Source organism: Cryptomeria japonica, chromosome 7 (genome assembly GCF_030272615.1).
Source record: "Cryptomeria japonica chromosome 7, Sugi_1.0, whole genome shotgun sequence".
NCBI classification, from domain to species: domain Eukaryota; kingdom Viridiplantae; phylum Streptophyta; class Pinopsida; order Cupressales; family Cupressaceae; genus Cryptomeria; species Cryptomeria japonica.
Genome location: NC_081411.1, coordinates 683,733,851 through 683,878,029, shown reverse-complemented (window position 1 = coordinate 683,878,029; position 144,179 = coordinate 683,733,851). Strand labels below are relative to the sequence as shown.

Below are 144,179 nucleotides of genomic sequence, written 5' to 3'. Positions count from 1 at the left end.
GTCTCCACAGTGACAACCAAGTGTTTTAACCAGTTAAGCTCAACCCCTTGGACCTAAGTTTATTATTTATCATTAGTTCTTTTAAACTATTATTTTTACTACTATTTGATTTTTATACATTTTAATTTTGTTTTGGTTTTATTTAACTATTTTATGGATTTATTTTAATGTTTAATTTAGATATTAAAATATTTATTTTAATTCTTTTTGTCTTTTTTAAAAATTAGAAATTATAATTAAAGGTTATTAGAATTAATATAATTTATAATTATTTGTCTTATTAAAATTTTAATTATTATAAAATAATTATATTTGAATTTTTATTTTTATTTAGGGGAAAGGGCCCAATTAACACCCATGATTCAATTATTTTTAATCTCCATTACAGATTTGAAATGAGGAGAGTGGGAGGTGAGGTGGGAGGGAGGGTTTCAACAGATTTTGATGGTAGAGATGATGAAGCGGACGATGATGATGATGCTTGGATCATTTCCCTCGGGCTACGCTTGGATGTTGGGTTGTACTCTGTAGTTACAGTGTTTGGATGGGGGTACCTTGGGCTAGGACTCTAGAGGATATTGTTGGCAAAGGGGTTTCCAGAGTTTTAGATGGGGTTGAGGGTTGTGGGGCATGTGTTGAGGTCTTCCCCTTTCCCTTTTTCTGCTCTATTTTTTCCATCACTAGCGGGGGCTCTCTTGCCTATCTCCCTTCTGTTTTCAGGACGTTTGTTCTTTCCTCATCTGGGGCTGCTTTTAGAGGCTTTCCTTTTGTGGAGACACCCTTATTCGATATGATTTTCTTCCATACGACTGGTTTGGTTTGTGGGAAGAGTAGGTGGGTTGTGTTTGGGGTTTCTTTTGTTGCTTCTATCATCGTATTGGGAGATGTTGTTGACTCAGTGACTGGCCCTACTTTTTGGAAGGTCTCTATTTTTTGAGGATTTTGGGCCTGATGTGCTTCATGGGGAATGGTAACCTTTTCTCTAATTTGGGTTATCCTCCTTATCTTTCTTCTTTGGAGCCCTTCATTGTGGTCCCCTGGGTGCTATTCGATGCACCCTTTCTTTGGGGAGTTTTGAATATTTTTATCCCTATTGGTCCTTGGGTTGGTTTCTCCTTTTTTCTTTACTTTTTTCCACTGCATCTCTAATTTTCTCTATCTTTTCCTATAGAGGTGGTTCTATCTTCTTTAGAGGTGAAGATGGATGGTGTTGGAGATGACCTATCTTATATTTAGGTTTGTTTCTTCATCATACTACAACAATCATATTATCAATGACAACTCCATATCTACAACAATGAGCATTATTGAAAATGCTTTGTTTCTTCAAGTTTCACATTATATTTGGATTTAGTGTTTTCTTGAGGTCTAGGGTTTAATATGTAGGGTTTATATTTTAATAAGCTATATGATATCAATATCTATAGTTTTAAGGATGCAAGGTAAATGAAAAAACTACAAAGTTTAGCATTTAGGGTTTCGAGTTTGTCATTTGGTGATATGTGTTTAAGCTTAATAATTGGGGCCTATGATGTAGTGTTTAAGGTTTATTGATAGGTTTCATATGTATAATATCTAGTATTTTCCTAAGATGGAGGGTTTACCTAGTTGTTGGGTGAGTATTTTGTAATCAAATAAATAATTAAAAAATCTTAAGTTCAACCATAGTTATAGTGAGATTGTATCTCTCCTCATAAAGGGGAGGATGCCTTCATATGGCTAATTGTTACAAGTAGTGCCTAAAATAAAACTATAGACACTAATATATTCTCATGGCATTAGATTCATCATATTCTCTTCTTTTAGAATAGATTTTACTTTTCTTACAATATCACCTTGATCATAAACTCTTGAGAGTTATAGAATATATGTTTCTACAAGATAATAACTAAAGAAATAATAGCCAATAAGTAATCAAAATACACAAAAGAGTAACTGAGAATGTGTTGGACATTGGTTGATGTGTTGTCATTGATTTCAACATATTCTTCTGTGTATTCTAGTGTTCCAGTTTGGTTGAATGAGTTGGTTTAGCCTGTGTATTGCAGATGAGCTGATGCAGATTAAAGGTTTTCTGGTATATTGCTCATAGATGGTTCATTCCCATTTGCAGAGGTTGGCATAATGTTTTGATTGAGTTATGAGATCTGGTATTGAGGTTGATATTTAGATATTCATGTTATTTGGTATTCTAGTTTGTGCTCTGAATTGCTTTGAAATTGCTATATCTTTAGTTCTGAATGTATGGGATGTGTTTTGGATGTTGATGTGTGTCCTCAATTCAATTGGCTCATGATTTGTAAATCCACAAGCGAATATTTTAGGTTGACAGTGAATTATGTTGGTGTTCTTGACATCTGATGGAGAAATATTGATGATTCTAGTGATCTGAGTTATTGTGGTTGTTGTGGTGAAATTCACATTGCTTTTGAATATCTCTAGATCATGTTTTATGTGTATTGGTAGTGTGCATTGATTATTATCACCATTATTGAAGATTTTTTTTGTTTGGTGATGTTCTTTGTGTTATGCAACATTCTTGGTGGTTGTAGCATGTTGCGGATGATCAAGGTGTAATTGTTAGAGCTGTTGTGTATTTGTGGTAGCTATTTGGGTCTAGAATATGTCTTAGCCAACATCCTTTTTGTCCACATGTATTGTTGTAGCATGTGAGGTTATTATTTTGTAATTTGTATTGAGGGTTTAGCTAACCTTGAAATAGAGGTTCATGTCTTGTATAAATAACTGTAATAGTCATGTAAGATGTATGTCGACAATCCTTGAGGGTTTGTATGATCAATTTGTATGTGCAAAGAAGTGATTTGATCTTTTAGAAGTGTGAAGGAGAGAAGAGAAGTGTTGTAGAGAAGACTGTGTGCTTAACCAAAACCGTACTTAGGCATATAGAGATATTATTTTCATAGTTCATGTAATCTGCATTATTGTCTGAATGTTCTTGTAAGTCAGTAAGACTTATTGTAAGATAGTGATCCTTCCCTAAAGGTTGGAGCCTTTCTAGGTTTCTTGTTTGAGCAATGAGTTCTAGCCAGTGTGCTTGAATGCATGTGCATTCTCCATTGCAATATTCCATTTACTCCTAACAGGGTATTATGTCATTGTGGGTAGGTTCCCATTGTGGTTTTTCCCTTAACTAGTTTTTCCACATCAAAAATATTGGTCATCTCCAACACCATCCATCTTCACTTCTACCTCCTCCAAATCTGCCCCTAGAACCTTTGAATCCACCTCTTTGATCAACAACTTGGTCCTTGTCTTTTCTTCCATCTTCTTGGTCTTCATGGGACTATTTGGATGTAGTTAAGGAACCTCTACCCCTCTAATTTTTTTCTCTTTCCCCTCTTAGTTTGTACAAACTCCCACCAAAGCAATGCATGTTCCTTCAACTTTGACTTTGCTATCTTCACCTTTTGGTCCTCTTGTACATCCTTAGAATCAAAATGATTGTCCATGGCCCCTATCCAATCTAAAATCTCTTCTCCATCTAACTTCCCTCCATACATGATTAAGTCTACCTTGCTCTTTTGACTTGCACTCTTGACTTCCTTCAAAAGCCTAGCCATCCTCTCTTCATCAGGGTCCACTTGCTCCTCTTGCTCCCCCTAGGCTTCTCCTTCTTCCTTTTGGTCACTCACATATCCTACGACCTTATCCCTCCTTTTGTTGGCTTCCAAGGCTTTTATTCTACAAGCCATTCTTTCTTCCAATTCTCTCAACTCCTGAGCATGCTTCTCTTTGAGTTTAGTAACCTCTCTTGCAATCACACTCTTTGGAGGAACCTTGTCTTCACTCTTCTCTCAACCTTCAACTTCCACCTTCAAATAATCTACTCCCTTTCTTTGATACCACTTTGATGTAGAGCATCCAAAAAACACAACAAACTAGGGAGTTCATTCTCCCAACTCACCTAATCAAATAGGTATCAACTCTTCACAAACTCTCAAGAGCCCTTACAAGGCTAATATATACTCATAAGGAGCTTCAATACCCCAAAAGTGCACCCATGCTCCTAAACCCTCATCCAACCATTGGTACACATTAGTTTAGGCTTATTCATCTTTCCCAAGGCCAACTTGAGACTCTCCAACCCCTAGGCTCAAACAAACCCTTAAACCTTACTCACACAATCCCACCTCCTATTAGAACTTCAAATTGTCCACAGAAACAACTCCCAATAACTAGTTGGTATACACCAATCCAAGGTATTACATGAAAACTCTATGGAGACACCTCTTCATAGTCAAATCATTGTTCTTTACCCCCCATCCACCCCAAAGGCCAAAAAAGGAAAGCTACAGTAGCAACACTATCTCACTATGGTAGCCACAAACACTTATGACAGTCATACTTTCATGGACCACTCCTTCCTCATAGTACTATGTCCCTAGACTCAACATCAACTCTCTCTCTAGCCTTGCAAAGTACAAAAACTTACAAAGTTGTTTTGTGTATTGGCTTGATAAATAGTCACCAACTCTTGGATCATGTATTTGGGTATCCTCTCACACCCCTCTAATCCTTCACCAACCTTCCAAGGCTCTACTTTGCACTCACACCCTTTCCACACTACCACATTGTTATCTCATCAGACTGAGACTCAAAAAATTAGAGATTTCCACCCACATATGCACCTTCTTTTCATAACATGGAGCCCTGAATTGAAAAGGAAAACAAAATTCAAGATTAGTAGGGTCATCCCACACCTTGATATGGATTATTCCAAATGTAAATGACCCCAAAAGCATTTTTGACTATCTCGGGTTACCCCAAACTAGGGTATGGATAGTTTTTACCAAAACTCTTGTATTTTTGTCAAAAATGAATGAAAGTGAATGAAAACAAAAGGAAATTATAGGAGGTTCATCCCTCTAAAACATTAAATATATTTTCCTATTCAATGAAATAATTAATGCAAGGAAAATTTCAAAGTAGCAAACTAGACTATGTGTAAGAGACAAAGAAATTATAGAATACTCCAAACTCTTTTTTATTTTCTTTCTCAAAAATTACACTCAAACTCTCTAACCCCTCCATTGAGGCTTTATAGGTATTGTATAGGCCTCCAAAAAACCACTTCAACCACCAAACTAATTTTCTAAGCCTCTTGACTGTTGGCATACAGTTAACAAAATTTGTTTTAGGATAACTTGATTTGTATTATGACAACTTTGTCTAAAATTGATCATAGACCTAAACTAAATCCTTTGTAACTTCAAAGTCTTGTAAATAGGTTCAAAGAGGTCTAAAAGACCTTTACACGACACTGAACACCATATTTTTCCCCTTGATACACATTTTCAATACAATGACAATTTTGGCAATATTTGTCAACATAACTTCTTAAAGACTCAAAACACCACCTGATGGTCACAAGGACCTTGATTACATAAAGGATGGTCATTCATGACCTTATTTCATCTTTACATGGAATTGAAATTTAAAATAACTCATGATGGCCAAATAGGAGCATATGACCACATAGGTGCTCCTGCACTAGAGTGTGATTCTCATCATGGTTTTTCCCTTCTTGGGTTTTCCACATAAATATCATGTTCATGAGTTGGTTGTGTTTTGTGATTTCATTAAACTAATATGTTGATTTTGTTTTGAATTTTAATAGATTAGAAATAAAGTTGTGTTAGTGATCCATACTGATTCACCCTCCCCTCCCTCCCCCCTGCCGCCCCCCTCTCGGTCCTATTGTGTGTTCAAGAGTACACACATATCCAAGAACTCCCACTGCATGGGTAATACCAAATCTAAAATTAAGCTCAAAGCATTTCAAATCTACCAATAAATGCTCATATCAGGCTGTGATAAGTAAATCAAGACATGTAGTACCAATAACAATCCCAATGATCCACACATGCAACTCAAAAGCTACATATTCGCCCATAATATGTCCCCCTTACATTTGATGCATGATAAATTTTGCCCTTTTTAAATCTAGCAGTTAACTTTGTCATCAGTTATTTCTAGCATGAAAAGACAACAATGTAAAAAAACTTAATTCTTTATATGTTTGGAAAAAAATTTAATGAATAATTTTGTTTTTTTATTTTTCAATCCTACAGTAGAGGCTATGACATAGACTATTCTATATCTTTGATCCCAAACTATAGGCACTATGGATTCCACTTTGGAAAAAAATTATTTTAATAACATTCACTACAATGAACAATCTATGGGATCAAAGAGTCATATCCTAGTCATTTTGGCTACACAACCTTGGAAAAATGCTTGCATATTATGGTTGAAAAATTAAAAAATTATCCATGGAGGAAGATATGTCTAGCTCACAATATGGCAACAAACTAGGCAAATCAAATATTTTATATCTTCAACAACTATAATCTTACACAACTACCCTACAATCTTCAAAAATTCCAAATAGTTTATTTCTGTAGTGGATTTAAAATTATGCGGATTGTTTCTAATTTTGGAGATTTTCACACAAGACAAGTTTCTTACTCTTTCCATCCACCTTCAAGCAACTTCGAGGATCTTGATACTTGAATCCATAAGCTTTACAATCATTTATTCATGCACATTTTCTCATTCACTTTCTACACCCACCTCATTGCTTTCAACTAATCTCCATGTTGTGGACATTTTCTCCTTCACTTTAGATTACTCAAAAGATATATATTTTAAGATTTTAAGAATGTCATGTGTGTATATATATTAAATTACTAGAATTGTAAGATATTTATGTTTCTAGAATTTTTGACAGTATTTCACAGTGCATTTATATTTAATTATCTATTAGTTTTTTATCAATGTCTTAAATTACACGCTGATCTATGATAAAAATATGTAAATTATATAAATTAAATATATATTTTTAAATTTATTTTGGTTTTGTATCATAATGATACCATTAGAACTATCTTTTTTTGTTGAGTCAATTCTCTTTCAAATTCACTTTATATTTCTCAAATTATATGTATATGTATATGTGCAGTTTTTGTATCAATGTCTTAAATCACACATTGATCTATGATAAAAATATGTAAATTATATAAATTAAATATATTTTTTAAAATTTATTTTGATTTTGTATCATAATGATACCATTAGAATTATCTTTTTTTGTTGAGTCAATTCTCTTTCAAATTCACTTTATATTTCTCAAATTATATGTATATGTATGTGTGTGTAATGTGTGTATGCATGCACACATACATACATACATGCATACATACATATACAATAGTAATTAATGTCAAGAGATATTCTACAATGGTGTGATTGTGTTAAAAAATTCTCTTTATTCTGATTGCTACTTACATGTCAAAATAGTAATATTTAATAATAAATAAATAAATAATTTCAAAATAGATAGAAATTGATATCTATTTTGACAATTTCAATATATATGTATTTAACATATCTATACTAGTAAAAATAAAAATTAACAATAAAAAAATAATGATCAAAACAAACTATTACAATAAACCAAAAAAAATTAAAATATTAATTAGTGTCATGAGGCATTGTACATTGATCAAAACGAAGGGTGAAGGGCAATGGCATGAGCGTGTTAACATAAACTCTTACCTTTATCTTAAATTTGATAGTCATTGCGATATCAAAACATAAATATTTAATCATAAATGTAATATCTCCTAAACATGTAGCATGTAAACCAATGTTTGTGTGTCTATGTATGAGAAATATGTAGCATCTAAATCAAAGTTTGTGCGGGTAAATTTTTTAAGTTTAAATTTCAGTTTAATCACTTTTTTAAGAAAAATTGAATCACAAAATAATAATTTGATTTGTTGAATTGTTAATCACAAATTGAGTGAAGAATAAACTTTAAATAATCAAACAATTTCTAACAAAATATAAACTACACTAAAGAAAATAAAATATCTTAAATTGAGTGAAGATGAGGACACCCCTGCACTACTCCCGATGAGAAAACTCCATGTAGAAGAGGGTAACCAAACAGAGCTTGACAAAGAGGGAACGGCTTAAACCACACACACTAAGCTTACTCTTCTAGGCTTAAAAGTGTTAAACACTCAAAGTTGACTAAGATTGTCTAGGCTTAATATGCTGCTTAGTATGTGTAGTTTAAGGTTGGTCTTTGTGAGAGGAGGCAATTCAGCTTATTCTATTTTTGAGATTATCACAACACAATTTTCTTACCATCTTCAATGAAAAACAAAAATATCTAGAAACAATTTTGGAGATATATCCAGCTCACAATGCAGTAACAAAAGTTAAGCATTGTTGATGTTATGCAATTCTGTATCCAATTTTGGAGATTATCACTACACAATTTGCTTACTGTCTTCATCCAAGAACTAAATATATTAAAAAAGCAACAAGAAAGATTGATATTTCCTTCTTAGGGAGAAACAAGAGAGAGATTGATATTTCCTATCACTTACTCAACCGGCCTACAAGAGAGAGAGATTGATATTTCCTTCTTGGGAAGAAACAAGAGAGAGAGGAATACAATGTTATCCAGCCTATCCCTTTTTGGAGATTATCACAACATAGTTTGCTTACTGTCTTCATCGAAGAATTAAATATATCTAGAAAAGAATTAACATTGTCCGATCACAATGCCTTCCTTTTTCGGAAAGACAAGAAAGAGATTGATATTTCGTATCACGCCCTACCATCTTCGAAATTTCAAAACAGTCTATTTCCGCAATGAATTTAATATTAAGCGGTATGATTCCAATTTTGGATGCAAGGACTTTCCGGTTTAGATGCCTGAAACGAATATAATGTTAATGCAGCCTTCACACAAGACATTTTGTTGTCTTCAACGAAGAACTAAATATATCTAGAAAAGCGTGAACATTGTCCAATGACGAAGCCTTCCTTTTTATGGGAAAAACAAGAGACAAATTGACACTTCAAAATTTCCAGTCTATTTCCGCAGCGAATTTAATATTATGCGGTCTATTTTCAATTTTGGAAACTATCACACAAAACAATTTTCTTACTCTTTTCAACAGACTTCAAGCAATACTGAAGAGTGCTTAGCCTTGAAGCCAATGGTTATACAATTCTTTACCTCTGCACATTTTATCCTTTCAGAAAATTATTTTGACTTTCCAATTCCACATTGTTACTTTGAGTGAATCTTAATGTTGTGCAAACATATTTATGTTTTAGTTTTGCCTATTGTCCAGGCCGGCTTATTTTCTTTCAACGAAATACACACTCTCTCTCTTAAACATATTAGCTAAGCATTAAAAGTACAACAAATAGTCATTTAATAAAGTCTCAAGAATAAAAAAGTAAGAAGGTTTTTCAATATTCCACTAATTTTTTTTTTGTATCGATATTGGTAAGATTAACTGGAAATAATGGCGAACCATGGCTGGTCTGTTCGTGGTTTCTTCCCTACATACCAGGACCAAAGATCTAATCATCAGAGCAGCCAGAGGATTCGAAACCCTTTGCGGACTCAAACCCAATTTAATCGTCATGCTTTCAAGAGTTTTCTGAGCCACCAGAAGAATCTTAACCTCCGAGGTAGCCCCCCATTCCAGAGCTCCGTTCAGCAAGCAAAATATCAGAAATTTTGGCCGAATACTTTTTCGAAGCACCAAAGTTTAGACTCTTGGGCAAAGAAAGTCGCGACTAGCTCAAACTGTATTCCTATTGCAACCAAGAATAAGAGCTATGTTCCTCTCAAGCAATCTCTTTCTTTCAAGCAGCAGCCCCACTGTCAAAGACTGCAAGACTGCCCTCCCCCTGCAATTGGGTTGCCTTGCAGGGGTTCGCACACCACGGGTTTGCCCTACAGGGGTTTGCGCACCACGAGTTTCAGAAATTCTTTTCCCCCGTGGCCTATGCCTACTTTTGAGAGTAAGGATCAAAAATGGAATAGGAAATCTATGGGAAGCAAAATGTTTGTGCTTCCATTCGATTCTTTGAACCCCACGATTGACCACCTCAAGGAAAATGCCTTCTTCGCGAAATGGTGTGGCACTAGAGGGTCAAGCAAGAACATTCTTTACTGGTGGAAATCTTCCTTTCCAGACCTCATATCAGTAAGACAAATGCAAAATGACTTCTTGTTCATAGAATGTGTGGATGTGCCGCTAAAGAAAGCAATCACAAAAGGCAGCCCTCTGTTCTTCCAAGGCTCCACCTTTCACTTCCTTGACTGGAAACCAGGATTTGATCCAGTGCAGCACAGATTTGACAAAACTCCTATTTGGCTGTCTTTAGTAGGCCTTCCATCTAAGTTCTGGTGCCCGAAGTCACTCTTGAAGATCGGTGATGCTCTTGGTTTTCTGGTGGGGATTGAAGCGGATTTTCTCAAAGGCCTTAAAGGGGATATAGCAAAGATTTATGTAGAGACTGATCTCTCCAAAGGCTTTTACAGTGAACTTGAAATCATTTCAGAATTGGGCAGATGGAAACAAAAAGTAATAAGGTTGGGCAATGGAGTTCCTAGCAAATGCTTGCTAAGGAACCAAATAGTTAATAACAGCTCCTTGGTAACGTCTTTGGGAGCCCTCAACCTCCCTCTTCAGCAGTCAGAACTAATCATTACTAGCCCGAAGGACCTTGGATCGGGCAACTATTCCGGACCCAGCTACTTTAGTCTCAACCCAGGTTGTTTTGATGCCCCCTCAGCAGCCCCAACTCAGAGCTTCAGTTTCTCCTCCTATCTCAAACGCTGACCCAGATTTCCAGGTCCTACACTCTCCTAGTTTAAGCCAGCTCTATACAAATAAATCTGTAGGCATGAATCTTTTGACTTCACTCCATACCCCTTAGGGTTCTCAACCCTCTCCTGTTAATCGACCACCTCTCATTTTATCACCGATCACCAAGCCCCAATCTCAAAAGGCTGTCAGGAGTTTGTTTGGGCAAAAAAAAACTCCTTCCTTGAGCAGAGGGGCTTTCAATATATTTTCACAACCTCCAGCTAAGGTCTCCAAAAGAAAGAGCTGCTTAAAGCGTAAGAATCTCAGGGGTTCCTTCCAGACAACAAAATCCACTAAAAGAAAAAATGTCCACCTCTCAAAAATCTTACAGGAAGAGGAAGTTATTGAAGAGGATCTTAAAGCAGACATGGAGGAGAATATTGAGCCATTCTTATCAGCGGGAGAAATCTCTCCCTCTTCAGATCCTCCCCTTTCCAATCAACATTTTAACCTCTTGGCAAAAATTCCCTTTCCCTTTCTCTTCTCCCCGACATTAGGGTCAAATAGTCTGGACTTGACTAATGAACAGAATGCTCAGAATCTTCTATAGAATCTCATGTTAGGAGAGGAAGACCAAGATGCAATATTAGACACTCCTCGTGCAGTTCTTTACTCACAGATTAAGGAAAAAAGGAAGTTAGGGCTTCATCAGAATCAGGAGGGTCTGGAGAAGCCAGATTTTGGTTCTTCTCCTCCCAAAAAGGTCTGCTAGTCATTCATAGAGGCTAGATCCTAGGATGGAGAGGCAGAGAATCAGTCTAAACTATTGGATCTATGGAAAGTAGGGAAGGGGAATACCCTTCCTGAACAACAATGAAAATCCTTTCATGGAATGTTAGGGGCCTTAATGCCCCTAACAAACAGAGGGTGATCAAAAGACGGCTTCTTTTGGTTAGTGCAGACTTAATCCTATTGCAAGAAACTAAATTGGAGGACAAGCTAGCAGTCGCCTTTGGAAATGGAATTAGCTCTTTGTTCCAAGCTTCTCTTCAAACAATAGTAGCGTCAAAAGGTGCCTTTGAAGGACTAATGATAATCTGGAAGCCCTCTCAAATTAAAGTTGAAGGCATTGCATCTAGCAGGGATTGGATCCTTGCCAAAATCACCCATCTTCAGTCAAATACTTCTTTTTTCATCATCAATATCTATGGCCCAATGTCCCCACACAAAAAGCGACTCACATGGTCTTCTTTAGATGGAGTTTTATCCACTTTATCTGAGGAACAAGTCTTCATTGGGGGTGATTTTAATGCTATCAGGAGTGCTCGTTTAGGGGGTTCTCAACAGGATTTCAATAATTGGATCGAAAGGAATGGTCTCTTGGAAATAGATTCAAGAGACACCTTCACATGGACAAACAGAAGGAAAGGTTTCAGTAATATAGCAGAAAAAATAGATAGATTCTTTTGGCAAGGAGACTTGGCTCTTTTCCCTTTTACTCCCTCCTACAATGTCCTTCCTTGCTCAAGCTCAAATCACTACCCCATCTTGCTCTCTTTGCAACGCACTCAGGGATCATCCAAGACTCCATTCAGGTTTGAAAATATGTGGATGAAAGATCAAAATTTTCTTACACTGATAGAAAATTGGTGGAAGGAAGGATTTTTTGAGGGTTCAAAACTTTTCTGCTTCATTGCAAATCTAAAATTAGTTAAATAGAAATTGCTTCAATGGAACTCTCAACATTTCAAAAACATTTTCTCAACGAAAAGGTCACTAGAAGAGAGATTAGCTACTCTTAATGACAGGATTATCTCGGCGAGAATGGATCAATAATCTTTTCAATAGGAAAGGTCCCTCTTATTGGAGTACGAAGACATTCTCTCTAAAGAAGAAAACTTTTGAAAGCAAAAATCTAGAGAGAACTGGCTCAGAATGGGGGACAAAAACACCAAGTTTTTCCATAATGTAACAAAAATCAGAAGAAGCAAGAATTGGATATCTAAACTGCAAACTAAGGATAACAAAATCTCAGAGGACTCGGAGGAAATTAAGGAAGAGATTATATCCTTTTATTCTAATCTTCTAAACAACAATGAAGGATCTCATCTGCTAGATCAAAAAAAGTTGCCGGCAGGGATCCCCAAGATCATAACAGATGATCAAAATCAGATGCTAAATGAGAAAATAAAATTGGAAGAAGTATTCCAAGCTCTAAATCAGCTCCCCTCTAGTAAGGCTCCTGGTCCGGATGGCTTTCCTGCGGATTTTTACAAGAAATGTTGGCATATCTTAGGTCAAGAACTTTCAAAAGCCCTAGAGTGCTCAAGAAGATCAGGTAATATTCTCAAAGAAGTAAATAACACCTTCATAGCTCTCATTCCAAAGAAGGAGAAGGTAGAAAAATCTTGGAGATTATAGGCCCATTTCCCTATGCAATACAGTCTATAAAATTCTCTCAAAAGTGATGACTAACAGATTGAAGCCTCTCATGGACAACATCTCAGAAGAACAGACTAGCTTTGTTCCTGGTCGCTCATTCCTTGATGGGGTGATTGTAGCCCAAGAAGCAATCCACACCCTTCAAAGCATAAATAGGCCAGGTATGATAAAAAAATTAGACATAACAAAAGCTTATGATAGTGTAGATTAGCGTTTTCTATGCAAAATCATGCAAGCATTTGGCTTAGACAATCAATGGATCAACTGGGTATTTGAATGCATATCAACGCCTAAAATTTCAATTCTAGTTAATGGAAAACCAGCGGGCTTCTTTCCCTCTTCAAGAGGTATAAGACAAGGAGATCCTCTATCTCCTTTCCTCTACATTATAATGGGGGAGGCACTGGGAAGGGCAATTAAAGCTAGTTACGCCAATAATCTGTTAGAAGGAATAAAAATAACAAAGGATTTTGTAGTTACTCATCAGCAGTTTGCAAACGACAACCTTCCCTTGGGGGCACCAAACATAAAGGAAGCCTCTCATCTCAATCAAATTTTAGAAATGTATGGAAGGGCTTCGGGCCAATTTAGAAACAAGGATAAAACTAAAGTTTACTTCTTCACTACTCCAATCTTTTTATATACCAAAATTCTCAGAATTCTAAACTACAGAGATGGATGTCTTCCATGTACTCACTTGGGCATTCCAATAGACCAAGGTCTAAGGAACTCTAAATTTTGGGATCCCTTAAAACTAAAAGTTGAACAAAGTGCAAATTCCTGGAAGGGCAAATGGCTCTCTTGGGTGGGAAGGCTAGTGATGATCCAAGCAGTGATCTCGACCCTTCCAATTTATCTCTTATCCATACTATCCTTAACAGCTAGTGCCAAATCCTTCATAATTAAGAAGATAAGAAATTTATTCTGGCAAAACACTGAAGAGAAGAATAAAATTGCTTTAATAACTTGGGACAAAATCATCAAGCCCAAATCAATGGGTGGCTTAGGCATCAAGGACCTTAAATTGCAAAATATAGCCCTAGGAGCTAAATTAGTCCGGAAGTTCATAAAAAACCCCAATGCAACATGGGTTAGAATGTTGGCAACAAAGTATCTTCCAGACTAGAACCATCTCAACATCTTCAGATGAGGCAATTTTCCCAAGGGGTCCAGAACCTGGGACTTTATCATCTCATGTAGAAATCTGGTTTCAAATTCGATTTCTTGGGATATACATGATTGTTTATCTAGTCTATTCTGGGAGGACTCTTGGGGTGGCTATCCACCTCTGGCTAATTTAATCCACATCCCTGTTGTAGAACACTGGTTCAAACAGCATTGGGGTTCCTGAGTTAGAGACTATTTGGAAATGGGCGACATGTCGAACCCACAATGCTGGAGATGGAAAATAATAGAGGGCCTGCCAATTCCAAGGGAAGACCTAGATCAACTCCTATGACTTCTAGAAGCAAGAAACATCAGTCCCAGAAGAGGTGAAGACTCTCTTATCTGGGTGCCATCCAAAACAGGGCAGTATAATTCAAAAGATGGATATAGAATTCTAGTTAGCCTTGCAGATCAGTGCAACCAAGATATCCCTTTGAAGTTGTTTTGGAGCTCCAAAGTCATTCCAAAAGAGGGCATCTTTGCATGGTTGGCCTTCCCAAAAAATATTTTGACTGCAAAGAAGTTTACAAGAATGGGCTACGAAGGACCATCAAGATGCATTTTGTGTAAACCCAATCAGAGACAGTGGACCACCTTCTCTTGAATTGCCCCTTTGCTTCTAAATGTTGGAGATGGCTTTGTGCCAAGTTGGGTCTAATTATAGCCCTATCGAATGACATCAAATCCCTATTCCAAAGTTGGCCCCTTCCTATTAAGGAGAGTTGTCTAAGTCAAATTCTAAAAGTGTCCCCATCATGCTTAATCTGGGAAATCTAGAAAGAAAGGAATAGTAGGTTATTTGAAGGCAAAGCTAGGAGGCAAGATTCAATTTTGAACTCAATTGAATCAGAAATAGTGGACTCAGTCAACTGCAGAATAGAATTTTCTTTGGATCAGCCCAAAGTCTTTTCTTCATGGGACAAAAATATCAGGCTAAAGTGGCAAGGAATTAACATCCCTTTTTCCTCTAGTCAAAAAATCAATGCTAGAAAAGATGCAACCTGGTGCCCCCAAAGCCGGATTGGGTGAAATTAAACTTTGATGGGGCCTCCAAAGGCAATCCTGGCCCTTCTGGAATTGGTTATGTTATCAGAGATCAATTAGGAGCAGTTATTGGGAAAATGGCAAAGCCAATTCCCCCAGACACCAATAATATAGTAGAATTCACTACCCTGCTACTTGGCTTGAAGGATTGCATCGACCATGGTCTAAGAAATGTCTCAATGGAAGGAGACTCGGAGATAGCAATAAATGCAATAAGGAAAAACAAAACCCCAAACTGGAGACTTCAAGCAATATTAGAAAAAATCTTAGAAAATTTGAATAGACTTGAGCAATTTGAGGCCAAACATATCTACAAGGAAGCGAATCAGGTCTCAGAGTTTTCAGGTTAGTGGTTATGCAGATCAAGTCACCTAGCAAGTCTCGTCTTCTAGAGTTTTGGGGTCGCTCTCTGTCAACCTGATTGAGGAATGCAGATTTCAAATTTGAATATTTCTTACCCGCTCTCCTTTGGCGGTTTCCGCTAATGGCTAATTCATTTATTCGAATTCATGCGTCCACTTAAACCTATGGTTTATGGTGGGTATGGTTTAGCTTTGCTAGCAGTCTGTTAAACCTAACCACATCTTCATCTTTCTGTGCTTTTTGAAGCTCCAGCTGGCTCCCGTCGTCATTTTGTACCTTTTGTATGAGTTGTCTGCAGGTTGCTCTTTCCATCTGCTCTTGGGAAGATTTAGTTTGATTAGGACATTTATCCTCCACCACCTTCATGGGAGCCTTTAATGCTCATCTGCTCCTCATTATTAGGTGTTGAGACGTGCACCCGCCTTTCCTACCAGAGCATTTTTTGCACACAGCCTTCATTTCTTCCTGCATAATCTGCATTTTTCTCTTTGGTTTCCTTTCTCGCTCGTCTTCTCTTCTCTGATCATAATGTCTTCTAAACCACCGTTTGGATTCATCATGAGCGTCTACCCAAGGCCCTCCTCATGCTTTGGTGCAGACACTCCTATTTCCCTCAACGCCTCCACTCGTCAAGTTTCTTTCAGAAGGATCACGGATTTGAGACTGAAGTGTCTCCTCATCCATGCGGACCCTCCAGTTTTGCTTGCAGTCAAAATGATCCTAGGAAGTACCCATTTGAGCAAGGAAGAGTACTCGCGAGACAATACCAGCATATCCTCTAGGTTTGTGGCTTCTCTATTGGACAAGAAGCTACCCAAGCAAGTTGTTTGGATCCTTACCAAGGAGCTTTTTCCTAAGGAAATTCTTCAGGATTTCCAAGAAATCTTGAACAAGGCCCTCCACGATTATGGGGCACCTTGGCCAAGTGACCGGATCTTCTTCAATGCTCACGGAGAGCTCATCAAATACTATCCTTTCCTACTTGATCTAAAAGGAAAAGATTTGGATAGGCACAGAGTCTTTGCTAGAGTTGGTTTGAGCTATCTTAAATGGAGGTTTTTGGGAGACGATCCAGAGGTCGTAGGGAAAGAGGAGGACCTCTTCCAGTTTGCAAAGTTGAGTGGAATCTTGCCCATGAAAGCTGTAGAGGCAGACCCACAAGCTGGATAGAGTTGCAGAGGCGGTTCGAGTAGAGGCCGTAGGGGTTCAGGTCGTGGTCGGGGTCGTCCAACAAGCAGAGGCCGAGGAAGAGCGAGAATTGAGCTACACCAACCCAATCCTCCCACTGCAAGCTAGGCTCTCTTTTGTTGTTGTGTCAATTTCCCTTATCGATACTTAACATATAATTGTATAAAGTTTATTTTGGTTTCTTTTAATTATGCTTAAACACTCTAGTTCTGGGCAGTTGGGAATCTGCCATAATCATTTTGTTATAACATAATGTTATTAGGGATCACATCCTTATAACATTTATATATAATGTTCTAATATAAGGTTATAAAACCTTATATATTATATGCTTTATAAGCATATCCCATTTGAAATAATTATAATCTAAGAACTATTAGATTATTAATTATTTATAAGTGGGGGTTATTGAAAAGGTGTGACTAGTGAAGTCACCCGTCCTCCTATATTTAAGGAGGTTCTCTCTCATTTGAGAGGTGTGTGAATTTGGAGCTTTATTGTGAGTTGTATCACTATGCATATGAGGTATTATTGGCCATGTGGAAGTATTGGAGGAGTGTCCCCAGGTTCATGTCTATTTTATTATAGACTATATTTGTAAGTGTTTTAATTAAATGATGCTTTATGGGGTTTTTTACCCGAAAGGGTTTTCCCCATGTATATCTTGTGTACTGTGTATATTTTGCATGTATGTTTCATATTTTATTTACTTTATAATCTTGTTTATAATGATTAGTATCCTAAGATCCTAATTTCTAACATGTTATCAGAGCAGGTTAGGCTAGTACTAATCATTTTTACAGGTCATACTAGAAGACATATATAATTTGATGGAAAATTCCTTTAAGTCAATCAACACGTGTAAGAACCTTTTTGCAATAGATTTGGTGTGTCTTTCAATATAGATAACTCAAAATTTTAATCATTTTTTTTCATAAGTAATATCTAAGAGAATTTTTCAAACTTTTTTTTCCTAACATATTCATATAGCATAGGATTGCGATTGCTATCTATTTGATTGTTAAGTGATGTATGATATTTTTTAATATTATATGTCATAATCAAATTAAAATTGTTTCACTATCCTTAGAATACAATATTCTTATAATCAAAATCACATTTTTTTTTTTTCCTTTTTTTAAGAGGATCCCCATATATCTTAATTTATTATACATTCTTCACATTTACAATTAATATTGATTTCATTTATATCATACTCTTAATACAAGCTATCACTCTAAAACTTTCTATTTAAAAAAAACAACCTTACAATTAGTTATGATCATATACATCAGTAATAAATAAGATCTTCAATACAAAATATGTTTAATTAAAAAAATATCTCATCACAAAAAAAAAATTCAGTATCACTCTCATAAAAAAAATGATTCTTAAAGAATACAATATAATTAGCATGCTCCATCTTATACATGAGCATAGAATGTATTCCACTTGTAAGACAACTCCGTGAACACATGAAGGACTCTGAAATTATTTAGATATCATGAAGCTTGTGCGTTTGATATCACTTGAGACATATGCTTTTTTTTAATAAATCAAAGTCCTTTGTAAAAGGTTGGAGAAACATGTGTCTTTTCAAAAGAGGATAAAATTGAAAGAATCGTATCATGTTAGCATCGCTCCTTAAAATAAATTAGTCTATATAATTTTTAAGAGGTTGAGTTTAAGAGTTTTATTTTATTGAAGAAGAATTATATCGTTTAAAAGGAAGGGTCACATCCTTTGTACAAGGATAAATAAATCTTTATAACAGTCTTCCCAACTGTTCAGATCTGGAGACAATTTTTTATTTGAAATTCCATCATGCCTTACCAATGCCTTCCAGTAATTTCTATGGCATAGCTTCCCTAGGCTTCAAAAAACAATCAAGTGTTCTTTGTCTCATTTTTCCTTATTTACACATTGTGCTCCATTGTTTTGGCCTGGTACACCACTCGTAGCACGTCAAGTCCTTTAGCTCTTCATTTAAACACAGGCAATTGAAATATCTATGTTCGACCTCAAGGCGTCATCGTAAGCTTAAAAAATATACATTTCCCTGAATAATAGAATTTTTTAATGCCTTGTTCATCAGTACTTGAAATTTGGCAACGACATCGTAAAGTCTGAATGGGATGGCGTAGAAGTGATAGCAACTTAAATGAGTTCTCACATGGCCTTCTTTTGATCTTGGTATCTAAATTGATATCAGTATCTAAATTGGAGGTCTATTTTGTAAGAAAGCTTTTTTATTTATCAAGAATATCAATGATCATATTAACTTATCAAGAATATCAATGATTTTATTGAGTTTTTTTTTAATCAATGGGAAGACAATACGTCCCATCCCCTTCCATCTTCGGCCCTTCCAATGCCTCCCAAACATAGTCTCATGAACTACAATGCTTGTAGGAAACTCACAAAATTGATTTATTGAAAAAGCTTTAGAAACTTTCAAGAAAACAAGATGGCAGGTGTAAAGCCTTCCAGGCTTCATCATATTTAGGTTCAACGTATCTTTTATTCAGTGATATAAAATATATTTATATTCTCTTTCTGTAATATAGAATACCGATTATGACAACCATAATGACAACATGGATTTGTAGCTTCCATCTCATTGTTCAAGAGTGTATGCCTTCCACACCATTACAAAAATTTCCTTAGATTGAAGAAAAGAGCAATCTGTTGAAACCTATCATCCTAATGTTCAATTTCATAAGCATCATCAATTTCAATTCTAAGTTTCTCTTTGGGATGATTATTATAATACAATTAAAAGATAAATATAAGTTGTTGGTATGCAACAAAAGTGCTATTTTTTTCTCTCAAAATATATCTTTTATGTTATAGAATCATTAAATATCCAATTCTTAAGTTTAGATGCCATCTATATAACAAAAAAAGAGTACCATTTTATTGATTCTTATAAATAAGACCAATATTTATTCTATTAATATGACATTTTTCATTTTTTTTAAACATCCATTTCATCACTCTATTAATGATAGATGAATATTGGGAGACAATTTTTTCATCCCACTCATATGGTGTTCTCTTAAGCTAACAATTCAAGCCTTTTGAGAAATAATCTATCCATGGATCCGTTATTTTTTGATGCACAAATAGTTACTATTCTCATAACATTGACTTAGATTGTCTCAAATATTTGCAATATTGCATGAGGTAAATCTCAAACAATAACCTTCTTATGCATTAATTGTATTGAAAATATATATAGTTATAATAGAAACCCCATTATGGTGCTTCACATAATTTGCATGCTTCACATACATATAAATAATCTTATCATTAAAAGTGGTTAGTGCATGAAAAGCACATTGTCTATGATCAATGTAAGATTATTCTTTTGTTGTCAAAAACATTCTTGAGAACATATGTCTACAATATTTCAAGATATATAAAGTATTTTGTAAAGGGGATACACTCTTTCCTCCAAATTCATCATAATATCATGGATTTAAGGTTCTCAAGGAATGCATTATATTTTTTTTCCTAGTTTCATACTTGATGAAGTATCCATACTTTATATTTGAAAGATTTTAGCAATGCTCCTAAATATTTCCCCTCTTGTTGTCAAAAACAATATTATCACATAAATTCATTCTAATTTTATCAAAACAACAAAGATCACAAGTGAATCAAAAGAGAACAAAAAGTTGAAAACTCTTACACATCTATTTGAAAAGTAAATTGCTTAAAATTTTCACAGCATCTTTTGGCTACTTTATTTTCTTCTCTCTCTTTAGTGTTACTTTAGCTAACATGTTTTTATGAGCTTTAGGCATCATCTAAATTCATTGGGTCTTTAGAACCTACTTATAATGGGTGACTATCGCCCTTATAAACTGTCCGGGGAGCAAACTTGGAAAGGATAGATCACCCGTTGCCTAATTTTTTATGGATCATTACTATATGTAGTAGCATGTCTATTTTTGTATTTTAAACAAGACAACAAATTATTTCTCATGAAAATATATGTTGATCTCCTTTCTACCAATCATTGGACTATATTTTTTATAAGGAATATTATATGATCTTTGGAAAATGACAAAAAAATAATATTATGTTCTTTCTTTGCACCAAAAATGAAGTTGATTACTATGTTACTAACTATATTGTTTCTTCTATGGTGAGGTTATGCCTTCAAAACATATGGTGCAAGTGCTATTACATGGATGCTGCAATACTTTAATAAGAAGACTATCTTCTATGTGTCTTTGAATCAAATGGACAAAATATGAATGTAGCTCTTAAAGAATCAATATGGCCTTGAAGATTTATGGAAGAGTTCCATTTGGATACATATGAAAGTACCATATTACTTGAAGATCATGGGCACCTCACTCAAGTGAAAGCATTCTATAATAAAGGCACCTTGAAGATCATGGGCACCTCACTCAAGTGAAAGCATTATATAATAAAGGCACCTTGAAGATCATGGGCACCTCACTCAAGTGAAATCATTCTATAATAAAGACACTTTGAAGATCATGAGAACATACTATATATAATAATTTTAGCCATCACTTTGAAATCCTCTATGCAGTGATTGGCTTTGAGGTGATGCCATTAAGGGGGAGTGTACATGACACCACCTAGTGGCTAAATCCTAGATTTAAGACCTAATAGGCATAAGACCTTTAGGCATTATATGCTCCTAATTCAAATAATGCTTGGCCTTAGGTGATGCCATTGAGGGGGAGTGTGCATGTCAATGACACCACCTAGTGGCTAAATCCTTTATTTTTTAAGTCCTTCAGGCATAGTATCGTAAGACCTACGAGCAGATTTTTTTAAGTCCTACGGGCACAGTATCGTAAGACCTACGGGAAGATTTTTTTTAAGTCCTATGGGCACAGTATTGTAAGACCTACGGGAAGATTTTTTTTAAGTCCTACGGGCACAGTATCGTAAGACCTACGGGCAGATTTTTTTAAGTCCTATGGGCACAGTATCGTAAGACCTACGGGCAAATTTTTTTTAAGTCCTACGGGCATATTGTAAATTCTTCTCCTTGTAAAACTTCCACTTGTAAAAGCATTGTATTAAGACCTATGGGCACTATGTAATGAACCTAGGGAGAGGCTAATTTGAGGGGACCGCGGCTCCAATATAATTGTTAAGACCTCACAGTATCATTTTTAAAACACTGGGATTATAAATTATGACAAGATGACTTTCATGTAGTCCGGAATGCATGATCTTCATGTTGGCATATATTTGTGTCCTTGTTTATCACTGTCAAAGAAGACCTACGTTACTGGGGTGCTTCATTTTTTCTTCTATGGAAATTGGCATGTGATCCCCTATTAACATTAAGGGGGAGTGTTAGAACATAATGTTATTAGGGATCACGCCCTTATAACATTTATATATAATGTTCTAATATAAGGTTATAAAACCTTATATATTATATGCTTTATAAGCATATCCCATTTGAAATAATTATAATCTAATAACTATTAGATTATTAATTATTTATAAGTGGGGGTTATTGAAAAGGTGTGACTAGTGAAGTCACCCTTCCTCCTATATTTAAGGAGGTTCTCTCTCATTTGAGAGGTGTGTGAATTTGGAGCTTTATTGTGAGTTGTATCACTATGCATATGAGGTATTATTGGCCATGTGGAAGTATTGGAGGAGTGTCCCCAAGTTCCTGTCTATTTTATTATAGACTATATTTGTAAGTGTTTTAATTAAATGATGCTTTATGGGGTTTTTTACCCGAAAGGGTTTTCCCCATGTATATCTTGTGTACTGTGTATATTTTACATGTATGTTTCATATTTCATTTACTTTATAATCTTGTTTATAATGATTAGTATCCTAAGATCCTAATTTCTAACACGTTTTTAGCCCCATTTTTATCAGACTGCTAAATTTTGATGGCTCTGTTAAAATGGTTAAACCATAAGTTTAATGGTTTCCTGCCTGTTGAGGAAATCATGTCTTGTTGGGTTTTCTGAGAATAGGTTTTTTAATGATTTTATTCTCAGATAAGAAATTTTGTATTTAATCTAAATCAATATAAATCTTGGCTCTGCCTTTACCGACCCAAAAAAAAATATTCCACCATTTTTAAGATAAAAGCAAGGATTCAACCAAACATAATAAAAAAAACAAAGAAGGATCAGATCAAACATTATGAAAAATAATGAAGATATTTTTTTCTTTAACAACAACAACAAAAAAGTTAAAAGTGGATTAATAAAAGGAAATTACATTTAGATATAGATTTTAGATTTCTAGATACTTATAGCTTTCAAAATAGTAAAAGCCAAGAAAATCTGAGGATTCATAGAGTACCAATAAGCTCCTCGGCCACATTTAAGCAACTCATAACCCCAACAGAAAAAATAAAGAGGAAATTATGAAGATTTATCAATATATTGGGACTTTTATTTCATAACAGTTGTGATTAACATTAGAGAACCATTTAGCCAAGCAATCCACAACAACATTCCATTCCTAGAGAATATTAAAATATATATATATATATATATATATATATATATATATATATATATATATATATATATATATATATATATATATATATATATAAAATCAAATTTTGGACTAAGGTGGAGAATCTACTTTGCTAGTAGTATAAACCTCCTTGAAGACATGAATATTCAATCCATTTGAAAGAGAGACCAAAATCATAAAATCCATCTCATAGATAATATTTTTCCAAACCAAGTCGCAAGCATTCTCAAGCACCACAAGGACCATTTAAAGGTCTCATTGAATTATTAGTATCAAACCTTCAAAAAAGAGAAAAATAAATGGATATAACAACCACCCAATTCTACACGTGTCTATATTGTCATGAGAAGAACCTTTAGTATTAATTTAAAAAAATACACTATAGGTGAGAAGATCATTTACCAACTCTATTCACCTAACTAGAAGTTTCAATCCTAGAGGTAGAATGGATTGAGGGGCTAACTAAACCAACTAAATTTAATCACATCAAGAATGAAACATCCAAGGGAGATATGACTTCATCTACGAGAAACTTAGTCGCTAAAGTCCCAAAATATTTTGTTAAAAATATTCAATAAGACTCTAACCTAGAAATATTTAGTGAATTGGCTACAACAAAAAAATTTAAAATATTAAAGATAAGACCAATATCCTAGCCGACTAAGAAGAAATAAGCAAGAGTATGAGAATGTCTCAAACTAGCAAATTTGCTAGAGAAGTAGCATGGACAAGGGATTGGTTCCAAATTTTCCACCACTAACTCCAGAAATTCACATAAAAAGGTTATAAAAAGAAATAGTGAACAGTCCACATTAGCATCACAAAGAAAATATTTTTCAATAATTTGAAAGCCTCTCTTTTTAATTATTCTAAGTGAAAACATTTATTTTGGAAAAGTAGTCAAAAAAATAAAGAAATTACACTTAGGCCTATCATATTTAGTACTCTAAATTTTCTAGATAGAGAATCAAAATCTTTTTGTAAAATTTTAGGAGTAGATAACACTGGAAATCTATACATTGGTCGAGCCTATATAATATATTTCTAATGGGTAAGATGATCAACAACTAACAACCATGAGAATTTCTAGTGATTAAGTGATATTTATAATCTATTAAGAATCCACCTCCAATTTTCTATCTTCTAAAGACCAATTGGGGAATACCATGTCAATCCAAAACAAGTTGTCTTATTTTGAAGTAGAAATAAAAGGAAGTCTCAATTAGATAGCCAAAGTAATATTGAAGAAAAAATATTAGAATTATCTTCATAAATTTGTTGACCATTGGTTGTCAAAAAAGCATCCATCATGTTCTTGAAACTAATAGCCTCCCAAATTTTTACAATCCACAAGATAGTATCATATAGAAATTGAAGATGGTAGTGAAATTTCATTGATGGGTCTTTTTACATAGTCAACTCAATTAAAATGATGAATACTCTACTTCTCCTCAAAAGTAGATCAATCCCAATAACTACTCAACTCCAAGGTCATACAATATTTTAGCAATCAATGTAATCTTGGATAAGAATATGCATCCAAACAACAAATGCAAATATGACAATAAGTAAATATTTGAACTCTTATATTAAATATACTAAAATATAATAAAATTATTGCTAACCTACTTCTAATCTATTTCTTTAATTAATCTATATCTATCCCTAATCTAAACATGATTATTAGAAATATCAAAAGATACTAAGGTTTTTTATAAAAAGAAATTATGTAAAAATGAGAAAATAATGATATACTAAGTCTTAGCCTTAATCCTAAGAGATCTATTAAAATCCAATAAAAAATATCATGTAATGATAAATATTCACAATAGGCAAGGGACGGATTCGGGGATGCGTGGACGGAGAATGGCGATGGGGCGAGATGTCGTGAGTTATGCATGCTAGGGCTCGATCCTACACGCGTTTTCTTTTCTACTGCTCGGAGGGGTTTTTTCTGTTCGCTGGGGATGTGGGCTTTTCTGTGGGTTGCGGGTGTCATTTTGTGTGTTGCAAACAGGGGCTTGGTGTTTGGGTTTTAGTGCTCGGGGTTATTTGTTCGGGTATTTTTGCCTCGCTTTTGTCATGATCTGCTATGGATGGGAGGCCGGTGTCTTCCATTATCGTTATTTTCGAGGCGGGGAAGCATAGTGTATGGATGTGAGTTCCCCGCATTCATTTTTTGTTGGAGAGGGGCCCAATCTTAAGAAAGTTAATGGGTGTTTCCCGAGGAGCCAAGATCGCCCGGTGTTGGTTATTCCTTCTGAATTTATTATGGAGGATGTGGCGTATTGGGGTAATCATGCTTTGATATGTAAATTCTTTGGGATCAGCATTTCTCTGTCTAATTTGGAAGCTTGGATTAGACGTTCATGGAAAGTTGAAGACGATATGGAGATTATGTTGGCAACCAATAGCTACTTCATGGTTGTTTTCTCCAACATGGCTGATAGGAATCGGGTTTTTGAATGAGGGCCCTATTTCTACAATCGGGTTGGCTTATTTATTAAACCATGGCACATGGTTTTAATTTAGCTGATGATATGCCCTCCCGTGTTCTAGATTGGGTTCGTCCTTTGAGCTTACCTCTGGAGTTTTGGAGAGAGGATATTTTACGTCGGATTGTTGAGTTACTGAGGAAGTCAGTTGTCATTTCTCAATGAACATTGGAGAAAAAGGTAATCTCATTTGCTTGTATTTGAGATAAGTGGATTTGAATAATACTTTGTCGGATTCATTGGGGATTTGTTTAGGATCTTTCCTGGGTTCAACAGATCGATTAAGAGACTCTTTCGTCTAGATGTAGAGTTTGTCATGAATATGGACATCTTCAGTGTCAATGTCCTTGAGTTTGTCGACCTGCTATAGGAGATACTTCCTCTAATCCCTTGCATGTGGCAGAGGATAAGGGAGACAAGGGTAAGGCTCCTCGGTAGATGGGGGGCTCTAGTGAGGATGGCTTTGAGTCAGTTAAACCTCACACCAAAGGACAGGGGCAGAAGAGATCTCTTAAGGACAGGAAAAACGAGGAGGATTTTAATTGATTTGTGGTTCTGGCTTAAGACGAGGGTATTCCTGCTGACCTCTCTTCTGGTGGTGTAGCCAGGTATGTCCCTATGGAGGTTACCGGGGATATTTCTAAACCTCAGTGCCCTCAGACGCCTCAAGCTATTTCTTCCAGTCAGATTGAGCAATCCCCAGTTGCTTCTGATATGCTAAGGGATGATGTTGTTTTGGCGGATTTGGCTAGATAGGTTGCTAAATCTGTTAAGAGTAGGGGTCCCTCTCCTACTTTGGGTTTGTTTCAGCAGTCTCATAAGAGAAGTTCATCAGACATTTCTAAGGACGGTCATAAAAATGATCAAGAGAAGCTCCTTGCAATGGGGGATTTGTTGTTGGAGTTAGTTTCGGTGAAGCCTATTGACTCACACTTCTCACAACCCCTCAAATGATCATTCTTTCATGGGATGTGTGAGGGTTGAATAGCCCCTCTTGGTAAAAAGCTATTCGGGATTTGGTGGGTTTTCATTCTCCAAATATTTTTTGTATCCAAGAGACCAAGCTTTCAATTGATCTTATGTTTGAGCGAGCTCAGATTGTGTGGCCCAATGGCCAATGTTAGTGTATTGGGTCCCTGGGGTGCTCAGGTGGATTGGCTCTTCTTTGGGACCCGAGAAAGATTGCTCCTCTTTGGTGGATCTCTAGTCAGTGTTTTATCTCCTTGGCTACCTCTAGTCTGGAATCAAGTGAATTTATTCTGGTTACTAAAGTTTATGCTCCTATTGATATTTGGGGTAAAGCTCAGCTCTGGTCTCATCTTAGATATATTTGGTCGTGTGCTCCTTATCTTCCTTGGATCCTTGTTGGAGACTTTAACTATGTTCTTAGTTTGGCTGAAAAGCGGGTGGCGGGGAGGCTTGCTAGATTAGGCCCTTCTTTTGTTCTCTTTTAGGAGAATGTTGATTTTCTTGGCTTAGTTGATATCAAGCCTTCTAATGGGTTGTTTACTTGGACTAATTGAAGGTATGGGGAGGAGGCTATTTTGGAGAGATTGCATAGATTTTTGGTCTCTTGTTTCTAGGTTGGTGATAGGGTGCTTTCCTCTTCAGAAATTTTGGATTGGCGGGGTTTTGATCATTGGCCTATCAATTTTTTGGTTGGGTTTGATAGTGGCCCTAAGAATCCTCCTTTTAAGTTTCAGCTCATGTGGCTCAGGGATGAGTCTCTTTATGACCTCATGGCTCAATGGTGGTGAGATGGGGGATCGGCTTATGGTACAACTATGTAATCTTTTATTAAGAAATTACATTTTGTGAAATACCATCTTAAAATATGGAACAGAAGGTGTTTTGGCAACCTTTCTCGTAGGAAAATAGAAGCTCAAGAGCGCCTTGATGTTATTACTCGGCAAATTCAGGACCTTGGTTTCATTGTTGAGCTAGGTAATGCGGAGTCTCGGGCTTTGAAGGACACCGAGGAGTGGGAGCTTCGGGAGGAGATCTTCTGGAAACAGAAGGCTAAGGTTGATTGGCTTCAAGAAGCTGATCATAATACTACCTTTTTTCATAAGTCTGTTCAGGCTCGTCGACAGAGGAGTGTTATTTCTTCCCTAATTAATTTTGAGGGCATTCAACTTACCTCTCTTCAGGGGATGTCTCATGAAGCCTCTCAATATTATTCTGCCTTTTTCTCTAATGATGTGCCCCATGCTCCTGTGGAGGAAAATCAAATTCTTTCTTGTATTCCTTTTGTGGTTACTGATGTGATGAATTAGTCTCTCACCTGCTAGTTGTCTTTACCAGAATTAGAGGAAGTTGTTTTTGGGATGGCTAAAGGAAAAGCTCATGGCCCTGATGGCTTTCTTATTGAATTCTTTCAGGAATTTTGGGAGATCGTCAAGTTGGACCTATTGGCAATTGATCAAGAGTCCCATGGTAGTAAGCAGATGTTTCGAGCTATGAATTCTACTTTCCTGGTTCTTATCCCCAAAAAGGATGGTGCTACTCAACTCAATTTTTTTTGGCCTATTTCTTTATGTAATGTTGTTTATAAAATCATCACCAAATTGATTGCAGAAAGGCTTAAAATCTGGCTTCCATCTTTAATTTCTGATGAACAGGGAGGTTTTGTGGCTGGGTGACAAATTATGGATGAGGTTGTTATTGCCTCTGAAGTCCTTCATTCCATGTTTGTGTCTAAGGAGAGAGCTATGTTTATCAAACTTGATATGGCTAAAGCTTATGCTAGGGTGAAATGGAGCTTCTTACACAAGGTTCTTCTGGCCTTTGGTTTCAACTTAGAGTGGGTCAGTTGGGTTATGAATTGTGTGACCTCTGCATCTTTTTTAGTTCTTATCAATGGTGAGCCATCATAGTTATTTGGAGCTTCTAGAGGATTGCAACAAGGTGACCCTCTTTCACCATACCTATTTATCATTATGGCTAAGGCCCTTGGTCATTTCATAAAGGCTCGGGTTTCTCAAGGTTTGATTAGGGAGTGGGATTGGGGTGCTGGTCTTCCCAAGCTTTCACATCTGCTGTTTGTGGATGGCATTGCTCTTATTGGAGTGTCTTGTATTCAAGAGCCTGAGTCTATTAGGAATTTGTTAGATTTTTTATTTAGCTGCGTCGGGATAGCAAGTGAATGACCATAAGTCTTCTATTTTCTTTTTCAATACCCTAGTTCCTATTCAGAGAAGAATAGCTACTATCCTGAGGTTTTAAATTGGATCTCTTCCTTTTATCTATTTGGGGATTCCTATGGCGGTTGGTCATTAGCCTAGACCCTTTTGGCAAGATCTTTTCAATAAGTTGTGTCGGAAGGTCAATCATTAGACTTATCCTTGGCTTTCTTATGCAGCTTGTGTTACTCTTCTTCAATCTATGATTCGGGCTCTTCTCGTTTGTCGGGGTTTTGTGCAGGTTGCTCCGATGTATTTACTCAAGGAATTTGATGTTTTATCTCGTCAATTCCTCTAGGGAGGTAATTTACAGTCTTGGAAGTGGAGTTTGGTGAAGTGGGATTCTATTTGTCGACCCAAAAATGAGGGTGGCCTTGGCCTTCACTATGTAGTTTTTCATAGCTAGGTGGTAGCTGCTAAGTTATACTGGCGGTGGTGTACCAATCAGCATCAAGTGTGGGCTCGTATCCTTACTTGTAAGTATTTAGGTCCCATTCATAGTTGGGATTCCTCGTTGCCAGATGGAGGGTAGAGGTTCTGTGATTTGGCATACTCCGAAAACCGGGGCTCAACTTATTAGCAAGGGGCTCTTTTGGATTTGTAATAAAGGCTCTGAGGCTCTTTTTTGGTTGGACTCTTGGGATGGAAATCCTCCCATTCTTTCTGTGTATCCTCATCTACAACCTCTTTATGATATCTTTGTGGTTGTTGGTTGGACTACGGTTGGGCATTACAAGACTATTCAACATTTTGGGTCGGCCATTGGTTATAGATGGAAGGGTCATGATGAGTGGCCACCTAGCGGTTCTGAGGATTCTCAGCAAGAGTTGGCTAATGTTTTGTCCTCACGTGATTGTAATTATCCGATCCTGATATTTTAGCTTAGGGCAATGATTCTTCGAGGAAATATTATGTTGTTGCAGGTTATAAGCAATTGGTTCATCAAATCTATGGTGGGAGGGAGATTCTTTGGTGGAAGCATTGTGGAATAATTTTTCTTGGCCCAAATGTAATTTTTAATGTGGTTGGTGGTCCAGAACAGATGTCTTACTTGGGATAATTTGTGCAAGAGAGGTTTTTGTGGGCCTTCTATGTGTGTTATGTGTTGTGATAGTGAGGAGACGGTCTCTCATCTTTTCTTTCATTGCTCGTTTTCTAGGTAGATTTGGCACTCCCGATGGGACTCTTGGAAGCACCCTTGTTGGCATGTTCTTCCCTTGATGAATTTTGGGAGTGTTGGGGTCAGGCTCCTGTTCAAACCCATTTTCTTAAAGTTTGTTGGCCTTTAGGGCCTCCTTTTATTATTTGGCACATTTGGCTTGAGAGGAATCGTCGGATTTTTTAGGATGCTAGGTTAGCTAGTCAGCATGTATGGTGGAAAATTATCCATTCTCTTCGAGAGACTGTTATGGCTAAATGTGATTTGTCTGGAGGCCCTTCTTCTGGAGAGATTGATATTTGTAACCATTTTAATCTTCCTCTTCAGGGGGATATTCAGGATTAGGGTGTGCAGAAGACTAGATAGCTCTTCAGAAATAGATGTCGTCACCCTCTACAGAAGATTTCTAAAGTAGGAAACTGGAGCCCTCCTCCTCTTGGTATCCTTAAGGTCAATATGGATGGTTCTTCAAGAGGCAACCCTAGACATGCGGGTATTGGTGGTGTAGCTTGAGACAGTTTGGGGCAAGTTCAATTTTTGTTTTTTATCTATAAGGGTTTTCATACGAACAATTATATGGAGACTTTGGCCATTTTGAGTGCTTTAGAGCGTTGTTGTTCTATTGGTTGGCAAAACATTGTGTTTGAGTCTGATTCCAAGGTTGTGGTGACTTTATTGAACCAACAGAGCTGGGATGGTGTTAGTTGGCAGCTTCAGATGATTATCTGTCAGATTCTCTTGCTATGTAAGTTTTGTGTGTCAGTTACTTTCAAGCATATTCCTAGGGAATGGAATGGGGTGGCTGATTGTTTGGCCAAGTGGGTTGCCGATTTTAGGGATGGATGGTCTATTGAGTATAGGGGACAACTCTCTCCTGATTTATCTTAGGTGCTTGATCAGCTTGTTAATCGTGATAATTCTATGATGGAGTTGTTCCTTGTTGGGTTGTTTTCCCTCTTTTGTTGTATCTCTTTCTCTGTTTTCAATAAATTTTTACCCCTTTAAAAAAAAATGATCAATATTCACACAATCACAAACACCATAAATGCATGTTTCAAAGAAAACTTAAATTAAAAAAATTAAGTTAAAAGTATACAACCACCATATTGCATGTACATGCTTTACACTTGCTCTATGGAAAAGTACATTCAATATCTTTCTATGTTATTCAACTTAAAGAACATAAGCCAAAGGTACACCACCATAAATATTGGGGAAAAAAAGAAGAAAGTATGTATGGTCTTTTGATTGATTTTAAATTTGTAGATTACAAACTCTATAAGGATTACGCACACTAAAATTTCAATAGTTCACTCATATATTCAATATTTCCAAGAGAATCCTTAACAACTTTTTAAATTTTGTTATAAATACCCAAATTAGACTCCTAACATTAATTCCAAACTGACAAGCCCATCTTGGACCTTATCTGGATCATTGAGATGAACATTTATAAGTTACAAGTTACAAATTATGGCTTCAATATTACATAACATCTTATTAGATTAAGCCCAAAAGAATGGGACATGAAATCAAGGGTGGTCAATCAAAGACATCAAATCATACAAGATATAACATGGTCCTATGGATTTAGAAAACTTTCATAAAAATTATACAACATTTCTAAGACATTATTAAGGTTAGGAGCACTTTGTATATGCACTCACCTTCTTATTGAAGAGGACCACTTCTTTTATTTATAGGATCCTATCTTCGAAGGTATTGAAATTCTCATTTATTTTCATTAAAATGTCTTATTTCCTTTTCTTGAACATTAGACACTTTATAACTCCATACAATATATGTAACTAAAATAGGTTTTTGTAACTTCAAAAGAAAACAAATATATATCTCCTTTTATCCCTCAAAATAATCAACAACACGCCAAAAAAATATAAAGAAATCTTGTATAAATAATGTATGGTGGCTAGTAATTAAAACTATCACAAATGGATTTTCATGATTACAACATAAATGTTCAAAAATAGAAGTTGCAAGAAAGATGAGAATGAATATTTAATTTTACTTATAATATCAACCATTGTCCCTAAATAGATTATAATTGTTTATTTTTAAGATGGTTAAACCAACCTACATATTGATAAATATTCCCATAATTTTAACAAGTATAATTATAGATAACTACTTTGTATCTACCATATGCATGCACTAATAGTGGTTTTGAGAAATTTTAAACACCCTTTGATATCATTAAATTTAAAATGTCAATGATAGATAGAGACAATCAACAAAATAAGTGATACATTATAGAGAAGAACATACCTACTAGATTATGAATTCCATATAATATTATTTTATAATTGCCTCAAGGTTCTCATCCCTTATAAGTGTTACCATTAAAGTCTCCACAAACCTTAACATGCTAGCTTTTCACTACATTGATTTCTTCTCTAGATTAAACTTATATTCTTTGGTGATCAACAATACACCCCTCATTTCAAGCCCAACATAAGTTTAAAGTCACAATATCGCTTTACACTATATTGATTTATTCTCTAGATTAAGCTTCTATTCTTTGGTGATCAACAATACACCCCTCATTTCAAGCCCAACATAAGTTTAAAGTCATAATATCTTGATCCAAATATTTTGGATCAAAGTGTTTGAGAGGGTATATATTCTACTAATTAGATGCTTCATATAAAAACCTCACACCAATCCATAATATTACATTCATCAAACACAAGCACAAAAAAACTATATAAAGCTATGGTAACATATTTAGATAGAAAAGAATTGATATTGTTTGTGATATCCCCATATTGTCAAATAATAATTATTTATATCTAATATACTAATGCATCAATTATTTTAGTATTATATAATCAGATTCATAAACATAATAAATAGATTATTATTCACATTCACATTAACATTAAATATTCATTAAATATTACATAAAATTAATATTCTTATTTACATAGTAATTATAAGGCAACAATAATGTTGATAAGACAGATGATGTATGATAAAACATTAATAAACAATGATTTAGATTTGGGAATAAACACATAGTGGCAGACCAGGCAGCGTCAGATCTATCTGCCTTTGCATCGATTGCATAAACCATACATGAATTTTAAGACAGCGATCTGCTAACAAGTTTGACGAAGGATAATAAAACAAGAAACTAAGAATTTGTTTTGAGTCAAATAAAGAACACTCGGGTTGAAGCCACGCAATACCCAGTAATCGGTTAATATGTTTTAGTAAACGATATTCATGATGACCAGTGAACAACGATTACAAAGTTCGATAATTAACAACAGCGATGTGAATGTTAAAAATATTGTTAGTCAACACTTTAATCAAGAGGCACAATTTGTCTAAAGGGAAAGGTCCGATCAAGGAAAGGTTGTATCCATCACCAAACAAAAGGGTGCGACCATTCAACAATTTAAATATATATTTAATAAGAATCGCATACTCATTAGGAAGGAGGGGGATATCCATCACAACAGATAAAAGTTTAAAACTAAAGAAGATCAATATATATTATCAATCAGATCGAAACAAAACTGTTATTTAGTTACACGCAGTAACATCCCGATCAAGGAAAGGTTGTATCCATCACCGAACAAAAGGGTGCGACCATTCAACAATTTAAATATATATTTAATAAGAATCGCATACTCATTAGGAAGGAGGGGGATATCCATCACAACAGATAAAAGTTTAAAACTAAAGAAGATCAATATATATTATCAATCAGATCGAAACAAAACTGTTATTTAGTTACACGCAGTAACATCCCGATCAAGGAAAGGTTGTATCCATCACCAAACAAAAGGGTGCGACCATTCAACCATTTAAATATATATTTAATAAGAATCGCATACTCATTAGGAAGGAGGGGGATATCCATCACAACAGATAAAAGTTTAAAACTACAGAAGATCAATATATATTATCAATCAGATCAAAACAAAACTGTGATCGAAACAAAACTGTTATTTAGTTACAGGCAGTAACATCCTTGTTCTTGGTGGTATGCATGGGGATGTGCTTAACATGTATGTTTAATATATGAAGCCTGATAATGTTCTTATGCAGAATTTAATAATAATATTAATATAGACTGCAATATGTATGACAGTCATGATTAAATGTGCATTCATAGTACATAAAAGATTTATATGGTACAGAGTAAGGATAATAGATTTATATATGATAATGATGATTATTTATGTGTATGTCTTATCTCATAATCAATCAAGGGAATGAATGGAGGAAGTAAGTTAGGGAATTACAGGTTACCAGTTCTCTCAAGCTAAGTAGGCCACCCCAAGGGATGGAATTGACAGTGGGATGTTCCTGCCTCTTGAGGGCCAAGAGGTGAGTTGTCATAGTGGGATGTTGTGTCCTCTTGGGCTTAGTTGGGTTGAGTAGTTTATAGACACCCTCTCAAGGATTTCCTACCAAACTAAACTATGATTGGTTATAGGTAGAAAGACATGTTTATTATTCTTTGTAAAACATGTGCTATTAATCCATGTGTTTATACGTCACTTCATAAATTTATTGAATGAATAGATTACGTCACTCTCATAATTTGAAAAAATGATAAACTATATTATGGAATTACTAATTTAAAACAAAATTCAAGTAAACCCTAGTTGGGGACATTACATTGATATTCATTTTGACCGTTAATATTATACAAGTACAAATAGAGTTAATAAAATAATATTTATAATCATATAAATGACTATACATTTATTGAATAGTAGACGAACTTTATAACCAAAAAAAATAGACAATGCAATAATCTACACCAACAAATGAGAAATGGTATGTGATGGCAAGTTTAGGAGTTCGAAGAATATTAGATTGGAGCAGATACTAATGATAAATTAGAAATTGATTAACTTATTTAATTCATTGTAGATTATAATTAAATATGGTTAGAAGAATTAGATGATGGAGACAATGATTGAATTAATTAAATAAAATTTAATTCATTGTAGGGGTAATGGATAATTTAAATTAAAAGAATGTGGAAACGAATTGTATTGGAAAAAATAGTTAATCACACACAAATAAATCTGTATAAATATATGTATGTATATATATATATGAATGTACACAACACACACACACACACACATTTGTATCTGTGTGTGTGTGTGCACATATGCACGTGTGTGTACATACATACATACATACATACATATATATATATATATATATATATATATATATATATATATATATATATATATAAAAGATAATCCTTTAGCAAGAATAGGAATGCTAAACTATACATATTATATTCAACAGATGAACAAATCATAAGAGGTGTTTTTTTTTAAGAAAAAATATCTTAACTTTTCTATTTAGCTTATAACTATAATTAATATATATTCATAAAGTAAAATCAATGTTACTGACTCTAACATTGTATAACATTAAAACATAATGCAAGAAGAGTTTAGGATCTACTATAATAGGATTCCAAATTGAAATCTTTAAGAACCATTGCAAGTTGGTCAGTGGGAGAGTATCTTCGAGGTGCTATACCCCAAACCACATACCTAGCAGTTCCCAGCACATCCTCCTACTATAAGTGTCCCTACCCTTCACAACGGTGTAAACAAATGTTAGGTCTAATGCCATTTGAGCCTGGTGTTTTGAACCTACGCGACTCTTGTTGTTCACACACTATAGGTACCTCCTAACTAGCATGACCTCTCACTAGGAAGTGTATCCAAATCATGTGAACTGACAGACAAATGTGAAGCATTGTGCCACCTTGGCCAAATTTTTTCATAGTTGCAAGCATGATTAAACATGCAGTCAATGTTGACCACCCTACTCAACTTGTTTCGACATTACTCTGAATCTGCCAAATTGGCAAGGTCTAGTTTACATGACATGTGTTACTCTATTATGTCAACGGTTATAAGCTTATACTAGATTTAGTGATAGTTAGTACACCCCTAGACCATCTTTTGGTTAAACATCTTTTGTTTCGAGAAGCATGAACAGCGTCCATTTTAATCATTTTTCTAACATTGTCATGTGGTAAGCTTCTATTGAAAAACAAACAAGTAAACAAGACATGTACTTAGGATAGACAATAGAGGCCAGTTCATCTTCAACTAGTTCAAAGAATTTTGGAAGAAAAAATTATCAACCAACAATATAGTACTCCATAAACTCCACAACAAAATGGAGTCATACAAAGGAAGAATAGGATAGTTATGAAGATGACAAGGTGTGTGGTCAGATAGAAAATCATTTGTAAGTAATTTTTTATTATTTGGCTGTATTGTTTTTGTACATATTCCTACGGAAATGAGTGATTTATAAGCAAAAAGCAGACCATATATTTTTGTTGGCTATAGTTAACAATCCAAAGGATGCAAACTATAAATGTCTACAAACAAAATTGTGGTTAATAGAGATGTTAATGAAGATGAGAAGATGCTGACTTTTAGGTAATGGTGATTCCATAGATAGCAGTTACTGGTAACTACTCATGTTTCTAAAACAAGTTTTGGTGTTGAAATCAAACATAATGTCCAATCCTGTTATTTGTATTCACGGCTTTCTAACGTAAGGGCACTGTTTACCTCGTCTATGTTTTAACTTCTTGTGCTATATGAGCCATATGACCTTAATAACAGGGTTAGACTTTTTTGTTACAGGTGGATGGCTCTTGCAATTTTCATAAGTTGCTCTTCTATAAGATTTCATTGACATTTGATATTACTAATTACAGAATCTCAGTTGTAGAACAGTATCCATCCACTATAATTGATACAAATAAACCCATCAATAACCTGAAACTTGATGGTATATCTTTCCATGTGCGCAAAATCCAATTTATATTAAGAACTCGGGATTCTCTGATCATTAGAAAATTATGCGAACCCTATTATTAAGGTCATATGGCTCATATAGCACAAGAAGTTAAAGCATAGAAGAGGTAAACAGTGCCCTTACGTTAGAAAGCCGTGAATACAAATAACAGGGTTGGACACTGTTTGATTTCAACACCAAAACTTGTTTTAGAAACATGAGTAGTTACCAGTAACTGCTATCTATCGAATCACCATTAACTAAAAATCAGCATCTTCTCATCTTCTTTAACATCTCTATTAACCACAATTTTGTTTGCCGACATTTATAGTTTGCAAGGACTTGATTTTAAGAGCAAACACAACTTCATTGCAACATTTTCCACTCCATATGATTGATGTTATCGATTAATTGCAATTTGGCTGAACTTCGGAAATTAAAATGCACCATCACAAGGTATAATCAAATATTAAAAAACCCTAGAAAAGGAGCCAAAAAAGCAATGCCCTGGGTACTTTGCTCTTAAATTTTGCTTTTAAAAATTGAATTTCGTGTCACTTCTGCAGACATTTGTGAGTGTAAACAACTAGCTTCAGATCAAATAGTACCTACTTAAATTTTATCACTTCTTTGTTGCTTTGGAAGAACATGCGACTTGATAGCATACATCGGAGACTATCATATTTTTAACTTTGCAATCAAGTGTCCACAGTATTATAATAAATTTTGAAGTAATCTTTGCTTTTGCTTTTACACAAAAATAGAAAATTTCATTCTTGCAATTTTAATATATAGAATACGTAGAATATTAAGTGATTGTGGCTTTCATTTTCATATGTTTTTCTTCCTATTGAGTCTTTCTTGGGTTTTGGTTGTAAGTTTGATTCTCTACTTTCACAATTTTTTTAGTTTTGAAATTTCTGTTGCATACAGATTACAGGGTTTCCAATTCTGTGTCATAATAGGACTTGCCATTGAGTTTGTGGATCAAACTTGATTTAGAGCTAGGTCAATTTGATAAATTAGTCTCAACTTTATTTATTCTTAATTTTACAAATCTTGGAGGTGCTCAGTGATCAATAAGACTTAAAAAAAATGCAACAAGACTTGATTATGCTTGGCAAGTTGGCATATTCAAAATATAAAAGTATTCAGGAAGTTTGAATATGTAAATGTACTGTATAATGCCATGAATTATGCAGTGTTTCGGACATATTTTTGCACTCTTAACTCTTTGGCTTGCAAAGTCATTCCAGTATTCATGTTGTGTGATGATTTGTTTAACTGTAAGCACTTTATGAGGGAACACTTTGGCCTTTATTTCTCTCTTGTTTTTACAACATAAACTATAGCACTTAGATTAGCTTTACAAAAACTCCGCAAGAACAGGAGGAACCGACAATATGTGAGATATCATGTGAGAGGTTTTAACCATTAGAGAACTGGAAGTTCTTCAACAATTCAATCTCTACATGTTTTCACTCAAGAATCCAGATATGAAGGAAAGAACAATGCAACAACTAAGTAAATACAATGACATTAACAAATTAATTCCTAAAGATTTTAATGAATTTAGCTCATACTTGATTTCAAAAAATGGAGAGGGATAAAGCTATTCTGGAATATCAAATTATCTGCTGCAAAGTAGAACTTCCCAAAATATTAAGAATTTTCTGTAGATCCGCATTGATAAGGATGTATGTCAGGAGAGATCAAATGATTGCTAAACAAATTGCATAGAAGTTCCACCTTGATTTTTGATAAAAATAATGGTATAAAACAAAATTCTAGCACACAAAATGGGAATGAGAGATTTCTTATTGAGGATGATTCTGTATAACAGACTCCTATAGAATTGAGATATTAACCAAAGAAATGGTAGAACAACTATTTTCCTTCCAGCTATAAGAAGACTACTCTGCCAGATCACTTCCTCTGGCTAATTAGTTCTATACAAGTTAAAAACAGAAAGGTTAGGAAGTAACCATGTGCATTCAAATCAGGATAATCTGCATACGTGCCAGCTTAGAGATTTGTATCTCCTTTCTTCTCTTGTAAAATAGTAAAGAATTTTTTAGTTGGTCCAAGATCTGTGCAGAAATAGATATTTTGTTAGAATGTGAAAATCAGTAAAAAATCTGGAGTCAAAAAAGGACCAAGCGATAAAGATGTTTGCATGTTTCTTGTTATAAGATTAGAAAATCAATAAGTCCAATTTTTGGAAAAAAAACAAAAAAAGGCAATCTCAGAAAGATATGTCTAAATGGCAAGTCTCGATCTCAGAAAAAGACAAGTTTCAAGTTCCCCTACATCCTCTCACATCTTTACCAAAAATTGAATAAATCTTACAATTCAAGAACAACATTTTGACTGAGGTGGTGGCCCAGGTTGCTCATCAATAATAACCATGCCTTTTCTTTGAGGAATAGAAGGAAGTTCTTCTATGATACTTTTCCTTTTCTCCAGTGCTCCTGACAGACGATCATTTCATTTGAGTCAGAAAAGGTAGTCACACTATTTATAAAATTAAATAAACGAAACCAAGAAATCAAGAAACCTGTTATAAGCTCTTTAAATATATCAAGATTTAAGCTGGTAATAGTCCAACCAATAAAAATATTCTTAATAGAGTTTAATGGTCAAAGACTCGCAACATCCATGGTCACAAAAGAATACAATTTCTAGCTTAACATTACTCAAAAGTGCGTTGTGTGGCCAGATCAAAAAATTTCATGATGAAGAAGAGCACAAACTGCATAATCCTATTCGATACAGTCCTCATTGGATATCATCAGAAACTAATGTTGTCCTACCCAATATTTGCTGACAAACATCAGATGGCAATAGAAGTTTGTTTTAAGAATGTTTAAAAGCTTTACATAAGGATATAATGACATTGTGTAAGGCTGATAAATAGGTAGCTACAGTTACAGTCAGTCTGTCAGATACACCTCATAATGAAATTTCGAGTTTGTCCAAGGAGCCATTGCTTAGCTTCACATGGGCCACCAAGGATCTGACTAGAGACTTAAAAATGCACAAAGGGCAATCCATAAAGTATTTGAGGGAGAAGTCCATCTAATTAATCTGCAGATTATATTAAACATGCTATGGAAATGTAGAAAGTGAAACAAACATGGTAATCATTACAAATTAAATAAGAGAGGAATTAGCAGAACATGCTCTTCTATTCGTCTTGAATGGGATATATCACTAAGTACAAAATCCATATTATTTAACATTCATGTGCAGAACGTTTGGATGACTTGGATACTCACTTTTGTAAAAAAAAAAACGATAGTCCTATTGCCATGGACAAGTTGAGAGAAGCACATCACTATCTAGCAGACCTATAGAGACGGGTCAGACAACCTGAAGGAAGACCACTTATGAATGCAATGCTGCATCATAGTATTACTGGAAAACTGTTAACTAAGACAATTGTCAGTAAGATTGAATTCAATGATACTAATAATATCCGTGAAAAGCCACTAACCCAGAAAATATTAAATGAGGTTGAAACAGAGGAACTGACATTACAGATGCCAAGTGATGAATGCTGATTAAATGATTTGTCTTGGTGCTTGACTCTTATGTATCAATTCAATAGTTAATTTTAAGATAAACAGTTCTAAACTTATACATAGAATGGAACAAGTGTATCATGTCTGTAAATTATTGGGTTTGAATCAATTGCAATTCTTAAAGATGGGAGATTTTTCCCATATCCTTCCCACATTCAAGTCTCAAGTGATAATCTTTCCTGCTTCTCTAATATTTTGAATGCAAATAATGGTGGCGAGAACCAAAATTTTGGTTTTAGTTGTCCTCAACTCCTAGGAATCTAATTATGAAATTGATATTGTGAGTTTTCTTGTCTGTAGGTACAAGAGGCATCCTGTTTTATTGCTACAAATTTGCATGCACTGGAAAGGAGAGTCTTCAGTAAATGAAAATTTTGTGGGAGTGAACAAAAGTATTAGGATGAATTATGTTTTCTGGCATTTAATTGTAAACTGAATTGAAACATTCACATTGATTTGTCTGATTAAGTGCTTTGTACCCTGATGTGGAGGAATCCTTACAAACCATACTGCCAAGATAGTTAATGATATTTCAACTTGAATTTTGTTTATTTGTTACGACTTATAACTTTATCATTGATCAAATATGTGCAGTGTGTTCTCAATTCTGTATCTATTATTTAATTTTGTATACTGTGTAAATTAGGGCTTCTATATATACTGAGGATGGCAAAATTTTACCTCAATTTTGGGGACAGCAGGGGGTATATATGTGTATGTGTATGTGTGTGTGTGTGTGTGTGTGTCTACATGCACACACACACACACACACACAAAAATACACACACACACACACACACACACACACACACACACACACATATACATATACATTACAAATACATATATATATATTAGAGTTCCCAGACTCGCCACGAGTCAGGCGAGTTTGCCGAGTTGGCAAGTCGAGCCAAGCTCAGCGAGTTTTGACAACTCGTGACTCGGACTCGGCGAGATTTTCTCATAACTTGCCAAGTTATGGAAAAACTCGCCAAGTCCGAGCTCCAGGACTCGCGCTGCGGCAGGTCAATGTTTTGACTTGCAAAAAACCAAAAAAAACATGAAGTTGTTTGACAAGTTAGTCTCTCCGTCAGGATTCATATATGGAATATAACATTTATACTTTAAGTTATATTCCATATATATTGTCAGGATGTTTGAGAGTGGTTTCGGACCTCCATGAGTTATAATGCAAAATCTAGTTTTTGGAGGATCCTTCAAATTTCCAAACTTAGTCAAATTTCAGGCCACTTCAGGATCAAGATGGCATTCAAGACTTCTAAGGCGAGTTCGCTTTGACCTTGATGTAAGGGACAGGACCTAGGAGGACACTATGCATTCAACCAAGGTTTGATTTAGCAACTTGAAGCGTGACCGGATAGTACACAAAAACCCTAGGAATGATCTAAATAACCCGTAATCACTCAACTGACCTGACCTCCTTCACTCCACCTTGAGGAGATCCACCTAACTTGATGACCTTTGAGAAACTCAATCCCTTCAATGCAAAGGCTAAGACACTAAAACGACCAACAACAAAACTAAAAGAGCTAACCCTAGAAAGCAAAAAGTGGGGGTCCCCATTTTCAATGGGGCAATGTGTGAGTACCTCACAATAGGGATGTTTCTTAAAATTTTGAAAAAATGGGGTGAATTGGGGACATTTCCTACCTGTCCCCACATCCCAAAAAATCCTCCTATGGGGCACAAGGTTATTTTTGGCAAGGGACATGTCTCTGAGGAGCATATTTTCAAACCCTTTTGGCCTCACAATTCCCCCTTCCATCTAACATATATATCCCAAAAACTAAGAGGTCCAAGAAAGACCAAGGTCAACTATAGTCCCAAGGTAAAACCTAAGTTCAACAAGCACACTATTTAATGCTACCATACACAAGCACTCCTTAAAGTTTCCAAGTGAAGATGTTCATGATGTCTCATGTTGGTGCTCCTAGAATTTCAATTTGGCCAAAGAAAATACTAAACAGAAGCCCCAAACAAGTAGATACTCTACCAACATGCCTTTCATGGCATAACAAGCTAGCACACATTATAATTGGGATGTATTCAATAATAGGTGCATGAAACAAGTTTTAAATCGTTAAAAATCTCTTAATTTCAAGGGTTTTTGTATTTTGCTGAGTCGTTGCTGAGTCATAGCCGCATCACGAGTCGAGTCAGCCTTGCCGAGTCTGAGCTGAGTCCGAGTCTAGGAACTTTGATATATATACACATACATATATGTGTGTGTCTGTGTGTGTGTGTGTGTACACACATAAACATAATACATACACGTGTATGTGTGTGTGCCACAAGCCCTACTATGAGACTATCACACGATAGGTACCAAACTCTCATTGAGAACATTAGCATAGTCAAAGCATCATGTAATGCCAATGAAGCCATCTATGAGGACAAAGCCTCCAAATGTGATGCTAAAACCCTGGCAAAACTCTTTGAAAACCACGACTTACAACCTGTATGTTCTTTTAGCAAACTTGGTGCTTCCCACAAAAACATAGTCAAGGAGGCTCAAAAATACTCAGGCAAGAACAAGTTCATACCATACAATTCTCTAACAATGGTGACTGCATTATCTCTAATACACAATCTCAACACTAATTTGTTCTCCGTTACTAAAAACAACTAACTCAAATGCATGCCACAATAGAGAAGCACACATGGTTCAGATCCCTGGAATTTGAATATGGTAACAGCAGTAACAACCATGAAGAGCTTCCTTTCAACTCCCTCGCTAACATTGATTTAGAAGATTCAATATGGATCTTTAAGCAATTTTTTTCTATTCTCAATTCATACCTCAAATATCACCAACAGTGAATCCTCCAAACCTGAGTCTCAGCTAATTATTTAGCAACAAACTACTCAAAGATGCCACCAACCCTAGCCAGTGGCAATGCGACTACACTAGTCCTGGATTGTGAAGACCAAACTGCACTAACCAAACAGTCTTAATCTCTGATTTCCAACCTGGTCCCTTGAATTTCATATGTTGGTTAATTTTTTGCTCCTAGCTATTGCTAAGCATGTCCTTGCTAGATTTGACAATGATTAAGAATGTCATTGTGGATCCTAAAATCAGCAATATCCTTATACTACAGCATTCCAGTATTTCTTCATGACTTACATTCACAATAGCCCTACCGTGGACTTTCAGACATATCTATCATTGAATCATACTTATTTATACATTTTAACCAGGGCATCTGAGTCATCAACATACTGCACCCCCATTTTTTGGCACACCAACATCGAATGAAGATATCCCTCTTTGATAAGGTACATATCTAGGAACATGTACATGTCTAGATCTTAGGTACCCCTCTCCAACCAGGTGTAATCTCTCTTGCATTGTTAGGTTTCAACTTTTGAAAACTATGGTTGACCATTCGAATTTGTATGGAAAAGAACCATAGTTCAGCGTTTAGCTTTTCATATCCATATGGAGGAGGGCAATACAAATTAAAAATCAAATTCAAGATTTCTCAAAAGCTATAATTATTAAGTCAAGGAATTATCTCTTACTTGGCCTGCCCCCTACTCATGTTAAAAGCTGAAACTCCATAGTTGGCATCTCCAGAGTTTTCGGATCCCTTTGTTACTCCACTCAAACAAAAAATACTGGGTTCCTTTATTGTCACTATTGGAATCAAGTTTTACAATGAGGGAAACTTGAGCAAGGCTCACTGATATATTTTCTTTCAACATTTTAATGGCTGACCTCTTTATCGGGAGTTACCATAAAAAATAATTAGCTGTGCAAGAAATTAGTTTAAGTGTATCATTTTTTCTCACAAAACCTAATCGAAGTATGAAGCAATGATTCATCATAAGTTCATATCAAATATATTCAATTGTATAAATCTTTGAAATGGAATGATCGCACAGATACTCATATAATATAGCTAACAAAAGCAATAGAACTTACGAGTAGCAATGTCAAGGAACACTTGCTCAATTCCTGTATTTAATTTTGCTGATGTGACAAAATGCTTTGCTCCAATTGATTCTGCATACCTGCATTGGTATATGTGGGCCAAGCATTAAAATAGTGTAGTTTAGTTTGGAAATAATAAAAATAAATTTTTAAAAATTATATCTGAAAAATCAAATTCAAAATGCAAGAAGAGTAACATAACTGATGAGAGCAAATTACTAAAATGGCAATTGCTTACAGATGTTAAAGCCAAATTTTAGATAAATGATGAAACATTTGGAATGACCCCAATAAATTTTATCCTTACCAGTTATGGCCACCTTAAGATTTTAGATCACTTGCAACCTTTGCCCAATCCTTGAGCAAAGAAAGATATTTATTATCTAAATTTTTTGTTAATTTAGGGCCGTTATCGGAGGTGTTGAACACTTCACTTTCTGATCACTGACAAAGGACCGAACTAGTTCTTATTAAGGACGTTTTCTTGCATTTTGACTTCTTTCTAAAAAGCCTACACAATACTATGTTTCCAGAAGTATGAGTGCAGATGCAGAATGGTGTAGAAGACTTCAAAAATTAAGAAATAAACATTTCAAAAACAGAAATCTAGCATATTAAATTTATATTAATAGACATAATTTTTCATATATTTAAAAATGTTTGTAGTTTAATGTTTAGGGGGTATTATAGAGCTGGATGGGAGAATGAACAAAGAGCTTCAGTGGCAAGAATGTGAATGTTCAATACTTGCATGCCTTAATTATCATAGCTGAATGCCTGGATTAATTATGTACTCTGATCCATATGTCTATATTAGTTATCCATGGTGCCCCCACCTGCCTTGAGCTCTAAAAGCTCAAGCAGCTACACTTTGGGGAACTAAAATGTTTTCCATTTATTGCTTGTCTCCTGCAGTTCTTGCTATTCCTGAAATTGATCTGGTTGACTTTGTGGTGTCACCAAAGAAGAAATCCCAAAAGTTTGTACTGAAGATCTATAAGGATGTTAGAGTTGTGATCCTGTTGCAATTTGTATAGTATTTCTCTGACAAAAATAGTATGAGGAAGTAATCTTGGCAGTGGCTGTTCGCGTTGCTCTCCTAGACCATGGGTCAGAAATCGCATCGAATTAGAACTTTCTTATGTCCTTAAGGAAGTAGAAATGAATTTCTCGCACACAAGGTAGAATGCCTTATTACCATAAATGTTTGTTTTAGTCTCATTAGAGCAATAAAAAGGGTGAAAAAGGACTACAAACAGAACAAATAAAAATGACAGGAGTGCAGGGCCCAACAGAAGCAAGAGAGCTTTTTCCTCTACTGCTTCTCACAAGCCCCAAGCTATTCAACTAACTTAGAGCACCTCCTTTTAAGGCCCCCATTGCCCAACCAGCACAACATGGAAAGAAGTTGTTGCTTTAGTATTGTCTGAATAATAATTTCTCCCAATTACATACTAAATGTTCCTAGAAAAGATCCACCACCTCTGAATCCCTGTCATCATGAGTCTTTTCCTACAGAATATAACAACACTCCTACAGAGCTTATAATGATAAGTTTTAAGTGTTGAGTGATTATATAACCAAAGATGAGAAGTTTGTTGATCTTGACGATCATTCCTGAGTTTCCTATGATTAAGTTTACCTTACAGAAGATTCTTTGCAAGGAAAATGAAGGACACAATTAAGCATTTGAATTCTTTTTAAAATGTATTCAATTCAAATTGCAGTCTGCCTCAAATTGCATTCTACTTCAAAACATAACAAAGCCATTTATCCAAGCATTAAGAATTACATTTTTAAATGAAGTGCTGGTCCAGAAGTAGATTACTTGGATTAACATTCGCGTATATAACCAAACTCTAATTTCCCCCATGAAAATTTTCAATTCTAGAATTGGCATTGTCATACCCCTTGACTTTCCTTCGTATTTTTATGGTGATGTTGACATAAGAAATAATCATATTTAATGGGAGACGAGATGTCCTTGGTATGGGAGATGAAGATTGGGAGAAAGAAGACATTTTGATAAAAATGGTACAGGAGTACTCAGAGATGGAATATACTATAAAGCCCTTCATAAATTTAGTGTTTAGGGTTAAATAATTAGTTGTTGGTGAACATTCAGGTTAGCAGATATGGTAATTTGCCAACCTTTTAAACCTGAGTTCAGAATGACTAGGTACAGCCATTCAAAATATATATAATATTAAAACTAAAAAAAATAGCAACAGCGTAATATTTGAACAGAAATCAAACTTGCAGCCCTAAGCAATGAGTAACAATGGAGTTTTGGGAGAGGAATAAAAGCTAAGAACTGTTGTTTTCTTGTGTTGTAAGTGTAGTTAATGTAGTTAGGTAGTTAATTTAATGGTTAGTTTAGGTTATTTATATATTTAGTTTTCTAATCTTTGTAGTTTCCGGGCCCAGGTGCACCCTCAGACTGTAGGCCAAACTCACAATCTGAGAGGCACCCTGTGCATTACCAAGCCATTCCTAGACTAGAGGCAAGACCCGGTACATATTCACCATGGCTAAACAAGGCACCCTGTGACAAGTTAAATATTTAGCCTATAGTTTATCAGCAAAAGCTACTATTATAGATTCTAAAGTAACCCTCTTTCCCAATTCAATAAATTGATATTTTTTTACATGGAATCATCTCAAACTTTCTACTGTCAACTCTTCTTTCTTAAACAATTTTAGTATTTGATAAGAAATCATTTTGCTACAAAATACTAGTAATTTATCCATGTAACGATAATAAACAACATTTTGTTGATGTGTCTTTTATACACTTCAAACACAGAATAAAATACCAAATGTATTCTATCCTCTCTTGATCAAAATCTTCTTGGATGCTAAATGATGTGATCAACCAAGACGAGTCCAAGGTTTCTATAGTCAGGTCATGACATATGGATAGCTCAATTGCTTATTGTGATTGTTGGTGATCCAAGGGGACTTACGTTGAATACTTGAATCTTGAATGTTTGGATGTTGCTGGAACTTAGATTCTAACTACTTGCTTGAAAAATAAAATGGCAAAAGGCCTAGGGTTCAAGGAGTCTCTGCTACTCCCAAGAATGTAGGAACGATGGACAATCTTTGGTGAAACTCGACTAAGCCTTGTTTTGACATGCAAAGAAACAACTCTACAAAGCTTAGTGTGATTTTCTAAGGAGAGCAAAATGATGTTCAAATCACTATTAACAACAAGGATACCATCAAGGTGATGCATATCAAGGTATGAATAGCAAATGAAGTTAAGCTCATTTAAATATTCCAATTGACCACACAAAGCAGACTTACAATCAGTAAATTGCTAGTGGTATGGACATATGAATTTCATCATTGATCATGCACAAATTTCTTTCATTCATCTAAACAACATGAAAATGAATTGAGAAGTAGAGACCATGCAACTTGCTGAAATAATACATCAAATTCACCATAGTTTCAATGAAATCATATGCTCTTTACAACAAAGTTTTGGCAACAATCTTTGCCTTATCCTAATCTAACTTCTATCCTAATGATCTAACTATTGATTGTTATCTATGAACTATTATCTATTACTCTACTCTTGTTGTCTTCTATTAACCCCCTTACAAATGAGAGATTTGAGCCTTTTATACTACTCTCAATACAATTCAATGGCTCAGATTGATTCACAATCAATGGCCAAGATTACAAGAATAAAACCCTAATTAGGGTTTGTTACAACAACTCCTTTTAGGCCAATGAGAAAATTACATTTAGGTTCAATATTGAATGTGAACCAATAGAAAATGAGGGTAGGTAGCTCAAAGTTTGTGCCTCCATAAGGTGAGCTGGGTGCATTGAATCTAGGCATGCTAATGTGGAGCCTCTTGATTGATGGAATGACGACTAGGATGCCTCCTCAATTTGTTTGCACTTGGTAGATCAACTCATAGTGTTTGAGCAATATCTTTTGATACTCAACGTTATTCAACTTGCTCAATGTTATGATTGATGATCGATCTTCCCTTATTCATGATCTACTTGATGAATGATACACCTAATTTGAAATAACTTCTCAATGTACTGACTATGATTCTTGGATTCTTTAAGGGAATTTGAGATTGTAAAACATTCTTTCATCATGTAGTTTATCTCTCCTTCATGCTCCAGTGCCTTGAATTTCTCATGTTGCGATGATTGGGATGCTTGAAGTCCTTCATCTTTGCAATGTCTTGAATCTTCTTTCATGCTTTTGAAGCCCTGGCTCCTTTACATTGTATCAGACCTGCAAGAACAAGGAAAACATCTTAAAGAATAATTACAAATGAGGAGCAATACTTGAAAACTTCTAAAGAATGTACATATGACAGCTCTCGCTACTCTTGGAAATGACTATTTTAAGTCTGATTAGTGAATTAAGCTTGCATCTCTGATTTTCAAGTTATTTCTGGTCTAATGCTATGTGACTTTTCACAGAATTCCGCCTTCAAAGTGGATAAAAAAAGTCTTCTTTCCAACTTGTCTTCCAAAACCGCCTTCCTTGATCAAGAAATCATTGTTCCTTGGGATGAAGAAGCACCGATCTGAGTAAATTCGCCTTCTTCACATGTATTTTGATCAATAGCAATGATCAAAATCTTTAATGCAAAATCGCTATGCTGAAAGTTCGCTGCCTGAAAGTGCAGATTAGAATTCGAAATTGTTTAAAATGATGATTTGTGTTTTGAAATGAAATTTGAACTCCATCTTATATATGCGTTTGAATGTCTAAGAGTCACCACCTTTCATCATAACCTCACTAGGCCGACTTGCATTTCTAAAATAAAACATTTTTATTGTTCTTATTCTTGCTGGGCGCTTCACCTTATGACAGCCGACTTGTACCTCATAAAGAAAATTGTTTGTTTGATGCTAAAGGGGGACGGCATTTGTGCTTTCATTTGCATAGCCTAGTCGACATTCATCCTTTGTTTCGCATTATCAAATCAGTATTTGCATCCTTATTAGCACAATTTAATTTTGATTTGATCAAGTACCAATCACTTAAGCAAATCTGCATTTTCCTTTTCATTTGTACCTCTTTCATTTCATGGAATCTCTACTTGAAGGGCAGAATTTTCACCTTCATTCATACCAAGTTCGTTCCTCATTTCATTCGTACCACTTCCAAGTCTTGAACTCTCTAACTTGAAGGGCGGAATTTTCACCTTCATTCATACCAAGTTCATTCCTCATTTCATTCGTACCACTTCCAAGTCTTGAACTCTCCAACTTGAAGGGCGAAATTTTCACTTTCATTCGTACCTAGTTTGTTCCTCAATTCATTTGTACCACTTCCAAGTCTTGAACTCTCCAACTTGAAGGGCGGAATTTTTACCTTCATTTGTACCAAGTTCGTTCCTCCTTTCATTCGTACCACTTCCAAGTATTGAACTCTCCAACTTGAAGGGCGGAATTTTCACCTTCATTTGTACCTTGTTCTAATTGCGCCATTTTAAGGTTTTTTTGCATTAGATGATCAATTGATCAACTTTCGATTTCTTCATCAAATGAATCAGTATTTTGAGTTTTGTTTGCACAAGACAGGAATCAACATGTTTTCATTTCTCCTTAGCATCAATTCTCCATTGCTGATTGGTGATATTGTCTTGATGATTTAAAACCCTCTCATTCATATGAATTTGCTCAATTTTGGCTTAAGGTGGCGGCACTTTGGAGAATCAATTGCATTTAATCAACTAGGGTGGCCTTCTAAGGTTTGTTTGAATAAGAACCGTCTTGTTTTAGCAAATACTTCATCTAGATCACTCTTTTGGAGCAAATGGATGGCCCTATCCAATTTTCATTTCAAAACCCTAGTTCATGCCATGTCAAACCCTAAGACTTTGTCTTGCAAATTGACAACTTTCAGCAACACTAACCACCTTAGCAAGGTTGGCAACACAACCTCAATCCTGACTTGACAAGACATATTCACTTCTCACAAGCAAGGGCTAACAGCTACTAAACTTACCAAGCTAAGACGAGATAGCCAAACACCTAAGCCTAAGCAAAAAGTGGGGGTCCCCGTTTGCAATGGGGTGATGTGTGAAAACGTCACAACACATTCTAGCATTTTTCCTGAGGTCTTTTAATTATCATCAACCACTTATTAGCACTCGAGAAAACAATCAATATGATTTACACCACATATTTAACTAACTTTTTTATAGAATTTTTGGAGATTTCCAAGGGAAACTTCCATGAAAAATATTTACACACTAGGAAACATCATCTGTAGTGACATAGCATCTAGAGACAATCCCATATATACGTCTATGACAAAGACACATTTCTAATGGAGAGACAATTACCATAGGTCAAGCAACAAGTTTCAGATAGCTATGTCAATAGATTATATAGCCCTTCATTAGGCACCAACCTGAACGAAGAATTGAATTAAAACTTCCTCCATTTCATCACAACTTATAGGAAGTATGAGTCAGCTGAACTCTTATTTTCTTAGTCCAGCTTTAGGCACATGAATGCTCCTATGTCTGTTTGAGCTTCTCACCTCAAGAGTGAAAGCCTTGTAGTCAGGTTAAGATCTGTTGTATATTTGGTGCCTAGAAAGGTCATGTACATTCTCAGAATTGCCTATAAGGAGAGTTGTATATGCTAAAAATATAATAACACATTTAAACATTATAGGTGGACTGATTGTTCTTTTATAGTTAAGTAATGCTTACTTATTTGTTTGGGTAAAACAATTTTATATTGTTGATTACTTTAAAGTTTAATATAATGGTTTAATTTATTGTATAATGAGGTAATATTTATTATGACTGAATTTTCAAAGCTTCTGGAAAAACTGTGTAATGAAATTTTAGCATCAACATTTATGATCACACTCTATGATCGATCATCAAGATGACAACATAACAAGTAAAAATGGCAGGAGTGCCAGGGCTATATATATCATAGTTGAAAAAGTTAGACTCAAGGTTAAAACCCTTCCAGTCAATGAGAAACTCCACTTTTGCAAGGGTCAAAATTACTGTTATCTTTGAGAACAAACAAAGTAAGGTCTAAAGTTCCAGCACCTGCAATTCCTTTATGCAGCAGGCAAAAACTCACAGTTCCTTTATTGCAGGCATGCCATGCCATCAAACAAAACCTTTGTGTACACAATAACCCATCAAACGGCCCATATAAAAAATATGCCATAAAATGTTAAAACTTTGAGATGAAAATTGCATTTTTTTACAGCAGCTGAATTTTGCCCTACAGTTTGGAAAGTAAGGGTGGTTTTCCTGCAACGCTAGTTTTCCACAAAAAATTGTGGCGAGTTTCTTCAATAATTCAGGGCCAACTAATACCTGTGACTACTTATTTGGATTTCAGATGTGTGAGTACTCATAGAGTTTTGCAACTATGTCACAAATGACCTGCAACTTTTCCCAACCTCAAAATTTTGAATTCTTGGCCATTTCTCTGCCTTGCACCTTTTGACCTCATCTCTTCCTAACCATATTTAAATACCTTATAATTAGTCTTGTACTGGATTGATCACACTTCCTCAATGTAATCCAGCTCTAATACCAATGTTGGTAAAAACTGAAGAAATGAGGTTGAGAGAAATTGGCATGCATCTCAAGAAGACAGTGCTACATTATATAGATTTAAGAAATATCCTGTTACAACCAACTTAATAATTGAATTTCAACAACCTTATCAATGAACTACACTAACCACTTAAGTTATTACATCCAAGGGTAAACAAACACTATTATTCATTATTCTAATACTTGCTTAAAACTCGTGCAGAGTTTCTAATTGACTAAGCCAAAAGTGGAATTTTATATGACATACCAAGTATTTTATCCCAAGAAAAGATTGCCAATGGTTAAACCACACATAAAATGTGCCTTGTCACGTACTTTCTGCTGTTTTGGGCAGAAAATTTTGATGGTTAGATCCTTGCAGATGTGTGCCGTGATTGGTTGAGTCAAGGAGCCTGACTCTAAGTAGATAATGTTAGCAATGTCACAAATTTTTGCAAGCTTAACCAAGGCAGAACTTTATCAAGCACATGCCTCTTCCATATTAGCCACTTTTCCTTACATGCTGGGGGAAATCTTTGAAACTTAAACCATATTTTCCATCCTTGGTAGAATTTAGGATTAATTTAGCCACGTTTTCCAAGCTCAGGCTGAAGTCCTCAAAGGTTGAATATTATTGGCCAAAAGTAGAGAGATTGTAATTAGTAATGCATAACAATGGATTTTGTCTCCCTCTCCAAGAAAAATGGTTCAAAATTACAAGCCATTTATTTGTTACATTTTGTAACAAAATCTTGGCATTCGGTATAAGCAGTGTCTTTGATTCGCATTTAAGATAATGAAATCGTGTTGAATTACAACATTTGACACCTTAAAAAGCTACAACAACAACATTTGTAGCATCAACCTTGTAAATCATCAAAGAGTAATAAGGGAAAAAATTTCTTTTTGGAGAGATATGGACCTCCCACATAAAAATAATGTTTCCTAACTCTCAATTGTCAAGAGGTGACAATTATGTGCCCTAGAAAACTAAAAGCCAAACTCAACTCAAGTTTCAAGATCTTTGGGATGTTATTGGTCAACATTAGCAAACCAACACAAGTTGGAGATGAGCAAAGATGTTATGATAAGGCTGAACAAAAGGCCAAACTAATAATCTTGTTTAGTTTTACCAATGAGGCTCAACCTCACATCTGAACAGCCACAACTACCAAAGAAACTTGGGATCATCTCAAGACTATATATGGACCGAAGAATTAGAATCAAATCCTCCGTTTGCAATGTCTATTACATTATTTGCAAATGCAAGATGTTGAAAAATTGGAGATTTTTACAAACAAGTTGCAATAAACAAGACATCCCTAAAAGCATTGAGGAAACAGTAATAGATGACTCTCTTCTAGCCATTCTTTAGAAAATGTTTTCTTATCTTTCATGTGTTTGTCACTTGTCTCAATGTGGCTAACAAAAAGCCATCATTTGAGGAGTTGCTGAATTTACTTCAACAAGAAGCTGCAATTCATAATGAGATCTCAGATTCTTCAACAATCAAGCCTTCAAATCTTAATATAAGGGAAAGAAATTTGAACTAGTCTATCAAGTTCATCAAAATCCTAACACAAGTCATCTGCCTAAGAAAAGATGTGTCCAATGTATAATAATAAGGGACACAATCTCCAAGAATGCTGTTACAATTCCTTTATTAATGGTGAATTGAGCCAATGTAAACCACAGTCAAATTCTTAGGGGGACAAGAATAAAAATACCCATTCATAGACAAAACACATTAATCAACAAGGAGATGTTGCTTTGATAGGTGATCCTAATGAAGAGACATTTTTCTATGTTGTGGAGATTTGGACCTCCATTTTTGAAAGTCTTGTTAGGCATGTTGATCTTGGTACATCCAAACATATGATAGGAGAACAAGAGTGGTTCTACAACCTCACTCCATCAACTTCATACAAGCAAGTTTCCCTTGGTGATGTACATCCTATGAAGTGGAGGGTATTAGAGATATTTATTTACCACTCAAGACTCACACAGATCAACTTACAAAGGTTCTGTATGTTCTAGAGCTCATAAGAACCTCTTGTTTGTAATTCAATTCCTAGAGCACGACTTGAAGGTTGAATTCGACATATATCATGGTAAGAAACTTTGTCTCATTCAAGACAAGACAATGGTGAAGTTGTTTGTGCATCAAGGATCGGTAAAATGTTTTAATTGGTTGATGTGACCCATGAAAACAAGGCCCTTGCAATAAAAGCATATTCATCCACTACTGGTATAGAAGATTTGTTGATCTCAGTTTGGAGAATCTTCTTGTATTGAGTAAACAAGACATGGTGTGAGTACTTCCCCCCATGAAAATATAAGTTCTTTGCTCCAATTGTCTTTTCAAGAAACAACATCGGACTCCTTTTCCTACTGCAGTAACAAGGGCCTTTGGTTCACTAAAATTAATGCACATTGATCTATGCAGACCCATGACACCTTGTCATAATCATGCCTGGTATTTTCTACTTTTTGTGGATAATTATTCTAGAATAATGTAGGTTTATTGCTTGATTTGAAAAGATCAAGACTTTGAAAATTTTGAAGAATTTTGAGCCCTTGTGCAAAGCTCCTTTGGTCACTCCCTCCAAAGCATCCACTCAAATTAAGCAGGGGATTTCAAACTATCTTCAGCATGGGATCAAATGATAGTTGACCACAACATGCATGACTCAGCAAAATGGTGTTGTAGACAGGCACAATCATAACATTATGGAAATGGTCTGATGCATGTTAAGAGATGCAAATCTAGTTCCTACATTTTGGGCTAAAATAGTTCATATAGCTATGTATTTGTTGAATCAAGAATCCACCAAAGCGTTAAAAATGTCACTCAAGAATTATGGACCAGGTAGAAGCCCTTCATTTCACATCTAAGAGTGTACAACTTTCATGCACATTTCCAAGGTTCCAAGGAAAAAGTTGGATGAAAAGTTCTTGAAATGCATTTTTCTTGGATACAATTGACAATTGAAAGGATATTGACTTTGTATCACACAACAAAGAAGTTGTACATCAACAAGGATGTAGTTTTTATAAGGAAAAAGGATGCAATACATCTTCCTCACTATCACCTGTTAATCACCAAACAGAAAAAATTACTGAGTTTAATGATGAGGAACTTGAGGGCACTCACCATGCAGTAGAATTAGGTAAAGAAGCACAAGAAGAGGCTTTGTTTCCAATAGATGTAATATGCCCATCTGGATAGTATTCAATCACAATAGGATTTGGAGGAGGAAGCATGATAGGTCCGCCTAAAGCCATCCCCGCACTAAGCCCAAGAGCGGACACTCACCCTCTTGGCCCCAAGTGGCAGGCACATTGGACATCCAACATGGGGTGGTCTGCCCAGTGGGGTGCTTGTATCTGCTTTCCCTATTCATGCTCCATCCCTTTAAGACAATAGTCAATTATTGTAGAGATGGGAGAGGAGATCACAATAGGGGGGCCGTAATCCACCTATCTAAGGCCAAGAGCAGACACTCACCCTCTTGGCCTCAAGTGGCAGGCACAAATGGACATCCATCATGGAGTGGCCTACTTAGATGGCGATCTTATATCTGCTCCCCTTCCTTACACCTCCTTCCCTTCCCTATATGATTGCTTTTGAGGTTACAAACAGATTTATGTTCAAGCATATGTATTTCACATCCAATATAGCATCCATCATGGGGTGGCCTACTTAGATGGCGATCTTATATCTGCTCCCCTTCCTTACACCTCCTTCCTTTCCCTATATGATTGCTTGTGAGGTGACAAACAGATTTAAGTTCAAGCATATGTATTTCATATCCAATATATATAAGAGATTATATAATAAATGTTATATTATGGTGCTTAGGTTACATACAACTTAGGCATACTACAAAGATAATTAACAATGCTATTATCAGTTCTGTATAATAACCCTCTATGACTGATTATATGTGCCTGATTTCTGCTCGTTCTTAGTGCTCCATATTGCTTTTCTGATCTGAAACAATGACGTATTAAGAATAGATCTGCCTTTATGATTGTCGATGCTTATTCAGTTGTTTCCCTTAATGCAGATGTAATTCTCCTTGATGTTCGATCCAATCACTTTCTTATTGCAGGATTGGATCTTGAATTCCTGCTATTTCTGCCCTGCTCTAGGTCTGTTGTAGATCTGCTTTTAATTAAATTAATTCACTGCTTAAATCCAGATGATATTCCTTCTCTTTTTCTTTCCCTAATTTCTCTCTTCCATGATGTGGAGGATTCGTCTTATATATCCCTCAAGAAGGAATGAAGAGCCATTTCCATTGCTATGGTCACCACCTTCAAAGTGGCACCTCTTTTAGTATACCCACTGCCTCTTCAAAGGTCGTTTCTTATTCTTGAAAATACCATTTTACTAATCTCAGTCACCCCCCTTGCTTTAAACATAATCCTTTAAGTCTTGGTCAGCCTTTTGTATATATGTGTGTGTGTGTGTGTGTGTGTGTGTGTTTTATTAATTAAATTGCCTAGGGTTATGTGCGAGGTTGGCCCCCCATGAGTTTTTATTAATTTATTGCCTGAATTTTATTTATTAATTCTGTGATTTGACTTACAGGGCAGGGGCATGACAATAGACCAATTTCCACCTTTGTCTCCACCTCAATCCTAATCTTCTATGCACAAAATACCAAAGTGGTATTACACAACCATGAAGGATGCAAAGATAATTTCAATTGCAAATATGTCTAATTTTGAGCCAACGCCAAAGACTTGCAACAAGTCTCATGAGTAAGGGAAGTTGGCTCTTATGTGCATAGTCATTCAGAACTCAAAACCAAAAATAAAGAAGAAAGCTCTTGAGTTCCAACCTTGTAAGGATGCCATGGATATAGAATATAAGGAATTGATGTGGAATAATACTTGAGAACTTGTTGATATTCCACTAGGAAAGATAGCAATTAGATGCAAATGGGTCTTCAAAAACAAATAAAAAGTAGACCGTAGCATTAACAAGTACAAAGCTCAACTTGTGACTAAGGGTTATGCTCAAGAAGAACATTGACTATGAAGAAACCTTTGCCCCCATTGTAAAGATCAAGACTCCTATAAAGGTTTTGGCAATGGCAATGCTATTCGATTGACAAGTCCATTAGATGGATGTCAAGAGTACCTTTCTCAATGGCAATCTCAAAGAAGTCTGTATGATTCAACCCAAGGGATATATTGCACCTAGGCAGAAGCAAAATGTGTGGAAATTTGTGAAATCCCTCTCCAATATGAAACAAGCTTCTAGAGCCTAGTACATCAAGATCAATGAGCATCCCCTCCAACATGGATTCATTAGTAATCCCTATGATCCCAATCTCTACCTCAAAGAACAAGGGGGGAATACTGTGATTTTGATACAGATAGTCTATGTCAATGATCTAGTCATTAGTGGGAGATCTTTGTAGATGATGTAGCAACTAAGAATGATATCAAACAATCATTCAACATGACAAATCTTGGGCTCTAGCATTATTGTCTTAGAATTAAGGTGTGGCAAAAGAAGAATCAAATTTCTGTATCTCAAATAAAATATGCCAAGACATTGCTCAAGAAATTCAAAATGGAAAATTGTGAGCTCATGTTGCCATCCATGGAGATAGGATTGAAACTTACTAGACATGATCTATCACCTCAAGTGAAGGATTGAAACTTACGTGCTTGTGTGTGTTTGTGTGTGTGTGCATGTGTGCGCTTGTGTGTGTGTGTGTGCGTGTGTCTTGTTTTAAACAAAGATTGAATTTAAAGCTCAATAGGCTGTTTTAAAGTCCACTTAGTGTAGAATTGAATGCATTTAAGGCATTAAAGAAAGCACAATACTGCACAGTCATGTGTGTTTTAAAAGGTTTCTTAGTGGAGAATTGAATGCATTTAAGGCATTAAAGAAAGAACAGTACTGCAGAGTAGTGTGTTCGTGTGTGTGTGTCTATGTGTGAGTCTGTATTTAAGGCATTAGTGCACAGTTGTGTGCATGTGTGTGTGTGTGTGTGCATGTGTGCATGCGTGTGTGTGTGTACATGCGTGTGCATCTTGTTTTAAACAAAGATTGAATTTAAAGATCAATGGGCTGTTTTTAAGTTCACTTAGTGGAGAATTGAATGGATTTAAGGCACTAAAGAAAGCGTAGTACTGCACAGTCATATTGGAGTTAAACACCAACAATCAACACTTGTCTTTAGTTGGAGAGTTGAGGGTGAAGTGGGAGAAAAATGCATGAGAAAATGTGTCTTGTTTTAAACAAGATTGAATTTAATCTCGATGGGTTGTTTTGAAGTCCCTTAGTGGAGAATTGAATGCATTTTAGGGCATTACAGAAAGAGTAGTACTACACAGTCATGTTGGAGTTAAACTCCAACAATCAGCACTTATCTTGACTTTAGTTGGAGAGTTGAGGGCGAAGTGGGAGAAAATTATGTGAATGTGTACATGTGTCTGTGTGTGTGTTTGTGGGCACGTGTTGGCAAGTGTGTGTGCATGTGTGGGGGCATGTGTGTGGGGGCATGTGTGTGGGGGCATGCGTGCATGTGCATGAAGTGCAAGTGTGCACAGGTGTGTGTGTGTGTGCACGCATGTGCATGTGTGTGCGCGCGCGTGTGTGTGTGCGCATGTGCATGTTTGTGTATGTGTGCATGCGTGTGTGTGTGTGTGTGTGCGCTCGCGCGCATGTGTGTGTGCATGCATGTGCATGTTTGTGTATGCGTGCATGCGTGTGTGTGTGTGCGTGTGTGTGTGTGTCTTGTTTTAAACAAAGATTTCATTTAAAGTTCGATGGGCTGTTTTGAAGTCCACTTAGTGGATAATTGAATGCATTTAAGGCATTAAAGAAAGCGCAGTACTGCAGAGTCATGAAGGAGTTAAACTCCAACAATCAGCACTTATCTCGACATTAGTTGGAGAGTTGAGGGTGAAAGTGGGAGAAAATGCATAAGGAATTTCAGGTTTTCATCACTATATTAGAGAAGAATCAAGAAAAGAGGAGGTGGTGGTGGTGGTGAGGGCCAGAAAATGAAAGAAGCTCTGCATTCTGCTGGAGTATTTTTGCACAAATTCAGTATGTTAATATTCCTAACTGTTTTCATTTCCTACTGGAATAGCCTGCAAAAGATTGGTATCAAATATGTGCACCTTTTACATAATATATTTGGAAGAGAAAATAGTTTTTAGTTTCTCTCTATTCTTTCATGGGAATTTTGTTTCATGACTATAAAAACTTCAGTAATTTCCTATCGGCCATTATAGGCTTGTTATCACTATAAATTGGTATTACTCTAAAAATCAGAGAATGGTTTGTTTGGTCAGTGTTCATTTTGAATACTGTTAATGTTTAATTTGTCCTCAATAAGACTGTACTTATAGTGAGTACTGTTAATCTTTATTTAATCCTTCGACAGGTCCGTGTTTATTGTGAAACAACTTGGCGATGCAAATGACCCCTAATAGGGAAGATTAGTGTGCATATTGACGATATACTCAACCTTGACAAGTCTGTGTTTATTGTGAACGCTAACAATGTGCTTGAGCTTCAATAGGTATGTGGTATTGTAAACTTTTGTTAAATGTGCTTGACCTTTGATAGGTCTACGGTATTGTAAAATTCTGTTAAAAGTGCTGGACCTTTGATAGGTTTATGATATTCTGAAATTCAGTTAAATGTGCTTGACCTTTGATAGGTCTGTGGTATTGTGAAATTCTGTTAAATGTGCCCGACCTTTGATAGGTTTGTGTTATTGTGAATTCTGTTAGTTATGTTCAACCTTTAAAAAGGTCTGTGTTCATTATGAACTCTGTCAATTCTGTTAAAATTTCTGACGTTTGTTAAGGTATGTGTTCATTGTGAATGCTGTCAATATAACCAACCTTTGATAGGATAGTTATTTTGGAATACTGTAATGTATTCGATAGTGTTTTTTGACCATTATAGGTTTGTGGCTATAATGAATTCCTGTTGGCATTTTGCTCATAAACAAGTTTATAAGTTTTGTAATTACTTGCAGAAGCACTCAACCTTTTAAGCCAAAAGCTAGTGAACTAATACACTTTTAACTTATGGTAAGAATGAATGTCTTGTATGTAATGTATCTTCTCTTTCTGTAATGATTTTATTAGTGATAAAGCTATGAATGAGTATATATTTATATGGGTACATATGTATACAGACCGTATTTATATATATAAAGATATAGCTCTTATTGTCATACTACCATGAATGAAATTATAAATATATATATTGTTGAAGGAAAAGTTTAAAGTTATTGCCAGACTTGTACCTTGGAATTTTAGAAGAGAACTTGGGTTGAAACTTTAGTCTTTGACTATCTAGATTAAACTATATTTTGATGGGTATTGTTGCTAGAAAATCATATTGTTATATGAATATTTGTAACCAAGATTTGTGCATAAAAATGTGAAAACTATTATACACCAAAGATTAAAAATTGGATATTGTGATTATTTATTGTTACTTTGTATGCAAGAAATGCATTATAGCACAAAGCAGTAACAACCCTATCACACATCAAGTCTGCAATTGGAGGATGATTTCTAATTGAAGATATGCATATACTTGTTTATTAAACTATCATGAGTGCTCAATCGTAAAATTGTAATTTTGATATCCAGTTTAAGAAAGAGGTGTGTGAATGTATGACATATATCTCCATTATGGAATGTGTAATTATTTTATTAAAACTTTTGCCAAAGTAATGCAAAATCAATGCTTGCATTGTTGATTCACAGTGTCTATTTGTTTACAATTCAATCAGATGTGTCATACTTACCTAGAGGGTATCTAGAGTAGTATGACAGCTTGTTTGTATCTACACAAAACACTCGTTCTTGAATGGCATGATGATCTTGGTGATTCCCTTAATCTGCTACCCTTGTGAAAAGTATGGCCACTCCCAAATGGAAGGTGTATAGAGGATTGTTGGTTTGTGGTTGGAAGAAAAGCACTCGGGTGATGCTCTCCCTCTTGCAATTGAAAAAAGCCGAAGATTTGGTTAATTAGAGATATTATCTGAATTCTATATGACATTTGTATTATTGATGATTTGTAAAATCTCTAAATTATGTCATCATTATGATGTTTGTAATATGTACCTTGTGACAAAATATTAATCAATACTCAATGATGAAATGGTAATTGATTTAATAACTAATGAGACGAAAGCTCATTATAGAGAGTTTACAAGCACGATGTTTCTAAACAAAACAATCAGAAACAAAAGACTAAAAATAGAAACTATTTAATCTAAAATATAGATTACAATATTGACCATTAATATAAAATGTACTAAATATTATTCTAATACCCTCCATAATGGTCAATCTGTCAACTACACCTAGTTGCCCCATAAATTATACAAACTTATCCGAGCTTAGAGATTTGGTGAGGATGTCTGTAGTCTGATCCTCAGTTGGAACATAGTGCAACTGCACAAATCCGTCTTCTACCAGCTTGCGGATGAAATGGCAATGAAGCTCGGCATGCTTGGTACGTTCATGGAAGCTTGGATTTTTGGCTAGTTTGAGCACCCCTTGATTATCACTGAACAAGGGTGAAGGTTTGACTTGCAACATTTGCATGTCAGAAAGCATCCTTCAAAGCCAAACTGCCTCAAACGATGCTTTTACAATTCCCCGATATTCAACTTCAGTCGAGGAAAGAGCCGCTGCCTGTTGCTTCTTCCAGGTCCATGTGAATATACCAGTACCCAAACTGAAAACATACCCAAAAGTAGACTTGTTGTCATCAACAGACCCTGCCCAATCTGAGTTTGTAAAACCAATAAGCCTAGGATCTTTGCTTCTGCTATACAAAATGACAAAGTCAAGAGTGCCCTTCACATATCTCAGCACACACTTCGCTGCAACCCAAAGTTCAGCTTGTGGGGCTGTCATGAAGCGAGAGATGTAGCTCACAGAATAATTGAGGTCAGGTCTAGTGGCAGTGAGATAGATGAGGCTACCCACTAGTTGCTTGGACGTTGATTCATTCACCACAGGTGAATCCAATTTGGTTGATAGTTTCAGCCCTTTCTCCATAGGTGTAGATGCAAGTTTGTAGTCATTCATCCAGAACATATCTAGCAGACTTCTGACATACTTCGACTGAGATAAAAAAAAATACTACCATCCGTCTACCAAACCTCTACACCGAGACAATAATGCAAAAGTCCCAAATTTGTCATGTCAAAGGATTGACACAAATTCTATTTGATTTCAACAATCAAATGTGTCAAGCTCCCAGTAATGATCATGTCATCAACATAGACAACAAGAAAGAGAATATCATCACCAAACTATTTGATATACAGAATAGAATCAAAAGGACTCCTCTAAAAACCATGATCATCTAGGTACTTATCAATTTTCATGTGCCATGCTCGAGGAGCCTATTTGAGACCATAGAATGCTTTCACCGGTCTGGATACCTGGTGTTCTTTACCAGCAACCTTGAAACCAAGAGGTTGCATCATGTATACCTCTTCCTTCAAAACGGAAGGCACTTTTGACATCCATCTAATGGACTTTCCATCAAAATTGGGCCGAAATAGCGAGAACAAGCCGAATGGTACTCATTTTGGCTGTGGGAGCAAATGTCTCCTCATAGACAATGCCCTCTTTCTGTGAAAACTCTTTTACTACTAACTGAGCCTTGTACTTATCAAGGGTTCCATCAGCCTTACACTTAACTTTATACACCCATTTGCAGCCAATGGGCTTCTTCCCTGGTGGAAGATCAAACTAGACCCAAGTGTTGTTCTTTAGAAGACTATGATGTTTAGCTGTCATAGCCTGTTCCCACTCAAGTACACCTTTAGCCTCTGAATATGTCTGAGGCTCATAAATATTGCCAATGTTAGCCATGAGCACAAAGTTAATTGTGTTTTGCAGCTTGCGCTTGCTTCTAGTTGATCTACCCTCAAAAAGCTCAACATCATGAAGATCACCAATGGTCTTGGCCCACCACTTAGGCCGGAGAGTAGAAGTACCAACATCCAATTCAGCAATATCTACATGACCTAGGGTACCTGGAATAAATTCTTTGGGATGTCGATCCAGATTTTCTTGAGGAAAGTCGGGTGGTGCAATATCATGCCAAGGAGACACCACAACTTTAGAGTCAAAGTCATCTGAATCCCTCCCATCAAGTGGACCTAAGGGAAGACGAACACCCAAATCCTTAACCTTCAGAGGTTGATCCTCAAGGCTCAAAACAGGAGACGAGAGCTGAAAGGGCCCTTGTTCTTCATCAAATACAACATCACGACTGAATATGAGACGATCAGTGTCTATATCAATCAGCCGATAAGCTTTATGGTTATCACTGTAACCTATGAACATGAGTTTTTGGCTCTTGGAATCCAGTTTTGTGCGGTTAGCATCTAGAATCCAAACATAAGCAATGGAGCCAAAGACTTTCAGGTGGCTGATTTTAGGCTTTCGTCCAAACCATGCTTCTTCCGAAGTCATCTTCTTAACAGCCTATGTAGGGGACCGATTCTAAAGATAGACTATAGTGTAAATTGCTTCAGCCCAAAATTTCTTTGGAACATTTCTATGCTCCAACATAGATCGAGCCATCTCAGTGACTATGCGGTTTCTCTGCTCAACAACACCGTTTTGCTGAGGGGTATAAGGTGTGGTAAGCTGACGCTTAATGCCATGTGTTGCACAGAAGTTGGAGAAATCAAAAGAACAAAATTCCCCCCCATTGTCTAACCTAAGAGTGACTATTTGACGGTCGAACTCTTTTTCTACTAAGGCCTTAAACTTCTGAAACATGCTAAACAACTCTAATTTGTTTTTAAGAAAATACACCCACATCCTTCTATTGAAATCATCAATGAATAACAAAAAAAACCTAGATCCAGTGACAAAAGGAGTGTTCATTGATCCACAGACATCTGCATGAAACAACTGCAATACCTTGGAGGCTCTCCAAGAATCACCATCTGATAAAGGAGCCCAATGTTGCTTTCCAACCTGACAAGCTCCACAAACTCCATGATTCTGAGTTTGAATCTCAAGTAATCCAACAACCAGACCCTCCCAAACAAGCTGAGAGAGATAGTGCACATTCAGGTACCCATACCACTAATGCCAAAGATTGCTGATGGAAGTACTTTTGGCTGCCATGGCATGCTCCTGAGAATCACCAATGTCAGCAAGTCTATAGAGACCATGATCCTCAAGACCCACAGCAACTGCAGTGCGAGTCTCCCTGTCAATAATACTACATTTGTGCAAACTGAATACAATATCCAACATAGGAGAATGTCGCATAATTTGACTAACTGATAATAGATTCAACTCCATACCAAGTACAAAGTATACATTAAGAAATATTAAATTTCTCCCTCCAAATAGAACCTGCATGTTGCCCTTTCCAACCGGTATACTCTTCGCCTCCTCCAAAGATTACTAAATCAGTGAATGGCATGTACTCTATAAACCAATCCAGTGATGTGTGAAATGCCAAGAGGCACCAGAGTCGATGCACCAAGCAGATGATTTCACATGATTAGATGGGCATTTGGCCATGAATGCATAGAAGGCATATTCCTTCTAGTCAGAATACGTAGCAACGTGGGCCTTCCACTTAGACCTGTTGTAAGGTATTCACACATCGCCCCATTGCAAAATGGAAACCCCAACTTCTTTGCTTTCTAGGATAGTTGTCTTAGCTTAGTTGTTGGTAGTGTTTGAGTCTTTAGCTATTAGCCTTTGCATTAGAGAGGTATAGGCGCTCAAATGGTTAGGAGTCAAGTGGATACCATTTTATGAGTGTGAAGTGAATAAGTATATAGGGTCTAGATGTCTTGCGAGTCAATCGGGAGCTCAGTTGAAGAGTCTAAAGAAGTCGCTAGTTAGTGAAACTCCAAGAGTTCAAGGTAAAACTTTGATTGCTTCTCGTAAAAAGCAAAATTCACTTTAAATATCCTTGGCTTAAGTTGTTTCCAAGAGGCCTCATCTCGCAAGTTTGAAGGGAGAAAATGAATCAAGGTGATGTACAAGAAGGCAATATTCGATTTCAATTCACCTCATTATCCAAGCCCCCAAAACCTTAACTTCATGTTTAGGCATAGAGGAGCGAACTTCCACCTTCAGGGGTAGAGGAGCGAACTTCATGAGTTGAGAATTTGGAGTGAATTTCATGACTTGGAAGATTGGAGCGAACTTCATGAGTTGATAATTTGGAGCAAACTTCATGACGTGAAGATTTGGAGCGAACTTCATGACTTGGAGATTCGGAGCGAACTTCATGAGTTGGAGATTTGGAGCGAACTTCATGAGTTGAAGATTTGGAGCGAACTTCATGAGTTGGAGATTTGGAGTGATCTTCATGAGTTAAAGATTTGGAGCGAACTTCATGACTTGGAGATATGGAGCGAACTTCATGAGTTGAGCATATGGAGCGAACTTCATGAGTTGAGCATATGGAGCGAACTTCATGAGTTGGAGATTTGGAGCGAACTTCATGAGTTGAAGATTTGGAGCGAACTTCATGAGTTGAGCATATGGAGCGAACTTCATGACTTGGAGTTTTGGAGCGAACTTCATGAGTTGAGGCATAAAAGCGAACTTCATGTTTCAACCTACATGAGCGAACTTCACCTTCAAACCTACATGAGCAAAACTGGAAGTAGAAGAATGAAGGAAATTTGAGAGCACGCACTTCATGTTCAAAAACTCAAGAGCGAACTTCATGAGTTAGAGATCAAGAGCAAACTTCATGAGTTAGAGAACAAGAGCGAACTTCATGAATTGGACAAGAGGAGCAAATTTCATGTTAAACTTCATGTGCACACCGCTTAGAACGATCTTCATCTTCACTTCATGGTTAAAAGGAGATGAGCTAATTCAATGTCCAAGCACTTATGATTGAATGTTATGAATGAACTTCACAACTTGACCTACATGAGCGAACTTCAAGGATTGAGAAGGATGAGCGAACTTCAAAATGATGATACATGAGGGAATTTTACAAATTAAACCTCAAGAGCCCCATTCTACGAGCAAAAAAAAAACAACTTCAAGTGCCCCTTCATGAAGGCGAATTCTCTTTAATCCTCTTATCAAACCTACAAATCACATAAAATCAAGGGATATATCAAGTTAAGAAGAACTACCAAAGTTATATATTATGTATTTGATATCATGTTTGTTTTGTTTTGAAGATGAGAGAGGATGGTGATTGTAAAGCAAAAGGAGAAAGATTGTAAAATCTACATCATCGTGCAAAGAAGAAAACTTCTCTCACAACACCAGGGAGTCACAGAGAAGGAATTCCAAAGAAAAGAAGCAGCGGTGACATCAAGAGTTCGATCTAAGGCACACCAATACTTCAAAACCAAGATCTATGCCTTACACTTCCGTGGTTGAAGCCTTCGAGAGGATAGTTTCAAAAGAGTTAATCAAAGTTAGAAAATCATCATCATCATCACAGCCGAAGCTGGATAATGTTCAAGAAATGTTCCTTCATGATGATCTATCAAGCCTACAAGTGCAAGTTAAAGGTGGAATCTTAGTCATCATCCCACCAATCAAAAGAGTTCTACATCAACACGTCTTGGTTCAATGTACCTGACTCGCCCATGATGGCACAAACTTCGAGGCACCTACCCCTATCATCTATTGGTCAAATGTTCTAGAGAAGACGTGTGTCAAAATGTTGCAATTATTTCATTGGTCAAATTGAGTTTGTTGTAACAAACCCTAATTAGGGTTTTCATTGTAAAATCTCGACCATTGATCTCAAATTGATCTAAGCCATTCATTGTAATGAGCTCTCAATATAAAGCTCAAGCTCCTCATTTTGAAAGGGGTTAATAGAGAATAGTTAGTAGTAGGGGGGACTAGTGAATAGAATAGAAGATAGAATAGAAATTAGAGTAGATTAGGAGAAGGAAGAATTGTTGTTATGACTGGTAAATGAGATACTCTTTTCATTGAAGTTGTGGTGAAATTTGTTATTTCAACAAGCCTCAAGGTTCTACTTCTCAGTTTATTTTCATGTTGATTAGATTGAATGGAGGAATTTGTTGAATGCATTTGTGTGGAATCCATTTAGTCCATACCACTAGCCTCTTGCTAATTGTAAGTGTGCCTTGTGTGGTCAACTGGAATACTATGCGCTTAACTTCAAATCGCTATACATCCATTGTTTATGCATTAACTTGAATGGTGAGCAGTGTTCGATGGTAATGATTTGAACATCTTTGAAATGTCCTTAGAAGATTGCACTGAGCTTGTGTCAAATTGTTCAAGTTGATGGTGAGACCTCGCCCAGTAGGATTCCAGCTAATCATTCAACTATCTTCTTGCATTCTAGGTCTTAGAATAGACTCTCTCAACCCTTCACCTTTTGCCATTTTTTCAAACTCAAGCTAGTTTAGGATAAAACAAAGCATCACAAGATCACAACATCAGATGATATAAGTTTCGATGATTCAAGCATTCGCCAATTCAACGTAAGTCCCCTTGTGATACCAGCAATCACATCAACCAACTGTGCTTATCCACACGTAGTGACCCTACATTCATGAACCTTGGAGTCTTCTCAAGTGATCCTTAAACTAATCTTCAGCATTTGAGAGATTTTATTCAAGAGAGGATAAGATACTTTTGGGTATTTTATTTTGTGTTGCATGTGCATAAAAAACACATCAACAAGACCCTCCCTATCTAGATTGCTCAAATGCAAGTCGTTTCTTGCAATCCTTCTTCATGTAGCCATACTTATGACAATAGTTACACTGAATGTTCTTAGGATTCTCCGAAGGCTTGCCCTAACCTTTCTATTGAAAGGACTTGCCTTTTCCCTTGTCATTATCAGAGGCTTTTGCTATGAAAGCCTGCTCAGAGGAGGAAGTACTGGTGCTGGTCTCAAACTATTGCTTCCATCTATCCTACCGCAAAAGCTTGTTGTAGAGGTAAGGAAACTTGAGATCAACACTAGTGGATGTGATATTGAGCGTTTCAATGAAATGTTCATAGGCCCGAGGTAGACTTTTCAGAGTGATGACCACCATATCTTCTTCCTCCATTTTTCGACCGATAGACTCCAGCTAGTTGTGAATATCTTTGAATTTTGTCAAATGCTCCTGGAGAGACATCTTCTCATCCATCATGATCGAAAAGATCATGTTCTTGAGAAAGAACGCTTTGCTCTTGTCTAACATTTCATGGAGATGCTTCAAGTGGGTCCAAATCTCTACAGTTGTCCTCTTGGAAGGGACTTGTGGCAACTGAATGTCAGTAACAAATAGTTTGAGAAGCATGATAGTTCACAATTACACTCATCATACTTAGCACGATCTTCACCAACAACAATAGGATGAGGTGTAGTATTGTTGATGTGTATTTTGTACACGACCAAACACAGAATAAAATACCCAGAGGTATCTTATCCTTTCTTGATTAAAGTCTCTGAATGCTGAAGATGTCGCGAAAAAGATCAATCGGGATGACTTCAAGGTTCTTTTTTGTAGGATCTCTACGTGTGGATAAGCACCAGTGGTCGTTGTGTATGCTGTTTCTTCAAGGGGCCTTACACACTTTCAGAGAAAGCTTGTCCATATTACTTTCTTTCAAATGAGGGAACGGGATTTTCCTAACACTAATAGATTTTCAAAAAATGTCAAAAGGTAAGGGTTTCAAGGAAGAGATACTTAAACTATTCCTAAGAATGACTCAATGAAGGCTAGACTTGATAAGATTCTACCAATTTCAGTATCACCAAGAAATTACAACTCTACTGGAATTGATGCGATCTTCTAAGGAGATTCAATAGTTTTTCAAATCATCAAGGATATAGATACTATCATAGAGATACATATCAATACTTCCAATAATGATTGAATTCTTAATCAATCTTAATGTTTCCAGATGACCACACAAGGCGTCCTCACAATCACTAAGAAGCTAGTGGTTTGGAATGTGAAACTTATCAAAGATCAAGCACAACAATTCGTCCTTCAAACTTAAAATTTAAATGCTATTTCAGCTAAGAGTGATTCAAGAAGATAAACAATCATGAAGATAGCCACAAGTATTGCAATAAAACACCATAACTTCAATATTTTATTAATCTCATAGCCAAATGGACAACAATTGTTCAAAATTCTTTCTTCACTACTCAATCTTGCTTCAAGCAATGACTAATTTCTCTCCAACTTTCTAACTTTCTTTTACTCTAAACTCTCTATCTTTTCTCTAACCCCTTAAAATGAAATGAGTGAGGGCATATATAGCATCCTCAAATACAATGAATGGCTTGGATCAATTCGAGATCAATGGCCAAGATTTTACAATGAAACCCTAATTAGGGTTTGTTACAACAAACTTAATTCTGACCAATGAAATAATTGCATTATTTGGACACATGTCTTCTCTGGAATATTCGACCAATGGATAGCCAGGGTAGGTACATCGAAGTTTGTGCCATCTTTAATGAGTCAGGTACATTGAATCCGAACATGTTGAGGTGGACCAATCCGACTGGAGGAGTGATGACTGGGATGCCACCTTGTCTAACGCTTGGTTGATGTTCAATTTGGTGATGCTTTCCTTCAAATGCTGGACTGGAAGATAGATGGAGAAGGTCGCCCTTAATGAAACTGGACTGGAGGAGGTCGTCCTTGATGACGCTGGACTGGAGGAGATCGTCCTTGTCCTGGCTTGATCTTGTTTGATGAGAGTCTACCAAATAGTTGGTCCTCCGACTTTGGGGGTCGTCATTTGATGCCTACACAAAAACTTAAAATTAGTCCTTGAGCATAATATCTTAAAGCATAGGATCTAAGACCTTTCAAGGGGATAATTTGGACATTAATTTGAAAATGACATGATAAATCCAAGAATTATAAACTTTTCAAATTAATTATGAATGGAAATTAGATTTTTCAAGACTTAGACTTTAAAAGATTGCTATGAAATCAAAATAAGTCTTGAATAAGAACTTCAAACAATTTGATTCTTCATACCTCTTCTTGAATGCTTAACTATCAACCTTGGAAAATGGAAGGAAGAAGATCAAAATTCACTGGATAAAGATTGAATTGTGGTCTTCCTTTGGATGAATTACGCCTCAATTAGCCTTCAAAAGAACTTCGCCTTCCACTAGCCTCCAAAGACTTAGCAAATTCTGGAATTTAGCCTCCAACTTAGTAAGAAATTCGCCTCCAATCTGCTAGATTTCACTCCTCCAATCTGCTCCTCAAAATCGCATTTAGAACAATGAATGAATAATTTGCATTTTGAAACAATACTCCTCTCTTATATAGGGCGCTCACCCTAATTAACCATGAGGCCGACCTAGGTTTTTAGCAATAAAACAAATAAAATTCCCTTTAGAAAGAGGCCGACTTGCTTGTAAAAGCAAATAAATATGTTTTGAGCGCTCACTTTTATTTTTTTAATTTTAAAATTAATTTTAAGGCTTGAAAGGTGTTCTTTCTCATTTGTTTTAAGGCTTAAAATTAATTGATCCAATTGCAAATGCCTTAATTCATGCGAATTTCATTTAACTTCTTGAATTTGGCAAATTTAGAGAAAATTTGTGAATATTAAGTTTTGATTGAGGCTTAATGAAGTTTCCTTTCTCCCTTAGGCACTGAAATGTCCAAAGTGATGAAGGTCTAGATTATTTCAAGACTTGTTTGAACCTCTCATCTAGACTTACTCACTTCATGAGTTAAAAACTTCACAACTTATTTTTGCAACTTTCCATGACTCTGTCTTCACAATCTTGCAATTTGCCTTAAGACTTAATCAAACGAGGTTGAATGATAGGTTTTTTGATGATTTCGCCCTGGACCCTTTGGAAGGGTCAGGAGCAATTTTTCCAATTAGGTCTTGAATAACTCATTCCCTTCACTCCAAAATCTCCCGAAAGGCGAGTTCATGTTTGTTTTGACCTAATCAAAGTCTTGCATTTCAATTTTTAGTATTTCACATGAGGAAATTAGGTGAAAATGTGAATTTCGCCCTGGACCCTCTAGAAGGGTCAGGAGCGATTTTTACATTTTAGGCCAAAATTCACCTTAGTTTGATCATTAAACTCCTCCAAGGCAATCTCCAGGGTTCATTTATCTCCATCACTGGGTTAGCTCATCAAAACTTTGAAGGAAATATTTCATTTTTGGGAATTTCACTCTCGACCCTTTGGAAGGGTCAGGAGCGAAATTCTCTCCTGAGCTCAAAATTCTTATTTTTGAAGGTCCAAAACCTCTCCAAGGCATTCCAAATGGGTTCTTTCACTGAAGTCCAGGCTTAGTTTTACTTGAATTTTGGAGGAAAAGGTGACTTTAGTGTTTTTCGCCCTGGACCCTTTGGAAGAGTCAGGAGCGATTTTCCTTGCTTAGGCTTATTCCTTCATCATTTTGTCTTGAATCCTCCACTCAAGGTTAGGCAATGGTCTTCTTCATTCACTCCACCCAAGCTTGGTTTGTTCTTGCAAGGCAAAATGGGGAATTTTGAGATTTTCGCCCTGGACCCTTTGGAAGGGTCAAGAGCGAAAATCTTCTTCTGACCTAGAATCATCATTTTTTGGAACAAACATCCACTCAAAGGTGGTCTCAAGGACTTTTTCTCCCTTGGTCTAGCCTTGTCTTAGCACAAACTTGAAAGGAACTCATTGGTTTGGGATTTTCACTCTGGACCCTTTGGAAGGGTCAGGAGCGAAAATTAAGTTTTTAGGGCAATTCCTTCATCCTTTCATCTTCAAATCATTTCCAAGGCATAGAACATCATGCCTCACTCCTCTTTAGGTCCTGAAAACCAAAATCTTATCTAATTTGCAAGGAAAAAGGAGGATTTGTCAATTTCACTCTGGACCCTTTGGAAGGATCAGGAGCGAATTTCCCTCTTGGCTTCAAAATTTGCATTCTTAGCAATCCAATTCCACTTCAAGGCAATTCAAATGCCTTCTCACACCCATGTCTAAGCTTAGTTTTGCCCAAAATTTGGAAGAAAGGATAGTTTTGAGGATTTTCGCTCTGGACCCTTTGGAAGGGTCAGGAGTGAAAATCATGTTCTAGGCTTAATTGCTTCCTCTTGACAATCTCAATCATCTTCAAAAGGCAAAGCACACTTCCTCGCACCCATTCAAGCCATAAAAACCAAAAAGTTGTTTTGACTTTGCAAAGAAAATAGGTATTTTTAGGAATTTCGCTCTAGACCCTTTGGAAGGGTCAGGAGCGAAATTCACCATTTGGCTCAATTCCTTCACTTTTTAATGATTTCTTGCAACCTCAAGTCACTCCCAGGAGCAATTCCTTCTATGTTTCGCCTTATCCCATACTTAGCAAAATTTGATAGCAAAAAGTGATTTTGAGAAAATTCGCTTTGGACCCTTTGGAAGGATTAGGAGCGAAATTCTCAATCTTGACCAAAAATCTTCATTTTTTTACCTTGAAACTCCTTTGCTAGGTGGGATTTCATCTTTTATTGTGCTAGGAATAGGATTTCATGTCCAAGAAAGGCTAAAAAATAGGTTTATAAGGAATTTCACTCTGGACCCTTTGGAAGGGTCAGGAGCGAAATTGCCTTTCCTGGCCAGAATCCTTCATTTTCATCACTTCTAAACATGCCCAAGGGTTTCAACATGTTCATTCTTCCTTTCATCATGCCTTTGACACTTCAATTCGACCAAACCAAGCAAGAAATGTCTCCTATAGAGATTTTCGCTCTGGACCCTTTGGAAGGGTCGAGAGGAAATTCTTAATTTAGGCTCAATTCATCATCATTTCAAGTTGATTTCACCTCTCAAGGAAAAAGACACTACTCTTCTCTCATCCAAGCCATAAAAACCAAAACTTGACTTGATTTTGCAAGAAAAATAGGTGGTTAGAGAAATTTTCACCTTGGACCCTTTGGAAGGGTCAGGAGCGAAAATTAGTTTTTAGGCAAAATCCTTCATTTTTCCAAGTCAAAACAACCTCAATAGGTAAAAGCAAGTTATTCTCATTTCATTCATGCCAAAATCTTGACCTTTTACATTGCAAAATAAGAGCATTTGGGAATTTCGCTCTGGACCCTTTGGAAGGGTCAGGAGCGAAATTCTCCTTTCTATCCAAAATTCTTCATTTACTCATGCTTTCCAAATCTTCAAATGTGACAGGAACGTTCAATCCTCCCTCCAAGATACCCTGCACATCAAAACTTAGCCAAAGTTAGTGAAAAATAAGCTCTAATAAGATTTTTGCTCTGGACCCTCTGGAAGGGTCAAGAGCGAAATCTCCATTCCAGGCTAAATTGCTCAGTTTTCATGTTTCAAACCACCTCATAAGGCAAAGTTAGGTCATTTTCTAAGCTAGGAATAAGATTGCAAGTCTATCCAAGGCAAGAAATAGTGTTTAGGATGAAATTCGCTCTAGACCCTTTGGAAGGGTCAGGAGTGAAAATCCTCTTTCAGGCATCATCTTGCTCTTCAAAAATCAATCAAATCCCCCTCCAGGCAAGAACATATCAATTCACCTCCAAACATGCCCTAGAAAGTATCACTTAGTCGAAAATGAGGAGAAAAAGAGGTTTACAATGATTTTCGCCCTGGACCCTCTGGAAGGGTCAGGGGTGAAATTTCCCTTTCAGCTTGATTCTGGACGTTTTGAACTCCAATTTTCCTTGAAAGGCAAACATAGATTTTCCTTCACACATTTCCATCGAGATCCTGCCTTTAACTAGGCAAAATGAGAGCTTTCAAAAATTTCGCTCTGGACCCTTTGGAAGGGTTAGGAGCAAAATTTTTGAAATCTCTCATTTTGCCTAGTTAAAGGCAGGATCTCGATGGAAATGTGTGAAGGAAAATCTATGTTTGCCTTTCAAGGAAAATTGGAGTTCAAAACGTCCAGAATCAAGCTGAAAGGGAAATTTCACATCTCAGGCTAGATCTTACCTTGGTTCACTTCATTCTCCATCAAACTTGATCAAATCAATTCCCTTTCTCCACCGACTCTGCTCAACTGACTTAGTCCTAGAAACAAACAGGATCCTGACAAGAAAATCTTCTCTCAATCTAGACCTAACCTAAGACCTATTCACCCTGCTCCTTGATCATAGCAACTTGACTCTCCTGAAAGGCATGCTTCATTGCGGCAAACTTGAGGCTTCAGGCAGATGGCTAACAACTCCCCAAAATTAGGCTAGACTCAGCTTGAAAGAAACCCTAAAACGAGCTTCCAAGATTAGCCCTAATCTAGCCAGCCCAGGCAAACCACTCACTCACTCAAAACCCTAAAAAGCAGAGAGAAAAACAAGCAAAGAGAAAGCAAAACCCAAAGCAAAAAGAGGGGGTCCCCATTCTAATGGGGCGATGTGTGAAATGGTCACAACAAGTACCCAAGAACTTTTGATTGCTTTCCAACATAATGTTGGTTAAAGACGTCATCATGAATACCGAGGTCAAACTAGGCTCAAAATTTTCGTCACCAAAGGAAAGAAGCAGATCACATGGAAAAAAGCAAAGAAAAAACATCACAAAAACCGTTGCAGAAGAACATAAGTCGTCACGCACACAGACAGGCACAGGCCAAAAATATAGCCACACGAATTTGAAGAGCCGACGCTGCAGCTCAAAAATGGCTACAGTGAGAAAAAAGAACACACTGCAAAAAGGCGAATGGCCACAAAAACCCTCAAAAAACACAAATTGTGAACACACAAGCACGCGAATGCTTCAAACATGTGTATTAAACCTGCGCAATGGAGAAAAGAACTGTCCCAAACAAAACCCATGAACTTGCTGAAAAAAAAACCCTAGAAAATCTGCAAAACAAAAAGAGACTTAAAAAAACCTCCTTCACCAAGCCCTAAAAGAACTTTGAAAAAAAAAATTAACTTAAAAATCCGTTTTGAAAACTTTACAATTATAAAAAAAAATTAAAAAACTATTCTTGGCTCTGATACCATAAAATGGTAATTGATTTAATAACTAATGAGACGAAAGCTAATTATAAAGAGATTACAAGCACGATGTTTCTTAACGAAACAATCGGAAACTGAAGACTAAAAATAGAAACTATCTAATCTAACTATAGATTACAATATTGGCCATTAATATAAAATATACTAAATATTATTCTAATAAATGAAATGTAATATTTATTAATTAAATGTGTGATCAATTGAAGAAAATGAAAAGCGTCATATGTTGAAATTCTACCTGTATTTCTTATGAGTAATGGTGTTGTATTCAATTATGTTTCAAAACAAAAAATTGTGGTATTTATTAAAGAACTTATGATATCTATAGAGAAGACAAACCTGTGTTCCTCACAATGTTGGAACTTAAAATAAGCCCTTTCTAAGTCTAGTTTGTAGTATTTCAAACGCCAACTACTTAACTTCTATACTAACAATTCAAGGTTAGAATTGTAGTCCAAAGTATCAATTGCAGACCTTCCCCAAATTACACTTTCATAACAATTTTCAACATTATTGACTGTCACAAGATCTAGTTGCCAAAGTTTAGCTAACTATAGAAAGTCTATTGTAATCATAGTTTTAAAACTCGTGGACTCGCCACGGACTCGCGAGTCCATGGGAGCCACGAGTCGACTCGCCAAGGACTCGTGAGGCGAGTCCTGGCCAGTCCATCTGAAAGACTCACGAGTCTTTTGCAAGGACTCGCGCAAGTCTTTTGCATGGACTTGCGAGTCTTTCAGATGGACTCGCGCGACCCAAAAAAAAAGTCATGCAAGCTTTAAAATTGAGTTTTTTAAAAAAAATTTGCCTTCATTTGGCATAACTGAGGGAGTGAAAAATAACACCCGACGCCTTTATAAATAATAAAAGTATTTTTGGCCTTGCGGGGCGCTGCCCCTCAACCCCACCCTATATCGCGACAGGGAGTGCGCAAGGGGCTTTGCCCCTTGACCCCAACTTGGGGGCGCTGCCCCCAAACCCCTGTCGAAAAATATAGGGGGGAATTGCGCCGATGGAAGTAGGGAAAATTTAACCTCTGAGTCTGATTAGTCTCCATATAACAACATAATCAGCATTGAAGAAATCTTGGTATTATACATTTTAGAGTTGAAAGTTTGAAACCATGAGTATGTGACATGTGTAATGTTTCAATTATGGCTCTTATGTTCTCTAAATGCATTAATTTCTTTATGTTTTTTCGTAAAACTACGGTTTTTTTTTTGTCGAGTCTTTCACAAGTCTTTCACGAGTCCGAGTCCGAGTCCAAATTTTTGGTTTGCCGAGTCCATGGCGAGTCCGAGTTTTTCAACTATGATTGTAATGTCCCCTTTTATTAAATGCCCTATTTTTGCCCTCAATCACAAATCCAAGTAAACAAGAAACAGAATAGGGCTGTTGATGTCATTTACCTAGTTGAGACCCTGCAAACACGATAGGAACAATTGAAGCATAATCATAAAATAGACCTCTCCTATTAGAAACATTAGCTTAATTCAAAAAGCATAGAACTTCCCAACTAGGGTTAGGAACATTAATTAAATCATAAAATACATTTAATCTATTAATGGGATTCAACCATAGGGGAGTTAGCATAAGGAGGCATGTTAGGGTGCCTAAATGATCCTCTACCCTAGGCCCAAGAGCAGATATACCATCCCTCTTGGCCTCGTGTGACCCTTGCATTCCATATGAGGGGGTGTACCTAGTGAGGAGTCCTACAGCCATTCCCCTTACCTTGCTACCTTTATCCCTCTCCCTGTGATTGGGATTCATAAATCCAAGGGCCAGCCATAGTAGGGGCTTGGGGAAACTACAATAGGGTGTCCCAAAAGTGCTTCCCTCCCAAGCCCAAGGGCAACACTCCTTGCACCCCCTCGGCCTCATGGGACTATCAGTCATCACCATGAGGTCTCGTACTTAGGAGAGGACCTCATAACTGCTTCCCCTCCTTGTATTCCCTTATTATCCTTCCCATGGTTGATTGCAGCACTTACACAAACATATAAGGATTCACACATTATTGCCTATATATATAAGAGATCATACTTAGATTGCATACATATCATTCATAGGAGAGTAATTATAAATAAGATTTAGTATATTGTCTAACACAAGGACCTGTTACCTCATACCAAATCACAGTTGTAACATTAACCTTCTGTATATCTGAGATCTAGTTATCTATATCAGATCTGATCCTTCTTCGATGGCTTCCTTGAATGCGAGTGGGTTGTTCTCTTATACCCCTTCATCGGGCTTGGAAGGTTATGTCCTCTCACAAAGTGGTGACCGTTGGGATGAGAGGTGTCTCTTTGCCAATCACATGTCCTCTCATAACTAAAGTGCTCCTTCAAATCATGATTATTTATTCTTAACTAATCCTTGAACCTGTCCTAGAGGAGATCGCTGTTGCTAAGTGGGGGGAGGTTCGATTTCTTCTAACAATTACTTGTTCTTATTATACCCGGCCTTCTGTGTTTAACACGTGCTGCTGTTGATGTTTAAATTATTGTTGGAAATTGTGAAGTCTTACTTATCATAAGACAATTTCCAGCAAGTAAGGTGCTGTTAGATAATGCAATCTGGTCTCATGGCAGGGGCATGACATCTATTAAATAATAAATACCATCATGTCAGCAATTACAAGGTGGAAGGAAGGTGAAATTCAAATTTAAATGGAAAATCCTGCCCATATTGCAAAAATCCCTAAAGGGTTAGTCAGTGCAGTTGTGGCTGCAAGTCTAGTGGGTCAGGCATGTACAGGACTCCTAGAAGCATTAAAGCTGGAAAGAGGTTTTTTACTGATGCCACACCTACTCTTGGCCCCTCCCACGTTGTATCGAATGGTCAAGTGGCCCCTATGACACCTTGTTAACAAGGCCTGAAACAAAATAGATGTGGCACAAAAGGGCAGAATGCAGTGGGCATTGAGTAGAAATCTAATGCTTTACTTCATTTGGATGAAGCGGCTGATGATCAGGATGCAAATAGGTTTGATTCCAAAGGCTTATATGTGGTGTCAGCAAACTATCCCACACCTGGATGTGCCTTTGGTGCTCTTGCCAAGGAAAGAAGTGTTGTATGAAGAAAAGAAGCTCTCCAGCAAAGGTCTCGTATGCAAGTTCAATGCCCTCTAGCTGAATCTAGCTAATCTTTGTGGTTGGGCCATTAGGTCTTGGATTGCAAACCTCAAATAAATGGTAGAAATCTATCCCTGCACTCGAGGCTTTTTTGTGCTTCTTTGTGAATCTACAAAAGATAGAGCATTTATTTTAGCTAAAGGTCCTTCATGCTAGGAAAACATATGTTATTGATCAAACTGTGGTTTCGAGAATTTAATCTGATCACAGGATCCTTCTTAGTGATGCCTATATGTGTTTGTCTTCCTAATCTGCTACTGCAATATTGGGCAGATGCATGTTTTCAAGAGTCGGCAACTTGGAAGTACCCTTCGCACATTTCTAGCTTTAGACCCAAAAACGGATGGTCTTGCTCATTTGACCTTCGCGAGGATCTAGATTGAGCAAGATTTAGCCAAAGGACTTTTGGATGAAATAAGGGTGAAAGTGGAGGATAGGATTTGGAAGCAAGTGCTGGATTATGAGAAAATCCTATTTCACTATAGCAAATGTTTTCAAGTAGGGCATATAACTTTGTTTTGTAAAGAAGGAAAGTCTCGTACGACAAAACCAGCCAAATGGTGGAAAGGTGCCAGCTATTTACACTCATTCTTAAAAAAGGTGCCCCCTCATTGTCTGAAGAATCTCATGAGGAACTGGTCTCACCATCTTGTCCGACAATTAATTTTCACCTAAGGAACCAATGCTAGCAGCAGTTCAGGCAACCATGTCTCCCTCCCACACAGCCCCACTTCTGCCATGTAGTTTGTTCATCCCCAGCAATAGGAAATTTACTACAGGAAAAGAAAGAAAAGGTTTCTTCTGGATCCAGAAAAGTGGAACCAAAAGAAGCTTAAATTTTTTTGTCCAATGATCTCAAATCTGAAAGAGAAAAGTATAGTAAAGGAGAGCTCACAAATTAAGCTTCCAACGACCTTATAGAATTCAAAATTTTACATGATCTAACAGTTTATCTTAGGCAGAAGAATAGGATATGGGAATGTATTTTCCAGATTCAATATTAGACAATATTAATCAATTGAATTCTGCTTCACCATTGTCTTCAGATTGTGAGGCAGAAATGGAAGCCAAAGTGTTATGTGACTTTTTCTCCAAGAGAAGATAAAGTTATGAAATAAACCTTTTATATTTAAAAGGGGGGAATAAAAAAATAAAGGATATTATTATCCTTTGTCTCAAAGACAGATTAGTAAAGAATGTTAATGAAAACTCTCTTAAAAAAGAGGTATAATTGTATTAATGAAATTTTAAATAAAGGTGACCTTTTCGAAAGGTTGTGATGATTTTATATATGTCATTTATGTGAGACTTGGAAGGGCATGGAGATATCACTCATGGAAGAAGAAGAAGAAGGTGGTGACTTGGTATGCTATGAGGCATTTGGAGAAGGGGCACACAGTGTGTGTGCAACTCGGGGTACAACGTACACCCAGGAGTGTCCTGGCCACGGCTGCGTCTTTCGTGTCGTGAACACATGTGAGGTTCTGTGTAAGAACCTATTTCCTCCATGGAATGCTATAACCATAAAGGTCCCAAGGCCACTGGAATCTTCTTGGAGCGAGAATGACTGTTCCAAGTGCTCCCGATTAAGATAAGTATTGGAAAACATTGATGCTATAAGATATTGAGAATGCTTTATATATGATTTGTTGATAATATGGTTGAATTAAGTGGCTATGTTATTCTATTTATTATGTTATTAATTTACTTTGTAATTATTAACAAATTATTACATGTTATATGTACATTAGTTATTTACATCTGATTTAATGATAATTAACTTTAATAGATGCACTTAACATTAACATTTAATCTATTAATTCTGCTGCAAATAATTAATTAAGTCTTGGAGAAAAGTGCCATTACACAAAGGATGGACAAAAGTAAATAAAAGAAAGAGTTCTTCAAAAAAAGTTAAACATGGGCATGTAGTCCTATTGATGTGTGTTTTATGCACTTACGAACACAGAATAAATACCAAAGTATTTTACCTTCTCTTGAACAAAATCACCTCAGATGCTAAATATCTAATCAACTAAGATGGTTCCAAGGTTTCCACAGTCAGTTCTTGACATGTGGGTAACTCAATGGCTTGATGTGAGATGTTGTTTTCACTTGGGGACTTAACATAATTGTTCAAACTTGGAGTTCTTTTCATAGATTTGGAATTGGAATAGGTTATGCCGATGACTTAAGATTTTGCAATTGAGCTCATAATCTAATTTGACAAGGATTTTAGAAAAGGATAAAAGGAATAAGATTTAGAAGTTCTAATCTAAAACCTAAAATGTGAGAGACAATGAACGGTTTTATGGAATCCTACTAGGCAAGGTCTCACCATCAAAGAAAAATTTGACACAAGCTTAGTGCAATCATCTGAGGTAAATTTCATAGATGTTCAAATTATCAACATCAAACATTGATATCATCAAGGCAATGCATACCAATGGGCATGCAACAATTGAAGTTAAGTTCAACAAAATTCTAGTTGACCACGCAAGGCAAACTTACAATCAGCAAGAAGCTAGTGATATGAATTAAATGGATTCCACACAAATGCATTCAATAACTCTTTCATTAAATCTAAGAAACTTGAAACAAATTTTAATCTAAAATTCTAATCTAACTTGGAGACAATGAGAACCACAAATGCATACAAACTTAAACAAAATCACCACACTTCAAAGATTGTATTCAAATCTACAGCATATAAGCAACAATTCTCAAAACTCTCTCGCTTACAAATGAGAGGCAATGGAGTATATATAGAGTCTCAAAAGAAATGAATGGCCAAGATTCATTGAGAATCAAGGGCCAAGATCATGCCAAGGTAGCCCTAAAGTTGCCCTAATTAGCGTTTACATCAAAAAAAGGAATCACCAACATGTCATCCAATGGAATGACACCTAGTCATCAAATAGGGAATCTTCTAGAAGATTTTGGCCTGCATCTCTCTCTAGCAGCATATTCCAAGAATCTGGCAAGGACTGAGTCTAGCTCCTCCATGGTGATGTTGGGCAAAGCCTCCTGTTGTGCATCCAAACAAGCATCCAAAACATTGTCCCAATCCGGCATAAGCTTCTATGAACTATGGATGTGGATCAACAGGGAAACCAAATCAGCAATTTGATTCCTCTTCAAAGAATTCAACTGGTTGAAGCATATGAACTTCATCTTTTCTCTCAACTCTTCTAAGTGTAGACCGCTAGAAGCACTGACATCTACCCCTAACAATTCTTCAATGGATGAAAGGATTTTAGATTGAATCTCATGGATCAATCCTTTCATCTCTACACAATGTTTCCTAGCATGTTCACAAATAGACTTATGCATCGCCAATGAACAATACCATCCCTGGAAATCACAAATATCTCCCTCATGCACAACTCGCTCATGGATCAATGTGGGCATTGGAATTCGCTTCACCACCTTGAGGCGGGGAAGTGTCTTCTCCTGTATCGGCTGGAACTCATCCCAAACTCCTTCCAAATCTTGTATCCTAAATGCGAGCATTGACGATTTGTCAAATGCCTAGACAAACTAAGTTAGGAAATCATTTGCCTGCTTTGTCATATCTTCAATCCACTTCCCAAATTTTGCATATGTATTCCTTGTTGCCTCATGATCAAAGTGAAATCCAAGATCAACTGCAATAGGCAAGACAAAAGTAGGATCCTCATGCCTCATGCCTGCAATGTATTCCTTGAGTTTCCTATTCTCAACCTCTAACATATCTTTCTTCTCAATTGTTCTATCCAATCATGCCCTAATTGCTTAGACTGTGTCATCCAACTCTTGGAACTCCTGCTTCTGCATGGTTGGTCCAAGGTCAATCGAAGTAATCCGATAATCCATCGGAGTAGCCACATCTCTGGTCATATTACTCATATGGATAGCCACTTGTGCAATGCACACACCTTCTTCATTCCTAGCACTCTTGGAAAATATCTTAGCCTTCTTTGGTTCTTTCTCCTTTCCTGTCTTGGCTAAATAATCATCAATATCCTCAATGGGCTATGTCCCCATCATCTTCTTCCTTTTCTCCATGCTCTGTAGCAACCAATCGAGAATGGTGGAAATCGCCATCCCATCATCAAGACACATTTCTCGATCTAGTCCTATCAATGCTGAGATGCCATCATCATCTTCCTCCTTATCCCTAGTCAAATCAAACACATTATTGCCCAAATTAACCTCTAACTGGACAGTGGGAGATCCTGGGTGCTCTTCATCTTCATGCCATGGTGTCGATGTTGTTGTAGCATATAATTCTTGAATATTCTCTAGTAAAACTATTGTATTGGAGCATTGTTCAAACTCTTTGCTCCTCTCTAGCATATCTATCTCCTTCAGTGATGAGGAACTAGGGGTGGATAAAGGAGTGCTAGGCTTGTGTTTCTTCTTCTTTGCTTGTTGCCTAACTATCTCCTTCCCCTTCATTTTGAATTCTCCAGGCATACATTCCCTTCGTTTAGGAGCATGGCTCTCCTCATCATCATGTATCTTTGCATTGTTGATTTTTCTTTCATCGTCCTCAAGAGAAGGCTCCTCTTGTCTCATTTTCTCATAGGTGAAGGTGATTCCCATCTCTCTCAACTGCTTCATATATTTGTCCACCCATTCTCTAGAAAAACTGTTTACTTCTCTCATAAGCACATTCAAGTCCACCACCTCAAGTTGTGACCAGTTAGGCAATAAGATGGGCTTGTTCACTTCATCTTTATACTGTGGATGGGTATGATCACTATCATCAACTATCTAATCTGGAATGGAGAAAAGTTCACATTTCCTCATGAAATCAACTGACATTCTGAACCACATTCTCTTCCTTACTACATTCTCGTCCATGAGATTAGCCTAATAATCCTCAATGTCAATCTTATGTGTGAATCTTTGTCCCTTGATCTTTACAACATTCTTATGCGGATCAAATCTATCTCTACTCTTGTAAGTTCCAAGGCGATAAAACGCAAGCTCATCAATCACTGAACTAGCTACAATGGTAGTGTGGCACACCTCTAAAGTCTTTCCTATTGCAATTGGGAAAGTTGTCCCTATTCTATGCTTCTCCTTCTAAATGAAATCAAATTCCAAAAGTTGTCTCACCACCTCAAGTAGGATCATTTTATCAGTTGGATACCTAGGAAGTTTGTAAGGTACGGATTTGAATCCTTGAATCCATAGGTATGTGAAGGTGGGAAACTATATGTACCATGATCCATATTTCTCTATCAACCAAGTTGCCTCCATGGACAACCGTTTGTGGATCCCACTCTACAACATTCTTGTAATGTACATGATGAAAGCATCGTTCACCCTTCTGTAGTCTTCAATTTTATGCATATGAAGTTGTGGATAGCATTCATAACTTTTGTATTATCCTAGTCCATTCCCAACTTCGCCTTTGCATATCAATCCCTTGTATGTAACAAATTTTGCAAGTATGTATTCAAGGTAAGAGGTCATGTCAAATAACCTAGTCTTTTCCACATTCCTCAACTGAAAAATCCAGATTGTCACTTATAATCTTGGCCCAATTGACCATTGTTCCTCTTATACAATCCTGGATAAAATAAAACATCCAGCCTTCAAACAAGGCACCCTGAGGCATCCCCATCACTCGATTGAGTAGGAATATTAAGTCATTGTATTCATCTTTAAAATACGTACACAAGCCTTTTAGGTGCCTTAGAATGGTGAGGCCTTGGCTCAATCATCCATTCTCTATTCACAATTGTCATGCACACATCCACCTTCTTATATTTGGCTTTATACTCATCCTTGGTTCTTTCTTTCATATCCACACTCCTGGGAATTCCAAATACTTCCACAATTGCATCCTCAACGAGGTAGGCAAGAGTTACCCTTTTGGGTGATCGGATCATCCTAGAAATTGGATCATAATGTCTTGCACACTCCAAAATAAGTTCATTGCACTGTATGGATTGAGGAAAGCCAGTGGCTTGGTATATGCCACTCCTCATGATATTGGTGGAAAGGGGTGAAGGAAGCATTATTCCTTATTTCGAACATTCTCTGCCACATCCGCTCCATGTCCAGGAATTCCATATTTGTATCTGTAATTTTCTTCCATCGTGAGGACAGCTGTGAATCTGGATAGAATTCCTCTTGTACTATCTTCAATTGTTCCTTCCTCACCGATTCCTGATTTAGACATGGCACCTGTGTGAAACTTGAAGTCAATATCATGGAAAAACACTTAAATAGTCCATTTTCAAAATTGAATAAGTTCTGATTTTTTATGATTTAGATGTATTTAGGGATGAAAATCAGAAATTCTAGTGTTGTTTATCATGAATTATGAAAATAGAATGAAAATTTGATTAAAATAGGGTATAAGACCCTCATAAAACCTTCATTTTCAAACTTGTATAATGTCTAATTTTAAAAACTAAGTTTGAAATCAAGCTGGTATACTCAGAAAATTGTCAAAATGGTGTCCCGAAGCATACCACAAGTCTGATTTCTCTTGGAAAAGGTGAGCAAAAGGTCTGATTTTCAGTTTTATGTGTCTGAAGACACCCTTCCAAGGTCAACAATGGCTCTCAAAAGGTCTAAAGACAACCTGCAACTAACATGAATCTGATTTGAAGAGGTTGCAGCCATATAAGATGTTCACATTGGATGTATTTTACCTTTCCAAGGTCACAATGACCAAATATGGGTGCAAGAAGAGGGTTGGTAATAAAAATTTAAGTCTGAAGACAACCTGCAACTATGGAGTTTCAGACTGTAACAACAATGTAGTCCTCAAAAAACGCCTCCAAACCTCTCTTAAATGGCCCCCAAACAAAATTGCCTAAGTGTGGGAGTGGCTGGAAATGAAAAATTAAGTCTGGAAATGAAAGTTCCAGCCAACAATGATGCTAAAACCACCTCCAGCAATGGCGTCAAACTCTGCTCTGAGTATAATAGCATCCCCTAAACATCAAGGATGCTCAGCAAAAACAACAAAATCGCCCCATAAAGTGAAGCAAACAGCCACACAAGCAAAATCGTGGCCTCCCAAGGATGGTGCCACCATCCAAATTCGCCTAATGTGGCCCAATCTGCCACCAAAACTCGCTGCAACCCTCTCCAATGATGGCACCCAGGTCTGATTGGGCAAACAAATCCCTTAAATCTACACTTCAACTTTCAACAATGGTGTTCAATGGACACATAGGCAAAAATTGCCTAGCTGGGAACACCAATCAGCCTCAAAAAAAAATGTCCTAGCTGGGAAGACCAATCAGTCACATCAGCAAAATATAATATTATTATATTGCTGGCTGGGCATATTTAAACTAGTTTTCACCTCAACATTTTACCACACAAGCAATGTGGGATAAAACTTGCCTTTTATACTTGCCTGGGAAAATTGATTTGCCTTGGAAAAATGTTTTAATCATTAAATAATGGTTTACCAGCAAAAAAAAATTGTTTTTGATCATTAAATAATTGTTGCTAAGGCGAAAAACAATTAAATTTAACCACATTTGCATTTAAAATCGTTCAATTTCATTAAATTTTGGCCAATTGGGGAAAATCGCCCCATGTCTGGATAAAAATCGCCATAACTCATCACAATTAACCTTTGGGGAAAATCGCCCCCCATCAGGATGCATAAAAATCTCTTCATTTCACTCACTAAGTCAAAAATCCACTTTTGGGGAAAATCGACCCCCATCTAGATAGTTATTTTCATTAATTTTGGTCACAAAACACATTTTGGGGAAATTCGCCTTCCATCAGGACAATCATCTACATCAATTTCCATTGAATCTGCTCACAAGCTGACTTGGGGAAAATCGACCCCCATTAGGATAGTCAATTTCATCCACATCAAAATTCATACATCATTCCAGGGGAAAATCGACCCTCATCAGGGTAATTTTCAATACTTAGACAAATTTTAGGCCTCCTAGTGAAAAAACATAGTCCATCAGGACAAATCTCAAGACAGTTGAGGAAAAAAGCCCCTCATCAAGAATTTGAGTAGGAAAAATCATGGGTCATCGAAAATTTGTCCAAAGAGCTTAGGGAAAAACGTCCTCCATCAAGAAAACTGACTTCTAGACCTCAATTTAATGTTTTCCATTGGGAATTTGATGATTCTCACACAAAAAAACGTCTGGATATGTCAAATTTCATCATTATGCATCGGGACTTAGTCAGATTTATCTGAATTTGAGTAGGAAAAATCATGGGTCATCGAAAATTTGTCCAAAGAGCTTAGGGAAAAACGTCCTCCATCAAGAAAACTGACTTCTAGACCTCAATTTAATGTTTTCCATTGGGAATTTGATGATTCTCACACAAAAAAACGTCTGGATATGTCAAATTTCATCATTATGCATCGGGACTTAGTCAGATTTATCTGAATTTGGGTGGGAAAATTAGGATTCTATCAGGATAAAGTGCAAATTTGACTTAGTTAACCTACTAGGAGAGGAAAAACAACTCATAAAGGACCCCTTGATGCTTAGGCACAAAAATATCACCGACTTAGACTCAATTAAACTCACTGATGCTCAAAATCCAGACTTAGACATAATTAGGATCACATTAACAATTTAACATTTTACACGCTTGATCCTACTCAAAACTCAAAACCCTAATAGCACCTTAGGCATGATCACAATTCAAAACTTGAGACTTGGGCATTGAAAGCTCAAAATTGTCACCTGACTGCCAAAACCCTAAACTAACACGATGCAGAAAGCAAGAAAGAGGGGGTCCCCATTTGCAATGGGGCGATGTGTGAAAAGGTCACAACAAGTCCTACAATCTCACAATAAAAAATACTAGTTTTAACTGCTCTTGTTTGCATGCTACATATGATTTTGGTAGTTCATGCACTTTTTATTCATCTTTGAATTGAAAGGGCCACTATCATTGAACGCTTATAAGTTTATCTAAAAACACAAATGCAATCACATTGAATATTGATGCTTCCAATGTTACATAAGATAGAATCCTGAATAGTGTTATAAAAAAAATTGAGTGCAAGAAACATTACTCTAAAATAGTACTACTCTATTAAAGAGAAACAATTAAAAGTTAACTAGCCTAAAGTTGTTAATTTTTTTATAATTTCGATCTCGACTGCTTAGTGATGTATTTTAAGTGTCATCAATTTCTTCTATGAAATAAGAAAAGCAATGAAATGTGACAACTATACCTTTCTGCCTCTTGTAAATCAATCTTTTGTGACCTTACTAAGTCACTCTTATTTGCAGCAATTGCTAATATTATGTTCTTGGATGCCATCTGGCGAAGTTCCTTCACCCAATTCCTAACACGAGTGAAGGTATCCTTATCCATGACATCATACACCAACAGTGCTGCTGCAATTCCATGACACATAAGATATATACACAAAATGTGAGCCAAATGAATTGTAAAAAATATGGAAATAAGCAAAAACACAGAAATGATAAACAAAAGTACAAACCATCTGCATCTCGATAATAAATAGGGCCTAAAGCATGAAATCGCTCTTGGCCTGCTGTATCCTGTTTACAATTGCATGCACGAGTTTAAATAGCTTTCAATCATTTTGGGCTGGTAAATGTAAGCATGGATATTAAATTCTCATTAGGAAAAACTTCAAAATAAAGGGAAAAAATGTTAATCTGCAATGATTAGCACTTTGGTTGTTAGAGACAAAACATAAGCTCACATGTTATAGACTGATTAAACTAATGATGATTATCACATTCTTAAATTTTAGATGTCTAGAAAATACCAACCAAGAAAACATTAGAAAAGTTTATCTTGAGGTAGAGGAAACATTAACCAATCTCCTTTACATGTCATTGGGAAATAGGAACCAATTAAAACAATCATGAAATGTTTTCAGGATTAGAAGTTAAAACACTCACCCAAATGGAAAGCGTCACAACCGTTCCATTAATATTGAGACGCTTTGTAAGGTAAGAAGCTTGTATTGTTGCTGTTTGTGAGTCAGAGAAGACATTATTTACATATCGCAAGACCAGGGATGTTTTTCCAACTCTCCCTGCAGAAAATGGCCACTAATTTATCTTCTATACAAATACTAGAAGCATTTGCCATAAAACCAAATATCCAAATCATCACTTACACAAGAATCAAATACATGAGTGAAACTATTAACAGAATACACATATCCTAGTCAAGGCGCCTAAGAAAAATGGGAAAAATAGATCAATAAAATATTAAAAACAAACCAAACAGAAAGATCACAATAATTGGCATACTCATAAAGCTGACATACAAGCAATATACGAGAAAACATATGTGAAAATTACGCATGCAAAACATAATGTTTAGGTACAAACAAAGGTATAGAAGGAGAAATGAGATTGTTAAAAAAAACTAGGTAGACAAACAAACCAGACAGGATGAAACTTAAAAAGACAAAATCCACAAAAAGTTAAAAGAAATATTGCATTGATAGGTAATCCTAAGAAAGGAAAAGTATTGCAGGGTACTAATACACAAATAGGAAGATTAGACCATGAAACTAGATGTAATGCAAGTGAGGCCATGATTATTTCATACAAAATAAGCAACAATTACATCATAAGGATATACTATGACACATAATTAGACTGGGCTGCCTAAAGAGGAGAGTGTGGAGAAAACCTATTAGCAAATTAATTCACTGTATGTTCACTTATAATTTGTCATGCTGATGGGAAGTTGCACTGCATGGGATGAAACAAATATGTCAGATTATTAAGAACGTGACACACATATAAAATACATATTTATTATTTAAGACCCCACTGCATTGGTACATGTAGATCCACATATATATTAATGAAACAGTTAACTCCTACAATAATCCATTAAAAACTCCTCATCAAAAAATTAAGAAAATATTATTTATTACCCTCTTTCATTTGTCTTGCTACCAGTATTGACTTCCACTTCAAAATTTACATTCACAACAAATGTTTTATTTTTTGGTCTCAATTCCATGTTTGATCAAGGGCCAATTTCACTACAAGATTCATTATATCAAATTTCCTTAGATAAAGTAATGAATTAGGATTTACAATTATACACAATAGAAATTAACTTTTAGTTTTCAAATTCACTGGGAAAATGAACAAGTTCATAAGCCAAATTCACTAAGAGTTAAAAAGAAATTTAAAAATTAAGGGAGATTTTACCAGAAATGATTTTTCTGAAAAGAAAGATGTTCTGGAAGAAGAATCTGAACAAACACATACATTATTAGCATTCACAGGAAACATAACAAAGTGATCTTAGTCGATCTTTAACAAATTTGAAGCAATATTCCTTTAGTTTTGTAATAATACTTAGCTTGGCTAGACATTTTGACCAGTGTATTTTATAATGGTTTTTTTTCTTGAATTTCTTCTATCTGGCATCTATGAAATCGACCTTTAACATTTTGCTTTAGCTAATTAGATAGTCATCTGCAACTGCCTCTCTAACCAAAGCAAACAAGATCCAATAAAACATGGGCACATGTCAACAGAGGTGGAGTGGACATCCCCTATATTTTAGAGACATGGGACACAGCCACTGGAACATATAGGATCTGTCCCCTAATGCTCCCAAAACCTAGGGGAGATCAGGCAAAATCCTAGCTACATTTCTTGTGGATAGTGAACACCTAGGGGACATTCAGGTCGCATCCCCTGCAAATGGAGCCTAAAAGTACACTGCTAGTACATCCCCAATGGTGCTGTTGAGGTGAACTTCAATATTTTACTTTTCTAACCAAAAATTCAAAGGATTTTCCCTCAATGAACACAACATATTATTCTCATATGTCTAGGAAATTAAAATTTGATATGTTACCAGGTCCTTCACTTTTGTGCCTAACAAATTGCACGAATATGGTTCAGGTCTCGATTCTGGGGTGAGATGGCCTTGGGTTTGCCCAGTGTTCAGCTTGACCACCCCAGGTAGGGTACCTGGGGTGCCCAGTCCAAACCTTGGGTGAACCCCATGCCTCCCAACAGAAAAACAAGCAAAAAACTGCTGACTGTTGACTTATCAATGTCTGTCAAATTCACAATAGGGTACCTAGGGTGTCCAGGCCAAACCCTGGGCAAACCCCAAGCCTCCTGACAGAATTAAGAAAAATCTGAATGTTGATTTGTTAGTGTCCATCAAATTCACACCAACCACAAACTTTTTCACCAAGCAGGTCTTTAGCAATTATAAAGGATTGTTTGCTATTGCGCTTGGCAGCTTCTCTTAAGCACTCATCTACTTGTTTTCTATTTTTAGGCTGTTCCATTTTCTTCTCTCTTTTTAACCCCAAAATTTTTAGCTCTTAACATATTTCAAAACTATCATTCTAAAATCTCTGATAGGTACGATCCACCTGAGCCAAATGCATAACATCCAGCACTCGCCAATTAAAACATTGTTTTTGCCCCCTTGCATATGTTGCTGTATTTTCCTAATTTTCAAAATAAACTGTAACATATAAGCTTTATTGCACTAATGAGTTGTAGCACAAATGAAAATGTGAAAACAGAAATTTGAATTGAATACATAACATTAGGAGTGAAAGATGTTTACTATTTTGTGAGAGCTACGATATACAAAAACTATTATCGTCAACACACAAAAGAATTTATTACCTCAATTCAATAAATGTGGAAAGGATATCAAAATTTTGTGTTTATGTGTAGCTAGGTCGGATCCCTTCTAGGGCCGACCTAGCACATACAAATGCTAATTGGCCTGTCGGCATTAGCATTTTATCATCATTCCGTGTTGCATTGATCAGATTTGAGGCTGGCCCTATTTGGGCGGATTATGTAACTTGTGGTTAAGTCCTGACCCAAAATGTATCTTGTGTAAGCTGGCAGTTATTTGTAATTATTGGACTTGGCGCCAAAATTGTATAAGACCGACCAAGATTATTTGTATGATTTCCTATAATGTAAGGTGACTTGTAATCTCAAGTCAATCAAGTCATAAGAAAAATACATCTATCTCTGCTATGTACGAACTATCTACTAGCAATCTACATCAAACATCAGTGAACTTGTTTCTCGGTGAAGCGAATCTGATCTAGATTGAGCAAATCTATTCCAGGCTAAACGAATATCATTCTAGGTCTGCCGAAGATTGTCTAAGGCTCCCAAACCTGCTTCACACTGCCGAATCCCTGTGGTTGTGGTGCGATCACTCTCAAAGGGCAAGTGAACTTCAATCTAGGATCAGCAAACTATATTCTGAGCGTCACTGTCAAGTTTGGATTTCTGATCAGCATCATATATCAGATAAGTTGCATTGTATGCCCTAGAAGGGTAATGTTGTAATTTGCTGTTGTGCCTAATCTAATCGGATCTGAGATTTTCTTGCTGGGTTTTTCACCTTCAAGAGGGAGGTTTTCCCAAGGTATCACTGTGTTATGTGTTGCATTTATAAAATTCTGTTATCTACTTTCAGTCTGATTGTTAAACTCAACATGGTATCAAAGCTTGGTTCGAATTAGGAGTAATCAGATTGATTGTAGTTGTTCCCCCTCTTCCTCTTTACTCTTATCACTTCATTCGAAATGTTGAACAGTCTCAAGGTTGAAGATAGATTGGATGGTGCACCCAACTTCACGTCATGGAGATTCAGAATCATGCTTGCATTGAATGGAAGTGATCTTGCAGACTTTGTGGAGAGATCATCCATTGAACCTGAGGCAAAAGAGGAAAAGACTTCATGGAGGAAGAAAGATTTTCAAGCTCAAAGAATGCTGGTTGACTCCGTGAAGGATCATATTGTACCGATCATCTCCAAGCTGAAGACTGACAGCGAAATGTTCAAGACATTAGAAGAGATGTACGAAATCAACAACACTAGTCGTGCCCTAGCTTTGAAGCAGCAGCTTCATCACATCAAGATGATGAAAGGTGAATCCGTCATAGCATACTTCATGAGGATTTCTGATTTGAGAGATCAGCTCTAATCCATTGGGAAAGTTGTTGATGACAGTGACTTGACCATGCTTGCTCTCAATGGTCTTCCAGCATTTTGGGAGTCTTACATTCAAGGAATCAGTGCAAGATCAGAACTTCCCAAGTTTGATCGTTTGAGAGCAGATTGCATACAAGAAGAGTCACGGTTGATAGCAAGAGGAATTGAGCGTGATCATTATGATGTAGAAAATCAAGTCCTTGCTTTGCATATGGATAAAGGCAAAGGAAGAAAGTGGGATAGAGACAGAGATTCAGATCCTGCCCCTAAATCAAAAAGGAAGAAGGACTTATCTCACATCCATACTTTTAAGTGTGACAAGTATGGTCATTTTGCTCGAGATTGCAAATTCAGGTCTACTCCTCTTGCTTCTTCTGCAGAAGTTGGCATAGGGACATCTTAGGAGGAGCAAAGGTCAAATGAAGACTTCCTTTTCTAAAACGAGGAAATGTCAGAGGCAGCTTGACATATTTAGCTTCAGAGAAAGCTTGTCAGGCTCGAAGGGAGCCAATTTCTTTCAACTTCAGAGGAAGCCACATCTTTTGGTTAATGCATTCTCTCTGGGAGAAGTTTGAGGTGAAAGCCCTTGTTCCACCCTCTACGAGTAGGTATGGTGGATCCACCCTCTACGAGTAGGCATGGTGGAGAAGCATTCTTCTCTGGGAGAAGTTTGAGGTGAAAGCCCTCGTTCCACCCTCTGCGAGTAGGCATGGTGGCCATGCACTCTTCTCTGGGAGAAGTTTGAGGTGAAAGCCCTCTTTCACCCTCTGCAAGTAGGCATGGTGGATCCACCCTCTGCGAGTAGGTATGGTGGATGTCATGGAAGAAATTCCATGACGTGCTTGTTCACCCTCTGGGAGTAGCTATGGTGAACGTCATGTTGAGATGACAATAAGCACTTATGTTTTCCATCCATGGGAGTAGCCATGATGGACCCACCCTCTGGGAGTAGCCATGGTGGTTTTCACTATGTGACTTGATTATTCAGAAGGTATCCATCCTAGCTAAGAGGGAGTGTTGATGTGTAGCTAGGTCGGATCCCTTCTAGGGCCGACCTAGCACATACAAATGCTAATTGGCCTGTCGGCCTTAGCATTTTATCATCATTCCATGTTGCATTGATCAGATTTGAGGCTGGCCCTATATGGGCGGATTAAGTAACTTGTGGTTAAGTCCTGACCCAAAATGTATCTTGTGTAAGCTGGCGGTTATTTGTAATTATAGGTCAAGACCTATTCAAGAAAATTGTAAAGAACTTGAATTTATTGTTACTTGGCGCCAAAATTGTTTAAGGCCGACCAAGATTATTGATTGTATGATTTCCTATATATGTAAGGTAACTTGTAATCTCAAGTCAATCAAGTCGGCCCTAGAAGGGATCCGACCTAGCAATCTATCTCTGCTATGTACGAACTATCTAATAGCAATCTGCATCAAACATCAGCGAATCTGATCTGCAACCTTCAGCAAACTTGTTTCTTGGTGAAGCAAATCTGATCTAGATTGAGCAAATCTGTTCCAGCCTAAGTGAATATCATTCTAAGTCTGCTGAAGATTGTCTAAGGCTGCCGAACCTGCTTCACACTGCCGAATCCCTGTGGTTGTAGTGCAATCACTCTCAAAGAGCAAGTGAACTTCAATCTAGGATCAGCAAACTACATTCTGAGCGTCACTGTCAAGTTTGGATTTCTGATCAGCATCATATATCAGATAAGTTGCATTGTATGCCCTAGAAGGGTAATGTTGTAATTTGCTGTTGTGCCTAATCTAATCGGATCTGAGATTTTCTTGCTGGGTTTTTCACCTCCAAGAGGGAGGTTTTCCCAGAATATCACTGTGTTATGTGTTGCATTTATGTTTTCTGTTATCTACTTTCAGTCTGATTGCTAAACTCAACATTTTGAACAGTTAAATTTTAATCCATATAAATGCATAGTCTTATGTGTTAATTGTATCATATAAAAAAACATATAAGACAATATTAGTGAAGAAAGTATATATATATATATATATATGAGCAAATTCAGTGAAAAAGGTGCTTCCTATGCAAACGGGGAAAAAGAGGAGCGCCGAAAGAAGGTATATATCATGCCTTCTATTAAAATGGCTGCTGTTCTAGGAGAATGGACCCAAGAATTGGACTATGAATGTCTCCCCATTAGATGTTGCAGATGCTAGAAAGTTGGTCATCTAGCAAGGGAGTACAAAGATTGAAAAGATGACAAATTCATTCACAAGGAAACAAAGGAGAAGTGGAGAAGGCAAGTGATATTTCCCCTTTAGAAGTGAGAATAAATTAGGATAAAGACTACCTTCATGGGTCCCCACTTTTTATAGAACAAATTGCTCTCAAGGAAGTCATAATCCAGGAAACTAAAGAGTCTAGTGTTGAAATGGGGCTAATAAGGGAAACAAGCCCCATTAGGAACATCATGGAAGAATGAGAGGAACCAATAGTTTATCGGAGCAATACTGAGGTGATGGTGGATACTTTAGAGAATAAGAACACAGAAGATTGGAGCATTGCAATGCAATCTCCCCACTTTTAGGTCCTCTTGTAGAGTGGTTTCTACCATCTTTCAAGGTCTCTATTAGCCAGTTTAGAGGGGTTTTTGATGTCACCAATGAGTTCAAACGATATATTGGTGAAATAACTAGGCCATGGGAAGATTTAAAAAATATAAGGCAATTGTATCAAGTGGACAATTGGATCCTAGAAGGGATTTTAACAATATTTTGTGCCTAGAAGAGAAGCAAGGAGGTAGAGCATCCTTGTCTCCTGGCTCTATGGATTTCAGAAATCTGTGTGGGGAGGCAATGTTGATTGACCTTGCTCCAAAATCTAGGTGGTTCACTTAGAATAACAGAAGAGGGGAAGATAATATTTTGTGTAGGTTGGATAGATTTTTGGTCTCTTCAAACTAGATGCTTTCTACTATTTTCTTTTGTTCAAAAGTTATTCACTACAAAGGATCAGTGTAATGTCCCCACTTTGAAATAGAATTTAATGGTAAATAATAATAATAAAATTCAAATTCAAATGAATAAAAAATAAAAAATAAAATTAAAATAAAAGAATATAATTAATTTAATTCAGTTAATGAATGGTCAAAGGAAATGGAATGAAAAGTTGTGACCCCCTCAAACATGAGATATAAAAGGGAGAAGAGAACCTCATTTGAGGGGGGATAATTTGGGGGAATCACAAATGCAGATCTGATTTAGATAAGAAGTGCAGATCTGATTGTGAAAGGTTGTGTCCCTTTCAAAGGGCAGAAACAACGAAGAGTTGCACTCTTTCAAAGGGTGCTAATGGTGAAAGGGTGTGTCTCTTGCCAAAGGGCATACATTATGAAGAGGCATGTCCTCTCCCTCACATTGAAATATAAAGGAAAGGAATCAAAAGCCTCCAATGACAGCACCATCGATCAGATCAGATCAGAACTGTTATTAAATTACAGGCAGTAACATCCTTGTTCTTGATGGTATGCATGGGGATGTGCTTAATATGTATGTTTAATATATGATGCTTGATAATGTTCTTATGCAGTATTTAATAGTAATATAATATAGACTGCAATATGTGAGACTGTGTAAATATGCCTTTCTATCACTAACTGTTAATATGACGATTAAGTAAATTATATGATGGATTCTGTAATACCTTTCAATCTCACCATCCACAAATGGATGGAGAATACAAGGAAGCAAGAGCACTAGGCTCCAGCAGGTATGCCAACCCTGAGTGTGGGCCAGGAGGGCAAGTTGACGAGGTCCTTGGTGCTCTTGGGCTTGTTGGAGAGATATAGACTCATGGCACCTTGTGTGATTCTCCTTGAGCTCCATATGAGAACAGGTGTAGAGAGAGAAAGGATTGTTGAATCCTTCATATACACCTTGCAATATATTAAGAATGACAAATATATGTTCTATCATGACATAATAGAAATGTTGTCTAATTTGTTGTGCAGGTCCCAGACCAAGCTTTAGTTGACATTAGTGTCCTATTGTTCTCTCTATGTAATAAAATTGTGATTCTAGGACAGAATATAAAAGGGTCCCATTAGGGGATATTACAATCAGATAATTGGCCAATGGAATTGACAATAAACAATGAAAAAAGCCTCAAGAGTGTCCTTTCAAAATGGAGTCCTGGTATGAACATTCTGACTTCAGCGAAGCCCTTACAAAATGGTGGGAGGTAGATCTAAAGGGGTGTAAGAGGTACATCCTTCAAAGAAATAGCTGAAGTGAAAAGACAAGCTAAGGCCTAGAATAGAGATATTGTGGGGAAATTATTTGAAAAGAAAATATGACGGAAGTAGAGATTCAAAAGAGAATGAAATTGCAATCAATGGTATGACAGAGGAATTAAGAAAAAAGCAAATTATCACAATAAAGGAGCACAACAAAATATGAGGCTGAAGGAGATCTTTTGGCAACAAAAATCTAGAGTTAACTGGCTGGAGAAGGATGCTAACACTAAATTTTTTCATCTGGCCAAAAGTATTAGAAGACAAAGAAATAAAATTGTTTGAGTTCAACTGCCTTCAAGTAATATGGTCGAAGACATTGAGACCATTGGAAAAGGAGTTAATTTTTTCAAAGAACTTTTGGCCTCAATTCCACAGAATGATGTAGAAACACAAGAATCTATGTTGAGGAATATCCCCAATTTGAGCAATGAGAGGTAGAATCAATTTCTTTTGAGCCCTTTTTCTATGAAGGAAATACACAACACCACTTTCTATTTGGGGGCTAGGAAGGTGTTGCGTTTGGATGCTTTCCAAGCTGAATTTTGTCAAAAGTTTTGGGAGTTATTGGCTAAAGATGTTTGGAAAGCTGCAAAGGAGTGTGGAAGTAGAAAATCTACATATGTAGAATTAATCCCTAAGGTCAAAACCCCTAAATTTTTCAATGAATTCAGAATGACGGAAGCAGAACATCTCCTGCAAGCAGAAACGTCTCCAATCATGTCTCCGATACCAGAGACACATCCCAGTCCCTGAGACGCATCCCAAGGGATCAGGGATGTGTCTCCATGCAACCTAGTGAATAAGGCATTAGGCTCCAAATTATGTTGGAGGATTTATGAGGAGAAAGATAGGTTTTGGAACAAGGTTTTTCAGTCCAAATAACTTTCACGTGGGATCTTTTCAAGTTTGTTGACTCTTCCCCAAGGACCTAGCATTTAAAACTTCATCAGATTATATTGCAAGCTTATTCCCACTGACATCAAGTGGACTTTGGGGAGAGGGGACATGAAAAATTCTTGAGGGGTAGCTGAATAGATGACAATGCACTACAAGAGAATCAGAGAATTAGCCCAATTGTTTCAGACTTTGAGGATTGCATAGGTGTCAAGCTTAAAGACTATTGGGAGGTACGAGATACATCCCAAAAATGGAGACTCCTTATGCCTCCTATGATTGAGATGAAGGATATTTGTGACAATATTTAGGTGAAGTTGGATAACCGGCCCATTCCAATAGAGGACAGGGAGGATAAGATGGTGTGGGAAGGACATGGAAGTGGTTGGATATTGATCAAATCATCTTCTCTCAAATTCTTCAAGAATGTGATCAACCCCTCTTAATATCGATCAGAAGATTTGGTTTGCAAATGGGCCCCCCAAGGCCAATGCCATTTTATGGATCACCTCTAGAAGGCGTGCCCTAACGTGGGACAGACTTCAACAGTTTGATAAGTAGGGCCCCTCCTTCTGCATGATGTGTAGAAACAATAATGAAACCAATTATCATTTATTCTTGCACTACGATTTCTCAAATCAGCCTTGGAGATGATTCATGGAGAAATGAGAGGTGTTGTTGATTACACCTCCACATATTCCAAGTCTTTTGGCAAGTTGGGAAATGAAAATCAAGAGTCTTGGATGGAGGTTTATCTGGGACTATTTCTCTATAGTTTTAGTTTGGAATATTTGGTTGGAGTGGAACAAAAGAATCTTTCATGACAAAGTAAGAATAGTGAAAAGAATTTGGAATAGAATGGAAATGGCAATCAACGAATTGGGATAAGTCTCCAAAGATGATTTTGGTCCCTTTGTCAAGGGGAAGTTGAGATGGCTGTCAAATAGCCTAGATTAAGTTTAATTTTGATGGGACTGCCAAGGGTAATCCAAGTAAGGCTGGGGAAGGAGTTTTCCAAGAGAAAAATGGCCAGTCTTTAGGTATCTCCATGTGTGATTTTGGGAAAGACTCAAACAATATGATTGAAGCTAAAGCCTAGTTATAAGCATTATGATAGCTAAGAAAAATCTTGGAAAAAAATAATGGATTGAGGTGGATTAAAAATTGGTGATAGGGGCAATAAAGGAGGAAGTAGTAAGAAAGGGAAAATGGATACTATCTTCACTGAAGCTAGATCTAGAACTCAGCTATTGCATGAGATTAGGTTCACACACACACACACACACACATAATATAGCCAGCATTTATGGATGATCGTCTGAGCAGTAAGAAAAGCAGCTTATTCAATTATCTTGTGTTAGCAACCAGAAGAACTGGCCATTTAACCAATCTACATGCATATGTTCTGTATGGAATAGCATTGAAAATGTCTGTCTTGAAAGGTATAAATACTTTTGAACATAAGAAGATTCCTAATATTCATGGAACGGCTATCTATATCTCTCTGTAAGTGCAACACCTTCTAATAAAAAAATTAGCAACAGAGTGTTCCATTCTGGACTGCAAACAAGTAATTTTTCAGTATTATAGGCTGTTATCGTCACAAATCCACGTGCTGAAATGTAATTGTGTACTAAAATGACCTTAGTCTTGACCCAAATCTGCTTCTTAAGGTTGAGAGAACTACAAGAATATAATGTACCAGATTAAGAGAGAGAGTATATATGATTTTCTTTTATACTTTCTCATATTTCTATAATAAACTGGAAAAAGTCAACTTCTTACCAATTTTTTACTCTAATTTTCTTCATCTTCAAGCTTGCATTAAGTTTATTACTTGTAGCAACTCCAAGAATAAAAAGCCTAAAAGAAAATGCAAGTTTATAAACTCTTAGCTGCTGAACAAGTATGACTAAGGATATAGAGAGTGTTTTTCATTTGTTAGTGACAACAATGATTGTTAGACTGACTTATCTCTAATTCCTCTAAACTATCGCTCAAATAAAAAACAGAAAATGAAGTGAAGGAAAAATGGACCAAGCTTCATTTCTAGATGATGCTACTGAAAAGACCCCATATCTTCAAATATGCTCTCCTAACGACTTTCAGATAGACATTATTAAAAGCCAAAGTACAAATCAACAAAATTCTTGGAGAATACCGCCTAGTACTTAGATGAAAGAATTGTTAAGTTGACTTACCTTGACAGCATCATGAATGTGATGTCAAGTATCTCTCTAATGACTAGTGGAAAAGTCATCCTTGTTTTGGTATAAAACAGCTGTAGCCTATTGTTAAACAGGGATCCCATATAGGAGACTCCTGCAAGTTACAACTGTTCTTTCATTTCAGGTGAACCACATGTTTAAAAACAAAACAAAATACAACATTCTCATGTGGAGAAATGATTATTTAAGAAGCGGATTCTGAACAACTCGGTCACTTGAGATGTTTGCAAAAGAAATAGCCAAATCGCAGCTACATTTAGTTCAAAAGTTTTTGATGATTTTCTATAACAATATTGACTGGCAGTATTTACTATTTAGCCTATTATGGATATGCTCTAGCAGAGAAGAAAACACTCTCTAGAGTGTCACCAGTTTACTCGTCTCTACTTCTAAATTATCTCTTCAATATAAAGAGAAGTTGTAAGTAAAGGAAAAATGAACCGAGCTTTATTCGTAGATGATGCTAACAGAAATAACCCATACCATCAAATATCTTTTGCCAAGGACTTTTACACAGATTATAGAAAAATTAGTCATTAACTGATACTTGGCTAAAATGAAATGATACTATGACTTGATAACATCATGAATGAGATGCGCAGTATCTCTCTAATTACCAGTGCGAAGTCATTTTTATTTTAATTGAACAGATGTAGCCTATATCTAAGAAGTAGTCCCTGGAGAAGGCTACTCCAGCTACTTTTCTTCAGGTAGAACCATGTAACTCATCAAAAAACACACAGCAAAGAATCTTCCTCACAAATGCCGAGCAGTAATTATTTATGAAAAGCATTATGCGCAACTGATACTAGGTAGTGATGGGCTGGCCAGACTTTGCAGCAAACACTTGAGATACTTCCAAAAAAAAAGTTGCTAATGACAGCTATATGTAGATTTGAAGTTCTACTACTTGGTAATTTAAAATAAAAATATTGACTCGCAGCATTGAGCTTGATTATGACAATGCTCTAGCAGAGCAGAAAATATACTGTGCATGGCACCTATTTGCTCATCCTTACTTCTATATTGAGAAGTTGAATTGAAAAGAAAATTGGACCAAACTTCATTTCTAAATGATGCTACTGGAAAGATTCCACATCCATATATTCTGCGCCTGGATTCAGCTGTGTAGAGCTTTTCTTCATCAAATATTCTGGCAAGAACTTACAGATAGACAATATTGAAGACTAATGTAACCATCAGTGAGATTCTTACAGAAGGCCACCTGGTGCTTAGCCTAGAAAGAATTATTAGTTTGACCTACCTTAACATCATGAATAAGATGTGCCGTATCTCTCTAATTACCAGTGGAAAGTCATCTTTGTTTTCATACAAACTGCTGTAAGCTATCATTAAGCAGGGGTACCTTGAAGGATACTACTGAAACAATTCTTTTACTTCAGATGTTCCTGTGTAACTTGTCAAAACTCACAAAAAAAGAAATCTTCCTCAGAAATTCAGAGCAGCAATTATTTAAGATGAGGATTCAGAGCAACCAGTGGCAGTGAGGTGGTGACAATTTGCAGTGATCACTAGGGATATTTCAGAAAACAAATTCATCAAATAAGAGCAAAACATAATTTGAAAGTTCTCAATAATTTTCTATACAAAGACTGACTAGCACTATTTAGCCTTATTATGTAAATGCTCTAGCATAGCAGACTATACTCTGGCAAGGCATCAGATTACTCATCTCTACTTGATCTAAATGGTCCTCATAAAAAACCGCCTATCCCAAATATATTCTGCTAAGGACTTTCAGACAGATTATATTTAACTAGCTATCATTGGGAGATCCTAAGGAAGATCACCTGGTATTTAGCTAAAAAGAAACTATTCATTTCACTTATCACGAGAACATCATGAATGATATTGACAGTATCTTTCTAATGTCAAATAGACAGTCATCTTTGATTTAATATAAGCAGTCGTAGCCTAGTATTGAACAAGGGTTTCCATGAAAAGGGCTACCACAGCTATTTTTTTAACTCAGGTGGCCCATGTAACTTGTTCAAAATCCAGAGAAGATACGAATTACCTCTCAAATGCAGAGGAGCAATTACTTAAGAAGAGGATTCTCACCAATAGGTTGCAATTGGCTGTTGAGACTTTGCAGTGAACACTTCCGCTATTTGTGGGTAATTGATCCTCCTTGTTCTTTCCTAACTGTTTTTATTTCACTTCGGAAACTCTAGCATGGTGGACCACCAGGTTATCAATGTGTCTACTGCATAATTGATCCTTGTGTTTCTTTTTTCACTCTGTCAGTTCTAACATGGTTCTATGAAAGGTCTCTTCCTGAGAATGCCAACACAGCCATCATGTGTCTTTTCCTAAGAGGCATAAACTCGACGTCTTTATTGACAATCATAGGTTGACAATTGGCAAGCAATGCCGGTGCTACACCAAACATCTTCAACTCCCTTATGTTCATAATAAAGGATTTTTCTAAAATATCCCACTGGAGCTTGAACCTGGTGTCCTCATCATTGCAATAACTCAGCCTTGCCACTAGGCCATGCAAAGATGGGGTTTACCTGGCTCGTTCACCTAAATTACAATTCTCACACTTCTGTGCAAATGTTATTACTCGTATTGTGATGAGTTTGATTTGTAAGACCAAATTGGGGCATACCACCATGCCAGTAAATTTTGTACCAAACACATGAAATCTTCTAGAAGAAATATATTTTCAAGACTAAAAGGAGAATAAAATAAAAAACATAGCTATAGACGGGAATTCACCACCGGGCATCATAATTCTTACGACTCATCCATTCTAGCTTGACTTTCTTCACAAATTCCATCAAATCCAGAGTCTTACAGCTATTTAACGATTTCCCCGAAATTGAAAATGTTAAGAGATTCTTACACACTGGTTTAAAATTGTTCTGCATAAGAAGGGCAAATTTCGACAACAGCTAAATCACGTGAATTGGAAAAGGGGTAATAAAAAGGAATGAAAACAAACCATCACCCAGAAGGACGAGCTTGAAAGTAGGAGGCCCCGTCTTTGTATTTGTGTTCATTTTCAGATCAATTAGCAAATCATTGCTATAAATTCTCCAAAGTTCATCACTCCAGACTAAAATTGATTGAAAAAATGGATAATTTAGATTGGCTTTGCAATCAAACCCTCAATTAGCAAAGAATTGTAAACCAATTGGTGAAATCATTACTGTTTCGTAGAAGTTTTGGCGTCAAAGGAAGGTCTTCAGGTTCCTTTGCGCTGCTTCGATGGCAAGTGTCCGTCTAAAGTGTATTTTGTGAAATTTGAATATATTTAACATTTGTTTTAATATTTTCGGAAACCCTTAATTACCTCCCTTTGGTTTATCTCATATTAACGAATATTTTATTATTTAGTAATAATAAATGTAACCTGCTGTGCTTTTTGCTTTTAATTTAAATGAAATAAAAGGTTTTGATGACGTCACATAATCAAACCAAACAGTCCATGAGACAATTGACCAAGAACAAGGACCACGTGCCTCAACATTTAATGCAAGGTTTGGGAAATAAAGTCTTGTCTTTTTCTTGTCTTTTTAAATATAATCGATTTAGATTAATATACTCATCAAACTTACATAAATTTTAGTTAAAAGTAAATAATACATAATTAATTTATATATTAGAGTTTTGATAAATAATTAAAATAAAAGTATAAAAATGGAAATGAGTCTATTTAGTTTTAGAATTGATGATGGATAAATTGTATTGATGTTTTAAAATGATTTGTCATTTTAGAAAGTTAATTGTATTATAACAAGAAGTGTGCCTTAAAACCTATTTGTCTTTAACTTACATGTATCTAAATCTATCAAAATGGTTTCTAGAGATATCATTGATGAGCTTGCCAGCTCAAAGGGTGTATAGGTTCTCCAAGGTCAATCCCCTCAATCCCCTTATTGATCAGAATTAATGATGATGAGGAATATCAAAGATAACATTTGTAGTCATGTAAGCAGCCTATATGATGATGTCAATTAGATTCCTTTCATTTTCTTAAATTTGAAAGTATGTGCTCTAATAATTTCCCTTTATCAAATTAAGTGCACAATGAATGTCTTTAAATAACATGTGTTAGGTTGACTCGTAATTGTATACACTAAAATTTGGTCTGGAGATAATTAAATAAATATGAAGTTATTTAATTAATCAAAGTCTGTATTCCTCTACTATATGAATGAATTTAATGATTTGTTTATATAGTTCATTTTCCTAATTCATCCCACCGTAATCCATTTCTTCTATTTTCATGATTAAATAGTTGAATTTTATTTATTTATTTATTTAATTATTCTCCACCATTAAATTTGAATTTTTAATTCAAATTGGACACTTGTGTCCTAACTCTTAACCACCTCCTAACCTAGCCTTCTTCTAACCAACCCCCTAACCTATCCATGGGTTAACCAACCCTATACTCTCTAACCTTCTCATCCTAACCTCTTGTGGGTTGTTCACTTTCCCTTGTGGAAACATGGCAGCTTTGCCAGCCACTTGTTCCTCCTCCCCTTGCCACTTGCCTCTTTATTGGCACTTGGTGGAGATTCTTTGACACTTGTCTTTCTAGCAATAACATGTGTCCTTTTCTTCAACCTCTCCTCCAACTTCTTCACTCTCAACCGTTGATATCTCTAGATCGAATCCTAATCGTTGATTTGTGTCACCTCAGCCTTGCCCTTGAAAAATCTATAAATAGTCATCTTTTTAGCCATGAGAGCCTCCTTAGTATCTTGAGCATTCTTAGCATTATCAATAATCTTAGTGTTGGGACTTCAAAAAATTTGTCTAATTTTGAAGACCCAGGCTCGAAATTTTGTCGATTGCATTCAGAATAGCCTTTTAGAACAGGCCTAAGTAGCTCAGTTGGTGAGCTCATATATTTGCACCGGAACATTATCATGCAAAATCCCTTTGGGGGACTGTTATACACCTTATAGAGATGACATGTGTCCATTTACAACTTCCTCAGATCAGTTTTGATGCGTTTGTGAAGTCTCCTTTGGAGGTCCTGAGGTTAGGTTTGCAGTTTGCATAGGTTTTCACTTTTTTGAGTGGCCATGTTTGAGCAATTGTACCTTTGTGCCAGTTGATGGTCAAGCCAAATAGAGAGTTGTCTATGATTCTTTGTTATTTTTTGAAGCCCCATGTAAAGTGGCATAGCCTCATGAATCCATTTGCTTAGTTTTTAAAGATGAATTTGTTTGCAAAAAGTTCAGTTTTGCAAACTGAACAGTGTCAAACAACAATCAAAAGCCCTCTTTGAGAATTTTTATTTCACGCCCAGTTGACCTGCAAATCAAGATGATTGTACTTCATGATTTCCTATAAAAATGTTTGCCACATTCCTAGTTTGTAGCCCCCCAGCTCATCATTTGATCAATTTTTGAAGCCCATTCCAAACGCACTTTTTCAAGGTTTCGGCATCAACACTTTTCAGATTTTTAGAGAAACCAACTTTGAGGGTAAATAATTTGCACATGTGACCTAATCAGGTCAAACCTTCTTGCACACGTGTTCAAGGTATGTTCATCTACCAGTGTGCCAAGTGGCAACTTCTAAAGTGATGATTTTGTATTTTTTTCAAATCAAGATTTGAATGCTACTCAGGTTGATTCAGCAGGTTCAGATTCAGAAAAGCCTAAGTATGCAACTTTTGAGATTAATATATTTTGCCTTAGATGTCATATTAATGATTTGTCGGATGCCTTGGATTCTATGTATTACAATCTTTCAGTGTGCCAATTTGTAGGTCTTGGTCAGGTGTTTGGGTCAATTGTTTAGGCCAGTTTCAGAGGGTACTCAGGTGTTTTGGGTCAAAGATCAAAGTTGTAAAGTATTAAAGTTGAATATTCCAAACTCGATTTCTCGCATCTCGAGCATCTCCAGTTAGCGTATCAAAACATTCTTAGAGGGCCAGTTATTTGAGAACGAAAAAAAATTTAATTGGGCCCACTTTGGGGCCCAACTAATGATGGCGCCCAATGAGGTTAGTTGAGGCCTCTAGACTATCTATATTTTTTATATCTTTTGATTTAAATAATTTTTTTTTAAAAAGGGTTAACTCAAGGTCATATGGAGGAAGGGATTGGCCGGGAACATTTTGCAATGGCTCGCGGGAGTAAACAATTTGAAAATCATTAGGTCGTCTTATTGATTTGTGCGTATAATTTTGCACTCAAAAGGGTAAATCATTTTAAATGATTTGATCGAGCAGGGTAATGTGATTTTAATCACTTTGTAAAAATCTAGATTTTTTCTATTGAGCCCTTCCAGTTTAGCATGTGGGCCCCAATAAATGTATATTTTAAATCAAAGTTGAAGGGACTTTTAGAAAATTTTAATTTTTATCCTCGTGAAAGGTCGAGCAAGGAAGGAAAAACAATGCAACAGCAAGGCTAAATAAATCACAATGTTGGCTTGGCTTTTAGTCTTTGATGAATGTTTAAAGAGCAGATGGGCCCGCAGGGTTGAAGGTCACGTATCAAGGAGGAGTGATTCATTAAAATATTTTGAAGGCTTTTGTCTTACCTCTGCCCCGCATGACCTTTCAAGGTCATAGGGATGAAGCGCGGGCCAACGGGGAGAGGAGAACATCAGATCTCCTTTCACCCTGCGTGACTCACGGAAACATGCAATAAATAGTGCGAGGTGGCGGGGATGTTCTTTCCCCTGCCATCCCGCGGGATGAAATGTGACCTGACATGCAAGATGTGGGACGAGCAAGGCGTGGAGATCAGGTCATCTCCCGCCATCCCGCAAGCAGGCCCGAGGTGGATGAAAACTTGTGCGGGATAAAAGACAAAGCACAGGTAAAGTCAAATGCCATGCGAAAAAAATTGCACACACAAAGAAGCAATTGAGAAAGACATAAAATTTAGGGCACAAAACAAATGAACGCAACCCACACAAAATGAAGATTTAGGGAAAATGTTGTGGTTTTGCCCCCATCTCCTGCTCGTAGTTCTCCCACCGTAGGCAATGTTGTTTGATCCTTGGAGGGTTACGCAAAGATATATCCATTTGCATATGATGGATATTGCATTAATTTCCAATTGGACTTATTTGATGTGAACAAAATGTTGCTTAAAACTACTATGTTTTGGAAGTGATCTGGTATGGATGTGCTCTCATCTCAAATCTAGTGGCGAGTGGTCGTGCTCAAAGAATGAAGGTGATTAATGTTCTATTGCAAGATTTTTTGCAGGTCATTTTTGAGGTGCAAATTCCATAAGATGCACCCACCGATAGAGGAGTTATTATTCACTGTTGGAATAAAATAAACAATGAAAAATATTCACTGGTTAAGGGGAAGATTGAATATCTTTGGCATATGTTGTGGAAAGGGCAAGGCACTATTAGAATGAACCAATGCAATGCAGAACATGGGTATTGTGACAACAATGGGGCGGCTCATATGTGTTCCAGTCAAGAGGGTGTGCCCAGGAAAAGGCTGATATTCCTTATAGTTACAACCTGCGTAGAGGGAGGCATCAATTAAAACAAAACTGGCATAGCCATAGATGGAGGGCATCGACAGTCTGCAAATCAATAAGACAAGAAAGAAGGGCAAAGGGCAAGAGGGAATGATCACCATGAAGTGCAATGTGAAGCCAAATCCATCGGTTCTTACTAGTAGTCACTGGTGTGCTATGCATCGACGTGGAGCAATTGTTGCAACTTCCATCATGTGCTATGTCGGGTGATCGCTGAGAGAGGCCACCACGCAAAGCGGATTTTATTAGCTAGTGATTCTATCAATGAAAGGCAGTATTTTGCAAATGTAAATACATTTTGTTAACTCCCAAGGGTCTCAAAAGAAAACCACAATATGAGAGCATAAGGCATCAGTGAAAATGGGTGTCAAATAATGTTAATGTGAGAGGGATGGGTTGTAAGATGCAGATATGGATGTCCATGGAGGAGATAATAAAATCAAAAGGGGTACTTTGTAAGCAGAGATATTAACTTAGGGAAATATTTTACTTAGGGAGATGTTGCCCCAATAGGGATGAAGATGTGAGATTGTTAAGGAGGGTAATTTCTTCGGTTAAAGAGGAAAATATTTATTAAAGGGAAAAAATTTCACTCAGAGGTCATAATACTTTCACCAGTGCTAAGGAAAATATTGACACCAGTATCAAAGCCTCTACATGACAAATTAGAAACTTATTCTCATAGGACAAGTGAAGAATAGAAGTTTTATCTTCACAAACATTACATTTCGTTCAAAGAGAGTCAAAGATTTGCTAGCAGAACAGATCAAAAGAGAGGGCAGTTTAGCAGCGTTCCCCTACTATTATAGAGGGGTTCAAAACAGCGGATAATTGATGCAAAACTAGGCAAAACAGCGTCCCCCTACTATGGAACAAGGGCCCTACTATTCTAAGGGGGCCCCTTAATAATTTTGTTCAGATACTTTGGCAAAACAGCGGACCCTACTCTAAGGGGGCCCCTTAATAATTGATGTTGTATTTAAGTGAGCAAGATGACATTTTCACCACAATGAATCTTTGAAATATAAAAAATTATTTATGTAGAGTGAAATGCTTTGGTTAAAAGGAGTTAAGGTGCTAACCAAAAAATTACTCAAGTAAAGGAGGCATGTTTTCTTTGACCTGAAAGTTACTTTCACCAAGGGGGAATATTTTACTCATGATGTAAACTTCAACAAAAGTGACATTTTTCATTGAAAAGGGGGACCATTTTTATTGTGATTTTATTACAAGTGGGGATTATCCTCCAAATTTAAAAATCACTTTTTCCTAAAGAAGATACATCGACAGAAAGGAAGATTGTGCGACGAAAGTCAGATTTTTGCAATCCAAAGAGCGAAAAAGTGTTTTATTGACCCAAGCAGGACAATGGCTTAAAGTGGCAAACATTGAACAAGGTGCAGATTCAGACTTGACAAGTGCAACAAAAGTGGTATTTTCAGATTTTTCAACTTTTCCAGCAGAGTGACAGTTGCATATATTTTAGCAAATTTTGAAAGAAGAAGAGAGCTAATTCAAGATGCAGATTTCAAAGTAGAGACATGTCATTTCAGAGATGCCTTTAGGGTATCATTAGGTTTTCTTCTTTTGATATATATTATTCTTCTCTTCTTCTCTAGTTAGGAATTCTGAATGCAACCTTTTGTAAGTGTTGGAAGCAAGACTTCCATGCATAGTCCTGAGTTAGTGTAGTTTAAATTTTCTCTTTCAGTATGTAATATTTGGTTAGTTCAAATAGTTATAACCAGTGTGTTGGCAAGTTTGAAAAGCTTTCCAAAGGTTGTCTCCTACATGTATTGTTCTCATGTCATGAAATATATGATCTAGAATCATTTTATTTATCCCAACAAGCTTGGTGTCATTTTATCTTTCAACTTCTATTCAAAGAAGAGATTAAAATGCCTAAGGTAGAACGAGAAATGGTGTTTGTATATGCAGGGTTTTCAAGTATGATTGCAGGAAATCTTTGATGAAGAGTGTTAATGTGATGAATTGATACTTAGACCTAGCTGGTTATGTTTCACACTGTTTGAGTTTCAAGGTTTGCTTGTTATGGTTTGACTCTAATGTCCTGATAAGGCATTGTTCATGGGGCTTGCACCCAATTTTCAGAATCATCATTTTATTCAAAGTCTCTTTTCTTTTTTGCATTAGGAGTAGGATTAGTTTAGAAACCCCCCTCAATGAAGTTCAAAGATGCTTAGAAACTAAGGTTAAAGCCAAAACTAGGAGTTCATCCATCTTCCTTAGTACATTTTTATTGAGATGATCTTTCGTAGATGTAATGTCCTGAGTATTTTGAAGCTATTAGTTATTTTGACATTGTATAGGTTCACCTGCCTTGGTCTCGTAGAGCCAAAAGTGTAGGAGATCTTAGTCATTGTGACTAGATCTCGTTCATTGGCCAAATCCTTCTCTGAGTTTGTTAATGAGTTAGTGGAAATTCCTCTAGAACTCGGAGACTGTTGGTTTGGGAACCAACACTTAGTATCATCTCTAGCAACACAATTAGCATTGCATCACAATTAGCTTATCATAGTAACATTTTGCATCTAGTATAATGGCTTTCCTTTTATTTCTCATTATAGTTTAGAATTACATTGCATATCATTGTAGATATTAACATTCAATCATATCATTCCCATTTCTTGAGTTATCATCTTGCAATATCATGCATCTGAGAGTCATCATATGAACACGCAAGGTCCTCGAGAATAGAGAGAAATGAGACGATTTGATGGAGTGGTTTGATTGTTTAATTTGTTTTCACTCTTTCATGTAATGCTTCATTGGATGTTGTGTATTTGATTATTATTGCATTGACACTAATTTTACACTACATCATTTTTTGGCACCCATTGTGGGGCCTAGCCCCATTTTAAATAATTTCTCGCCCCATTTTAAATAATTTCTCGTCCCATTTTAAATAATTTCTCGTAGATTTTTCTTCGATAGGTGAACTTGGAGAACCTGCCTAGTATTTCAAGAAGTTACATCAGCATTTTCAGCTCATAGATCAACATATCAGGATCATTTTATAGCACATACATCACTCAAAATAACATTTTGGGTTTTTGGATTAGTGTTTTCATTACATGAATTAGCATTCTGGTTTTTCAGATTAGCATTTTACTTCTACAGAATAGCATTATAGGTTCATAGAATAGTTTTTTCATTTCATTGAATAGCGTTTTCATTTCATATAATAGCATTTTCATTTTACAAAATAGCGTTTTACTTTTGCAGAATAGCATTTACATAGCACATATTAGCATTTTAATGAGTTACTTTAGTGTTTTCAGTTTTGCTTACCGAATTTTAATTTTCAGAAACTAATTATTATCATCTTGTTTTGCAGGTACTTAAATGTTGTCAAAGACCAAGATTAAAAAACCCTACGCTATCAAAGACATTCAGCTGAAACTACTAACTTTGTTTGTAGTCACTGGAGCATTGCACTTGTTTTGGTTAATTTAGGAACATAGTTTAACTAGGGGACTATTGAACATTATTCCTTATGTGCCTGAGATGGTAGGTGAGTATGCTCTCCCCTTCATTGGGTGATCAGTAAACCAGACCCATTGAATTTTCTTTTCAAGTAGTGCAATCTCTTTAGTGGGTCTACCCTCCCGAGTAGCCCATAAGGCCAAGTGAGAGGGGAGAGACCCAAGTGGGAAGGGCTAACACCAAGTTCATCTAACCCACTATAAAATAAAAGTGATTTTGATGAAAATAAAAATTAGCAGCAGTGCTTGGGAATAGCTCTCTTTCGTACCTTTGGGTATATCAAACCTTGGTTTCAAGGTTGGTAGACCTCTTAATTAAGTGTATACCCTGATGCACTAAATAGATGCCCTTGCTAGTTCCTTTTATTTAGAAGCCACCTTTTATTAGCCTTGGTGCGATAATTTCAGTGCAAGGGGATAACAGGTTTCCCCCCAAGACACTCAAGATTTGGCTCCTTGGAGGAGAGGCAGAAATCCTCGACTTTGTATAGGCTACCTTTTGAGGAGAGGGTGATCAGGTTATCCTTCCAGTCCTAGAGGCCCCTATCATCTACCACCTCTCAACAATAGCAAAAGTGGACATCCCCTCTTAGGGTGTTCACTCTTGCGCTACAGAGATTCTAGGTTGTGGGTTGAGTTATTGCATTATATATGAATCCTTAGGATAGATCTGTCTAAAGTGTTTTCCTTGTGCAAAACCCATAGAAATTTGGGCTTTGATTTGGAGCCCAAAACATGCACTTGGTGTTTAGATCCTAAGACAAGAGAAAAATAACTATTTGAAATTTTGTCTTCTATATTTTAAGATCAAAAGTTAGAAATATCATCCATTGAAACACATTCAAATTCGATCAAAAACTAAACATCACATTGTCTAATTGTCAAAATCAAACTTCATAGAGTATAATAACATTTTACTATTTTAGAATAGTGTTCTAGTTTCACATCTTAGCGGATTGGAGATTAACTTTAGCACATTAGAGATTAACTTTAGCGCATTGGAGACTAACTTTAGCACCTTGGAGATAAACAATAGTGTATTGGACATAAACCTTAGCGCACAGAGATCATACTTTAGCTTTCTAGGAAAACAATCGAGTGCTTTGATAGTCCAAATTAGTGCATCTTGAAACTCGAATAGTGAATCACTATGACATAAAACAAAACACTTAAACATAACCTTAAAACTTAGTCTACCATTTCATTTATTTAGTTTAGCATATCAAAGAGGCAGCTTAGAATTTTCATGATCCAGAATAACATTTTGTGTAAACGGTTTAGCATTCTGAGTCTATGATTTAATGTTTTGGTAATTTGAAACTTTAGATAGAGAGAAAATCTAGGATTTTTCCAAATTAGATAAGCACAATTTTGGATACCCATTTTAGAGTATATTCCTCCTGCATCACTGTCAAGTCAATTCGAAACTAGTAAAAACATGTTTCCCAAGTGAGTTCTTTTTGAAAGAACAGATCAAAACATCTTAATTGCATGGTTTTAAATCTTTGATATCTGATTTCTGAGCATAGTTTCATCATTCCTCAATCAAGAAACAAAGGATTTTAAATCATACCAACTTAGTCTTATCAATAGGATCTTCCCTATTTGACTTAGTTGAATCATATCAAACTTGCACTTCAAACAAAGATCGAAGCTTAAACATTTCCAATCACTTGTATGCCAGTTTTGACTAGAAATCAGAAGAAGAAATTAAAACAACAAAAACAAAAACAAAAATTAATGATGGTGGAGGAGAATCCTTTCTTTCATCAATATGGATCTGGTAGCCAAAATGATGATGATGAAGAAATAATGGAAGAAACCATCTAAGAAGCCCAACAAGATCCAAAGTTTAGTAAATTCATGGAAAAGGTCCTTGAAATGGATAAAGAGAAATATTTCTTCATGTTAGCACATCAAGATGTCAAGTTACCTCATGAATTTGATATCGCAAGATTGAGACAAAGTGAAAGAACTAGTGAAACTTGAAACAATATATACTAGTCAGACTCATAACGAAAGAAATCAAAACAACCGAGACAACGAAGTAAGGAATAATGTGGATAATCCCATTTTGGCCCTTACTCAACAAATACAAGAACTTCAGACACAACATCAAGACATGTAAAGGGGAACTACCAAGATGTACTCGCTGCAAGACATCTGCCCTTATCCGTTTGATAGAAATCTAAATATGATACCATTCCCTCCAAATTGCAAAATCCCTAAATATGACAAATATAATGGTAGAAATGACCCACAAGATCATGTGAGTGAATTTGTACAATGAGTATGGAGTTCACACATGAAGACACTTATCTATTGAGAATATTTCTGAAGAGTTTAAGTAGGCAAGCCATGGAATGGTTCTCTAAGTTCTCCCACCTAGCATCAGAACTTTTGAAGAATTGGTGAGTAAATTTGTATCTCAATACTCATATAACGTTCAACATGAGATCACCATGCTAGACTTGTGTAACACAAAACAAAATAACGGAGAACCCTTCAAGACATTTTTGCAAAGATGGAGATAGTTGTTTGTAAGATATCCCCGTCCTGTGCCTAATAATGAAAAGATGGACATTTTCATTGACAACATAAATGATGAAATAAGGTATGAGCTTAAATTGCAATGTCCCCCAAGTTTTGATAAGATGGTTGAAAATGGGATCAAGATTGAAGAAGCGTTGGTCAATAAAGGAGTATTGAAACTTCATAAAGAAGGGACTAACTCCTCCAACAGAGACAAACTCAAATTTTGGAACAAGAATAAAAATATTGTTAAAGATAGAATAGTGGATTCTAATAATGTGAAAACAAAACAACCCATATTCAATCTATCAAGTCATACCTCGGCAACCAATCAGGATAATAACAAACCAAGATTACCCTCTGCCAACTTTCACAGAAAATTCACACCTATCGATGAACCACTCGAATCAACACTGAAGACACTCGTTGCAAACAAATTAATTACCTTACCATAAGTAAGAGATTTTGAGCCAAAGGTTAAACTTGCTTGGTGGAATGATAATCATTGCTCTAATTATCATTGAAGTAAAGGACATCAAACAAATGATTGCCAACAATTAAACACATGTCATTCAAGACTTGATAGATAATGAGCTTCTAAATGTAGATGGGCACACAACAAATGAATCACACATGACATTCAAAAATCCATTACCAAATTACAAAAAAGGAGAAACCTCGACACCATCAAATAACAAAGCCAAACAGAAAGTGAACTATTTCACACATATGATAATGTGGTCAATGTAATTATAGTAAAACAAAAAACAAAAAAACTGGAGCCTGCACACGCTATCACTAGAAGTAAAGCTAAGGTCACTTTACCGGGTCCTACAACTAACACACAATCCACTTCTAAATAATACCACATAGTGGACCAATTGCAGAAGACCCCGACGCAAATATCAATACTAGAGCTTTTGAAACTATCACCCATGCATAAATTTTTTTTAGGAAGAGCTCTAGTAGATCCTACAATCCCTAAAGATCTAAGTGTCGACCAATTTCAAACCATGGTGGGACACCTCACAGTGTCTCATTGCTTATCCTTCACTGAAGATAATGACATGTCTTTACAATACCCACATAACTCTCCCTTGCATATCGAAGTTCTCATCCATAAAAAGTGTGTTAAATGTGTCCTAATAGATGGGGGAGTTGGCCTAATTATTTTCTCATTAAGTCTTGTCCACACCTTAGGCTATTCTGAAGATGCAGTTGATCCTTGCAAAAAGATCACAATCAAAGCTTATGATGAAGAAGAGCATTCCTCCAAAGCAATTCTAGTGTTGCCAATCAGAGTAGGACCTGTACAAAAAGATACATTATGTCAAGTATTGGACTTGAATTTATCTTACAATATACTCCTAGGCACACCATGGATCCATGACATGCAAGATATTCCTTCAAATTACCACCAATATCTCAAGTTTCCCTATAATGGACAAGAGATCACCATTTTAGGAGACTCAAATCCGTTCCAATATTGCAGTAACCTAAAACTAGTCCAAGAGGTCATTGTTCCACATGACAGAGAAGCATCTTCTTCTAATACACTACCCAAAGAGAAGGTGGTTGCCTTGATCTTGTCAATTTTTAAGAAAAAAGTGCAGCTGAAGGACAAAGGTATAGGGGAATATTCTTTGCCAAACTTACCACTCTCTCCAAAATTGTATCGAAAGATGACAAATTTAAAACAACTTGTCTCAAAACCACTCAAAATCCTTGATGGATCATTCATCAAAGGAGACACTCTAGCTAAGGAAATAGAAGACAATGATGTTTTACAATGGTTATACAAAGATGAAACAAAAGCTAAACCAAAAGTTAACAATGTCAGCATCCCAATAGAGCAATATGGAAAAGGATGATATCATGAGTAAAATGGGATATGATGATAGTGGTCTCATAGGCAAAAGAAAAGAAGGTGTCTTATAACCCATACAATCTCATTCTCAACAAGATAAGGATAAATCAAGACTAGGGTTTGGGAAAAGCAGTGTAGATCTACAACAGGAAAGAGCAACACGCAAGGTCAACAAGAAGAGGAATATGAACAGAAACAAGAACTTGCCATTAAGAGAGAAGAAGAAGCCACATGCAAGCAACAAGAGGAAGGTATCTGCAAAAAAAAAGTAGAACCCATTCACAATCAACATGAAGAAGAAGCGGCTCATAGGCCATAGGAAGAAGTAGAGGAAAGAAGACAAGAAGAACTTGCTAGAAAGAGAGAAGAAGCTACTCACAATCTTTAAGAGACAATCCCCAGATTACAAGCTTCTAGTGAAATAGATTCTAATGAGTGGGAATGGGATTCTTATCACTCTAAACAATCCTTTGACAAAAAATATTGATGTCGATGTATTTCATTCGTATGAAGGACAAACATCGGAGTAAAAACCACTTGAATTAGAATCACAATATCTTGATTTTGACTTTGTTGAGGATAATCAGGAACTACTCACAAGAGGCCACTCTGAGGAGAGTAACATCTTAGACTTAAAAATAATGATTGAAGGGTTTGATATCTCCATTATGACCTTTAATGCCCTTGACACACAATAATTTGACAATCCTTTACCTTTGGTGCATCCCAAACTTATTGATTGGGAAAATGAGGGACCCATTGAGATAGATACCTTTCCCAATGATCATGCCATTTCCCTATATCTCAATGCAGTAGAATCTCAAACAAATTCCACCAGTGAATCCAATAACATAACTTCTACTCAAGGGGGTGCTAAATCTCTCGGTTGTAAAAGTGAAAAAAAAAAATCAGGTATAATGCTAAAAACCATTTAATGGCAATATTAGATCAAGGAAAAGTAAAAAGAAAGGATGTATTTGATGGTGAAAACCTCCCTGAGGTGCCAAAGGATGGGAGATTTGACACTCTACCTAAGTACTATCAGGAAAGATCATCTATTTTGATTGAGCCAACACAAGCAATTAACATTGGTATATCAAACAGTCCAAAAAATCTACATCCAGCAATGTCATTATCAGAGAAAGAGAAATAGAACTACATTGAGTTTTTCAAGGAGAGACAAATAAATTTTGTCTCATCATACGCAAACATGCCAGGGTTGGATCTTGATCTCATAATGCATCATTTGAATGTGTCATCAACTACAAATTATGTGAAATAGAAGCTGAGAAAGATGCATCCTTACATAGCCTTATTAGTCAAAGTAGAATTGAAGAAATTACTAGATGTGGGGTTTATCAAGCTTGTAGTGTATCTAGAATGGGTGTCAAATATACTTCCTATTTCAAAACTAGACAAAAGTAGCAGGGTATGCACAGACTTCAGATATCTTAATAAAGTGTGTCCAAAAGATGACTTTCCTTTACCAAACATAGATATCATTGTGGACTTGACAGTTGGACATGCCATGTTTTCTATCATGAACACTTTCTCGGGTTATAATCAAATCAAAATAACACCTAAAGTTTAGGAGAAGACAACCTTCACATGTTCGTGGAGTACTTTCTACTAGAATGTAATGCCTTTTGGACTCAAGAATGCAGGTGCTACATATCAAAGGGCGGTGACGACAATTTTTCATGATATGATGCACACTTTCATGGAGGATTATGTCGATGATCTATTGGCTAAATCACACACTAGAGAAGCCCACCTTGAAATCCTGGGTAAGATCTTTGACCGCTTGGAGAAATATAACTATCAGAAGGTTCATTTCTCAACTAGTTGATCGATGTCATCCCTTTACTCATCTATTGCATAAAAATGTTCCATTCAGGTGGGATGATAAATGTGAAGAGGCATTCAATGAAATAAAAAAATACCGGATGAATCCACTTGTGTTAATATCACCGATTAAAGGCAAGCCATTGTTACTTTACATAACAACTACATATGTATCACTTGGAGCTCTTCTCACACAACATGATGATGAAGGAAAAGAATGAGTTATTTACTATATTAGTAGAACATTAGTTGGATATGACCTCAACTACTCACCTATTTGAGAAAGCATGCTTAGTGGTAGTGTTTGCATCCCAAAAGTTGCGACACTATATGCTAACCCATTCAGTTAAGATGATAGCCAAAATTGACCCATTGAAATATCTTCTTAGCAAGGCAACCTTAATAGGTAGATTAGCAAAATGGGTGATGATTTTGAGTGAGTTTGATATTGAGTATATTGATCAAAAAACTATCAAAGGGCAAGTGATTACTGACCAACTAGTAGAAGCACCACTCCCTGATGATCATCCATTCCACATTTAATTTTCAAATGTTGATGTCCTCACAATCAACAAGAAAACCTGGCAGTTGTACTTTGATGGTTCCTATACATAACATGAATCAAGGGCAGGCTTGCTATTTATTACACCTCAAGGTCATACCATCCTGAAATCATATAGATTGAATTTTCCTTACACCAACAATATGGAAAAATATGAGGCATTAGTCACAAAGATCAATATGGCTATAGAATGGAACATTACACACTTATAGATTTATAGAGTTTCTCAGTTGGTCATCAATCAAGTCAATGATGACTACCAAACAAAAGATGATAAAATAATGCCTTACAAAAGGATGGTCGATAGCTTTAAAAAGTATTTTGTGGAAATTTATTTTGAACAAATTCCAAGGAATAATAATAAAGCAGTAGACGCCATATCTACAATTTCTTCTTTGCTCCATACACAAGAAAACTAAGATCATTATGAGTTCTTGTTGGAAGAACTATTTTCTCCTGCTTATGATTGTCCTGATACCCAAGTTACCTGCCACTTAGTTAGACGATTCCGCTCGCTATGGTCAAATCTATACTTACCTGAAAGATGAAACCCTTCTTCCCAGCCTATCAAGAAACCAAAAACAAAATTTCATTCGAAAATCTGCTTGTCACACCATTATTGTAGATACATTCTATAGGCAAGATTGGGACAGTACTCTCCTTAGATGCCTTGAGTAGGAAGAATCTGAGAAGGCTTTAAATGAAGTTCATAATGATATCTATGCTACTCATTGAAATGGTCTTATTCTCTCGAAGAAACTCATACGATTTGGATATTATTGGCCAACTATGGAGAGAGATTCTTTTCAGTCCACCAAAAAATGCAAGCAATGTCAAATCCGTGATAATCTCATACATGTGTTGTAGCGTTGTAAATTGTACACCCTTGCCAGGCTGGTACAATTCCATGCTTGGTTTAGCACCTGCCTTAGTGTGTTTTCCATCTTCCATTTCTAATTCCCTTTAAACATTTAATTAATTAATTTAATTAAATCTAAATTCATATTTCATGACTTCATACATTATAAAGTTGGGCCCTTTACCCTAAGTGTTCCCCTTTTATTTTATTCCTCCTGTTGGTCCTCACATTTGGAATGACAACTAGGTAATAAAACATAATTAAGAGATTGGGTATCTTTGAATAACTAGTTTTCCTATAGAAAAGGCTCATTTACTTATCGACCAGGGATGTAAACTTAAAATGGGCCAACACTATATGTGCACCAAGTTCCTATCGCAACCATTCTATATTGCTGCAGGAAAGGAAATTCTTTAAAGTAAACATGCAAAATCTTAATGAACTAATACTTAATCCTAGAGAGTTTTTTAGTGGTGAATCTTCGCCAATTGGTGAATTCCGCACGAATAGTCTTGGGCACCATCATGGTCAAATCGCCTGGAATTTCAAGGTTAATGACACACTATTGAAATTGGCTTCACCAATGACCACACCCCATCAACGTGTATGCCCGTAATATTCACCTGGAATCACTCGGACGTGGGTATTAGATCACCTCTGCTATTCGCTAGCAATAGTTAAATGACCACGTACCCAGGACCTAATTCGCCAATGGTAAATTACATGTTCATTGCATGCGTCGGCCAAATTCGCCAATATCAAATAAAACATTATAAGCATTCGAGGACCCATTTCTCCCCGCTTAAATTAAAAGTTCATTGCACGCCCACGCAATTCACCAAAAATGCAATTAAATTAAATGTTTATTGGCAATTGCGATGCTCGGGCCCCATGCAATTCGCCAAAAATGCAATCATGGATTGCTATAAATACACTATTTCTTACAATTTGTTTGTGTCTGATTAGTAAATTGGGAGCTCTCAGAGTCTCAAGTCTTGATTCACATTCCGCAAATTGAGTTGGAAAGTCGAAGTTCATTGTAGGGCGGAGGGCCAGAGTTACAATCCTGCAACACAGGCCCGGGCATTCATTCCTGATTCCTGATTTAGAGAATTGAGAAGGCATAAAGGTGACTTCATACTTGATAGTTGATAGTATTAGTTTTAACTTTTAATTCGTAGTGAGAGGTCAAGACTCAAGATGTCATAGTCAGACATGGGTGAGACTCCTTAGGGTGGTGAAGGGATTGGGATGTCAGACAAGGGTAAGACTACTCGGGGCAATGAAACTGAAGGGATTGGGAGGCCATCAAAACTTCCAAAACTTAAACTTAAAGATAGTACCATAAAGTCTTTTTTTGGAATTGGCAAAGTTTCTGGTCCATCAACCTTTGCAGTTGCAAAACCCATTCATAGTAGCTCACCACCACCAGTACCACAAGGTGGGATTGTCATTGAGTTAAATGCATCAAATGAGGATGACAATACCGACACGACAGAAGATGTTCTAAGGGATACACACAATGAGATACCATTGGTGAATGCAAATGCTAGTACTAAAGATGATGTTGGTAGGAAGAAAAGAAAAAGGAAAGTAAAACTGGGGTGAGAGTGGGAGATGACAAGGAGTTTTAAGATTGATTGGGTAGCAAAGTACCCATTCATTGAACCGGTCCCAAACAATGATGAACAACCAACATAATGCAGGTGTAAGATTTGTAGCTGGAAAACTAAAAGAGAGAAGAAGATGCAGCTAAAGCTTGACACCATAGAAAAGCATATTGGTAAGGTTAATGAAAAACAGATCACAGACGGAAAGGAAACACGAGTAGTAAGATGGAAATCAAAGGAAGAGTGTCTTCATGTTAAGTATGTCGCAGAATATGAAGAGCCTAACCACAAAATGACACTAATTCATAATAGTGGATTTGGAAATGCAATCAAGGCTAGGCTTGAACATGTAGCGAAAGATCCAAACCTAGCAAAGACTGTTCAGATGAGTGTTGTTTTTCATATTATGTCAAGAGGGCATCCTATGAAAGATTTCCTAGAATTTAGTAATTTATTATCTTTTTTGAATGTTCCTCACTATCCTATGTCACATTGGTCAATAAACGCTGGATGGGAAATGGCAAACTGTCTCGCTAAGGTGGAAAAGGAAAATTTACAAGAGACTATAAAAGAGTCAAATTTCATTTCATTATCCATAGATGAAGTTACTGTGGTAGATAAGACTGCTTGGGTTTGTATGCATGTGTATATCGTAAAAGAACATGTCCACCAAGCTCATCTACTCTGTGTTCATAAAATGAGGGGCAATTTAACAGCAAAAAATTTATATTTGGAAGTTAAGAAAGCTTTGAATGAAATTGCTGGTATGGATGACTTGACAATTGCCAAGAAGTTGGTGTGTGTTGGAGCTAATGGAGCTGCATTAATGCAAGGTCAAAGGACTGGTCCTTGCACAAGATTACAAACTAGTGTTGCACCATACATGGTTGGCATTCACTGCATGGCCCATCAAATGAATTTAGCATATAGAATTGTAAGCAATTTCCCTACAGTGTCAAAAGTTGAAGATCTAGTCCATGAGCTCCACTCATACTTATGCCGAAGTCCTAAATGTTTTGCAGAATTTTAGATTTTTGCTGAGGGAGTAACAGGAGGAAACAAGCTTCTCAGGGATGTTGAGACCAGATGGATCTCCTTGCATGGACTAGCGGAACAAGTTCTAACAAAATATCAATCCTTGATCAGACTAATGTATGAGCAACGCCTCACAGTAGACAAAGCTCCTGATCTCTTACATAAGTTAAGTGATATAGAGACTTTGTTAACTTTAGCTAGTATTCTCTCCATGTTGGATTCAATGAACAAACTTGTTAAGAAAGCCCAAGACAAAACTATGTATATCAATGAGTATAGCACTCTACGTAAAATGACATGCTTGAGCCTGGATGGTCTATATTCAGATCTAACAGGGCGAAGCCCAAATTTTTTTAGGTGGCAGATAATTACAGATTTGAATCATGCTAAATTTTTTTTACATTTCAATACAAAAAATGAGTTATGTGTCTTTGTAAAAGGATTTCAGATACCAATGCACCAATCTAAGATGGGCAAGCGAGGCAGAGCACTACTAGTCAAAAAGGAAGATTTTGACAGGATTGTTAAATCTGTTAGTGATAATTTGAAGTCTATTGCATATGAACTTTCAACTGAGATTCGAGAAAGATTCCCTCGAGAAGAAATACTTGAAGCCATGGGTTGTGTGTATCCTCAATTTTGGCATTCAATTGGAGATAATCCAAATGACGCAAAGATGTATCATAAAAAACTAGAGGAATTGATATTGACATTTTCAAAAGATGCATATTGCAATGGATAGCCAATAGAAGGAATTTTAAATTCAGATCATCTTAGAAAACAATGTAAACAATTTGCATTGGTTATGAAATAGCAGTTGGTTAACTTGGAGAATCCATTTGAACCTGGATCAATCACAAGGCTTTGGAAAATGATAGATCAAAGTGAAGCATTGCGTATTGCAATACCATAATATTTGAAACTTGTTGATTTATGTCAAACAATGATATTGGGGTCGGTGGAAGATGAGAGAGTTTTCAGTGCATTAGGCCTTTTGAAATCAAAGATTAGAAACAAATTAGACAAGAATTTGGAAACTTGCTTGAGGTTGTTTGTAACCTAGTATAATGTTAGAGCTTTTCCATATGATAGGGCACTGGTAATCTAGAATTCCATGCGTGATAGACGAGGGGTGTGCAACACTTTAAAAGCTATTGGTGCTAGTGCTGAGACAAATGAATATGATGAATCTCAAACTCAGAATCAACATGAAGACGAAGACATTTTTGAATACCCAACTCAGAATGAAGATGAACCTGTTAGTACTAGTCAGTTTCCAGATCTTGAGTCCATTTGGGATATAGAAGCCTTAGACAGTCGGATTGAATCACTGAAGTGAATTAGCAGTCAGTTTATAGGTATTTATAATTATACTACAATTCTTGAGTCATATTACAATTTCAATTTGCAAAATTGCAATACTATAGTTGTCATTGATGATTTCTGATATTGTATTCCTTGAATTTTTCAATCAGAAGTAGAACGGATACTTATTTCATATTTTTAATTGTGAATTTGAATTATTACTAAACAATTGAATTATTAGTAAATTGGTATTTGGTTCCACATTATGTAACATGTTGAACATGAAATGTAACAAATTTGTGTCACAAGATCCATAAAATTATTCATATTGCATAACTGTTACTGCTAGAACCTTTGTTACCTTTCTACTATTCTACATTAAATGCTTAAAATGATGTTCATGACGATTACGATTTTGTGTTTGTTTTTTGTCTTAGTTGGCTAGTAAACCGAAGTTGTCGTGCGTTGAAAATCTAAGTTGTCCTCTATTTATTTGTCCATGTCAACGTCAAGTGTGGTCAAATGGTTGGTTAGACATGTTTAATGGTTATCGCTAGCTCGCAAGTCCTTTATTATCAAGTCAGTTTAAGTCGTGAGCTTGCGACTACTGGGAGATTTTAGTTGTCTCTATCTCGCAAGATGTTTTGCACTTGACCATTTTATGTTGCGAGGTTGCGGCTGGGTGTGATTTTATGTTGTCGCACGGTTGCGAGGTGTTCATGGTTAAGTCAATTTAATTTGTGATCATGTGAAGTAGTTGGTATGAGGTATCGCAACTTTGTTGGTTTCGTCGCTTGCTCGTAGGTTTTGAAGTTGTTTAGCATTTTAAGTTGCGATCTGGCGACAGGTAAGTTTTGGTCTAATTTTGTGGTCATCGCATGCTCATGGGTTTGTAAGTCTTAAGTCAAAAAGTGTTGCGAGCATGCAATGGCGGTTAAGTGCCTTGTTATCGCGGGATTGCAAGGGTTTAAGTCAAGTTAAGTTTCGAGTTGCGAGCTTGCGATGAAATAAGTTATTTTGTTAGATCAACGGCTGTTGCTCACTCATGAGATTCTATGAGGATTCATAAAAGGGGTTTCAAGCTTGCGATTAAGCGGATTTGGTAGCATTGTCGCTAACTTGTCGGTTCCTTTCCTGATTGTTATAATTGGTTGAGAGTGTGTGATTAAAGATGGGGATTGACACGTGGACTTGTTTGTCGGGTTCTATAAAAGTTTTGACACGATCGAGCTGAGATTTTGACATTTGTACAATTGCATTAATGCATTCTATCATTTTAATTGAATTAATGCCACACTAGCTAGTTCATGCAAGTGTAGCAATTAATGAGACTTGGTCACTTGAGAGAAGTGATGGCGCCCAAATACCATTTTATGTTGCAAGGTTGCGACTGGGTGTGATTTTATGTTATCGCAAGGTCGCGAGGTGTTCGCGGTTAAGTCATTTTAATTTGCGATCATGCGATGCGGTTAAGTCACTTGCTCGCAAGTTTTGAAGTTGTTTAGCATTTTAAGTTGCGATATGGTGACAGGTAAGTTTTGGTCTAATTTTGTGGTCATCACATGCTCGCGGGTTTGTAAGTCAGAGTCTTAAGTCAAAAAGTGTTGCGAGCATGCGAAGGCGGTTAAGTGTCTTGTTGTCGTGGGATCGCAAGGGTTTAAGTCAAGTTAAGTTTCTAGTTGCGAGCTTGCAATGAAATAAGTTGTTTTGTTAGATCAACGACTATCGCTCACTCACGAGATTATTTGAGGATTCGTAAAAGGGGTTGCGAGCTTGCGATTAAGAGGATTTGGTAGCATTGTCGCTAACTCACTAACACATGGACTTGTTTGTTGGGTTCTATAAAAGTTTTGAATGCAATCGCCAATCAAATAGAAGGGCATGAATTAAAATTTCACTCGAGGACTTCAGTTTGAAGTTTGAATTAATGTCATTATGCCACAGTAGCTACTAGCTAGTTCATGCAAGTGTGGCAATTAATGAGACTTGAGACTTGAGAGAAGTGACGACACCCAAAATTCAAATATTAAATACCATAAATTGCATGATTGAGCCGAGGTTTTGTATAATTGCATTAATGCATTCTATCTTCGAGGTAATCCAGTGAATTGAGCTCTGCAACAACGTTGGAGAATTTAGAGTGTTGGGTGTGAGAAAATTTCAGAAAATTGGTTAAGTTTTTCTCCTGCAGCTAAAATGAGCCAGGCGATGAGTGGTGCTGGAGGTTCCAAGCCCAAGCCCAAGGCCACGACAAGTGGAGCAGGTGGACCTGGAGGTTCCAAGGCCAGTGCCACTAAGGAAATGATGGTTAAGAAATACAAAGATGAATTTGTAGATTTGATGCCAAGGACTTCCATTGCTTTGAATACAAATCATTTGGCATGGAGAGATTTATGAAGCCAATGCACCCTACCACGCTTAATATGATTGGTTCTGCTCTGTTTCATTATTTCTAGAAAAATAGGGTTAAGGTTGTCCCGATGTCAAACCCTTGGGATTTAAATATGGCAAAGTTCATTGTGCCAGATGTGTATGTTGATGTGGATTTGATCAAAGAGTTGGGCAAACACTATTGCCCAGTATCTAGGGTAATTAGAAGAAAGAACCAGTCTGCCCTAGTTTCAATTAACAAAGCTAGCTTTGTTGAAGCTTTCCAAATTACTAGTGTTGCATGTACAGATATAGATTTGGAGCGGATTGCAGAGGATTATGACAAATACAAAGGTGTTATCAAGAAGCATGCAATGCCCAGATACATGTCTAGGGTGAATAAGAAGCCGATTATAATTCTAGAGAGTATCGAAACACCATTTGACATCACACCTTTCCACCATTATATGCATTGTACAATCTATGGATTATGCATAGTGTCGGGTTTTGATGGAGATTCAACAGTGTCAGCTGAATTACTGATGATGGGTATGGACATTCAACACCTAGATGTTAACAAAGATTATGATTATGTGGGCTATGTGGTTGAACACATTCATAATGCTCTAGTTGAAATTCAGAGTGGTGCACCCGACCCTACATTCAAGCATTATTCATTGCTGATGCATTTAATCTTGTTCTATAATGTTGAGTTCGTGGATAAAGAATTGAAGCTTTTCAAAGAAGAATTTGGTGTCTTAGTGCCAATACAAAGATGGACCCAAGTTTGGGATAGTAGTTCTCCCCATTCTTCTTTCCTTTTCTTTGAAAATTGGATTGTTTCGCCAATTATGGAAATGGTAGGAATAAATAGGGAACAATTGTCAATTAATGTTAGGAGAGTTTTGAGACCTTACCAGTATGTTCCAAACTGGCCTATTTCACATAACTGGGGGGACTTTTATTTTTTTGATAACTTTACTGTGATGAGAGTCTATGGGTGTCCTCAACCTCCCCATATTTTACCAAAATTTGTTCCAATTAGGATTGCTTTTATGGAGTTTATCTGGCAATTGACCTTAGTTGAAAAAGAATACCTTGATAAACACAGGAAGGGTACTTTTCTTCCTAGGCTTTGGGTTGTGTTTGATTTTACCATTGGTAGGAGTTCCTCTGATGAAGTAAACAATTTCCTTAAACAATATAGGCTGGTTAATGCTGTGTCTAGATTATGTGATCCAGAATAATTTATTAAAGTTGCAATGCCAAAAATGACACCTTGGGCCACAATAAAGGACCATGAACCATTGGATGATGAAGACGTGGTTAGAAATTTGCTGAGAAAAGATAAGTACAAGAAAGGAGAAGAAAATGGAAAAATTTGATGAGAGTTGAAGCAGAATTGTTGGGTGCTGACCCTAGTTTCTCAGTTTTTTGCCCTGATAGCCCGTACCTGGAGAGGATTAACAAAATGTTGAGTTTATATGAAACTCTGATGGAACAAATGCCTCAAATTACAAAAGTGACTACTCAAAAGCAAGACCCCCAAGATGGACATTCTTCACATGGCAAGAGGCCACTTAGTGTGTTTGCTGATGATGTAGAAAGTGGGGATGAAATTCAATCTACCCGATTGCCAGCTGCAAAGAAACAAAAAACCACTAAGGTTGGTACAATTGTGAGGAGAGACCCTGCTAGAGCAATTGTTACAGAACAAGGACACTACTTTCATCAAATAAGGGCACATCTTAGAGAAGCAGGGCAGAATGAAGAACAAGGAGAAACAAATGAAGCCCTTGCTCAAGGCTTTGATGAGTGTGTGATGTTGTCAAGTGAGTTCATGAAAGATGATGAATTTATTAAGTCAAATGAATTTAAAAGTTTTTTGACAAGGTTGAAAAAAAATCAATTAAAACAAAATCCGATCATAGAGGAAGCAAATGAAGAAAAGAAAGAGGAGATCATCAAGGCACTGCAGGAATATGATCCTAACAGGGAGGAAATATCTGTGGAACATGTAAGACAATTGATAAAGAGTACTGGTATGGTTATGATGCCTGACTGGGATATCCAGTCTATTTTTATTATTGATCATATTAGGAAGCAAGAGGACCCAATGTTTAGAACTGAATTTGAAATTGGAGATGTAATAAGAGGATCAGGATTTAATCCTAAGTCAAAGACACTTGCTGCTTGGTCTTTGGCCCCTTCCACTCAAAAGCCCCAACTTCTAAATATCCAAGTAGAAAAGAAAGCTGATATAATGATTTGGAACTTGCAGAACACAACTGACACAGAGATTGCCTCATTTTTAACTCAAGTTTCTTTCATGAATTTATCAAAAACAGAGGATTTGTCAAGAAGATACACAGAAACATATACCCAATTGATTGCATTGTCTAAAAAATATGAAGAGACACTGATGAAGAAGGGCACTCTGGAGGAAGAGTTAGTGGAGTTGAAAGAAAAAATTGCAAATGAGCCCCCTCCAATACAGATTACAAAACAAGTACAAGAAATACTAGCTGATGTGATAGAAAAAATGGAGGAATACACAGGGAAAATTGAAAAGCTTGAAAAGGAACAAAATGTCAAGGTTATCTCTATTGTGTCAGGAATTATGAAACACAGGATTAGTGTATTGAAAGATAAATTGATGGTTGTGCATGATATGCACATTTCTTTGAAAGAGGCAAGCAAAACATCCTCTGAGGCTATCACTTTTCTTGGACCTTTGTTCAATGTTTGGTTAGGAAGAAGTAGATTAATGGATAAGCTAGATACTGTAGTGATGTATAGTTACAAGTTCCCTCCCAAGATCAGTGACACTAAAGATATGATGGAGGTAATGAATGCAGCTTATGCATTTTTCACAGGGAAGGATGTGCTTATAAATGAAAAATTGTAGACATTTGGGGAAGGTTATAATAAATTGGTGCCTTCAATTTATGGTAGTAATGGAGATTTGAAATCAGTTTCTAATTGGACTAGTGAATTTGATTTGATTCTGGAGCAAGAAGAAATAATCAAGCATGTAAATGAATAGGTTGATGCTGATTTCCTTAACGGTATGCTTGATTCACTATTCAAGGTTGAGGTTGACCATGCAAAGTTTATTGTTGAGTCTAGGGTAGTTACAGATGCCAGATGGGCAGATTCAGTTGCAAAGTTGGAAGAGGTAAAGGCATTCAGTTGGCCAACAGACAAAGAGGTGGACAGGTGGCAAGCCATGCTAAAGCCAAAGAAGAAATCTCAGGTTGAGGTTGCTACCCAAGATTCCTCACAGTAATCCTAAGCTTGTTGAATCCTCAGGTTGAGGTTGCCACTTTTATTGATCAATGATGTTGAACTTGAAAACTCTTATATTAATATAGTTATAATAGCTCAACTATTCAAGAATTTGATAAGTGCATAGTTGAATCGCGTTGTGAATTTACTTTCTGATATCATTATGAATATAATATCAATATCATTTGCAGTTTGAGCAATGCGATCTTCACATAATTATCTTTGTGTTGAATTTATGTTTTCACTGTGAATTGAATGGTCAAGGGTTTTCCAATTTACATATGAATCTGGGTTGTGTAACTGTATGTAATTGCATTATTCATAATTTCATTCCTATTTATCTGCAAATGAATCTTATTGAAGTTTATTATTAGGTTATCTTGAATTGTAAGTGACTCTATGCCCTAGGATAAGGCACTGGTCTATTTTCTTGATGTTTTACTAATTATGTTGTATAATTGTATTCCTATCTAATAATCTATTGTGGTGTTCAATACTTTCATTCTTAATACTCTTATGATTTTATATGCTATTGATGTTTATGTAATATATATGGAGGTGTTCTATGACTATCCATGACTCTATAATCTGCCCACCAATTACAATGAGGTGAATCCTTAATTATTTAATATGATTCCAGACTAACAGAAATTTTGAATTCCTAGGCATAATAGGATTAAGAAGCATTAAATGAAAAATTACATACACCATAACAATGCAACAAATGAGAAAAATTAAATCTCATGATCCTGATCATTTGAAAGAGATAGAATTATACACAAAATAAATTTATATATAGACAAAGCTTGACACTAAATGCTTTTCATTTGCTTTGTAAATGACTATACAGTATACAACTTTCTCCCTTCACCTAGAGTCTAGAATCACTACCGGAACCAAAAAAGGAACCCCAATGACTATACAACTTGCAAAACTGCTTGAGCCATGCCATTATCACCCTGATGCCTTCATTTTGGATGGAATGTGAGATGTTACATTCTGTCCAAGTCCAACAGATTGTTTCCAAATTGAGGAGGAAGCCTTCATGCCTAGGAATAGAGAAAATGGAAAGAGGAACTTGAGCCTTCATGCCCACGATCAGGGAAAGTGGAAACAAGAGTTTTAGGGTAAATGTAATCTGTTGCGGGGGGGGGGTTGTAGCTTCCATGTCATCACAAAGATGACTGGCTGCCACTCCCCACCTAAACAAATCCTTCTTTCATTCCTTTGCGGGCTCCTTCTTCAAACCCCTTGCCATCCTATGGCAGAGTAGAAGCAGAGGATGTGCCATGCTTGGCCCTTCTTGACAAAAAAGGCTTTCACACCCCCTCTGGCAATCCTTCTCACTTTCACAACCCCTCTGACAATAAACAAACTCACACAGAAGAAAACAAAAAAACACCCATCCGGTATCACAGAGCACACAACAAGTACAACTCTATGCACGATCCTACTCAAACATCATCTTCCTTTTTGAGGAAAAAAACCACTCTCAGAAAATGAAAAAGGTTTATTTTCTCTTCTACCAATTAAGTCACCACTCCATTGTATTTATAACATTTTCACACTTCATTTGGTGATGCTTATTTTGCATTCACGTGAAAAATTATCATTTTGGTGGTTTTCAACATGACTGTAGACTCTAGATTCCTAGAAGTCATCATCATGCCTATCAAATCCACTGCATCCTGCTAAGGCTCATCTATTGTGAGCGATTTTGTTATGATTTTATTCCTCCTTGATTAGACAAATTCTGCTTCAAAATCCCTGACAACAAGCAACCTGAGCTCTTATTTCTCACAGAAATCTATGATCTCCCATCTCTAACTCAAAAGCTATCAAATCCTTTTATGCCTCTGAAACCGTCGTCCTCGCTTGTCTAGTCAACCTCGACTCAAGAGAAACCTTCAAACTAGTCCCTCAAGAACGAGTCAACATCCAAGCCTTAAAAATTTTAGGTTGCGAGCTAGCGACCAGATAGTTTATGGTTAAGTTTTATGGTTATCGCCAGCTCGCGAGGTAAAATGTCTGAAGACGTGATCAAGTTGTGAGTTAGCGACAAGTTGGTTTGGGTTTACATCGCGAGGTCTTTAGCTTTTGGGGTGTTAGCATTTTATGTTACCGAGCTGGAGATTGTTAGTGAAATTGCTTTGGTCGTGAGGTCTCGAGTTGGTCTGAGATAAATAGTTTTATGTTGGCGAGTACGTGACAAGGGTTAAAGTATGTAAGTTACCACTATCTCCAAGTCACTGCGGTGATGAGGACTTAACATTTGTGTTCAAGAATTGGTGAGTGCCAGTTCAGTTTCCCTCAGTCACTAGATCTTGAGGTTAAGAAGGCTTAGCATTTTCAGCTTGCGAGTTGGAGATAGAGAGAGTTGACGATTGTGAGAGGTAGAGAGTTGACGACTGTTTGCCGCGTGTTTTAATTACTTAAAGTTAATATCTTAAAATCGCCAAAATTTTATTTTTATGGTTTGAAATAGCTTGAAATCGCCAATATTTTATTTTTATGGTTTGAAAATAGCATGAAATCGCCAATATTTTATTTTTATGGTTTGAAAATAGGTTGAAATCGCCAATGCAAATATTTTTCTGGTTTTAAAAACATTACCATTCTCCCATGCAATTATTTTTTGGTTTTAAAAATAGTACAATTTGCCAAGATTTTTCACAAACTTTGAGTGATCACGGCTAATTCGCCAATGGAGATTATTATTTTTCTCCGTAAACTGCAAAAATTCACCAGTAAAATTAAAATTTTCCTTGGAATTATACAACTTTCACCAGGTTTTTACACCTTGTCCAAGGGGGGGGTTTCTTAAAGTTTTCCCTGCTTAATCCAAATTCATAACTGGAAATCACTCAAACAATTACTACTAAATGATAACGTTCTGGCAAGCAGATAGGAACTACTCTGCCGTTGTGGCTACAGGAACAGACATAGGAGCTGTTTCCAGTGGCTACAGAAATAGACAATTGTCAAAACTACTACTACTGAAGAATGAAAACTAACTGAAAAACAAAAAGGATTACTCATCAAGTGGGCCCCCTTGAGTGAGCATATCCATAACTTTTAGATTACAATTGTTAAGCTTTTAAAATCACATAGATCTCTTTAATCCATTTTAACTGTGAAAATACATAAAATACCAGAAGTCTGAGTATTACAAATATGATGGTCATTCTCTACTACTCTGAAAAGAGAGAGAGACCCCTTTATTTATAAGGAAGCTTATAACAGGTTCCTAACTGATCGACCATATCCCTACAGGATAGGCGAACAAGATTCAATAAACAAAAAGAAGAAGAAGATGTCAACACAAGAAAATAGAACAACATCTGTCCTACGACTAAGAAAATATAGCATGACATGCTTCCTAGATCTAAGCTCCACTAAGAATAGTTATAAATGTTTCATAAATCATTCTGTTGAAGAATTGGTCAAGTGGATTTGATCTCCCTTATTACTGCTTTCTTTTGACCGGGTCTACATTGCAGCTATATACCTGGTACTTCTTTACACCACCATTTAGTCTTTCATTCTTGTTTGCCAACCTTGCATCATGATATTAATGTGCACAACAAACATGTGTATATACTAATGCTAACATGATATAATTTAAACCATACTTAAGATTGATTTCAGATATTTGCATAGATAAATCATTTAAAAGCCATTATATGACAACCTTAAGTATAAGTCAAATCAGTTTCATAAACACTTAAAAGGTATCAACTAGGAGAGTATCCTAATCTAAATGTTATCAAATCACAAGACCTAGGCAAGAGTATTATAACAAAAATCTATCAAAATAGAGCCATTATTTAGGCTCATCATCTCCCCCTAACCTAACTTCTTGTTGATCCTCCAGCAATAGTAAAATTCTGAATCCAAGCATTCATTTTGAAGTTGCCAAGAGTAACTTGCCCAGAACCACCCGCAGACAAACTCCAGTAGAATCATTTCATTTTCTCCAATCTCATCCACCTGGTACATTCTACTGCTTCAATGTATGGTAGATCATTATCCCTGCATCCCATCAGTGGCCATAGGAGGATTGGAGGCTGAAAACTAAGAGGCAACCAATGTCTTCCCTTTGTTCTTCCCAAGTCCATATATTTGGGTGCCCTCTTTAGTGTTGCATGTTAGTTTTGAATAGAGTGTGGCTTAGATTGCTTGAGGTCATCTGGCAGGCTATTGCATCGTTGGATTAAATGTCCTATTGCTACTTGTCCTTCCCTTTGAGCCATTTGTTCATATTCTTTATACACTTTCTCTCTTAAGGGTAGAATATCTTTTGCAAAATCAGGCTCATATACAATCTTTTTCTAGTCAAAATAGAGTCTTCTAGGCTCTCTTGATTCAACCCTTAATGGAAATGAAAGGTCAAGTTCTTCCTTTATGTGAACTCGAAACCGCTTTCCTCTTGCTATTTCATTCTGCATCCATGACATGAGATCTTTCAATTGGATATCTCCAATGTAGAGGAGAGAGTTCCAATCGACATCATCTGGTACAACATAGTTATGTAAATACAATTCACAGAGTAGGTTCTTAATGGTTGTAGGAGATGTTTGATAAACATTGTAGAATTATTTAGGTGTTTGTAATGAGGGACTTAAGCCCCTGACAATTCTCATCATCTAGAAACTGATATGCTACTCTTTTAAATACAAAGAATAAACACGAGGAGGTTCTTGGCATTGCATTAGCTGCGGTACCATAGTGGCTACCGTTTCTACCCTAGTTTTAAGCTGAGAAATTTCCTCATCCTTTTGTTCAATAATTTTCTTCTATTTGTCGATTATCATTTGCTATAGGAGAGGGTATATTCTCACTTTCATTTTTCCCCTTCTTCTTTTCTGTGTCAACTTGTATTTCTTTATCTTTTTCCTTTCGTATGGAAGCCCTAGTTTTTATTAGGTGAGAAGGAACCCCTATTGTAGCTTTTTCTTGTAAGGGTTCCTCTACTGCAGGAACATTTTGTTCTAATGATATTCTGGAGGATGAGGGTTCAACAGGGGAATCAAATTTTTCAATATTTTCTAAAATTTTTGGTTCTTGAAATGGAAGTGGTTCCTTTGAACCCACATTTTCTACCCTAAACCTTCTAACTTCAACAAATTCATACCAAGACATTGGAGAGACATCTCTTAAAGACCTTTCAACCAATAGCTTAATTAGGAAATGATGAGAAATAGAGTGAGGCCTACCTTTTTGGGTTTCAGGTGCGCTTATAGAAAGAAGGTTATACAATATGTTTGGAACATTCATCCTTCTACCATGGTGTAGATGACTCAGAAGCTTGAAATAATGGGAATGTAGACATGAGAACCTTCCTTCACAAGTTAAATACTTCAAAACATATAATGTTGCATCTCTCCATTTAGGAGGAAGAGATTCTTGCCTAGTTCTCTGTCTATCTATTACTAAAGGTGGGTCTCCTTGCCATGTAAACTCTTCTCTTGCTTTGTGTGCTTCCTTAGATTTTGGGTACTTTTCTCTGTCTGCTAGTAACCCGGTTACTTCTACAATCCATTCCTCTATTAAAAAAACTCTCAAACCTTTTACCTAGGCTTCTCCATTTGAAAGTGTCTGGGTAAATTCCCTTGCAATTTCCTCATTAGACTCAGTCAACTTCAGAAAATAATCCAGCCACCCACTGTTGCGGAATATTGTCTCACAATCTTGGTCCTGAAGAAGGACTTCATGAACTGTCAGCTCATGACGAATAGGTGGACCTCCCATTGCAGTGATAACACTATCTACTCTCTAATGGCATAAATTTGTCCAATTTATGCAACTAAAATATACTCAATGTACTCTTACTTGGTCGGAACCCAACTGTAATCTAAAATAACTCTAGGCAGATAGAAGGACAAAATACAAAATATCACCTCAAACTAAAAATTTGAAAAATTAAAATGCAATTTGGGATGACATAGGAATTATCTACTAGAGTAATTATTAGTGTACTTTCCCCCCCAACCTAATGTTTAATAGGTGTCCACACATGTAGAGGAGGACTGAAAAAGGACACTATGCAAAATATCATAATGATAGTTAATATGGTTTAATTACATACATGCAACAAAAATAAATACGCATGAGCATACCTGGCATCACGCGATAATGACTGCAATTAAATACATTGAGCCGTCATACATGGAAAACGAGGCAGAAACAAATGAAGTGAGTGGAAAGAAATGAGTGAATACAAAATGAAATATTTATTGTGCAGAAATGTACTTCTTGAAGATATGAAAGTATTTATTATGATCATGCAACAAAGATTTAGGATAGAGAGGTAATGACAAAGCCGTCACCAGTTGCTACAAGAATCTTGGCATTTTCAACTATGGAGAACTATTGTAGAAATTCGTCCTTGCTAAGAGGCTTGTGGTACAGATGCAGACAATGACCATTGACTAACAATTTAAACTTGATAGGATCAATTGTGGATAATCAGACGACACCATTAGAGAATGTTTCAACTATCTCATAAGGTCTTAGCCATCGTGTCTGTAATTTGCCCAAGTTATCTTTATACCTTGAATCATAGAGAAAGGCCCAATCACCTAGCTGAAATGATTTATCTTTAATATAGTGATCATGCCACTTAATGCACTGATTTTGAACTAATTATGTAAACTACAGGGTTGAATTTCTTATCTCATCCAAGACATTAAGCTGTAGGAGCCTTTCCTCTTGTGCTGCAGAAAGTCTCATATCCAAGGCAATGGCCGTTCTCAAGATTTTATGCTCAAATTCCACAGACATCATTGCTTTTGTTGCATATACCATTTCAAAGGGTGTAAACCCCATTGTAGTTTTCCAAGTGGTTCTATAAGCCCATACTGCTTCAAATAACCTGCTAGATGAATCCTTGTGGTTAAGAGCTATTGTTTTGGTCAATATTTATTCAAGGTCCTTGTTAGTGATCTCTACTTGTCCATTAGCTTGAGGATGATAGGGGGTGGATTTTATATGCCTTATATTGTATTCATTAACCAGGGTGGTAATCAAAGTGGAAGTGAATTGTGTCCTTTAATATGTTACAATTTCTTTAGGAACTCCATATCGAGTGAAGATCTCTTCATATAAAATTTTTGCTACCTTGTTATCCCTAGCATGCTTGAATGCTTTGACCTCTACCCACTTTGTGACATGGTCGATATAAACAAGAATGTATAATCGACCATTTGATGGTGGATCAATTGGCCCAACAAATTCTAAGCCCAATTTGTCAAATGGTGTAACATCCACCTGGGGATGTAAAGGCATTTCATTAGACCGAGTTGGTCTTCCCATTCTCTAACATCTATCATATTTCCTGGTATACTTGACTGCATCCTTGTGCAAGGTTGGCCAATAATACCATGTAGTCAATATCATGAGAGTTGTTCTTTTGGCAACAAAGTGACCTCCACAAGGCTCATCATGACAGGCGTAAAGTATATCATATGTCTCAGCTTCCCTTACACAATGCCTCATAACTTGATCTGGCCCTGTATAAAATAAGCAATCTGCTATCCATGAGAAGTTGAAACTTTTTTCTACCAGCATCCTTTTTTCTTTTGGTGAGAAATGAGGAGGTATCTTGTTAGCTACTAGGTAGTTAGCTATGTTAGCATACCATGGACTATTCAAATTAATGGAAAACAAATGCTCATCTAGAAAAGAATCATCAATGGCTTCAAGATTGTCTGGTGTTTGGATTCTAGACAGAAAATCTACAACTACATTTGCTTTACCTAGTTTATCTATGATAGTAATCTCAAATTCTTGCATTAACAACAACCATCTTGCCAATCTACCTGTAATAGAGATTTTGTTCATGAGGTACCTAATGGATGCATGATCAGTATGCACAAAGATTCGATAACCAGTTATATAGTGCCTAAACTTATTGAGGGCATAGATGAAAGATAACATTTCCTTTTTAGTGATAGTATAATTCAGCTTTGGTCCTTGCAAATTTTTACTGATATAATAAATTGCATTTTTCAAAACTCCTTGCTTCTGCCCCAAAACTACTCCTATTGCAAAATCGGGTGCATCTGTATAAATGTGAAAAGGAATTGACCAATCAGGTCCTTTAAGCACAGGGGCCTGAGTTAAGGCTCCTTTTAGTTTAGAAAATGTCTCTTCACATGTAGTTGTCCATTCAAACTCAACATCTTTTGTTAATAGAGAATACAAAGGTCTTGCTATTTTACTAAAGTCCTTGATAAATCTCCTGTAGTACTCTACATGGCCTAAAAAACTTCTTACATCCTTTTGTTTTGCAGGTGTAGGAAGAGCAAGTATTACTTCAATTTTGGCTGGATCTACTTGAATACTTGATTGAGAAATACGATGTCCCAACACTATACCTTCTTGCATCATCATAAAACATTTTTCACTATTTAGGGATAAATTATGATCCTCACACCGTTGCAATACTTTGGTCAGGTTTTGTAATGCTTCCTTAAAGGTGGCTCCAAGCAGTAAAATTATCCATGTAAATTTCCATACAATCATGGGATATATCTAAAAATATACCGAGGACAACCCTTTGAAATGTTGCAGGAGCATTACATAAACCAAAAGGGAGTACTGAATAGGAATATGTGCCCCAGGGACAGGTAAAGGTAGTCTTTTCTTGATCTTCCAGAGCTATTCTTATCTGATTATAACCACTAAACCCATCCAAGAATAAAAAGTATTGCTTACCTGCTAGAGAATCTAACACTTGATCTATAGTATTGCTTACTGCTAGAGAATCTAACACTTGATCTATGAATGGAAGTGGAAAGTGGTCATTTTTGGTAGTAGTGTTGAGCTCCCTATAGTCCACACAAACTCTCCATTTCCCTCCTTTCTTTGGAACTATAACCAGGGGGGAAACCCATTGACTGTCTGAAATAGGGTAAATGAATCCTGCATTAAGCAACTTTTGTAGTTCCTCTTTAACTATTTCTCTTAGATAAGGACTAATCATTTATTGAGGCTGTCTAATTGGTTTACAATCTTCTTTGATATAAATCCTATGGGTACACAATATAGGATTTAATCCTTTCATATCATGATAATCCTATGCAAAGGCTTGTTGTTGGACTTTGAGTAATTCTATTAATGACAATCTTTGATCTATTGCTAATTGACTTTTGACATTCATATTTCTTCCTGCGACAACCTCTATTTGAGTGACTGACTCAACATTAGATATTTCAGACAAACAAGAGGTTTGAATCTCTTATGGTAGTAATGTATGAAATATGTCTATGGTTGTAGGAGAATCTAAAGAACTTGCAGATGGAAGAAGTGTATGTAAAGGACTTGCTGGTATACCTATGGATTGTTGAGCTGCTCCATAATGATTTCTTATGATGTTAGAGAGTATTGTATCGTCCTCTTGAAGTGCTATGAATGGTTCCCTTATAACATCATCAATTGTTAAACATAATTAATTTCATCTGCTTCTTCTCCTATATCTGGCCATACTACTTGTTCATGATCAAGTTGTGGTTGTGCTGGAGAATAGAGTGCAAGAGTTTTAGTAGTAATACCATCTAAAATGGTCACGTCCTCTGATCTGCAACCTGTATATGCATCAACTGTAGCAAGCCAAGGTCTTCCCAAAATGATTGGATATCCCCCCAATGTTGCCTTAGGAGAGAGTATTATAAATCAGCTGGAATAGAGAGAGTATTATAAAATCAGCTAGTTATTCCCAAGAGTCTAATATGACAACAATATCTTCAACCATCCCTTCAGCCCGGACAATAGAGCTATCAGCAAGCTGCAGGACCATTAGGGTTGATCTAAGACTAGTAATGCTAAGTTGTTGCATGACATCTTTAGTCATCACATTTATGGTTGCTCCTAAGTCTATCAAGGCATTTTTAATTTGAGTTCTATTAATAACTACCTTCACAATGGGGCTACCTGGGTCAAAATATTTAGGGACAACAATTTTTCCTAACATAATATCAGCCAGTTGTCCTACTACATGCACTGTTTTTGGGTCCTTTTTCTTCCTCTCGGGTTTCTTCAAACATGCTTCCTTAATAGCTTTTCCATATATGGGAATATCCTTAATAGTTTGAAATACTGAAATCTTTACACATATATGTTTTAACTGATCAATAAGATCAAAAGCTATATCATCGTGCTACCTAAACACTTCTACCTGCAAACTTTGAGGAAAAGAGGGAGTTCTTACATGTGTGTATGGAGTCTCAGACTGATGAACCTGCTTAGGGTTTTTAGGTTGATCAGGTGTAGTGTCCTAAGCAATCTCCTTAGATGGTAATTTTGTTATGACTGGAGGAGATGGAGTGGGCAGTGTTGTTCCTGGCCGTAAGTGAATATCACTTATATTGCAAGAATATGCAGGATAGTTATTAGGATCAGTTGAAAAAAATTGATGTTGCTACTAGGGTTTGTTATTTGGATTTGGCACAGGCTGTATTAGTAGTTGGGTTGGCTTGGGTAGAGTAGCATTAGGAGTTGGTGGCATTAAAGCCAGCTATTGAGACTGTTGTTGTGGCTGCAGGAAACCTAATGATTGGTTTGCCCATTATTGTCCTCTCCTCCATTGTGGTGATTGTTGCCAGTTACCTTGGGGAGGTGACCAATTCTCTTGTGGCTGCTGCCATTGAGAGGAAGGACTCTAATAATTATGCCAAGGGTTTTGAGAGTTATTCCAAGACTGAGGAGTATAATTCCAAAATTTTGGGAGTATGGAGGTTGCCACTGATTGTTCTGTGCATTGAAGTTCATATAAGGATTTGAAAATGACAATGGATCTTATGGCATACCTTGTCTTGGAGGCCAAGGGCTTCATTGTGCAACATAAAAGAGTTGTTCATCATCTCCATAGACAGGTTTGAAATCTGGGGAAGCCTGTTGGCTATCAACTTTAGCTAGCAATTTACATCTAAAGTCCTTCTTTTGTTGACAGTGAGGACAAAATTCAACAAGCATAGCCTCTGCCTCCTCATGCATCTTTCTTGTCTAAAGTGTATCCAATTGAGTAGCCATATTATTGATTATATCCTCCTTAAAGTCCTTTAACAAATGAGTTATTTCCATTCTTGAAATTGTTGTAGATGACTTTGCAATTGAATAACTAGGCCTATAGTGTCTTCCCCTCTTGGCTGTAGCTCTGGAGTACTTTTGACAGATTTGTCTGATGTCATCCCATTGAACTTGAGTAATATATCCTCCTCCCATGAGGTCTAAGGAGTCAACAGAATCTTCATTGATTCCCCTTAGAAATATCAACTTCATAGAGTCTTCACTTAGAGTGCTATGCTTGGATTTCCTGACACTAAACAAAAACCTCTCCAAATAGTCTTATAGGCTTTCATCTTCTTTTTGTGTCATCTTGAAGATATCATCACCATGTCGGTCCATTCCCTTGCAATAGTCTTTATACTTATCCAAGAAGTTTGTCTCCATCTCCTCCCAAGTACTGATTACATCTCTTCCTAGACTTATAAACCATCTCAAGGTAGCTTATTTCAAAGTAGCAGGGAATAACTTAAGTTTGTGGGCGTCAATGGTATAATCATAACTTTTGCAAAGGATGTCAAATTCAAACAAAAAGGTATCCAGATCTTCTGTTACCAAACCATGAAATTTTGGAAGAGAAGAAGCTGGTATATTCTTCAAATTTGGATTATCATGCTGGTCATGAATGGGAAACTCAAAGGTTGGGTTTACAGGTGGAGGTGGAGGATTCACTGCCATTGGTCCCTGATAAAGGACTAAAGGTAAAATGTTTTTCTCAAGGGGTTCGTTTAGGAAGTCTAGGTCTCCTTCTGTCAGACTAAAAACTCCTCTATTTCACACATAAGTTGCTGCAAAAGGGTTTACTTCAGGTGCTTAATCTGATCTTATATCTTGAGTGGAATGCGAGGGAAGAAATCTTCTTAATGCATCTATTCTCCTTCTATGCATGCAGATTAATTAAGAAATTCAAAAAGCTAGCTAAAAACTTAAAACTAATGGTTACAATAGGTTCTTAGTTTGGCACCATCCCCGACAATGATGCCAAAAATGTTGGTCCTCACAATTGGAATGACAACTAGGTAATAAAACACAATTCAGAGTGGGTATCTTTGAATAGCTAGTTTTCTTGTAGCAAAGGCTCATTTAATTATTGACCAAGGACGTAAACTTAAAATGGGCCAGCATTGTATGTGCACCAAGTTCATATTGCAACCATTCTATATTGCTGCAGGAAAGGAAATTCTTTAAAGTAAACATGCAAAATATTAATGAACTAATACTTAATCCAAATTCACAACTGGAAATCACTCAAACAATTACTACTAAATGATAACGTCTTGGCAAGCGGATAGGAACTACTCTATTGCTGTGGCTGCAGGAACATACATAGGAACTGTTTCCAGTGGTTGCAGGAATAGACAATTACCGAAACAACTACTACTAAAGAATGAAAACTAACTGAAAAACACAAAGGATTACTCACCAAGTGGGCCCCCTTGAGTGAGCATACCCAGAACTTTTAGATTACAATTGTTAAGCTTTTAAAATCACATAGATCTCTTTATTCCATTTTAATTGTGAAAATACATAAAATACCAGAAGTCTGAGTATTAAAAATATGATGGCCATTCTCTACTACTCTGAAAAGAGAGAGAGAGACCCCTTTATTTATAAGGAAGCTTATAACAGATTCCTAACTGATCGACCACATCCCTACAGGATAGGCGAACATGATTCATTAAACAAGAAGAAGAAGAAGATGTCAGCACAGGAAAATAGAACAACATTTTTCCTATGACTAAGAAAATATAGCATGACATGCTTCCTAGATCTAAGCTCCACTAAGAACAGTTATAAATGTTTCATAAATCATTTTGTTGAAGAACTGGTCAAGTGGCTTTGATCTCCCTTATTACTACTTTCTTTTGACTGGGTCTGCATTGTGGCTATATACTTGGTACTTCTTTAAACTGCCATTTAGTCTTTCATTCTCCTTTGCCGACCCTGCATCATGATATTAATGTGCACAACAAACATGTGTATATACTAGTGCTAACATGATATAATTTAAATCATACTTCAGATTGATTTCAGATATTTGCATAGATAAATCATTTAAAAGCCATTATATGACAACCTTAAGTATAAGTCAAATCAGTTTCAGAAACACTTAAAAGGTATCAACTAGGAGAGTATCCTGATCTAAATGTTATCAAATCACAAGACCTAGGCAAGAGTATTATAACAAGAATCTATCAAAATAGAGCCACTATTTAGGCTCATCACCTCCAATAAATCATTAAATCATAAACCCTAATTATGTATAATTTTGACCTTTAAGGCCTCATTTCACATGTCAAAACATCTCAAAATTAGTTGTAACTTTGGGATTCTCTCTAATATCATCATATCTAATGACCTTGAAAATTTGGTGAAAAGTTGGGCTAATCGTGGGTAAATGCAACATGGTCCCTGACATTTTTCTCAAAATTTTGAGAGCATAATTCTACGATATTATAATACTTAATGCCAAGAAATTGGTGGAAAATTTAAATCCTAGGTTGGCCTAAAGATGAAATTAAGATCTAGGGTTTCATACATAAGAGCTCTCTTTCTTCATTTGAAGGCCTAAGGGAGAAGTTTTGATTAAGAGCCAACAATCACAAGGAGTCTTCTATGTAGTGAAAAAGCAGGTCTTTTGGAGTCTTCAACAACATTCATCAACATCTATCAAGCATTCATCAAGTATTCTTTCATCAATTGGGGGCTTTTGAAGATGTAGGAAAGCAAGAGGAGATCATCGACTAAAGATTGGCTTGGACCTCTCCCTTGGGGTTAGGTATGATTTTATGTTGTTTCCATGTCTTTTTATGATCTTCATTACATAAATCTATAGATTACATTTATGCTTTAGATCACTTAGCATCATTTATTTAGAGCATTTACTTTGTCAATTACAAGCATTTAGGGTTTACTCTTTAAAGCATAGGGTTACTCTAGATTGTTTGCACTCATCATTTTAGGTTCTTGCACACACACAAGATTCTTTCACACACTATTTTACTATGTAAATCGACTATTTATTGAGGTGAAAATCACCAAGACAAGGGTTTGACTGAGGAAAAACCCCATATAGCTACCCAAACCCCTATTTTTCAGTTACAGGTGTAGGTACAAGATCTGATCTTCACTACAAATTTCAGGTCTGACAGAGTACATAGACACAATCCTAAGGGTCAAATTTATGCAAAAATCACTGGGACAGGGGCGTGGCACCCTAGTCTTGCCCAGGACAGCGGTGTGGCACCCTGGTTCTCCCAGTTTCAGGTGGATTTTGGTAGGGCAACAATGCATAACCCTCAGATTCCAGCCTCCAGTTTGCAGAATTAGGACAGGGACGTAGCACCCCTGTCCTAGACATTTTGGCTTAGACTTCTGGGATAGGTGTACCTTTGGACACACTTCCTAATCTATACTTTTCATTTTCTCATCAATTAGTTTCAGTTCTGCATTTTCAGATTAGGGTTGCTCGTGTATACTTGTGTTCTAGGTTGATCATTCAAATCTAAACTTTGCATCACTTCTACTTCTCATTTACAATAAAGGAATATAGACCCTAAGAGGTAATCCTTGACTCTCTCTTCCTAACAAGAAGTAGACAAAGTGTGTTACCTCCCTAGTCTCTTTTATACTCCACAGTGTGTACATGAGAGTGGGATCAAGGTTTGTTTGCTTAGTCTCAATTTTTCCCCTACACATACACCAACATAGGAGCTCCATGATTTAGCAACTTCTTGGACTTTTTGTCAATGGTGTATGGACCTAGTTGGAAAAATTCATCCACATTCTTCCAATGGTCATAAATTCATTCTCACAACTATCGAGTATTTCACCAAATGGATTGAAGCAGTGCCTCTTACAAATGTCACAAGGAAACAAATTGTTGAATTCATTCTGAATTATATCATATGTCGTTATGGTATTCCTATGACTATCATCACTAACAATGGATGACCTTTTAAGAATTAAGATGTACACGAGCTCTGTAAAAAAATTTCAGATCCACTATAAGTTCTCTACACCCTACTATCTACAAGGGAATAGTCAAGTAGAAGCATCTAATAATTTTTTTTTGAAAATCCTGAAGAAGACAGTTAATGATGTTGGTAGAGATTGTTATGTTCAACTAAACCCTTCTTTATGGGCATATTGTACCAGTATCTGCACACCCACAGGTGCCACACCAGATTCCCTTGTTTATAGATAATAAGCAATATTGCCTATTGAGGTGGAGATACCTTCTCTACGTGTATCACTCAAAGGTATCATCCCAGATGAAGAAGAATGAGTGTCTCTATTAGAGGAGTTGGAACTATTTCAAGAACGTTGCCAAAATGCCTATAGCCACTTGACAGCATACCAACAAATAATGTCATGAAGCTACAATCACAAGGTCAAGCCTAGGGATTTTCAAGTTGGTGACCTAGTGCTAAAGGAGAATCCATGCAACCAGCAGGATTGAGAAAAGAAAGGGAAGTTTGAGCCAAACTGGTTAGGTCCTTTTGTAATCACAACTACCTATGGGTTAGGTGCCTATTAGTTATCCGCATCAGAAGGAGATCAATTCAAGGAACCCATCAATAGCCTGCATCTAAAAAAGTTCTATATTTAAAAAATACAAAAAAAAAAAAATTTAAAAAGAGAAAAATCTAAAATAATTCAAAAAAGAGAAAATTACAAACAAAAAAAAAAAGAGAAAAAGTGCAATAAAAACAAGTAGTGAAAACCTAGAAATGGGTGTTATTTGTCAGCTAGCTCTTCCATCTATTTGGTCACATGTACTTTGGCTTGCATCCATCCGCTACCTTTGTATATATTCACAATAAAGTCTCTTGTATCTAATCAAGCTTCATATGTAAATCCTCACCATGGTTTGGATCATTGTATATACCCATAATAAACAAATTGCGGGCAAAATCCTGAATCTAGTCAGTGACAACATAAATTGAGCTTCAACGCAATAGACAAATAACAATTAGACAACACTTACAAAAACAAAAATATCAAAATCCAACAATGAACATTGAGTATCTGTATCAAAATCAAACTCAACATCAAACAATCAATGGATGATATCTCTCGAATCATGACAGAAACACTTTAGCCGGAATGTTCAAATTGTTGTATCTTGATTTTTAAAATCATGTCCCTTGAGTTATTCAAGGATGATCTTTTTCTTTGTCTGCTATCTATCATTTAATCATTAGTACTCCACAAATTTGTCATAGGAGATGATCAACATAATATCATTGATGACATTTTGGGTCTCCATC

The 144,179-nt window shown here is 36.4% G+C and overlaps 1 protein-coding gene across 2 annotated transcripts; it reads right to left on the bottom strand.

Moving 5' to 3' along the window:
• Nucleotides 1-38,744: 38,744 nt before the first annotated feature.
• Nucleotides 38,745-102,842, bottom strand: LOC131054122 (uncharacterized). 2 transcript variants are annotated; one of them, XM_057988583.2, is made up of 8 exons: nt 102,741-102,842; nt 102,533-102,646; nt 88,118-88,254; nt 87,688-87,748; nt 87,415-87,580; nt 44,561-44,649; nt 39,377-39,498; nt 38,745-39,117 (listed from the first exon to the last, which is right to left on the bottom strand). In XM_057988583.2, exons 2-7 carry the CDS (start codon nt 102,588-102,590, stop codon nt 39,380-39,382), a joined length of 630 nt encoding a protein of 209 aa, XP_057844566.1. In that variant the 5' UTR covers nt 102,591-102,646; nt 102,741-102,842; the 3' UTR covers nt 38,745-39,117; nt 39,377-39,379. The 2 variants fall into 2 exon arrangements, with proteins under 2 accessions (XP_057844566.1, XP_057844565.1); XM_057988582.2 differs by having other exon boundaries at nt 102,533-102,827.
• Nucleotides 102,843-144,179: the final 41,337 nt, after the last annotated feature.

Bases quoted from the DNA above. Each gene is read 5' to 3' on its own strand.
- LOC131054122 (XM_057988583.2), bottom strand. From the start codon at position 102,590: ATGAACACAAATACAAAGACGGGGCCTCCTACTTTCAAGCTCGTCCTT. The intron at 88,255-102,532 runs GTTTGTTTTCAT...CATTTTCTGCAG, and splicing joins GCTCGTCCTTCTGGGTGATG to GGAGAGTTGGAAAAACATCC. The intron at 44,650-87,414 runs GTATAGTTGTCA...ATACCAATGCAG, and splicing joins GATTTACAAGAGGCAGAAAG to GTATGCAGAATCAATTGGAG.